The sequence below is a fragment of the Vipera ursinii genome (assembly GCF_947247035.1).
Source record: "Vipera ursinii genome assembly, chromosome: 4".
Taxonomy (NCBI): Eukaryota; Metazoa; Chordata; class Lepidosauria; order Squamata; family Viperidae; genus Vipera; species Vipera ursinii.
In genome coordinates, this window is record NC_139514.1 from 50,355,490 (window position 1) to 50,459,111 (window position 103,622).

At 37.6% G+C, this 103,622-nt stretch overlaps 2 protein-coding genes across 6 annotated transcripts; one reads left to right on the forward strand and one right to left on the reverse strand.

Annotated features, from left to right (window-relative positions):
• The first annotated feature begins 8,220 nt into the window (after nt 1-8,220).
• On the forward strand, nt 8,221-16,408 carry SOD1 (superoxide dismutase 1). The gene is made up of 5 exons (XM_083361837.1): nt 8,221-8,514; nt 12,663-12,756; nt 13,111-13,180; nt 15,073-15,190; nt 16,070-16,408. Exons 1-5 carry the CDS (start codon nt 8,416-8,418, stop codon nt 16,178-16,180), a joined length of 492 nt encoding a protein of 163 aa, XP_083217963.1. The 5' UTR covers nt 8,221-8,415; the 3' UTR covers nt 16,181-16,408.
• Nucleotides 16,409-16,908: 500 nt separating this feature from the next.
• On the reverse strand, nt 16,909-79,073 carry SCAF4 (SR-related CTD associated factor 4). 5 transcript variants are annotated; one of them, XM_083361812.1, is made up of 20 exons: nt 78,841-79,073; nt 53,466-53,549; nt 53,008-53,052; nt 51,820-51,981; nt 50,079-50,214; nt 48,589-48,725; nt 47,482-47,658; nt 46,628-46,725; nt 46,108-46,216; nt 45,805-45,972; nt 44,072-44,151; nt 41,020-41,210; nt 38,527-38,627; nt 37,899-38,012; nt 36,900-37,056; nt 33,917-34,080; nt 31,325-31,487; nt 30,947-31,042; nt 30,678-30,866; nt 16,909-19,388 (listed from the first exon to the last, which is right to left on the reverse strand). In XM_083361812.1, exons 1-20 carry the CDS (start codon nt 78,868-78,870, stop codon nt 18,568-18,570), a joined length of 3,222 nt encoding a protein of 1,073 aa, XP_083217938.1. In that variant the 5' UTR covers nt 78,871-79,073; the 3' UTR covers nt 16,909-18,567. The 5 variants fall into 5 exon arrangements, with proteins under 5 accessions (XP_083217938.1, XP_083217937.1, XP_083217940.1 ...); XM_083361811.1 differs by having other exon boundaries at nt 46,628-46,728; XM_083361814.1 differs by lacking the exon at nt 47,482-47,658.
• Between the last annotated feature and the right edge of the window lie 24,549 nt (nt 79,074-103,622).

The window sequence follows — 103,622 nt, forward strand, 5'->3', positions numbered from 1 at the left end:
AGAAGTACAGTATATATAGTAGTTGCTTTAGTCTAAAGCCATGGAAAGAAATCCACTGATCTGGAGTATAATAGTCAATTCCAATCCTAATCGATCATATGCAAGTTCAACAAGTCCTTTCCACAAGGGAAAAATAACACTAAATATAATCAATCCATACCAACATTTTAATCAGACATCAAGTTTTCATATTCTTTACTTCCTTTGACTAAACGTTACATGAACTTAGTATGGCTAATCAGATTAATTTTTTAAAAACAGTTTTCTTTAAAAAAAAAAGATATCTTGATGATTACAAACTGGAGTTTCACCAATTTACCCAAGATGGGGTAAACATCTTGTGACTCAGGGCCCTATATAGCTCCCTGACCAAGCCCTGGGTGTTACTAAATTATAATTTCAATATGACAGTGTACATATGACTTTAATAAGATGACATCTTCACCATTTTTAATTAAATCAAAATTAGTTTTTTCCTGGAAGCACGGCCTTGCATAGTTTTTACCAACACTTCTTTTATATGACAAAACATATGGAGCATAACATTAATATCAGCAGTAAAGGAGAGGTAGTTTGAAAAGGCAGCTAGATCTAAAGAAGGGAAATAATTAAGGCAACTGAGCCATATTCTCAAGACGTGTTGAGTCAGGTTATTAAAAAACCATTGTGTCCTTTAAACCCCCAAAAGAAGTCATGTCAATTCTCTTAAAGATAGATATCAGAGTTAAAGCAGCTTTCTTTATTTTTTCTTCCTGCCTTCCATCCTTTCTTATTCTATGTCTTCTGTGGATGAAGGGAAGTAATAAGAATGAAGAAAGGAAAATGTTAGCGAAGTAAAGAATAGTGCCAGCAGATTTTAAATTTAAGCACCTCTTGCAAGTGCCTGCATAAGTGTATGGGATTCTAGCTGTGACAACTGTTCTCAGATTAAACAAAGCAATTGTTGGAGAGCAAGGCTAGTCCTTTACCCCTCAGTAGCAAAGACTTAACTGAGCAAACACATTCTTGGTAAAGAAAGAACTCAAATGCTTTGCAAGAAGCTACTAGGCATGGATTTCTAATAGTAGCACTTTTCAATCACTGTTTGTAACATCTCTCCTCAGGTGAAACTATGGTTATCGGCAGTGCTTTTTTTGTAAAAGAAAAAGGTGCCGGAACTCACACATGTCATACAACCCGCCTTGCCTGAGCATTCTATGAGAAAAAAAGCCCTGGTTATCGGTATAGCCTTAAAATGAAATATTGTTCACTATTTTTGCATGTTTTTATATATATATATATATATATATATATATATATATATATATATATATATATATATATATATATATATATATATATATAAAAGGTAAAGGTAAAGGTTCCCCCGCACATGCGTGCTAGTCGTTTCCGACTCTAGGGGCCGGTGCTCATCTCCGTTTCATAGCCGAAGAGCCAGCGTTTGTCCGAGGACGTCTCCGTGGTCATGTGGCCGGCATGACTAGACGCCAAAGGCGCACGGAACGCTGTTACCTTCCCACCGTAGTGGTCCCTATTTTTCTACTTGCATTTTTACGTGCTTTCGAACTGCTAGGTGGGCAGAAGCTGGGACGAGTAACAGGCGCTCACTCTGTTACGCGGCACTCGGGATTCGACCCGCCAAACTGCCGACCTTCTGATCGACAAGCTCAGCATCCTAACCCACTGAGCCACCGCGTCCCTTTTATATATATATATATATATATATATATATATATAAATATAAATATAAATATAAATATATATATATATATAAATATAAATATATATATATACATACACACACACATACCTATAGGTATATAGGTCTTGGCGTATCCTACACAGGAAAAGACCCGAATACGCCAAGACACACACACACACACACACACACACACACACACACACACACACACACACATATATATATATATATATATATATATATATATATATATATATATATATATATATATATATATATATATATATCAGCTTCAATCCAGCCTCTTCGGATCTATGATTAGTATAGTCCTTAGCTCATGACTCATCATTCTAATTCTAATTAATTCTAATTCTTGCCTAATTTCTTTTTTTTTAATTGCAGTTTTTCACTGTAATCTTTCTCACGGATACAAGAAAGTTAGTGGGTCCTCTTTTTACCCTATTTGTCCTTCTTTCCTGTAGTCAATTCAGAGTCCTTCTGTTCTTGCTTTTTTGAAGGCCATGTTTAATCCTTTATCTTTCTTCCTGTAATTGATTTGAAGATATGTCTTGAAACATTGGCTTGTTGAAATAATCAGCCTCTTTTTATTTCCTTTTTTTTCACTTTAACTTTCTTTTTGACTTTCATGGTCTTATTCATTCTTTGCCAAAGGAACCGAAGCATAATTCCAATATTAGTTGAGCCACTTTTAAAAAGTCATCCTTTTACAATAAGTCTGTTGTTTTAGTTTAGCGTGCCAAAAAAACTGGGCTACAAACTGACTCTTTTATCCAACTATGATCGCTTATAATATGTATTTGTAAATTCTAAGCATATCAAATGACTTTCTCGGGAGCACACAGGGAGCAAGGAGATAGTTTTAGAAAAAAATGTCAACAGCTGTTACAAAACAAAAAGTTAGAAGCATGCCTTGACTCATGGGAAACGAAAAAGTATTAGGAAGAGACTCAGGCTGGCTCCCCCAACTTCCTGGGGTATAAGGGGATAAGAAAAGATAATGAGATTTGCAAGGTTCAGTTCATATAGTCCAGACATGTCAAACACAAGGCCCGGGGGCCAGATCAGGCCCGCAAAATGATTCATGTGGCCTGCGAAGCCATCCTGGAAACAGTGAGGGAACGGCCCCCACTGCCTTGGCCCTGGCACAGAGACCCTCCTTCTGCCAGAGACCCTCAGATCTGTCCCACTCCTGCCCAGGCCCCCATAGGCACCCTTGATGCAAATGATGTAGAGCTGGCCACACCCACCCAGTAGGCCATACGCACTCTAGCCACAACCACCCAGTAGGCCACGCCCACCCTGGCCATACCCACCCGGCCCCCTGAGGGCAGCCGCAATGCTGATGCGGCCCTCAATGAAATTGAGTTTGACACCCCTGATATAGTCTATCATAATGAAATATAGCTCTTTTTTATGGAGTCTGTTTCCTCATATGTCCATCTTAAAAGGCTGACAGAAGGATCAATGAAAAATACTGAATAAGAAATGTACATTTGATGTATTAAACATTTTTATTTATTTTTGCATTTTTGAGTGAATCTTGAAAGATTTTAGAGGACTTACATGCTTAAAATATTAATATCATATTATAAAAAAGCATCTGTAAACAACAACATATCATCCAGTTCAACCAACCCCACCCAAATGTCAATCACCTCCCATCATGTAGCATCCTGCGTTCCAAAATGTCTGTAGAAGATCACTGCCTTTTTTTGGCCTTCTTAAAGAATAATACACTGCCAAGATAAAAATAAAAAAAATCTAGAGGTTATCATGGCAGTTCTTTTGCAATCTTTCTTTAGCTTCGGTTTTGCTTCATATAGTTATGTTGGCCTTTTATTATTTTCTAAATAGATGGAGGTGAAAGCATGTCATGATAAAGAAGGAAGAGATTTTCTGTTTCTTTTCTTGTTTATTGTTTTTATGAACATCCAACTCCAAAATATACAAATACTTATTTTTCTGGCATTTTGACATCTTAATGAAGATACTAATCAACTGACTTCTCCCTTTTTCTGATGGAACATCATGGCTATTTTGGAGAGAATGAGACAGAAATAGGAGAAATTTCTAATGTATGATGGATTTTAGAGACCAAGATAGCAAGCTAGTATTCACATGGGTATAAGTAGGAAATATTAAGGTATTTAATATGGCTTACTCCTAGCATGGATTATTTCAAATGAGAATGAAGTTTTAAAGGTAAAATTAAGCCAAGACAATTAAAAAACATGAGATCTGAAGAAAGACGTGAAGAAAAAGAAAGTTCACACCAATGAACAAGTAATTCTTGACTTCCAAATGCTGTAGGATAAGTAAATAGCTTTGAAGAATGCTGAAGAGCTCTTCATAATGTACATCAAAACAACAAACAAAAACCTTGGCCCAGGAGAAAGGGTGTACAATTACTAACATGTGTGCCAAGGTATGAAGGTTGTATCTTGTTTTATTGATTTTGTTAGGAGCTATCTAGAATTAGTATAATGTACTGTGGTATAATACATTACAGTAAAAGATTAATCATATTCCATAGCATTATATAAGGCAGCCATATCAGTCTTATAAACAAACAAAGATATAATAAATGACAGAAAATATTTTTACAGGTAGTTTATGAGCATAACTGACCCCAGAATTACAGTTGTAAGTCATTGTGGTCATTAAGTGAGTTATCATGTGACCCTACCCAATTTTATGAATTTTTTGTGGCAGTCATTAAGGAAATGCAGCAGTTGTTAAACACACTAGACATTAACATAGCAGTTGTCAAGCAAATATCCATTTTACCAAATAGGCATTTTTTTGCCAAAAACCAGCAAACGATGTCCAAAATTACAGTCATGTTATCACAGGATGCTGCAAATAGCCATAAAGGTGAGCCATTTGCCAAACACCCAAAATGAGATCACATGACTGGAGAGGGTGGCAATCATAACTTCAAACAATCATTATCCAACCAGTCATAAGCCAAGGACTACCTGTAATGTATTTATGACACAATACTTTGAAAAATTAGTCCAACTGTCTCTAGCAGTAATAACAGTGCTAGAGGTAAAATCTTGGGTGGGGGGGAAATGTAGTGTGCAGGTAAATGACCAGTTACCTCTCACCCAAAACATTATCTTCCATCATGAAGGAACACTGCTACAGGGTAGGACTGTTTCAGTATAAGCCCAAGTACTTAAGTGTTTTAATGCAGAAGTTTTCAAATACTTAAAAATATTTCTTAAGAATGATTTCTGTTGGCTAATTCTTAGTGCTACCAAGTAGAGGTTTCAGTTTTTTTCTTCTATGACTATCTTTCCAAATAAGGAAGAAAGTTACTAATGGTAGAAAACATAGAGAGACATAAATGGAAAACAATCTTACTCAATAAGACAGAATGTTTACATTAAAAGACTCATCTGAAAATTTCTTGGCTTTACTTCCTTATTTATTTTTTGTAAGAAGGAAAACGGGAATTGAAGTGTGAACTTTTGAAATGTGGACTTTTCATTCCATTTTATGTATAAAGTAAGACAATTGCGCAATAAAATCCTCATTTGGAAATGCTGACTTTCCTCATTTTATGCTAAAAAAAAGAGTAAAGGTTTCCGCTGTCCAATCATGTCCCACTCTAGCGGTCGGTGCTCATCTCCGTTTCCTAGCTGAGGGAGCCAGCATTGTCCGAAGACGCTTCCATTGTCATGTGGCCGATATGACTATATACCGAGGCATCTGCAACACTGTTACCATCTCATCAAAATGGCACCTATTTATCTACTCCCATTTGCATGCTTTCAAACTGCTAGGATAGCAGGAGCTGGAGCAAGAAGGGGAGCTCACACAGTACTTGAGCCTTGGATTACATTCTCAAATGCTCTGGCAAATATGCTTGTAAATTTTTAAAGCCTTATTTTACTCAAACATGTTTTCTTCCTTATGACATGTTTATCTAAAGTATTTTCTCCATCTTTTTTACAGCTGGATTTCTAATTGATATCATTATCATGATTGACAAAGTGGTAGACTACATCACAGCACTACAAATTGTATTAGCATTCTTCATTTTGTTCTGCACTGTAGATTTGTCCAGGGTAAAAGCTCATCATAAGACTGAAGATCCTTCATTAACTTCAGCCAACATAGTACGTCCAGTTTTGTTTCTAGTCTTAAAGAGGTCCTTTTCATTTCTGGTAAGAGGTTGGATAAAATGTTGATGGTTGTTTGACTCTACTACTGCAATAATAGGGCTGTTTCCAGAGGAGGCAGAGGAGGAGAGGACCTGGAGCTTATGGAACAAAGGAACTGGATAAGGCTGTCGGCAGGCCCAGAGGAAGAGAGAGAGGCTTTTGGAGGAGTTGGTGGCGGCGGCAGCGTGCTCCAGGGGCGAAAAGAAGCAAGGCCTCTTTAAGGAAAAGGTGGAAGAGTCAGGATCAGAAAAAGGAAAGAAGGCGAGGTTGTCAGAATACAAGCGAATTTGAGGGCTAATTCACATGGAGCCCCATTTCCATCTGTCCTGTGTGCCATCGTTCACTCCCTAGAGACTAAAATGGACAATGTGAAATTTGAGCGGGCCACGAACAAGAAGTATATATCGGAGGTGGTGACCCTTTGAGAGCTATATGCAACGAAATTTCATTTTGATGTATGCCGATTGGTGTACATTCAAAGTGACAATAAAGTTATCATTATCATTATTGCAGGTATAGAAGTAAAGTGGAAGACAGGACATACAGCTAGAACAACACCAAAAAAACAGCAGTAATTGTATAAAGGCAGAAGGGGTTTTGGTAGGAAAACTTTCAAGTGGCAGAAGGATGTATTGGCACATTTCCAGACCTTTGGGCACAAATTGTATAGCATATACTAGATGACCTCCAAGGTCCATCATCATCATCATCATTATTATTATTATTATTATTATTATTATTATTATTATTATTATTATTATTATTAAATTTGTTCATATAAAGCAATATAAAGACAAAAATGATCTAGGACAACTAATATAAATAAATAAACTAGGGCAAAAAAATTCTAGGACAAAAATAATGAATTTGCATAAAGTGAGGGAACTACTGAGTTCAACACTTAATTTTAGATTGTTTTTCTTGACTCTTCAAAAGTTGTGACATAAATATTGTGTTTTAAGAAATTCATAAGTCAAATTATTAAAGTTTAGGATGAAAAATAAGAAGTTTCCTTGTCTATTCAGTGATACAGAGGATGAACCATCACAGCAATTTTTGATGTTAGAAACTGTAAAATGAAATGACATTTTAAAATGTAGTACCATAAAACTATTTGGCATGTAGTATTCAGATTTCTCTTGCTCTTGTGTCACATGTTCTAGGGTTTATGGAAATATCTATAGTCGTTGTACATGGTATTTTTTAGATGGAAAGTTTGAGACAAGCACTGTCTTTTTAAAAGGAATTGGAGGAGAAAATAAGCAATACCTAAGATTAAACTGCTATTTCAAGGTGAAATAATAAGGTATCATTTAAAGAAAGGGTTAGGGTACCATCCTCTTAAGGACAAAAAATATCAACAGAGCAAATCATCCCACTATTTAGCAAATGATTTGATTTTCTACTTTACTACAGGTAGTCCTCAACTTACAACCACAACTGAGCCCAAAATTTATGTTGCTAATTGAGTTTTGCCCCATTTTATGACTTTTCTCACCCCATTTGTTAAGTGAATCACTCCAGTCCTTAAATTAGTAACACGGTTGTTAAGTGAATCTGGTTTCCCCATAAACTTTGCTTGCCAGAAGGTTCTCAGAAGGGGATCCCATGACTCCGGAACACTGCAACCATCATAAATGTGAGTCAATTGTCAAGCATCCGAATGTAAATCACACGACTCCAGGGATGCTGCAACGGTCATAGGTGTGAAAAATGGTCATAAGTAACTTCGAATGGTCACTAAATGAACTGTTCTAAGTCAAGGACTACCTGTACTAAGGTCACCTGCACAATGAATGAATGACAATATAACAGAGAGAAGTCTCACAATTTTTGTGTTCCCTTCAATAGTGTCCAAATTCTTGGAGACTGCCTGGACAAGTTTCTGCAATTTTCTGGACCAGGAGTTTTAGAAGAGGTTTGCCATTGCTTTCTTCCTAGGCTTGAGAGAAAGTGACTGGCCCCAGGTCACCCGGCCAGCTTTGTCCCTAAGAACTTATGGTCTCTGATACCTTCCACTGGCTCTCTGTATTATTTTTACTCTCTATAAAACTTTTAAGCTATTTGAAAATGGTAATAAAACGCTTCCTCTGAGGCAGCGTTTCTCAATCTTGGCAGCTTGAAGAGGTGCGGACTTCAACTCCCAGAATTCCAAAGTCAGCTGAGCGGGCATTTATGTTCGATGCCGCACCACACGAAGCCTGCGAACAAAACGCAACCCTGGCGTTTTCCAAATCAGCAGAGGAGCCTCGGTTCCTTTAATCTTTCTCGCTGGTTGCGTAAGGGGAAAAAAAAACAACACACACACACACACACGCACACGCACTTGCAAGTTTTCGGCTCACAGATTGGCCTCGTCGTCCCGCCGCGGAGGCAGGCCCTAAAAGCTCAACAAAGCTTCGTGATTGGGAGGAAGAGAAAGCCCGGAGGCGATAAAACGCGGATGAAAAGGGGGCGTCGCGCAAGCGCTCGGGCGAGAGGGTATTTGCAGTGCGGGAGAGGCCGCTTGCAAACGAAGACATGGCGAAGGACATGGCGTCGCGGAAAGCGGTTTGCGTTCTCGTTCGCGATCCCACCAGCAAGGCCGACGTCAGCGGCGTCATTTACTTTGACCAGAAAGTAAGGCTTGACTCTCTGTTTATTGTTAAGAAAAGGGGGCTTTTCTTTTTTTCTCCTTTCGCTGTAGGGAGCGTAAATTGGAAGGGCTGCGTAGTAGGTCCTGCCCGTTGGAAGAAACTGCGGCTTGGAAGTCCCTGACCGGCTTTTTTTTTTTTGTAGGCTGTTATTCCCGGGCTCAAATGCTGAGGATGTCTCAGATAAGCGGGTTAATATTGCAAGTTGAGACCTGGTGCAGCCTGGGCTCCTGTTCTTTCGGGAGAAGCTCTGCTGTGAGCCCCATGGATTTCTTCTATAATTGCGGAAGGTTGCAGAAATCAGGTTAACTAATCTGGATTCATTGCACAACTCTGTGGTTGCAGGCTAAACTACTATTCCTACTTTATCCTGATTTGCCCTTCGGTTAAGGTTGTAGAGCAGTAGTAGTAGTTATGAAATACCAGATAAGGTGTCAGAAACTGGTTGAGATGTTGTTATTCTGCACAAAGGCAAAGAAAAGTTTTGGGTTTTTTTTTAAAAAGAAACAAAATACGTATTGCTGGGGAAAATAAAATATTTTTTTAATTCTTGCTCAGTTCTATCATGCATTTTTACCTCTCATTTTCTTTGCCTTTTGTGCAGAATAACACCCGGAGCAGTGAAACTAATTGAGGTTCTGATTTTTCTATCTTTTGGTTTCCAGTGAAAATAACTTCCTCAAAAAACTTGTCTCCGTATCCTCAGAGCATCTCTCTCTGTTCTTCATTCTGTAATAAAGGAGAGGCATATGTTCCAGATTTATTTAATCATCTCCATAAAAAATAATTGCTGAGTCACGGTTTTAGAAGAGGACCTTTGACTGCTTTTGAAGGGGGGAAAGGCAGTATGGGTTTTGAGTTCTCACTGGACAAACAGGTTTCGCAACCTCTGCCTATTCATAAATAAAAACTGAACACAATATAAAGATTATGTGTGGGTGCTTAGTATACATCTATACTGAAACTGAAATGGAGATGAGGTGGATTATTGTAGATCTTTTTTGTATTCTATTTAGAAAATACTAGATCAGATTGGTCTTTTATGATACATTTTTATTTTATTTTATTTTATTTATTTATTTTAATCCCATTTATATCCCGCCCTTCTCCGAAGACTCAGGGCGGCTTACAATCTAAGCACAAATGAAATGTGCTTAGCAATAGCCTTCATAGCCTACATAGCCTTCATTCTATGTATATGCCTGCTTATTAGGGCTTTCCCCCCCCCCCCCAAGCGGCATTATTACAAAGTCAGCTTATTGCCCCCAACAATCTGGGTCCTCATTTTACCTACCTCAGAAGGATGGAAGGCTGAGTCAACCTTGAGCCTGGTGGGATGCGAACCTGCACTAATTGCAGGCAGCTGGTGTTACTTAAGGAGACATTAGCCCACTGCTCCACCAAGGCTCTTACATACTGTACATAGCTTGTTTACTTATTTAATAGATTGCATCAGCTTTGTATGTACTTTAATTACGTATGTGGTAATGCTGGCATAATTTTTAGCAATAGCTGTTTTAAAGTGTGGCAAAGGAGGAATGCTTTGAAACATTTGAATCAATAAAATTTACTGTTTGCAGAATGGTTTCAAACACTTGTAGTGGTGGCAGTTGAAGATTTACACAATAGAGCATTTTTTCAATCGTTTTGTTTGATTTTTGGAAATGTATTTGTTCAGACCTAAGCATTCAATGGACACTTTGCTTTTAACATTGTGACATAGTCATATACATTTATCCTTCATTCCCAATAATATTTTTGTGAATTTATGTGTTGAAATCAAAAGGTACTTGTTTATAGAAAACTAAAGCTGTTTTAGAAAAGAAACATTAACCATACTTTGTCAAATTAAAATATTCTCCTTAGTTTTACGTAACACACAAGCTTTTACCTTAATTGTAAATAGTTTTTGGAAATCACTTTGGTACATATGTATTAGATAAAACATGATTTCTGTGTGATATCAGTTACCTTAATTGGGTCTGATTCTCAGACTGGATAAATCCCTGTAAGGGATTTAGTAAGGTTTGTCTTAGTAAGGTTTGTCAAAAATGGTTTGTCATTGCCTCCTTCCTAGAACTGACAGAAAGTGACTGGCCCGAAGTCACCCAGCTGACTTTGCACCCAAGTTGAGACTAGAATTCTGGTTTCTAGCAAAGTGGCTCTCAACTGATATGATTAATTTCTTATAGTTGGGTGTTAGTGATGCTATACTTTCTTTTGCATCAGGTCAACATCTCATGCTTTTAATTTGATGCTGCAGTGTGTTAACTCTTGGGGGGGGGAAGTCTCCGAAGTGAATAAGTAACAACTGCCACTGATGAAATACTTGCATTAATGATTATCTAAATCAGACATGTCAAACACAAGGGGGGGGGGAATCCAGCCCACGAAGTGGTTTCATGTGGCCTGTGAAGCCATCCTGGAAACAGTGAGGGAACAGCCCCCTCTGCCTTGGCCCTGGCCCAGAGACCCTCCTGCCAGAGACCCTCAGATCTGTCCCACTCCTGCCCAGGCCTCCATAGGCACCCTTGATGCGAACAACGTAGAGCTGGCCATGCCCACCCAGTAGGCCATACGCACTCTAGCCACGTCCACCCAGTAGGCCACACCCACCCTGGCCATACCCACCCGGCCCCCTGAGGGCAACCGCAATGCTGATGTGGCCCTCAATGAAATTGAGTTTGACACCCCTGATCTAAATAACCAAAGAACAATTACAAACTTTCAGATAATTTCTAAAAGAATCTGTGAAATAAACTTACCCCATGATTGTGGATCTTGCACATCTATTAAACAGTTAATTAAAATGCCTTTCTTTGGATTAGTGTAACAGGCTACATTACTGTTGGACTACATAGGTAATCTAGTCTTTGGAAGTGGAGGCATTTAGAGTATATGACATATACTTGCCATCTTTGGCCAATTTCTAAAATCTAAGGGTCAAACCTGTTTTAAAAAAATACCAGAAGAGATTGGTAAAACAGAACTCTTCTTAATGAAGTTCTTAGAACTTTACATTTTTGGTTGTCATCAAATTAGGTGGAGTTTTAATAAACTTCATAGGATAATTAAATTTAAAGTAGTTTGTAGCAGAACGTTCATAACTGCCAACAATTCAAGCCTTTCCAAGTGTTTAATCTCTCCTTTAACATATGCAGAGGAGTACTCTATCTCTTGGCTTCAGACTTTGACATGCCTCAGGAGCTTAGGCTTTTGCCAAATTCCTTGTCCATCTGATATTTTAAAATACTCCTTTTTATTAATTACAGTGTGGTAAGCTGCAATATTACAAAGCTTTTGATAAGAATGTGGTATTCCTAAAAAGTTACCCTTGAAAAATAATAGGCAATTACAGCCTGGTGTTTTGTTTGAAAATGCCAAACACCCCCCCACACACAAAAAAGTAATCAAGAAAAACTGGGATGGTAGAGACAGAGGGTTCACTGTGGTTTAACCTGACTATCCAAACCCACCATTATGAAAACTATCTCCCTATTTGAAGAGACCAAAAATCAAGATTGTTAAAAGGATGTGATATCTGGTAATCTTTAATAGACTTTTGCTGATTATGACTGAACAAGGATGTTTTAAGGATTTGTTTATTGATAAGAGATGGGCTTTGGAGATCATTTGTATTTTAAGAGAAGGTAATAAGTTAACCAAAATTATTTATAATGAAGAGGAAGTCATTTCTTTATATATTTTTTAAATAATATTACCACAAAGGTTGCCTGCCAAGATTGAGAAAAATTGAAACAGGTGTTTCATACTATAGATATTAACAAATATATGCATATGCTTGTTAATATCATATACCTCTGTTGGTTGTGGCACTGAGAATGTGCGCATTAAAATCAAGTATACAGTACACATTTTGAAATAACTAATCCTGCTATGTGGCAGAACAGCATCCTGTTTGGGGTTATAGATATGTGTGCATTCATCATGCAATTTTCAATGTATTGTTTGATTTGGTCTGTTAATTTGGATTCCAATTCTATATAAGGACATTTTTTCTAAATTCCTATTAAATTACTGTCTAAATGAGGAACAATTTTAATTCTGCATATTTAAGATCGTTTTGTGAAATTGCTGTTTGAATATTATTGTGCAATTTTTTTAATATTTCAGGGTGATGGGGATGTAATTGTTAAAGGAAGAATTCAAGGATTGTCTCCAGGGAAACATGGTTTCCACGTCCATGAATTTGGAGATAACACAACTGGTAACATTTTTGTGCTAAAACTTTTCTGATAACTATGAATACAGATTGTAATCCTAAAGCTATGAATAATAGATAAATGCCCAAGATTGTTTTTCATTTAACTTTGAAATGAAAGAAATGAAATTCATCTAGTGATAGGTGTTAAATGCTTTTCATATCGTGGATAGAGAGACAAACAATTATTTTAGAATTCAAATGGTAGATTTCTTATATATCCTAATAAGAATGCTTATAGTTTGTATATGTTATATAGAATATATACATGGAACCATCTTAAATATCTATAAGAGTTTTTCTGTGAGGTTTATTTTTAAAGCTGTCCTTGTTAACTTATTATTATTGTGTATGTTACAGGATGTACCAGTGCAGGTCCTCACTTCAATCCTGAGGGGAAAACTCACGGCGGGCCACAGGATGAAATAAGGTGTGTATAGAAAAATTTCCTCCTAGGTGTGATTTAAAGGAAACTTCTGGTGGAGTGGGTTTGTGCACTTTGCAAGTCCACCTTTCTAATTCTTTAACTTGAGGTTAGATATATGTGTTCTCTTTGAAGCTTTCCAAAGAATTTCCCAGAGTGTTAATAGTCACAGGTACTAAGAGTATAGCTATTCAAAATGTTTGAAAGAGATGCTTTGCATAGCTCATTCGTGTAAAAGAAGCAGTGCTCTTGGAAGGATTAAAGCTGCTTCACACAGACTGTTTTCAAAACTGTTTCTGCAGGTGTGCATGTTCCCGGTGACTTGGCTCACAATCTCAGAAATGTTATCTGCGTGTGCACACGCAAGATAGAAGTAAAAGTCTATGAATCCCTAAAGCTTTGTGCAGTGGTCCTATCACTAATTTGTTGTTTTATCTCTCTTCATTATCTCTTCAGTTATTAATTTTGTAGATTCTGCTTAAGACCTTTTTTTAGCTGCTTTTTGTACTTTATGGGCACACCTGCTTCCTTCAGTAACTTAGCTTCTTCCTATCTTATTGTGTTCTCCAGCTTTTGACTTCGCCACCTTTCTCTCTAAAAAACACTTGCTTTAAATCTCAGCCATAAATATTGTGTCCTAAAGACGGTAACTGATGTAATTCTCCAACTAAGAGGTTTTTACGGATTAAAAGTACAGGTAGTCCTCAATTTAAGACCACAGTTGAGCCCAAAATGTCTGTTGCTAAGCAAGACAGTTGCCCCATTTTATGAGAGCTGCTAAGTGAATCACTGTGGTTGTAAAGTTAAGTGAATCTGGCCTCCCCCTTGACTTGACTTGTAAGAAGGTCCCAAAAGATGATCAAATGACTCGGGGACACTGAAACCATCATAAATATGTGTCAGTTGCCAAGCATCTGAATTTTTATCATGTAACCATGGGGTTGCTGCAATGGTGGTAAGGGTGAAATGTAGCCATAAGTCACTTTCCAGTGCTGCTGTAACTTTGAACAATCACTAAACAAACTGTTGTTAGTCGAGGACTACCTGTAGTCATTCTGGGGATGGGGTATAATTTTGATAAGTAAATGAATAAATACATTGATTTTTCACCAGATCGCATTAAATGAACAGGGGTTCTTTCCTTAGTAATCTTGTTCAGAGGCACCAAGCTAGAATGTTTAGGAGAATATTTCTGTATGAACTCTAGTTTGAAGACGTAGCAAGAGATTTGTGCTTCATACAGTTTATTCAGCATTGCCAAAAATAAAAATACAGTTACTACTTGAACAAGCAAAATACAGCCGTACAATTAAAGGCATCAGTACTTGTATACACATGAATTATAATGAAAATATCAATTTGTAATTGTAGCTATATATTACAAATAGATCCCAGCAGAACTTTTCAGGACATTCTGGAAGCTTGTATAGTTATAAATTCTGTCATTAACAGCTGCTACTTTTTAAGAATTGCGCAAAAGGAGATCCAGTATTTTGATCATGATAACAGTGTAAAAAAGGCAATGGCTGCCATAGGAAAACTTTAAACAGCTAGCATTGTATTTGGCATTGAAGTATACTTAGATTATTTTTACAAATAAAGCCTTAAGACTAATGTTACGGGCTTTTAGGTGTAACTGGATATTGCATTTGTGAAAGATTCTGTTTACAGCAAATTTTAAATGATTAATATCTAAATATTGACTAATATTGTTAAGAGTATTATTAGCTGGCTATAGTATTTCTAACAGTTGACTACAATTGAATGATCGCAAAAACTGATCAACATGACTTTTCATGCTTGAAAACAGCTGTATGGCGGTATTATTGTAGAAAATTATGTATAAAAGACATTATTGGTCAGGTTTTATTGTTAACTGTGAAATAACTGTATTCCAGGCATGTTGGTGATCTTGGAAATGTGACTGCAGATGGGTCAGGTGTTGCAGAGGTGTCAATGGAGGACAAATTTATTTCCCTCTCAGGACCACATTCAATTATTGGACGTTCTATGGTGGTAAGTATGGGAATTTATTTTTTTATTCTGGCTTTCACTCAACCTTTGTAAATTGAGTGACCTTTATAAGCATTTTTTAAAAAAATCTGTAAACCCAGAATTTTTAGGTGATAATTAGCAGGGACTTATGTGTAAAACAGTTGATATGGAACCCATTGACTAAACCTAGGCGATAGCATCCTTAAGTCCAGATTTCTTGATGTCTTGGTATAAATTCTAGATGAAGAAATATCCAGTAGAGATCCCTAATATAAGATACAATTCTGCATATGCATAAGTTTTCAGATTAATCGGCACAGAAAGCTGTTCCTGTACACTAGGGATATTGAACATGTGGCTATTCATAAGGTTATAGTTGCCAGTGGCCCAAATCAAGGCTGCCCAGTAACAAAGAATGCTATGAGATGTAATTCACCAGCACATGGAGAAAACTATCCAGATTTGGTAGTTGTATTATGAGCATATAGGAATAACCACACAACGCTGAAGGCAGTAATCCTTTTGATCCCATAATTGCATTTATCTAGAACCTCAGTATACATTTTGATACATACTATGATGGCTCATCATATTTCTCATGAGGCCTGCTTTCCCTGCAACAAGATTGCTCAGTACCTTGTAAGCATTTTATGTTCATGTTGGAGCAAAGGATATGTCAGCATCTTAACTAATTTTAACTTACTGTTAAACTAATAGACGCTTTCTTCTTCATACTAAGATAGGGTAGAATGTGTAATTTCTTGTAGGCATTTATAACTCAACAAAGGTACGGGGTTGTTGTTTTTTTTTTTTAAAAAAAACACCCTGAAAATTGAGAATAAAATTCCAGTTTTATTAACTAATAGCATTGACCTGAACTTGTTGATTTGTGCCTTTTAGGTTCATGAAAAAGAGGATGATCTGGGTAGAGGAGGAAATGAAGAGAGCTTGAAAACTGGAAATGCTGGTGCTCGCCTAGCTTGTGGGGTGATTGGACTAGCTAAAGCATAAAGTACTTCTATGAGTGATAATGAATAGAAGCATTACAGTATGTGGAATATAAATGTGTCTGTAGAATTACCAATTACTGGGCTTTGTTATGGTTTGAAAAAGAATCTTATGGTTGTATTAAGCTAGAATTTAAGCTGACAAGTCTTGTTCTGTTTACCTTTTTATCTGTTATTAAAGTGCTGTAAAACACAAATGCAGAGTATTGGTATTGTACGGATGTTGAGTGCATTTTTTTAAAAAAAAAAGATAAGGGAAATGCTTTGGACATCTCAAATCGCTCTAATGCTGTGTTCTCAGCTAGTTTGACAATCCTATTCTTTAAAAATCTGGCAAATTCTTATTTTAGGTTTTATCTAATTAGTAAATCAAGCCTAGTCACTGGAGACCACATACTCCAAATATACATCCAAATTAATTTTTTATATAGAACTGTTGCTGTTTGCTATGGGATGTGGTTTAAAATGTTAAATTTTACAAGAAACCAAATAAAATATGTTCATTTAAGTAATTATGAAGTCTACATAACTATATTACATTACCTTTATAAAGGCAGTTGCTTCACTATGGAAAGTAAGCGTGTAGATGTGCCACTTGAAAAATGGCTCAGATGGGCTTCATTTTTAGACCTTTTAAGGGTTTGATAACAAAAACTCTGGTAACAAAATCTACAAAATCCTGTATGGCATTTAAAACAAAGCAAACCCCCCTAAATTTAGTAATGGTTTTATATTATTAATCCTATTATATAAAGATGGAATTTCAAAGAAGACCATGCTGAAAATAAAAACCGATTAGTGAATCTGGTCCGTTTTTTTTTAATGCTAAAGGTAGAGAAATCAGAATTGTTAGCAGTGTTTACCTGTGTTGGAGCAAATTAGTGGCCTTGTCTTAAAAGCTGGCTACATGGTACTTGGCAATGTATATGCTTTGTCCACACAAGCCTGTTTCACCACCTGGTAACTAGCAATGACAACAGCCCAGTTAAGTGTTGTTTTTAAGATCTAAAACAAAATGCAGGCCAACAAGTTGGAAGCTCTGTGAGAGTGCTGCATAGAAATTTTATATCTAACACATTTTTTCAAGTTGAGTATTGATCATTTCTATGTGTACATACAAGATGACCTTTGATGAATTAGGGACTGCTACTAAATGAATTTTGGAATCAGTTTTGGTATTCTGATAAATGGTATGGAAACAGTTCAAAACAAATTAATTTCACAAGAATATATAAAATTATTTTTATTCTATTGCAAAGAAGAATTTTGCCTCTAAATTAATCCTTCAAAAATTAAGTGGAGGGAGGGGGAGAATCTATACTTTCACTTAAGTGAGCATAACAAGCTATCTGAAAGACACACCAAATCAAAACAGAAGAGTTTCATGGCATCAGTACTTGCTATTTACTGCAATTTCGGATAAGAGTTTCACTGTGTATAGAATAAATCATGGAATAAAATGTATATCACTCTTAAGGCTTGCTGGCATTTGCTAATGGAGTTAATACTTGTTTCTTTCACTTACAAGTTATGATGACACAGCCAGCTTAAATAGCTTGGTTACTGGCAAAAGAATGCAAAAGTCTTTTTAAAAATCTTAGTAGTTTGCTTTCATATACTCTATTTCAAGACACATTAAAATACAGTGGTAATTTGGAGGAGGTGAACAAGCCCAAACATACTAATGGGTTAAATCACAGAAAACGTTTTTCCACAGGAGCTGGTATAAGTCCAGGAACTTATTTATAGGGCAACATTTACCACAGCATTTATTGGATGGCCAGGAAAAAAAGTGACTACACTGCAAACACCAGATTTCTTAAAACATTTAAAAGCTATTAATTTTTATCTAATAATGTAATTAAAATGCATAAATTTAAAATCAATGTAACTATCACATATTTAGCTTCTGTGAACTATTATACAAACAGTTTTAACAGATTTAAACAGTCTAATTTAGACTCCAGTACAGCATTAGTTCAAACTTTTAAGATGTTGAACAATTCTTTACCACTTCAGTGCAGCATAGGAAGAATAGCACACGTTAAGGATTGTTATGAAAATAGAGTTTATTAAAAACACATCCCTATTTTTAGGAGCTTTTACCATTTTACCTTCACTTAAATTAAAAAAAATAGAAAGCACTTCTAAGTCTGATTTGTAATCTTTTTAAAGTCAAAAACTTTAAAAAAGTTACAGCAGAAAATGGGTAATGGATTATTTCTTGTCATGTTATTATGTAGCTATTTTAAATAGAAGGGAAGCAATCAAATTGCTTACATGTCCCCATGAATTATGGGGGAATTGTGATATAGCAAAAGCAAATATACAGCATACTGTACAATTCTAAAGCTCTACACTCCCAATGTAATTTTTGACAAATTCCAGTCTCTAGCGAGGAGCCTCCACAACTGAGCCAGTAGGTTTTTCAGGTTTTTCAAGAGATGAGGTAGACTCAGATGCTACTTCTTCAGTTGGTTTCACACCAATGGGTTCAGACTCTTTATTAAGTTCTGAAACAGAGTCTGTATTTTCTACTTTACTGCTCTGAGATTCATAGTTTTTGACCCCATCTACTCTGTCTGTTAGGTCGGGTTTCTCCTTTCCTCGATTTTCATCTTTTTCTCTCTGAGGTTCCCTATCTCTAGAATCTCTCTCTCTGTGTCCACTGAAACGCCGATTCCTTTCCTCCAAGTCTCTGTGTCTATCACGTTCAGGGCTTCTTCTTCCCCATTCTCTCCTTTCACGATTACCAAGGCGTTCGTGCTCTCTGTCGTCATTACGGTTGCCATAGCGTTCACGTTCATTTTCTATCCGATTCCCAAAAGATCTCCTTCCAAACCTTTCCTGGTCTCTATGTGGAGTAAATGGTGGCCTGTCATTCCTGAACTGCCTTCCATCTCTATTATCCTCAGGTCCTCCCGGACCACCTCCAGGCATCCCACTAGGCCTTGCAAAGTGACCTGGGGGTGGGAAAGGGCCCTTCATCCCATGAGGTGGAGGCATTCCAAAACCACCTGGGCCTGGGGGCGGACCTCTGTGCATCATGTGAGGAGGCATATGCCGAGGTGGCATCATTGGGAAACGTTGCAGGTGAGGTGGTGGCATTCCTGGAGGTCTCTGAAGTGGTATCAAACCAGGCCGGGCACCTAAAAGGCCAGTTGAAGGTGTCTGAAGCCCAATCACTGGACTAGATGTAACTCCTTGAGTACCTAGTAAGTCAAAAAACATGAAATTAATTACAAGATACTTCTTGTTTACATATAATCTCTCAAAAGGTTAGATGTCCTCTTTTTTCAGGCTTCAATTTTGTAACATAATTTTTATGAACATTAAAGCATGCCACAAACAATCGATACACTTAAAATTTAGTGAACAGAGACCTGCCTTCAATTTATTTTCAAAAAGTATGCTCTACCAAAACTGAAACACTATGAAAGAGTACACAATTTGAACCCCATGAATACCCTTTTTCTGAAAATTCAACTCAAAATCAAGTATGTAAAATAAGCTACTAGAGAAGGTTGCACATGAAAATCTTTCAGTTTTTTAAACTGTAAATTAGATGGATTATTTATGGATCACTACCATTTAATCAGCAAGGCCAATTTAAATCTTTATTTTAATAGGTCTATTCTAACAGTTCTGTGATCATTTCAAAACTACCACAAAAAACTTGCCCTGATACGACAGGTTATCTGTCTTCCAGTTAACCACCCTGCACCAATCCAAAATCCATCCAGAAATTTAAAGTGATGGAATTCATTTTAAGAATATATGTATGTAACGGGGATGTTTAAAGATTTTGTATGAAATGCTTTGCTGATAAAATTGGGCTTATAATACCCTGAATAATTTTCTGAAGTTTTTTTTTCTTTAAAAGGTTTAACATCTATAATATGTTACACCATATGGGTATTTCAGAACCATCTTCATTCGTAAGAAACATCTAAATAGGAACTCAGTAATTAAAGATTCTATTTTCAACTCTATACCAAATCTTATAACCAGAGCAGAACATAAAAGTCCAAAGATGAACTGAAATTGCATTTCAAACATCTTATGTCTTATGCTTCACAACTAATTCCCATTCCTTTGTAAAGCGGATACAACAGCCAAAACACAAAGAATTAAAGTTTTTGCATTTTTAAATTGATGGGCCATTATTTTCAGCAACCCAATATATTATTAAGGCTGCTCAATTCTATGTATACTTGGCTGATAATAATTACAACTTTTTTTTAAATACTGTGTATATCTGTTTCAGTATTGTCTTTCCATACACATACATCAGTAAGCATAGCAATTCTAACTCCTTAGAAATACCTAATGCCCTGAACACAAGACTCCACAGTCTGTTTTTTAGAAACATTTTTCCTGCTTAATGGAAACAAGAGATACAACTTACACATTCTCTGAAGACATTTCACTTCACAAAATTAAGCACCAGGAAACAATGGATATGTTTAGAATTAAAGTAACAGCCACAATTTAAGATCTCTAAATAACTACTGAAATTATTGAACTCAAGGATCAAGAAATTCAGCTGGGATTAAGTTGCAACATAAGCTATCTTTTTAAAGACTGTATTATTTAGGATTATATTTAGATTTTGTTTCTTGACATATTTTCCATATTTTTTTAAAAAATAAAGATAAAGCATAACAATAATTAGGAGGAAGAATAATAGTCAAGAAATAAAAAGATTACTAGACAACCCATGCCCCACTGAGTCATTGTTTCAGACATTTCCTTATCCAGAGAAACAGAATGATGGGCAGGCAAAAAAGCAGGGGTCAAGAAATTATTTCTAACTCCCAGCCAGCTTCCCATTGAATTTCCGAGGTGGACTCTGGCAGGGAGAATCAGAAATCTCCCTCCATCCCCTTTCCAACAGGCAGGTAAATGGCTGCTACTGGGTGTGGGAAGGAATGAAGGATTGAGAGACTGACAGGGAAATGATCACTGAACACTGGAAATAGATCATGTGACCACAGCAGCAGCCATAACTTCCCAAAATTTCATTCCCTCAGGAGTCATGGGTCCCAGATTTTGTACATTACTCCATTTGAAGTAGCTTGGTTCAAAAACTGTTGTCCTGTGATGTGCCATTTTTCCTAGTTAAAGGTCACAACAATGAAAATTTAATAGTTATATAGATGATCTACAGAAAAACAAACACTTAAGCACTTTTGTTAGCAGATAAGGAAAACCAACATAAATTTGTTAGTAAGGTTTCATAAACTCATAAAATTAGATTTGAGTCATGAAATCTAATCATCTACTGAGCTCCAGAATCCAAATTAACAAATTCTATGCAGATGGTGATTTAGCCATCTATTTAGCCTCCGTGATAATTTCTTCCTTTACTAATTTTCAATTATAATCTCCCTTCCAATGACTTACATTTATTATTCTGTATTTTATATTCTGGAATAAAAAAAAAGTCTTCATCTTCTTCCAAATGACATCTTTTCACGTATTTGAAGAGTGTTACATTCCCCAGTTGTGTTTATTTCAGGTTAAACATACAAATTCCTTAAATATCTGCTCAAGAACTTGATTTCAAGTCACCTAGCATTCTTGATTCCTTTCTTGGAACCTATTTTAATTTCTCCAAGTACTTTTTGGAATAACAGAATAGAATAATGGAAGGAACCTTGGAGGTCTTCTGGTACAACCCCCTGCTCAAGTAGGAAACGCTACACCATTTCAGACAATTGGCTGTCCAATCTGTTTTTAAAACCTCCAGTAAATGGAGATGAAATGTGGGACTGCAATGGACACCATATTCAAAATGGGGTTTGACCAAGAGAGAATGTGAATTGTTGGGCAGGGAGGGAAGCTTCTTCCTCTGTTGGAAGAGTGTATCCTTGGCTTACCTGAGAAAGAAACAATAAATAAAAGCCTTCTATACAACTTTAATAAACAAATGTAAAGATAAAGAAGGAATCTGTAGTCACGACCTGCAGTGTTTATAGTGAGTTTGTGATAGAACTCAAACATGAATTGGCACGTATTAGGAGCAAGTGCAAATTTTACAGGGGTCTATGAAGAAAAGGTCAATTGATGTAAAAGGATGAACCTTTAACAGCTCAAAGAAAATAGGTGCTATAACAAGAAACAAGAGGGTGCTACATGATGAAACTGGCAGAACTGAGAAATATAGAAGACTCAAAGTTTTGAATCCTGTTCAACCCTGATAAAACAGAAAACACATACCAGAAGATAATAGTCAGACATTTTTTAAAGGTAAATTTCCTTAGCAATTAAAAACAGTCTTTTTTTTTTAATGGAGCAGCAGTCTGCTATTTTCCCAGGAACTTCCTGGCAGGTCATGCATCATATGCAGCAGGAATTGCCTTGGGTGGCTTTTTGTTATGGGAACAAAAGACACCAAGAATGGGTTGTTGTGGGAAAAAATAGGAGGCAAAAGTATTGAGTTATCTTCACCATCTTGCATTCTTCATTATCACCATCATCATTGTACTCAGGTGCTATTTAATGGGCGTCTAGAAAAATAAATATATCTTCCTGGACCTGAGTTGCATATGAATTCAATCGAGTATCAGCAATATGGGCATTGCCAGCATTGTCACTGTTTTGATACTTTAGAAATTTCTTTAGATATTTCCCACGTAGTCTTATCAGTTCAAAAGCTGATGGAAGTCAAGGGACCGGGGCTGAATGGAGGAGAGTAAAGCAAGTGTTCTGACAAGCAGAAAAATGACGTGGTTTAGTAACAGATTGCAAACTGAGTCAGTGGTGAGATGGTTAAAAAGAAAAAAGGCAACTGCAGGCAACAAATACATTTTATAATATAAAATAACTCTTCCATTTTATTCTGCAATGGCCAGGTTGTAGTCCATGTAGCATCTGGTTTCAGGCAGAAAACTTTGTTTTAGAGAAACTACACAAATGTAGAAAATAATAATGAAAACTATCAGGGATTTAGAAGCTAAGTCCCATGCTGAGAAACTGAAGAAACCGAGAACATTTAGTCTTAAGAATCAAGAATATAATTGCATATTTGAAAGTACACAGGCCTGCTTTCCTATAATTCCCACAATTCCATCACAGAAATACACAATTACAGAAAAAATGTATTTTTAGTATTTAAAAAACACCTTTCACACACTTTGAAAATGGAATCAATTACCCTTATATAGGGAATGATTTGGATTCCTGAACTAAGCAGAGTTGGATTTGATAGCCTAAATCAGGGGTGTCAGATACGCAACATGACGTGTCGCGACATATCACAACTTTTTTCCCACTACCGGCATTGGGGTGGGCGTGGTTTTGGTATGATGCATCTAGCCTGCGGGCCGGCAGTTTGACACCTCTGGCCTAAATGGTTCCTTATCCTATATATAATCATACAGCATCAAGCTCCCTTCGTCCAGTGCGCTCGCAGAGAGAGGGTCTTCTCAGGGTGCCGCCAGTAAAAGATTGCCGGCGGATAACACCCAGGGGGAGGGCCTTTTCTGTAGGTGCGCCTGCCCTCTGGAACCAGCTGCCCGTGGAGCTCAGGACTACCCCTGACCTATGTTTATTCCGCCGAGACCTGAAGACTTGGCTCTTTGAGCTCTCTGACCCAGGCTGAGAATTTTAACTGGGTTTTATTTTCAGGGATAATTTAATCTTTTATTTGTCTTTTAACTTTGTATTTTGTATTGGTATGATTTTAAAATGCCCTGTAAACCGCCCTGAGTCCTTCGGGAAATGGCGGTATATAAATCTAATAAAATCTAAATACAGTTAAGTATGATTATATATGCAAACCTTTCTGCATCAAACAGAAAATCAAGACTAAGCATATACAAAATAGTCCAGGCCAGGGACAGAATATTCTGTTGTACAAGACTATAACCTTGAAGAAAGACTATAAAGGCAGTTATGTAAACGTAGCTTAACCCTAAAAGAAAAGAAAAATGAGAAACAAACTGAAGCTTGCTGTCAGGATTCCCTTCAGCAGAAGATGGAGAGACTCTGTCCTGCCTTCAAGATCCTATTATACTCTGCAACAATAGAGTTCCAGTAGTTCATGTGAAGTCTGCTTCCTGACCGTCAAAGGATTGAGGTCTATTGTTACAAGTTCTTCTCTGAACTTAGCAACTGCTTCAGACAGCAACCATTTGCAGTTATGAGGGTGCTGAAAAATGGTGACCAAGGGCTGCATTTACGACCATCATGGCATTTTTCTGTCACCAATACATTACGTTAATATGCATTGTCCGGTGTAAAAATCACAAGCATAGCTGTGACCTGTTTGCTTAATAACCTTACCAGTCCAAATTGTGACCACTAAAGGAAAACTAACCTGTACTGATACAGCCGTTGTACCTAGCAGTTTCCCAGAAGCAAAGCTTTTGGAATAGGAAACGGTTGATAACTGTGCCATGGAATATTCTTGAGGACTGTACATAGCTAATTAAGGTATGTTTAATTAATTCCAGAATGAATTTCAATTACATGAAAACGGAATCCAAATGAAATGGAGACATTTTCTAACAGTAAGAACTATTTGACAGTAAAGCAAAATTACACAGAAAAATGGGCAATTTCCCTTCTTTGGAGTATAAATAGCAGAATGTTATTTTTTTCACTTATTTTTCCAAGGACACAAAGTTCTTCTCTGAACTCTTAAATCTGTACAGTTAAGGATATTGATCTGAAAAATTATAAACAAAACTACAGTAACCCATTGCTGGCTAATGTTTCATGTACCAAATGCTTTGGAATTATTCACTAGAAAGAATTAAATATGGCAACTTTAAATCCAGTACTAGATTTATCAAAGCAAAAAAAAAATGCTTATTTTTCTGTTTCTATTTATCATCAGTCACATTTCAGTCAAGATGTTTATTCAATGGCAATACATTGATTAAAGTTACTTTTCTTACAACACATGGTTAATAATTATATATTACTGTGTTAATTAATGAATGTTAAAATTACTTAAGTAAAATAGTTTGCTTTAATCAAAGCAAAACATAATTTGCTTTGATTAGGTTTACATCCATTTTCTATCCCAGCCTTGTTAATTATCTCCAAAACATGTAGACAATATATGTATGCCCATTGTGACTTTGTTTCATGTACCAAAGTAGTATCAGGTACTGCATATGTTATATGTTTTTTTACAGAAAGATAAAAGCCCGATGTAATTTTTTTTCAAAAAGTAATGTGTACTGAATGCTGAGTACAATTTTACTAACATTATAAGTATCATGGGGAATCCCTTGTATCCGTGGCCTTTAGACTCATAATTATGGGACAGAGACAGACATGTGCTATGTATGAGTCTAAGTAAGTGAGATAGCGATGAAAGAATCTTTTTTGAAATATACTTGTTCCACAAATTACCAAAATAATAGCAACGCAAAGTAACATTTGTAGAAATCAGAACGTAGTCACCAGGTGTGAAGATATTCAGCTACAAAAACTGTATATCTCATCACTTGATATTGAATCTTGAAGCAGTATATGAAGAGCTTCATTATTATGGGATTATTCACCATCCATGTATTCATCATTCTACCAAATATTACAAACTAATTCAACTAGGTTAATTCCTCTAGAAAACTTTCTCACATTTCTTAAGAGGAGTTTTATAAACCAGAATGGTTTTGTTAGCTTTGCAGATTTAAATGTTAAACATATGTGTATTCATGTAGATGACATTAGTATTCACTTGGAATAGAGAAATGTAGTTTTCATTTCAACAAAAAAAATTCCTAATACTTATATTGGCTTTTTTCTTCACTAACAAGATCAAAATAGAGCATAAATGATTCCATTAATATGCATAAATTATGCAGGCAGCAAAATCCATGGATTTATGAAAAATGTAGTATGTCAGACATAAAATTACAACTATGCTGGTGGCAATTCTACATAGCCATCAATATTTCTAGAAAAGATGCATCCATACAACTTTATTTCATTTTAAAAAATGTATCAGGACATTGGACTACAGCTTAGATCCACTTACATTGGAATAAGTTCATTTCTTTTAAACAAAGATATACAGTACTGCATTATTACTTTCATAACATTAGAGGCTACAAGTGATGCAATGTTCTGTCTGTCATATGAGCATCTCCATTGGAAACAGTATATGGGAATCCACACAACTTTTTTGAAATTATACTGTTAAAGCTACAATAGTTCTTTCAAGTTTCTTTTTCTAACACATCCAATAAGTAGTATACCTTCTAGGTAACATATTTATATTACATATTTATTGATTTGCATGTTACAGTTATATCTCACCTTCCTTCAGGAGAGCAAGGTAGCATACACAGTGCTCCCTACTTTAATTTTTCCCAAACCACATGAGGTATTTTGGGCTGAGAAGTGTGACTGGACCAAAGTCTTCCAGTGAGTTTATATGGTTGAGGGTGAACTTGAATTTGGCTCTCCCCAGCCTACTCCAACACTTGAACCTACTGGCTTGTGTTTGCACTGATGTTTCAAAACAAAATCAAATATTACCTTCAAGTGTGCCCTCTTCCTTTCAAATTATTTGTGACAAGTTCTTTCATGAGGTTTGCTACACAGATTTTTTTTCCTCCCATACTATTCAATACCAATTTCAGACTAAACAATACACATAAAATGCCGTTTAAATACGGTTTCATAGACTTTCCCATAGCATCTGATTATGAGTTATTTTGGGGGAGAACCATCACAACTTACCCTTAGTTGTTGTTGTTTTTTTACAAAAAGAACTCTGTTCAGCAAGTTCACCTTGTTTTGACTGACAATGGGACTCCATATCATTTCTACATTTTTTTCTTTTGTTAGACCCTGAATTATTCAAGAAACCTGGAAGTAATCTCTACTAGAGTACACAGTGCTGTTTTTAGAGATTAAAACAATATGAATGTTATGCAGCTATCATTAGGAAAAAGAAATGTATAAGTATGTGTGGGTGGATTTTGAAATACACCTTAATTCAATAGGCATTATAGTTTAGGTAAAGTGTACATTATGTCCATCTGCAACAATACTTTGCTGATCCAGGAAATTATTATCTGCTTCTTAGAAGCAGAACATCAAAGTAAATTATTAAATTTAGAAACATGGCTGCAGTATATAGACCAGTTTTAGTAGGAAATTAGTTTCACTATATCAAATTTAACTTGATCCAAAGATTAGGTAATCTGAATTAAACGATTCAGTGCTTATAGCAATTTCATTTATTTAGGTTAAGTGGAATAATAAAAATTTGAAGACTCTAATTTACAAAATAACAAATTGCTTTCTGAAAAAATAAACTTCATATATCTTCAAACTGAAGGAAGTCAAGACTTGCACTTCTGAAAATATGCTATGAAAACTGGGTGAGGAAAATACTATCCAATCAACATTAATAAATTGCTCTTTATGGAGGCAATTTTAAACTACAGTCAAATTTATACTGAGTCAAGGAAGATTTATAGGTTTCCTTTCTCTGCCCCCATCTCCCCTCCCCCGCCCAAAAGGTTGTAAGTGTTGGTGCAGCCACTGAAGGGCTGCAAATACCTTTGCTAAATTAAGGTAGCAAAAACACATGTGCTGATTTGAAAAGAAATCTTTGGGGATGCTGAAACCAGCTTCCATTCTCCCTCCTCTTTAAATCCATTGCACAACTTACACGGTTCCTTAGTGATAATTGGCAGCAAGCCCTTATATTAGCACCTCATCACCTAGTTCCTTGGATTCATATATTTCAGACAGCCTGAATCCACTATTTCACTAAATTGGTATTTAATAACTTAGGGCCTAGGTGGGTCAAGAAAACCCTGGCACCATTCCTAATCCTAAACTGACAGTTTTAACAATTTTAAATGCAGTTGATTAGTTTATCCTCAAGCTGCAGCTGCCAAGAAAAAAAATAAGTTTAAGCCTTACATCTGCAAAAGTATTTATACTTTCTAACACAAGCCTCTTGATATGAAATTAAACTTTATCTTCAACTGTGCATTAAATATCCCCATTCCCCTACAACTATGCAAGTAACAAAATAGGGCAGTACCAAAGATTAATCTGACAACAGGTTTTCTTTTGAAGTTTTTATAAGCCCAAACAATATATGTGGATTATAGGTAGTCCTCGACTTGCAACCATTTCTTTAGCTACCATTCAAAGTTGCAACGGCACTGGAAAAAAGTCCTTAACGCTTACAACCGTAGCAGCATCCCCACAGTCATGTGATCAAAATTTGGGTGCTTGGCAACTGGGATGTATTTACAATAGCTGCGGCATCCCGGGGTCATGTGATAGCCACCTACAACATTACCAACTGGCTTCTGATCTGCAAAGTCAATGGGGGAAGCCAGATTAACTCAATGACCTTTTGGTTCACTTAACTGCAATGATTTAGTTAACAACCAGAGTAAAAAAAATCAAATGCAACTCACTTATCAACCACCTTACTTAAAAATAGAAATTTTGGCCCCAGCTATACTTGTAAGTTGAGGACTACCTATATTAGTCTTGTGCTCATAAATGTTAACAAATGTAATCAAATGCACAAATACTTAAAACTGTCTCCACACTGGTGTAATTCGTAATTTATAAATGTCAAATTCTTTTACCATGGATTCCTCCCTTAGCTACATCTTCTCATTTGGGGTACTCTAAGCTAACACTGATGAACAAATAAGAATAACAAGCCCAGATCAAAAGGGATAAGCCAGGATCAGAAAGCATTCTCCATAATTCATGATTTTGTAACATTAATTTATGTATACTAATTTTGCATACACACATATAGGTAGAGTGAATCTTTTTATTATACTACAAATTATTGCCATTTTAGTTCCTTACTTTAATTTACTTGACTTTAAAGATAATTTTTTTTGTTGCACAATCTTTTCTTGCACAATCTTGGTGTCAAAACTGATACATCACAGGTAGCAGGAAAAAAAAGGACTAGCAACTATATTGGACCATGGCTTTGTAAAGTACAGGTATGACATGGTGAACGAATAAATGAACATGAACAATTGATTGGATGTAAAAGTTCTGGTATTAGCCATTTGAATGTTCTATAACAATGGAATGAAAACACTGGATGCAATCCACTGGAAGCAAAGATTATATGTCAAAGGAATATCAGATGTGCTGATCAACTGTTCTGTGCCCAATGAAGTGGTAGCAGCACGGGAGCTGGAAGCAACCCTGAAGTTTTTGTTGTGTAGACCTGCTAGAAACGTATTCAGAACTTATTCAGAACATATTTTGTTTTGCATTAATGGACAATCTGAATTTTAATAACTATGTATTGTGGATGCCAATTGTTAAAAATAATGAATCCGAAATAATTCCAGTATAGGTTTCCTAAAACAACTGTGGAAGTAATAATTCGGTGGTCTGAAAACAAATCTTGACACAACTGATAGGTATTGTGTGATAAATAAGGCCTCACAGCACACAAAAGTAAAAGAGTAAAAATATAAGATATCTGTTGTCTGAGAGTCGTCACCGCTAAATAATAAATGCAGCCAGTGAATCACAAAGCTAAATTCCACATCTCCTCACAATGAGATTTAAATTGAGGGGGGAAAAACACGAGCTATATTTTCTAAAATGTCAACTAAGCTCCCAAAAGAGAGGCAAAGAGACAGGAGGTCTGTCTGTCTATAATTATATTTAATGTATCACAAATACCGGTAGATTAAAAATTTTCATGTTAAGAGACTAAAAAGACAGCATTCGAGGTCTGGAAGTGTGTGTATTTGAGAAATTCAAAGAGGAAGAGTTTTCCTCTACTGTCATCTTTTTCTATTTGAAAATGTACTGATGAAGTTCAATTATCAGAGGGGAAAACTCTGATAAATTAACAAATTCCAAATCTGCTTTTTTAGTTGAAATCAAAATATTTGAAGTGTTTATTTTACTAAAATGTATACAAGTAGTCCTCGACTTACAATAGCTCATTTAATGACCATTCAAAGTTACAATGGTACTGGAAAAAGTGACTTATGACAGTTTTTTTCATAGTTATGATCTTTGTAGCATCCCCATGTTCATGTGATCAGAATTCAGATGCTTGGCAACGGGTTCGTATTTATGACCACTGCTGTGTCCTAGGTCATATCCCCTTTTGCTACCTTCTGACAAGCAAAATCAATGGGGAAGCCAGATTCACTTAACAATCAGGTTATCAACTGCAATGATTTACTTAACTGAGGGGAAAAAAGGTCACGAGGCAAAACTCACTTAACAAATGTCTCATTTAACAACAGAAAATTTGAGTTCAATTGTGGTTGTAAGCCGAGGACTACCTGTACTTTACCATTTTCTATCAAAATGAATTTATCAATTCAAGCTTTTCAGGGTGAATGTTGTTCTTCATTCTTCATAATCAGAATTCAAAAATTAAATGCTTAACATTCCAGCGACAAACTATGCAGCCCAGATTATATTTTGCTTAGCAGGAGTTATCCGTCTGGAATGAATACTAAAAAAGAAACGTGGCACTGCCAACACCTGAAAGCTGAACTTACCAAGAAGTGGGACTGGTTGGGATACAGGAGCTGATATACTAGCAGAAGTTACAGGTGGTGGAGCAGTTGGATATCCTTTGGAGCCTTCTGCATTTTCACCATTTCCTCTAGCTCCAGAAACTACTGTAGGAATAGGGTTTCCTACAGAAGAGTCTTTTGTAGTGTCTTCATTTATACTGGCCACAGTAGCTAAAAATGACATTAATATCATTTTAAAGAGCATAAACTTCTATTTGAATTATCTTCAACACCAAATAAGTCTCACTTACAATTTGGGATATTTACTCCTCCAGAAGGAGGGACAGAAACTGGAGGAACTGAAACCGAAGGATTAATGGGAGGTGGTGGTCCAGGAGGAAGAAAACCTGTGAAGAAAGAAATAATGAAGAATCGCTTTTAGAACAACCATCCATTAAATTGATCTATAAAGAAAAAGCCATACTTTCAAGAATACCTAGCACAGGGGTAGGCTACCTCGGCTCTTTTATGACTCATGGACTTCAACTCCCAGAATTCCTGAGTCAGCTATGCTGACTCAGGAATTCTGGGAGTTGAAGTCCATGAGTCATAAAAGAGCCGAGGTTGCCTACCCCTGACCTAGCACATAATTCACATGCCTATGAACTTTCTGGGAACAATTAATATACCTGGTGGTAAATGCATTGGATTGAAGCCTGGTCGCATAAATGGTGGTGGTGGTGGAGGGGGAACTCCAGGACCAAATCCAGGAGGTGGAATTCCTAATGGAGGAGTAAATGTAGGAGGCTGAAGAGTACCAACCATTGGAGGCCCTGGTTGATGTGGTGGCACCTGCAATTGGATAAAATTATTTCCATTTTACTGCACAGTTTCTTATTCTTACAGGTGAATTTAAAATGATGCTAGAAACAGAAAATTGCTAAAGTTCATTTTTATTAGAAGTTAATAGTTCTGCTATTAACTAAGAAATGCTTAATAGTTAGAAATTTAAACCACCGAGAAATGTTATTTTTAAAACTAAGACACAGCTATAGAAACAGTAGTGACAGAAGCAAATATTCAGAGGTTCCTTATTTATCAATGCTTCTTCCTTTGGCATAACATCTATTATTTCTTTAATTAACAGTGTACATTTCAGTTTATAAAATGAAATGAAATAAAATTGTAGCTCATAGATTGTCACATTTGTAAGTGCTGTTTGAAATGTTGTTTTTCAAAAATGTGTTTTTCAGATGGAGCAGTGCAATTAGTGTACCTACAAAGTCCAGCACAAAAAGCTACTAAGAATGTTTAGGTTATAATCCTATATCTCAGTGAAATTCTACAAGACTCCTTTGAACGGCTGTCAGAAATTCATTTTGCACTTTTCTTCTGTATCAAACTTTTCCCTATTAAACTCAAGGCTTGCGGGCCAGATCTGGCCTGTGATGTGTTCAGATCAGGCCCGCAAGGCCACCCTAGAGACAGCAAGAGGCCAGCCCACACCGCCCCAGCCCACCCCAGGCACATAGGAAGCAGCGAGCGTGCAGGGCCTGGTGGTGCCCAGCAGCAGCTGCAGTTCACTGGCCCCTCAGCTGCTCATTGGCCGGTGACAGCCAACTGGATGTGAGCCCAGGGCATCCAATAAGCCACGCTCGGCCCCGCACTACCTGCACCGCACTTTGGGGGCCTGCAGCCAGGCCACCCCCACCCCGCTACCTGTCTCACCTCACCCCCGCAGTGACAGCACTGGCACCAGCAGCCCTGTCCAGCAAGAGCCCTGCTACTCCTCCGCTCTCCTCCGGCCTGGGAAGCTCGCGAGCCCAGAGGAGAAACTGCTACTGCAGTCTGCCAGGGCAAAGCAGCCACCTTGGAGCGGCACCTGGCTGAGCTTACCTCCTCCTCAAGGCTGCTGCTGCTGTGCTCACTCTCCTTGGCCAGTTTGCTCATAGTGGGTGCGGGAGGGCAGCAGGGGGTTGAGGCTCGTGGGTGCCACTCTGAGGGGGCTGTTTCGCCCTGCGGTCTGCAACAGCAGCTTCCCCTCCTGGAGGAGAGCGGAGGGGCAGCAGGGTTCCTGCTGGTCAGGGCTCCCGCTGCTGCCAGTGCCACCACCGCCGAGACGAGGGAAGCAGGTGGCAGGGCAGGGGGGACCTGACTGCGGGGCCTGAGGTACTCGAGTGCGGTGCAGGTGGGGCGGGGTAGAGCGTGGCTTATTGGACACCCTGGGCTCACACCCAACTTCGGTGTGCTGTGCGCATGCACACACACCATTCCAAACTTGGAGACTTTTATCCACATCTGAGCTGGCAAGCTGCCAATTATGACTGGGCTTGGGGAGAAGGACCTCTCTGCTCTGTGGATAAAAGTCCCCAAATTTGGAATGCGTGGTGTTTGTGTGTGTGCACACATGCACACTTGGCTGCCGGCAGTTTGGGGAGGCGAGGAGCTTGTGGGGCACCGAGTAAACACGTCAAATTAGCCCATAAGACTTGTTTTGTGACAACCCAGCTGGCTGGCGTCAGCGGAGCTAGGCCAGCTGCACCTATCCAGCCACGGCCAGCTGGTCCTTTGAGGGCAACCATAATGCTGATGTGGCTCTCAATGAAATTGAGTTTGACATCCCTGCTCTGCAGGTAATCATTTTGCAAAATCTAGCTCACTTCTAAGCCTTTAATCCTGATGAAATCTACTCTTAGTTTGACCACAATTTCTTCATGAAATATCCTCAGAAATTATACTTTGTAAATTAATACTGTATATTCTTTCCATTCAACAGGAAGATTACTTATTATCTTCTCCACAATTTAACGGCAAAAAATCCTCAGTTTATGTATGCCTTTTTAAAAATGCTGTGTAATAAAAGTAATTTCAATTGAAGGACACATTTAATATCACTTTTCAGGTTCTCATTCACAAATAAGTCCAATTTAACAAATCTGTGAGTGGGCCTCAAACATCTCTTTTGTTTTCTATTAATTTAACTCTCACGCTGGTTTTGTACAGAATGAAGTTATCGTGATCTGATTATTACAGGTTTTTTGCCTGTCCTTTAAGCTGAAAATCTTAGCACTTAGGAGAATTTCAAACATAATTTTATTTATTTTTATATATATATATATATATATATATATATATATATATATATATATATATATATATATATATATATATATATATATATATATATATATATATATATATATATATATATAAATGAAGTTACACAGGTATCCAACTGAAGCACGAAGAGAAATAAAAACAAAGGGAAGTGATGAACTTGCCTGTGGGGGTGGTACTGTTATTGGTGAAGGTATAGGTACAGGCATTTGGACTGGCAAAGCTTTAGCTACAGGTGATGTTTGTTCACTATGTGCAGTATCACCACTTCCAGCCCCTCCATTCTGGGCTAACTGGTTTTCTGATTTTTTTGGAATTCCTTTCCATTCTATAAAAGAATATTAAAAAGAATGTAAAAATATCTGATCTCAATTTATTCATTCATTTAAACTTATCTTTAGATTGCTTTAAGTATGTTTAATTCCTTGTGCACACAAGGTTGCCTAAATACATTGTATACAGAATTCATACATAATTTTTCCTTATACAAATGGATTAAGGCACGTTTCTAAATACTGCATCTTCAATTCAGTCCCCTTATACTGCTTTCTAATCACTATGTACTCAGAATTATGGTCTAGGCAAGAAATATTTTTATACTAATCCAGCATAGAAAACTTCCCACACATTTTTTCATGAAAAGGATTCTTTATAAAATTAGATAAATAATATCCATAAGTATAAACAGAAGAAACGAATACAGATTTCACTTTCATTAGTGGAAAAAGAAGTATCTATATCCCCAAATCTATTTAAGACGATTTCACAATATCCAAGTTTTTTTTCTGTGCAACAGATGAAGGATGAAATAAGCAGAAACTCAAAACACTTTCTTAAATATGTGAGTATACGCTGTCAAGGTAGCTTCATTTTTTTTAAATATATGAACTAGAGCTCTGAATTTTTGCAGATATTATTTAAAGTGAACACAGCACTAGTCAGAACTCATTTAAGCAACTGTAATTATAAAGCTATACATTCCTGGAAGGAGATATAGCTACTTCAATGAGTTACAAGCATGTATTCAAATTCCTGGATCATCCAAATGTCTTCCAAATTGAATCCAAGCTCTAGACAGCCATAAGGATTTCATCAGAGCACTTCAATAAGGTGTATTGTACTCTTTTATTCAGGCACTTTGATTTTCTTTCCTATTTGTTTCCCGCTAACGCAACAGTATGTATATATGTCAGCAGTTTATCAAAATCAAATTAGCATGTCAATTTGGCACAAAAATTACATTTCTACATCATCACTATGAAATAAAATTATATGTAAGTATTGAAGAATTCAGCACACAAAGACCCACATATAAAATATCCTTGGTATTTTCAATTTAGTTTATAATCATATGGCTCTCTTAAATGAATGTTATTTATTTTTCTAGATATATTGTAAAGTTTAGCTTTATTTATTCTATTTAGATCCTGCTTATTATTGTCTGAATTTGTACTTCGTCCAGAAGTCACTATTCAGCATTCAGAATAGACACAGTCCTAAAACATGTATAAAATTTAATGAGAATTATTTTATCATGTCTAGGGTATGCCAAACTTGCATAATTCATAATATAGCACTTGAAAAGTAAGATAAATACCCTGAAATGTACCTATTTAATTTGGGATTGCTGTGTAATTTGGGATTCTTCTTGATCATCAAGTATATCTTAAAATATTCAATTATAGTGAATTTGTTTACAAAACTATGTCTGCTGTATCCCTGGTACAACTATTTCTAAAGGGGCCAAATCCATGCCTTGGATACATCAAAGATTGTACATGATTTCAGTTGAAGCAAAATATAGCCAATTGGGTATAATATTGGAACTACCTTTCACTTGCAACTTTGTTGGCTGCTAGCTATATTAGCAGGCACAATTTAAGAACATAGTTTTACACTTTCTGTCCTGACTTCCTGAGAACCTGTTCCAGCTATTTGAGATCTTAAAAGAAATTCTTTTAAAATATTCCTGCTTTCAACCCCTTTAGTTGGCCTAATGGACAACTAATGTTGCTTTTAAGGTAAGTAACAAGCGCTCTTGGGAGCAAAACAACTCTTTGGTTTTTTTAAAAAAAGCATCAAGGGGCCACATCTTAAACTAAGCCTTTTGCATTTTTTACAGAACGTTGTAATCATTTGACTGTATAACTTTCATATTAATTAATGTTTAAACTTTATAATTGTGTCCAGAATCATTCTGTGAGTGAGATGGGAAGTTTGGAAATTTGATATTTCAATATAAATAAATATATTAAGATTTTACAAATGATATTTCAGCTTCATAGCATTTTAATTGAAAATGAGTTTTCAAAACTCATTATGACCGAGCCCCTATCCTATTATAATACTGGGATGTTTTGACAGGGTCTGTATTTATTTTCATCAGCTTAGACAACTACCGGTATAATCAAGAGAAGCAGTATTGTTATGTATCCCAATCCCAATAGAATCGAACAGTTGAAAGGCTCATTTAAACTGTCAAGTCTAATTCTCTGCTTAATATAAGACTCCAGCATCCCTGGCACAGGGTTAACTTTCTATCTGAATATACTTAATGAAAAGAAACTCTCTCCCCTTAGTAATTCATTCTACTTCCACACTGCTGTAATAGAAATATTTTTTTCTTAACATTCAGTCAGACGTTTCCTTCTTGTAATTTGAAACTATCACTCAATTACTGGCATCATAACATGAATAAGTTCTCACTTCTTCTCTGAAGTACTTGAAAAGGACTACCTTATCCTCCATCAGTTTTCTCAAGATTGCACATTTCCAGTGTATCCATGTCTTTTCAAAAGACTTAACTTCTAATCCCCAATTATCCTTATTGTGCCTTTTCTGAACCTATTCTAATATATCCAAAGCCTTATAGTGTAAGCTTAAGACCTGGGTACAATAGCTAACTGTATTTTCTTCTCTTGAAGGATTTCAGATATTTAGAATCACGTAACTACTTTCCAGCCTCATATGCATGCTAAGCGGTTTTATTTCAAAATTTCATTTTTTCTTTAAAAGCTACTTTTGGGATGTAATATGTAATTCAATCCCTGAAAAGCTGAAACTGTGTTTTTAATTGATTAAAAATATTTTATGTATACAAAGATTTTAATTTAAAACTTCTATTTAAACATAAATTTATTTTCTTACCAGGACTAAGCGTATCATTGTCCAGCATTCCTCCTTCACAAAAACTTTCCAAATCTTCAGGTTTAACTTTACCCCATGGTACGTATGTAACACCCAATTCTACATCCCAATACTGCTTATAGTCTGGCTTAATTCCTTTATTTAAAGCCCAAGCAATCTGAAAGAAAAAGAACATAACTTGTCAGACAACAAGTTTAAGATAATAAATTATATTCATTCATTTCAATATAATCATAATATCAGGTAGATAAAGATCTGGCTCAATCACAATTAAAGCTATGTAGAAGCCACATATATTTATTTCATATCCCCTACTGATTTATAGTGGTTCAGCTGACTCAACCATGGGTTATTTTCCTTTAAAAAAAATTTTTTTAGTGATTTATAGTAATATGTAAAAAACATACAAAGTTGGGCTCTTATTCTCAAACTAAAGAGGGAAGTGAAATAGGAATAACGGCCACATATTGATTTAAAATTATCAAGTGCTCATTAAATTGTTTGAAGTGTGTTATACACCAGGGGTCCCCAACCCCGTCTGTGGACCAATATTGGGCCGTGGCATGCCAGCAACCGGGCCGCACAAGCAAATCCCCATCCGCGAGATGCAGGCAGCACACAAAACCATGCCCCCTCAAATCCGCGGAAAAACCTCTCTCCACGGAACCGGTCCCTGGTACCCAAAAAGTTGAGGACCTCTGTTACACACAATAAATCTGAAAAGCTAAAACTATAAACAGTTGAATCAGCCCTACAACTGACATTAAACTACAGATAACTAGAGTATGTTTTTCCTACTTTTCAATCCTACAGCAATATAAATATGAAGAAACACAAGTGAGCCCCATTAAGTGAATTTATTTTAGTACTTATTGGTGCTATCCGGTTTCTATGTTATAAACTTATAAGAACTGAATTATTGCTGTTCTTATAGCAAAATAAATAAACAAATAAAACAAAATATTCTTTTTTGCGATAGGAAAAATATCAACATAATACCTTTATAGATTTCTGATTCACTTTAAAGTTACCACGACTCAGTTTCTGCAGAGCACGGTTTGCATCTTGTCTCTGTACCATTACAATATAAGCACATCCTCTTGGGGGTATCATCTATTTTCAGCAAAGAAACATTAAATTAATTTACAAAAATAATAATAATATATATTATTTAAAATATATTGTGATTTTTAAGTGTACCTAGTATTATTATTAATAATGGAGCCAGTTTGGTTTGCTGTAGTGATTAAGGCATCAGGCTAAAAATCAAATAACCCTGAGTTCTAGTCCTTGCTTAGGCATGAAGCCAACTTGGTGAGCTTGGGCCAGTCACTTTCTATAAGTCCTAGGAAAAAGGCAATGGCAAGCCAAGAAAATTGTAGAAATTTATCCAGGTAGTTGCCAGGAATCTAGATTGATTCAAAGGCACCAAATAATAAATGACTAAATTAAACTAAAGGCAAAAGTCAAGGAAATTAAATTCTAGAAGCTATAAAACTGAAAGTTATTTTTCCTATTTTTGCTTTTATTAATGTACTAGTAATAATCATGTCGCAGAAAAATCTAAAGTTTCAAATGAAATGTTAACTTGCTTTTTATTGGTTATTTTTTTTAGACTGTCACTCACATTTATAGATTCAATTAGACCAAACTCTTCTAAGAGACCTCCAACATCCTGCTGTGTTGTTCGTTTGTCCAGTTGTCCTACCCAAAGAGTTGTACTGCAAACTAAGAGAAATATATTTGAATTGACTTAAATATTAAAATGACCACTTCAAATACATACAAATCTTTACTAAATCTCAATCACAAAACTTTTACAGCAATTTTATTAAAAGTTATGATTAAATAGATGAAAATATAAAGTAAAATAGTAAAAGTAGAAACAGAATCAGAAAGAAAAAATAATACCAAAGGGAAAAAAATGAAATGACTTCGCTGTTCATTACAATAAGTATAAACAATTTTAGTAGATCCTGCTTAACTTTTTCTCTTAAAATACAACAAATGATCTATTCTTCCCATGTCCACCTTATCTATAAAGAAATTCTTAAAGCCTCATTGCCTGATCAGCAAAAGTCCATTAAGGTTACCAGAGATAACAACCTATCTAATTTAACCTTGATCAAACAAAGCAATTTTATATTCCTTCCTTTTACTTTTAACAATCTTCATCTTTAGTTCCTTCATATGTCTTTTGATTTCATTTTTTATTGACTCTTTTTACAAAATTCTTCAAAGCTTTAACATATATAGCTTTTGTAAATCCAATACAGGAAAATTATTCAGGTCACTCTTTAGTATATCCATTTTATTTATTAAGACATCAGCTGGTTTCTTTGTATGCCTAGTGTAGCACTTTTTTTCCATATCCTTGTAGGCCCTTATTTTTAAATTCACTTTCAGATCAGTCTCCGTCTTGTTCAGTAAAACCTGTGCCTCTTCCATAATATCTGAAGCGTTCCAAAAATAGCACAGTTTTAGCTGTGTGTAGGAAACGTTTGCAGAAGGACCTAGGTCTGAAATGGGCCCAAAAAAGGAGGCAGCAAATACAGCAAGGCACTTCTCCTTTGAGCATGGTGGCTGGGTGCAAAAGGTAAAATGTTAGCACACAGAATTGGGACAGAAGACAGCTGGGCAAACTGCATAATTCTGGGGTTGGTTGAAGGGCAGCCAAAAAGTCAGAGATGGGGGGGGGGAGAGAAGAGATGGGCTTGTAAATTGAAGACTATCTCTATCCACATGAGCTCTGGACAGCTGTTCCTCATGAGAACAGTCTCCCATGGGTTTGAGCATCAGGGGCTAAAGGAACATCCATTATGCTTGCAGCTCTGGCAGAACCTGTTAAAGGACATTAGGTTCACTAACCTCACTTTCAATTTCAGAAATTACTTATTTGCTACCTTAAGGCTATCGAATGTCTTCAGAACAACAAGTCTGAAAAGCAACCTGTTGAATTTACCTTCATTCTAAACAAAAGAAAAATTAACAATGCATTCAAAAATGTAATGAGTTAGACATAAGGGGCAAAAAGCTAAATAAGGTTTTGATTCAAGCAAGTTATAAGCAAATTAATGGTTCAGATAAATATGAAATATTGAGACTTGTACTGTAAGGGTCTGGGAATAATTATATAGCCATTCATGGGGACAAAATTATTCTGTCTATCCTAAGTGATAACGTAAGAGTGGAGACTATGATTTCAGAAATTGGATTCCAGGTAAAAAAGGAAAAAGTGGAAAAGGTGAAAACTTGCTTTTTGTTTTTAGTTAGTACTGGGATTTATAAAATCCCACCAAACATTCTTACACTTGAAATACTTCAGGAAATTTTTGAAGGACAGGGTCAGAAATTAGCAGGTGCAATGTTAGTAAAGGTGTCTGCTTCTAAAGATATGCCATATCCAAAACATATTAACTACTGAATGAGAGATGGGAAAAAAAATTGCCTGATGTAGAAAACAGTAGAATCAGAAATACTGGATATTTTTTTTAAAAAGGTGTAAATCACAAGACAGAGAAGGCAGTAAAGTGAAAACACAAGTGACAAGCCAAAAGAATGGCCAGGATTAGCGCTTTCTACTGAATATACAAAAATTACACAAAGCTTTGAAAATTGACATAAAAATCATAAACCATGAGAATGACCTCGATAGTTAACTATTTATGTGATTTACAAAAGAGGATGCTAAAGCCTTGAAGAAGCCTTTGGTATGGGAGGCAGAAAAGTTGGGGGAGAGATTAAATCCTCCAACATTTGAAGAAATTAAAAGATGGTTAGAAAAAAAAGGAGGAATATAAAATTGATTTGTTTGACCAAAGGAAAGATACATGTCTATAAAGCTCTAATAATCCTTTATAGACAAGTTATGGGAAGAAGATATATTTGTTTGTAACCTTATAGAGGGTGAAAAGTTACTAAATTTGTTTATAATGTGTTGAAGATTGAAAGTCACTTCTTCAAGTATCTTTTTTTCTGTTCTTAGATCTTTCTTTGTACTTATTTATTCTCTCTTTCTCTCTCCCTCCCTCCCTCTCTCTCTCTTTCCTTCTCTCCCTTTCAGAGTTTAGTTTGTTTTGTAATCAAAATGCTTAATAAAATTATTTTTAAAAATACTCACCACTAACAGTTTCTGGTTTGATTGGAGGAAGGCCTTTCACTCTGCGTTCTCTCTCTCTCTCCCTCTCACGTCTTTCCTGGGACCGTGACCTAGGAGAATGACGTCGCTTGTCCCGGGATCGAGAACGAGAACGACGATGGCGTGATCTTCGAGTTCGAGAACCAGATCGTGATCTTCTTCTCTTAGGTGATCTAGTATAAAAAGAAATGCATAATCTAGAGGGTTCACTGGCTCCTAATTTTTTCTGTTTGTACAACTAATATACCTCAGTCATTCACTGTGAGTTTGCTTTAAATATGCCAAAGAGAAATGACATTTCAAAAATGGCCCATTCTATGTGTATAGATGAATAGGGAAATTTTAAAAAACCTTATTTTTCCCTGGTTCTGTTAAGGAAATTCATCAATGCAGAAAAATATTGGACAAATAACTCAAAATTATTGTTCAAGAATGCTGGTAATTTTCCATCAGAGTTCAAGAGAGCTGAAATTATCAAATAATGAAGCATATAAATTGGAAACTCTTTTAACAGCTATCTTTGTTTTTTTGATCCCTTCCTCACTTAAGTTTTTTACTCTCTTCTTTAATAGGCATTTATTAAAGAATAAACCTTTTATTATATTTTTCCCTTTTTCTTCTGTATTGCTCATATAACGGAAAGAATATTAATAATCATGATTAGTTTATTAATTTGTGTACAGAGTAGCAGAGAAAATCTATAATGCTTGACCACAGCTGATAGGGGATTTAGCAATTTTATTTTTTTCATATTACTATTGGTAGTCCTCGTTTAACGATTGTTAAAGCAAAGGATGGAATATAACCACAGTCATATGATCGCAATCTGAGTACTTGTCAACCTGTTCACAATTACAACTGGCTGTCAAGCACCCCACATTCATGTGGTCACCATCTGCAATCTTCTCTGACCGCTTACCGCTTTGCAAGGAAATTGCAAACTGCTGCCGCCTGCCAAGACAACTCCCTGACATCTCTGGGGGCTGGCTAAAAGAGCTTTTTGACGAAGTGTTTCAGAAGCTGAAATCCAAGCAAGCACAAAGCTAAACTCTTCCCCGTCTCTCTCTGTGCCTACAGAACTGCATGATGCCCACAGGCATGGGAGCATTTTACCTCCCTGCATTTGCTTAACAACTTATGAGATCAATTAATGCCTGCAACCAGAAATACTAGGATCAGTGAACGAAGCTGTCACATGCCACTGTATCATTCAACAACTGAGATTTGTCACAGTTGTGGTAATTAAACAAAGATACCTCTATCATTTTTTCCCTCACTTTTGGTTGCATTCTGTGTATACTATGGATGAATATAGCATGCCTTTTTGTTGCTCAGGGTTTTCTACATTAATAACATCAATGGCAATGTCCTTTGTAATTAAGAATTAGGATCTCCTGCTAAATGTAGATAAATCTTAAGTTTAAAAACATAGGGACCAAAAACATCTATAGGCAAAATATCAATTCTTTCTACGAGATCATTAACACATCAAAAATTAATGGTGAGATTGTCATGGACTCAAATGGCTTTTGGATCAACAGCCATTCTCCATCTTTCTTGAATTCAGTCTCAGCTTATTTTATTTCACTCAGATCCTTCAAATTTCACACTGCCCAACCTGCCTTGGGCAGAGATGAACTAATGATATTGTACCCAAACCATTGATGATCTCTTCCAGCAGCTTTATGTAGATGTTAAGATATACATCTTAAACTCTTATTATTTATTATATCTGATCCAGTGATCATTGCTGCTTTTTGAGGCTCTAAGTCAGACATGTCAAACACAAGGCCCGAGGGCCGGATCCGGCCTGCGAAGTGGTTTCATGTGGCCCGCGAAGCCATCCTGGAAACAGTGAGGGAATGGCCCCCACTGCCTTGGCCCTGGCCCAGAGACCCTTCTTCTGCCAGAGACCCTCAGATCTGTCCCACTCCTGCCCAGGCCCCCATAGGCACCCTTGATGCGAACGATGTAGAGCTGGCCATGCCCACCCAGTAGGCCATTTGCACTCTAGTCACACCCATGCAGTAGGCCACACCCACCCTGGCCACACCCACCCGGCCCCCTGAGGGCAACCGCAATGCTGATGCGGCCCTCAATGAAATTGAGTTTGACACCCCTGCTCTAAGTGGCTAGAGTTTTGGATAAATTAGCTGTGGATCCTAAGCCAGTAACTCTTTTTAGTTGAAGAAACTTTATGAAATTGATTCTACTTATATATGTAACTTTTAAAGTGAGTAATTGGAATGTCCTGTCCTAATACACTTATGGAAGCTTAAAGTAATTTTCTATTACTTTAAAATGAAATTTATGCTACAAAGTTTTATTTCCTGTGAGTTGACAGCTCAGAAAATGCTCATTACAATCTTGCTGTTGGAGATATATCTCAAAAGATGGAATACTAACTCTTATGGTATGGCTTTGCCTTAATCATGGTCAGTAGTACGACTCTAGATCAGGGGTGTCAAACTCCCGGCCCATGGGCCAGATGTGTCATCTGAAAGCCATTCCCATCCCATTGCAGACAATGGCAAAACTGTCCCGATACGTTGTGCAATGTCACGAGTTTGACATGTCTGCTCTAGATCAATTATTGTATGTTAAGGATACCTAGGTTCTTCTTAGCTATACCTTTTTAATTAACTGTCAAAATAACAGAAATTGTTTGGGGAAAGGATAAAATTCAGAAAGAGAAATCTATATCTAATTGACAATAACAGATTTTTGGTTTATGAATTAGTCTTTTTTTTAAGATGACTTTCAAGCAATAAAATGAAATTTTTAGAGGTTATTTCTTGTAACAACCTCTATTCCTTTTTATTGTTAGGCTCATACATTTTGTGGATTTATATGCTTAATGCTGTCCTATGCATTCTACATACTTTCCACATACTTTTCACAAATTGTTTAAAAATTACTCTCCCTCCCTTCCATTTAAACCTGGGTTATAAATACTAAAAGCCTAGCCCTTTGCAGTATATCAACTATGTCCATTCACATATTTAAAATATTGTTAATTATAAAGCACTCCTACCTTGATGCTGATCTAGATCTTGACTTTCTGTTCTCGTGTCTTTTTCCTTCCTGAGTTGGATGCTGATCCACTTCCAGTTCCTTAAACAATCAGCAAGCATTCATGATCAGTGGTGCTCTTTTCTGATCAGTATCAACTTTAAAACTAGAGCTACTGTTTCAATTACAGAAGTCTTCATGTCTGTTCCTCTAATTATGTTAAATATACAAACACACACACAGACACACCAAACCTAAAATGTAATTATGTTAAGAGTCAAAAAAACTATGTATGATTTATATTAAAAAATATTTTAGTAATAGAATACATGGGGAGTAAATTCCATTCAGCTCCTTGGATAGGATTATGAACTTAAATAATTACTAGAAAGTTATCATCAAATATTTTCTCATACTCTAATACAGGAGTAATCAACCTTTCTGGGTTGGCGGCCTGGTGGGAAAGGGAGGGGCTGATACCTTTACGCGCACAGGCACACACACCCAAATGTAGATGCGTGCATGTACGCATGAACAGGGCCATGAGCATGCACACTCCATAAATGGAGTTGCTAGCACCGGCGCGACGGTCGCGCCGAGGCTAGCACCGGCACAAGAGTGACGCCAAGGATAGCGCCAAGGCTAACGCCAGTGCAAGGGAAGTTGAGCACATGCACACACACTGGCCAGCCACTTACACGGCCCAGTGGTCAAGAGACCACAACCTGGTAGTGGGTTACAGCCCATATGTTGGGGACCTCTGCTCTTAATAGCTGAATAAAATAAAAGCTTGACATTGATGGCCCTTATACAGTATAATTTGAATACATTTGTATAATTACACCTGAAATAATTATAATTTCTAATTTACCTGATCTTTGTAACACGTTTTTCAATTTATTTTATTTTACTTTACAAGTTTTACAAAAAATATACAAAAAATAAACAGAAGGAAAAAAAGAAGAAAAAATACACAAAAGACATCAATAAACAATAACAAGCTAAAGAAAGAAAAAGAAAAAATATACAGTCTGCTTCATTTCTGAAACTAGTTCTTATAAACATGTTGCCTGGCCAATTGTGCAAGATGGAATTTTATATTCAATGCACTGAAAATAACATTGGCATAAATAGATTTCTGCTCTCACTTCTATCAACCAATGTTGTACAAATGTGTAAGATACGCTTATTTATTCTGATTTTTTATCTTAGTACTTTATAACCAGAACAAAATTGCTTACTATTTCTCTTCCATCTTAAGCTTACTAGTAAACCAGATTTCATTGAAGATTTATCGATTTACGATCGAAACACACACCAATTTAAAGGATTGGTCTTCCCATTCTAGATCTTCAGAATGTGCAAGCAGTTTGATTGTCAGAGGGAAGGTCATCCTCTTTTTTACATTCTTCTGTAATTCCAAATCACTACACTGAATGCTGTTTAATTCCTCAGCTTTAAAATCTAAAATATGTAACTTGTACCAAAAATCTCATATGAAAAATCAACGCATGTATTTAAAATTACTGACTGAAATTTGCTATAAGGCAGGCATGTCAAACTGCCGGCATGCGGGCCGGATGCATCACGTCGAAACGGCACCCACCCCATTGCCGGCAATGGGGGAAAAGTTCCGATACGTCGCAAGGGTTTGACATGCCTGCTACAAGGGAATTTGGCAAGCAGTACAGTAGCATTTTCTTGAAACAAGATAGAGCATTAAGCCTAAAATATTGGGTATGAATAGCTCTTTACCTGTTGATGTGCTTTCTGTAAATGTGATTCACTTTGTGCTGGAAAAGAAGACTGGAAAGACTGCTGCACCTGAGGTGAAGACTGTATCACTTGTTGAGCTATAGGAGTAAACTGAGGTGTAGGCAGAAGTCCATAGCTAGGCATCTGTCCATTTGGAGGGAGGGGGACCTTGCACAAGGAGAACGCACAGGTAAGCAATAGAAGAATGCACAGGTAAGCATTATCTGAACAGCTTTTCACAGAAAGCAAACGCTCTCCATTTTGAAAAAATAAGGATTAGTCTAGTGGACATTTTTCCATTACCTGGTGAAGCATTGCATCCGGTTGCATTCCCAGCATTCTCTGCTGAAACTGATCTATATTTGGAAGCTGAGGATAAACTGGTGGCTGTAAGCCTTCGCCTGGAAATCCACTAAGGTATTAAAAAAAAAATTCAACAGGATTTCAATAATGCAATATTTTGTATAGCTGGCTCAAAACAACATCAATGTTCCCTTCCCTTGTGAACAGTTTTCAATTGACTCCATACTCCCAGCTCCATTTTAACTATAATTTCCATTTTTCTTTTTTGCATCTGCCATTTTCTTTTGGTCAAAATTAAGATTTCAGTTAAAAGAATATATAGAGTGTAAATATTCAACTGGGACTGAACAATTTTTCAACAAACTGATAATTACATACCAAAACAATATAGTATAAAGCACTAATAATAAATTCCAAATAGTGATGCAATCACCTATAAACTTTAGATTTCTATATTATCCCCTTGATGTTAAAATCTTATTATGGTTGTCAAAACAAAACAAAACAAAAGAAAACATACAATGTTGGTTGAGAGAGTGAAGGAGAAGTTGTGGCCTCTTCTTTTTTTGTATCTTCTACTGCTTCTGGTTCATCATCATAGTCAAAGCGATCCAACAGCTTCTGAAACATATTACATTGAGCCAATTTCCATTTTCTTTTATAATAATAGAAAAATAAACAAAACATGTTACCAATGATGTAAGTTTTTGTAAGTATTTTCCAAATTAAGGAAGCAGTCTTTTCCCCTTGCCTCCTCAATCTTAGAAAATGGTCCATTAATATTAGAAGAGCAAAGCTGAAATAGTTTAGTTGAAACTGGAAATCCAATTAAGTATTACTAATTGTTTAAAATCTAACCTAGCCATTAAACCTGCCAGAACTAGCTTTCTCTCCTCTACTTTTTCCAGACATTTCAACAATTTTAAGAACAGCAATGTTATCTAGGCCAAAGGTCAGATAAAGTACCAATCAGAGCTAAATCATGGCTTGTATCATCTCAAATATTAAAGAGTCAGTATCAATTGCTTATCTGCATCATGACTGCTATATGCACACCTGAAATTAATGCAATTAATGCAATAAGACTCACTTTAAAAAAAAGAACCACAGGACTGTATTATTGTTTCAAAAAGAGCAACAATTTTACATATAGCCAGACACTCTCAAAAGCTGTAAGACTCCCTAGATATCCCAACATTATGGTTTACCAAAAGGCAGAAATGGAAGATGGAATTTTTGCATGCATATGAAAGGAGGGAATGCAAGGAGATGCCTTCAGGCTTGTTCTCACAGCACTAAACTACAGTTTGACATGGATTTCTCCTGAAACAAAATATTTGGGTAATTCCTTTTCAAGTAGAAGAAAAATACTACCTTATCAAAAGATGTTTTTTGTTCTGGTATTTGGAAATCATGCTTTTGTTCTGATGGCTGTGTTGTCGTGGTCTGCAGCTGAGCTGTGATAGCTTGAACCTGAGCCATTACATTATTATCTATTACTGGAGACTGAGGTTTAGGAGGCTGCTGAAAAGTCTGGAGAATCTGTTGGAGCTATCAGATTAAAATTGAAACTGTTAATATAATTTAAGGATAGGGACACTAGAGACATTGTTTAGGCACTAAAATTTGGAGCACTCCCAAGGTGAACAAAACTAGTACAATATTCTCTCCTGCCTGAGAATTACAATCTCCTAAAACAGTTCTCCTTTGCTTCTCATTACTGGGAACTGTCTCTTATGTAGAAACCAGACAGGGGCTCTTTGGCTACCCCAAATTATGGAATATAGTCCTCAGGAGATCCAACAGGTACTACCCTTGGTTTTATTTCAATTTCATTTAAACCTGGCTTTTTATCTACACTTTTATTTGAAAATGAATTAAGGCTTTTTCAATGTGAACTATATATTGTCACTTATTTTATTTCTTAGATTGTTTATTGGTTGAATTTCTCTCTGAGATCTATGAATATTCAGTTAAGTCAAAAATAACTGAATAAAATGAACCACATTTCAACTACTTTTTACCACTAGCCATGGATTTTACATACTGTAGTAAAAAGATAGTTGCTCTTGCGACTATGCATCTACCTTGCAGACTACAACATGGCGTAAAAATTAGAATAGGCAGCTACAATACCATTCTGGCATGTAAATACTGCAACGTACCATGATTGCTTTTAGAGGAATGCAATGGCAGTGGGAATGGACTGCTGTTGGGAAAATGAAAAATACAGTTTCCTACATGTGTTAGGACATTTGATATTCTCCTCAGAGAGCAAGCATAGGTAAACTGCATGACTGAACATTTTTTACTCATATGCTGATATAGTATGTATTACAGCGGAAAATCAAATTTTTCTTTTTATCAATGTATTTCACAAGTTCCTGTGATAGTTTTAAACGTGTATTACTGAAAACATAGTTTGCCTTAGATAATATTTTCTTAATGAAGTACTTTTTTAAAAAAAAATCCCTTACTTACCTGCTGTCCTTGTGTTGATTGAAATAACTGAGCAACAGCAGCAAATGCATCAGAACTAGGCAGTTGTGGCACAGCAGGTACTGAATTAGCACCAACCTGTGGTGGCTCAGATGGAATTGTAGCAGGCTGTGGTGAACCTATGGAATATATTTAAATATATAAATCTTAAATACAATTTAAGGTTTTGAAATGCTCCTATATATAAACCACTTTGTACTTCAATGTTATTCTGAAGTGATTAAATTCTAGATCTTCTATGGCAGGGGTGTCAAACTGCCAGCCCGTGGGCCGGACACATCACGAGGAAACCACGCCCACCCCATTGCTGGCAATGGGGAAAAAGCCCCGATAGGTTGTGCGACGTCACATGATGTCATGAGTTTGACAAGTCTATGCTACGGCAAGGGTCTTCAAACTTGGCCCTTTTATGACTTGTGGACTTCAACTCCCAGAATTCCTCAGCCAGGCACAAGTCCACAAGTCACAAAAGGGCCAAATTTGAAGACCCCTGTTCTACGGTACGATAAGTAGCTTTGACTTCCTACAGCAAGATTCTTTAAATTGGATTGAATATGTCCTCTATATATGTCTCACAACCATGAAGAGGTTCTGCATTCTCCTAATACAATCTGTATTCTATTTGAAGATCATACAATGTACAAGGCTTACATCATAACACAAGAGTAATCATGGCAGATGGCAGTGGCAAGATTTTTTTTAAAAAAAATGTAGCAAAAGCTAGGTTAGGTGAAACAATTATTATGATTGGTACTACTGGATTTTATATCTTCCCTTCTATTTAGTACCCGTTTGTTATTTTAAAAAAATCACAAAATTGCTGCTTGAATCATTTATTGTGACATACAACTTCACCCACATTTTCATAAAATTCTCCTAGGCATATTTATTTAAACCAAAATAATTTTCATCAAGAAAATATCTTCCATATCCATTAGGGCAATTTAATTCTATTTATTTTCAGGCAAATTTATTTAGAACACAGGAGTTAATAATATTTGTTAGGTATATGACCAATGATAAGGATGTGCAGAGTACCTCTTTCACTCAAGAGTTGCTCTGCTCATCCTTGTCAATACTGAAGAAAAATCAAAGAAAAAGAATATTAAAAAACCTATCTGGACAGGTCTTGAAAAACACCAAGCATACTAGAATGCTCTTCAGCATTCCCGATCTTTCATATATTCACTCACATCATCGGAATAAAATATGCATTCCTTTATAAAAAGGAGTACTTAATCAGCAACCTTATTTCAGTTCATCATACACAGATTATAACAAAATAAGACTTCAAATAATGCTATCAATATTCAAACTTAGGAAACTGCCTTCTATTGAGTCAGACCACTGTTTTCCCAAGTTATATATAAGAGTTCTCCAGGATTCCAGGCAGTTTTTTTCAATCTTGCTTTAATATATTAAGGACTGAAGCTGAGATCGTTTGGATCTAATCAAGGTGATCCTATTCCTACCTTCATTATTGGTAGCATCTTCTGTCACTGAAGTTGCACTGCTAGCTCCTGCTGCCATGTCCAGAAGTGGCTGAATTATTTCTATTTTAAACACACCATTTTTCTGCCATAAGTTGAGGACACGAACTATCTTACTCTGTTCAACAAGAAATTATGTCAGTACACTTTTAAAAAACAGTTTGATATTTTTAAACACTACTCAGTAGTGGCGACTCAAGGCAACTTACAAGGATATAAAAACACCATATAAAAGAAAATAATTAATAATAATAATAATAATAATAATAATAATAATTAAAAAAAACACCCACATCCACCCACGGGACTTCCTTTCCATTATTCAATAAATGTAGGCTATTCCAATCTGAGTATTTTTTATTCTGAGAAAGAAGTTAATGTACTGAATCGCAATACAATATCAGTCTCCCATTAGAAAAGAAAGGGAAAAGTATCATTTAGTCTTTACATGTGAAAAAAAGATTAGGAGAGGGCAAAGTATCTAAAAGCATTAGTAATTAGGTAGAGAGACAACATCACATGAAATCCAACTCAAACTCCAACATGTCCCAGAGCTTTATTTGGAATGTGGTATTCTAAATTTGGGAATATCTATTTTGCAGAACATTTAGAAATCAGATTTTTTTTAATTGTGCACAACAGAACCATGAGCTCCATGATAGATGAAGGAATCCACACACACAAACCCAAATGATCACTCGGGCATGCTATCACTAGAATTTTGCCTCTTGATCAAGGGTTCCAGATTTTTTTTTTTAAAAAAAAACTTAAATTATACAGGCTGAGAACTACTGAAAATCCTTGTTCTAAATCATCGATCATATCAAGCCTTATGGTAGTATTATTTCAAATAGATTAACATTCAAATTCCAGGACTATCTACATTAGAAAGCAGGATTATACAGCAATCCGGATCTAAAGAGTAAAGGTTATACAGAACGTAAATAGCTGCTCATATAGCAATTGTGAACAAATGCTCAAAGCTTATCTTATAGTAACCAATAATTGTGTTCCATGTGTCCTTACAATTCCCAAGTCACTTTGCAATCCCACTGAAAAGTTCTTCCAGTCTTAATGAGGAAAAAGTGCCTCACAAAACTGAAAGCAAAGAGCAATTAATTAATTAATTAATTGATTGATTGATTGATTTAGATTTAGATTTATATACCGCCCTTTTCCCGAGGGACTCAGGGCGGTTTACAGGGCAAATTAAAACAGTGCAATGTACAAATTAAAATAAAATTAAATTAATAGCCCCAAAAGAGTTTAAAATTTAAAATTTAAAACCTTAAAATTCCTCAGTCCAGGCCGGCTAACTCAAATAGCCAGGTTTTTAGGTCCCGGCGAAACCAGCGAAGGCCGGGGGCGATCCGGAGTTCCACAGGTAGTTGATTCCATAGGGCAGGCGCGCCCACCAAGAACGCTCTCCCCCTGGGGATCGCCTGCCGGCACTCCCTGACCAGCAGGACCCTGAGGAGGCCCTCCCTGTGGAAGCGCACAAGACGATGGGAAGTTGATGCTGGCAGCAGGTGCTCCCTAAGCTTTAGGGCTTTATAGGTCATCACCAGCAATATTCAACTTAGAGGCCTTATTCAAAACCAGAGTCTTATTTAACAATCACTGGATCTCTATCCTAGACAAATGCTCATGTACAGGTTATAAATTAATTTCAAGCAAAATTAAACACCTTCACTTGTAACAAAGCTAAAACCAACAACTATACCTTATCTTCTGATGGACAGAGATATAAATACTGGAATGTGGCAGTTATATTCTTACAGAATCTTGGCCCAAAAACATCCTTGTCTGTTCCAAATTGATGACGAGATTGGCGAACAATGGAGTCAATAACATACAGTCCAGGAACTTTATATTCAGGCTTACACTAAAGAAAGAAAACATATCACCATTTCTAAATGCACAACTGAAGTTGAACGTACTAACATTAATTACTAAATGCTCATAAGTCTGTTGGATAACTTGGATAACAATTTCAGGTTTAGCCAACAACTATTCCTTTCTTATGCTTGAGCTTCTAGCATATTTAAGGGTTTCAGACTGATGCCCAAGATCATGTTTCTTATCTTTCCAGTACTTTCTCCTTTCTAGTGCCTGGCTCACATTCTCAAAACTATAGTTTCCTCTTTTGTTTTTCACTACCTACTGTCTCTTTTCTCCATGAATAATGTGGTGCTTTGATGCACCTACTTTCTGGAGAACCAACATCACTGGTTCTTCACAATGGGCTATTATTCTGTATCTGAGTTTCTAACTTGGGAGACTACAGGATCATCAGTGATGGAATTTTAAACAAAATAGAGAAGTCACACATGACCAGTTATCCATCTCTTACAACTTCTCAGCTTAATTTCAAATATTTTCCCACTCTACCTCTTATTCAAATACTTTGCCCTCTTCTCTATTATTTTCCTCGATATGGATACGGTCTATTTATTTTATATTAAATTTCTATGCCGCCAATTTCCTCTACAAGGTGACTTTGGGTAGCTTACAAATGATAAAAACAAGTGAGAAATGGTTAAAAGATTAAAAGGAACTGACCTTAAAATATTATTAAAACCCACTAAAACCACACCTAAAGATGGAGGTGAGCAGAATGTTCCCATTGTTGGAATCAGGATACATGCATTTACTTTAGCAGTTTTTCCATCCACCCAAACAGAATGCTGTCAGGATGAAGATCAAACTATTCTACTTCAAACCTGATCAGAATTGTTAAGGGAACAAGTTTAACCTCGCTCTACACTGCCAGCCTCCAGGAAACCTAGGAAGCAAGATAATTCCATGATTTGTTCAATATCCTTTCTCAGATGTTATATGTGACAAAATGTTAATAGGAAGAAAACTGCCGACTCTTTACAATTTATTTCAGTTATGTAATTCCACTTACCTTTTTAATAAACTTCTCTACAATTTGGACTACATGTTTGTAAAGCTGAAAGGAAGAATTAAATGTGTTTTATTTGGTGTGAAATCTTTCATTCCATAAAACATATAGGAAAAATACCTTTTTATTTCTACAGGTATAAACTGCAGAGCACAACAATTATAATTAAAAGCAAGATGGAATCTTTTAGTAAATGTTATGGAAATTTTTAAAAATCAGTTCAATTCTTTTGAACAATTCTTTTAAATTATTATTTTTAAAAGACCTCTACACATACCATGAAGAGTACATATTAAGAAGGTGAATCCAAATATTCTTCAAGGTTTACAAAATAATGAAAATGGACATAAACTCTTAATTAATTTGTAAAAAAAAAACATAATAAAACTCTACAAATCTTGCATTTTGCTATGATAGGGCAACTTTGCCTAAGACAAAAGAAATATTATTTATTAAGTTACCTTAATAGCTTTAATGGCAGCTTTAGTAATGAGAATCATCTTTGCACGAGAAATTGGAGGCTTCATCTCCATCAATGAGAAGAGCTAAAAAAAAAGAAAAGAAATGTAGCAAAATTAAAAATGCAATATTTCTAGATAAATATGTTATTTACTACACTATGTAATCATTATAAAATTATAAAATTACACATGAAACTTATTTATTCTGATTTGGAACCTTAATACCTTAAAAATGATAAGATTGTTCTCTACTTTTTATGAAAATGAAACTTTATTACTTTATAATACTATATATTAGTATTCCATTATAAATAATTATTTAACTCATTAGGATAAAATCATGTTCTATTTTAGAAATCTACGAAAATCAATTATATGGTCAAGAAAGTAAAGCAAAACTGCAAAGGAGTGATTTTCAAGTTCCTCCTCAATATTAGAAGAGAGAAAAGGACACCTAAAACTGCCTATACTCCCTTGCACCTACTAAAAATAAAAAAAATTGAGAACCAGACAAAATGTAAAGTATGTAGATAGGATTTAAGAAACTCATTTAACGTTTTAAATGGACAAGACATTTAGAATTCCTAGTTTCTCTTAAAAGTAACTACCATCTTCAAAGATATACTGGTGCCATATACTGTTTCTTATTAAAAATTTAGCAGGTGTTGACACTGATATGCATCAAGGGTCTTCCCAAAAAGCTAAGATGTCATAATGTATCAGATTAGTATATGTGTGAACCAAGCAGATGGAAATTTTGTCAATGTACAAACTGTCTTTGTGCCATCCAAGATTTTTTGGTATGACACCCAGTAAGCGGATAACCACTGGGACCACAATGGCTGGTTTAAGCCATAATCTTTCAGCTTCAATTTTCAGATCTTGGTATTTGGTGATCTTCTCCAATGCTTTGTCTTATATTCCACTATTCCCTGGTATTGCCGCATCAATTATTCATAATTATCCAATTATTTTCCTTTCCAATAAGAGTTAAATCTGGCGTGTTATTAGCCAAAACTTTTTGTATTCAGAAATATTTTAACCTGGTCATTTTCAACTACTTTTTCAACTATATTTTTCCACCAATTTTTCATTACTGGCACATGGCAATTTTTATAAATACTCCAGTGCATCATTTTAGCAACTGTGTTATATTTATAATCAGTTTCTGTGATATTCTTGCACTACCGTGTTTGCCTGAAAATGAGACCTGGTCGTATCTTTTTTTTGCCTCCAAAGAAGGCACCAGGTCTTATTTTCGGCCTATGTCTTATCCTCTTATCTCAGGACTGCTGCAGCCAGGCCTCCCATACCCCGACATCTGTCGCGCCGCTGCCTGAGTTCGTCGTACCAATCGCTCTGCTGTTGCCACTCGCAGGCCGCGAGGCTCATCATGCTGATCGCACCGCTGCCACCGATAGCAACAAGAGGCTGCTTAGCGCATCTTGCCGATCACCACCGGTTGTGGGAGGAGGCCGGAAGGCTCATCACACCGATCGCGAGTGGCACGATGAGCCTCATGGTCTCCTGCTGCAATTAGCAGCAGCAGCGCAATGCGCCACGTGGAGTGTGGCCACAGACGAACTTGCGCAGAGGCACAACAGGTGTCAGCATGCGGGAGGCCTGGCTGCAGCAGTCCTAAGGTAAGCGGCTGAAGGGCGTGTGGGGCAGCTCCACCCCCCCACACACCATTGACCTAGCTTAATTTTTACATGTGAGCCTCGCCCCAAAACTAGGGCTTATTTTTGGGATAGGATTTATATTGGGCGTACATGTAAAAAATCAAGCTAGGTCTTATTTGGGGGAAAGCATGGTAGCTTAAAATATGATCTGTTTCTTCTGCTTTGTTGCACAATATGCACCCCAAATTATTTGGTCACTTTTCAATTCCAGCCTTGATTGCATTATTTCAAATAACTTGAACAACCAAAATCAAGTCTCCAATTTATTTATTTTTTAATTTTCCAATTGTAAGTGATTGCCAGGTTTCATCTTTATCCCCTTTCCCCTCAACTATTTGCAGAAATAGACCATGTAATGTCTATGGAGATTCTCAATCATCCAGGTCAGGGTTGTTCCAAAGATGCTTTCCAAAAGGCAACTGGATCTTGGTTTTTGTCTTTTTTTTCCCTGACAACATTTCACTTCTCATCCAAGAAGATTCTTCCGTTCAGTTCGGAAGTGAAATATTTTCAAGGAGAAAAAAAAAAAGAAAGTCCAAGTGCTTTTTGGAAATCACCTTTGAAATGGTGCTTTTCTTTGCCAGTATTCTTATTACATTGTTTTGATATCACGTTTTGTTTCTTGCACATGCAGTAAGTTCTAATTTTTGAGTCTTTTACATAATCGGCCAATGTTATGCTTTTCTTTGTTGATAGCTTATTTGACTTAAAGTAAACCTCTGCCTCTATTTCTGCGGGGCAAGTATAATCTATCAACATAACTATGGGGATGTAATGCATAGTGAATAATCATCAATTTCCTTTTTTTCAGTCCAAATTATCCAGTTCAGCTTGTGTCCAGTTAATAATTCCACCAGTGTGTCCTATAAGATGTATGGCCCAAGTATTGATGGTTCTGAGGATGTTTCCCATTTAATTTTGTCTTTAGCAATTTTCTGACTCTTTTCATGTATTCTTTACTAATCAAGCTTTTAACTTTTCCATAGTTGATGTTATCCAACTGTAAGATGCCCAGATATTTATAGGCTTCATCTTGATGGCACATGATGCTTGGACCATTTAGCATTTCAGTTCTATTACTGTTCTGGAATTAACCCCAATTCATTGTTACTGTAGCACATTTCTCTAGGCCAAAATCCATTGCTGTATCTGTGCTATAGATTCTTACACTTTGTCAATGACTGGATTTCAATTTTTGATTTTCCATAAAGCTTCAGTTGATCTATATAAGCAAATGTGAGATTTCATTAGCATTTTTTCCTGTTTGATACAAAATACATCTTCATATTCTTTTATCCAGCATTTTTATTAAAGTCTTTTTTAGATTCCCATAGATCTTTTCAAAATTCAATTCTTTTCAGAGTTTTTGTTGCCATTTATACTTCGGTAGTATCATCTCTAGTCTGATTGAAATAACTGATTTTACTAAAATTGGATGATTAGTGCCTCGTAGCATTCAATTTTCCTAGTTATTGCTGTTATTTGTTGCTTTCTGATTTCTAAAGTTGCTTCATTTTCTCATGGGTTTTAATTAGACTTGTCTTCTTATATTCTCCAATTTTTTCTCTTTCTTGATCTTTACTTATCTTGGTATCCAATCTGATCTCCCACTTTGGGATTGAATAAGATCTAGCTTGTTATTTTAATTTTTATACCCAGTTCTTCTGTAACCACCACTGTACAGCAAACAATCCAGTCTGTTCAATAGGTATTTTAATCCTTCAAAGGCATTATTTACATAATTCATTATAGGTGCCAGGTCTTTTTGGAGTACCACTTTCAATGCTGGCAGTCTTTATCTTTCTACTGGTAATTCTGCTTTTACCATAATTTTCTCTCTTAATTCTTCTGAGGGGATTAGTCTATAAATTGTTTTAGTGCCAATTTATAGTACCGTACTCTGTTGCTATTACTTCTCTGTTGTTGTTACTTCTTCTAAGTGATCATTTCCGTAGTTCACATCAGCTTTTTCCATTATATTTCCAAATTTCCAATTGTTGTTATTCGAGTTCCTTTTCCTATTCTATTGTTTTTATAGTATCTTCCATTTTCACAATTTTTCTGAATCTCTTCCAGTTTGGCATCTCTGAATATTTTATTTCTGGTAATGAATCTCCCTCTATCTGCTACTCATTCTTCTGAGTATTTGAGTCTGAATAAATTCTTTTCCACAGTTCAAGCATTCATCCCTGCTTTGTTGACCCTGTTTATACCTTGTAATAGCAGGTCATTATGGTGCAGTTTTCAAGCACAGTATACAGTATACTTTTAGCTTGATTGAGGTTATTCTTCCAGCAATGCTACAAAGTTAAGTCCTGGTTGCCAAGCCACAGCTCCTGAGTCCTGTTGCCCACTTGTTGCCAGAAAACCAAGAATTCTAAAATTCTAAAAAAGTATGTAGTCCTTGTTGACCTAGGCAATAACCAGTATAATTTTTTTCTGTTTTTTACCATATTAAATAGGTTGGTAGACACACTTAAGTCTGGCTCCTTCCAAACTCATCAGGTTAATATTCATTATTATTTATTATGATTATTCATGATGGTTGGTTGCATAGTCAGCCATATGTTTAGAGTGGATTTGCCATTTTTATCCACCTACCAGGCCTACTATTGGTATTAAATTTGTTTCTTTTGCCAAAGTCATTCTATTTCTATTTGCAGGTCTTCATATTTTATGATTTTACAGTTTTCTCCAATTCTTTCTCTTCTCTTCATTTTCAGAATAGTACAGTAAAACCCGTTTTAGGAATATTAAAGCTAACCGTGATGAAGATTTATAGCAACTAGTTTCTGTATTCTCCCCTGCACTGGTTAACCTAATTTCCACCCATGAACCTAAAATGGACTGTGAACAAAGACTGCTACTATCCAAGTGGACACAGGTTAATAGTGAATAATAGTTTTCTGAAGATATAAGATGTAAATTTCATTTAAGAAAAAATTCAGTACTGCTTCTTTAAAAAAACATTCTCCTTTGCAATTTAAAACTCTTTTGCCTTAAAAACCCCCCACTCCAATAGACTTGAGTTTTGGCTGACTTCATAGGTAAAATAAAAAGCCTAAAGAACATATAGTATGTTTCTTTAAGAAGTCTGTCTACATCCTGTTTTCCCAGCAAATTAAAATGGTCTTTCACTTAACAACTACCTTTTAAACAACTAAGATAAATTATACAGAATAGATGCAGCGGTGATGTAAAATATGATTTATTCATTGCCATGACCACTAAAGTAAGATTACATATTTTCACTATTTACTGTGTTATAATAAGATTCCACTGAGGGGTCGCTGGTGCTCTCTACGCTTGGTTGTTTTCTTGTAGACATTTCATAATCCCAACTAGTTTAGTCATTTGACTAGCACTGATAATGTTACCTAGTTTGGGACTAGCTCTGATGATTTTACTTAGTTTGGGTAACAAAAGCTCTGCAAGAAAACAAGCTCAGAGAGCACCAAGAATCCCCCATTTCAACCTTGAGCTACAAATATTCTCCTTTATTGGTAGACTTCCATTATTGGTATCTTTATTTATTCATCATTCATAAATCATTCATTTATCATCTACCTCAAGTTTTTCCTCCAATTAGGTCTTCAAAATACCAAGGAACTTCCACAACTTTATGACTAAACTAAGTAGCAATGTCAGCAAATAGATCTACTTTTAAAAGCACAAGTTCAAATCTGGTCCCAGACCATTATTTGGTTATACAGTAAAAATGTACCCTCTAAAACACGGGTGTCAAACTGCCAGCCCGCAGGCCGGATGCGTCATGGCAAAAACACGCCCACTCCATTGCTGCCAATGGAAAAAAAGTCACGGTACGTCACGTGACGTTGCGGGTTTGACACCCCTGCTCTAAAAGAATATAAAAATGTAACATTTACATAGCATATTAATCATAAGGCTAATAACAAAAAGCAAAAAAATAAAAACAGATATGCAAAATATCCGAAGATAATAATGATAAAGCTTTTCATATATGCTGTTGTTTACGTTCTATAAAAGGGGAAAAAAATCAGAAGAATCAAAATAGAACACTAAGAAACAAGAGGAAGAAGCAAGTGTAGTCAAGTGAACCTAATTTATCCACTCCCATTCTAGTTCTGTGTAGTACAGTAAATTTACCAATTAAGACTTTTCTGCTAAAATCAAGTTAGCCTGTCTAACTTTTGAAGCATTCCCCTATAATTCAAATATGAAGAACTTCAAGTACTAATTGTGATTTGAGCAAAACTCACCAATTTGACAGCTATTTTATATATTCCACATTTCAACTTATTCTGCCTTGAAAGATTAACTTACTTAAAAATTTGTAAATGTTTTAAAAGTAGCAAAATAAAATTATATTTGACATACTGTATATCAGTATAATTTTATTTTGCTACTTTTTAAACATTTTAAAAATTGTTCCAAAATTTTATGGACTGTAATTCTCAAGATACTTAAAGCTATTGAACTAACGCTACAAACTTCAATTCTCCTCTGCCAGTTATAGAGGCAAATTCTGATTTACAGTAATAATTTCTAATCATGCCTCATAATAAAAAAGATGACATTTTCCTTAGTACTGGAATGCAATTATTAAATCCCTAATGTTTGTATTTTAGCATTAACTCAGATATAACCAACTAACGGTTCAATCCCTAAAATAAAAAATACAAAATTATTTCCACTTCTCAAGGAAAATATGGAAATTAAATTGATGCAAACCTCTGTACTTTATATGGAATATACCTGTAATATAAAACAAAGTATTTTTTCCAAGGTCTAATTCCACTCTATAAAACATGTTAATGCAGCTATTAGGCATAAATAAAACAAGTAAACAATGGAATCTGTCACTTGTTTTCCCAGGAAAACCTAGTCCAACTGTTGAATGTAAATTTGAGCAATACTATTAGCTTTATTTGCCTGAATGATTCTTGATCATTCTTTTTTCTAAGTACTGTTAAAACACTGAACTTCAGATTCAATAGTTTCCCCCAATAATTTACATAAGGTTAAGTCAAATCCATCTTTCCTTATGGCTTTTCTATCTTTACTGTTGACGCTATAGCTTGGTGTTTCCTCTGCCAGCCGTGGTTAGTTCTTATGACTCCTAAAAGCTGAATGGAACATTTTCATTCTAGTGTTCTATATTTACGTGAATATACCGTTTTATACTTTCATTAAAACTTTAAATGCCTTTTTAGTAAATCTCTTCAGCAATTAAGCAAATCATAAAGCTCCTAATTGGATTTCTATGTCATACCCTACATTTTTATTACCGAATTTATATGGTACCAATTCAGATGCACAATGAACAATTCTACTTTTAAAACCATCTAATTTATTCCTACTGCTTAAAAGCCCTATATATATTTTCAACTTTCATGGTTTTTATAGTTCCTCTCTATTCCTGGCCTTTTCCTGAACATACGCGCCATTTACCCTTATAGAGGCCATTTTGAGAACTGAAGCAATGGTAAACTGAAGTTCTAACTTTTACTCCAAACTATTTAAATTTTTCATGGATTACAATTGACAAAACACTAATGATTTCAGAGTATTCTTGAAAACCCTAAACAATTAATAATGGTTTGAAAGTTGACAGTTAACTCATCTAAGTGAAGAGATTGCTATTCATGCTCACAAAACAATATTACACTTCTCTTGGATTCTATAGAACAAGCATGTCAATCTCCCGGCCCGTGGGCTGGATGTGTCATGCTGAAACCCTGCCCACCCCATTGCCAGCAATGGGGAAAAAGTCATGATACGTCGCACAATGTCACGTGACGTCACGAGTTTGACATGCCTGCTATAGAAGGAATGGCAAAACCTGGAGTTAAAAGAGTGATCAGCCTAGAATCCCTATGTAGCACAAGCAAAGTTCAATCCCCCTTTAACTCCATTGACCCTTATCTAACTCTCACCAGGTGCTGACCATTAGTTGAAAAGACTCCTGTGCATAGGTGTTAGCAATAAATCAGTTTCACTGAATCTTTACATTGTTGTTGTTAGTTGCGAAGTCGTGTCCGACCCATCGCGACCCTATGGACAATGTTCCTCCAGGCTTTCCTGTCCTCTACCATCTTCTGGAGTCCATTTAAGCTCACGCCTACTGCTTCAGTGACTCCATCCAGCCACCTCATTCTCTGTCGTCCCCTTCTTCTCTTGCCCTCAACCTTTCCCAGCATTAGGCTCTTCTCCAGTGAGTCCTTCCTTCTCATTAGGTGGCCAAAGTATTTGAGTTTTAGCTTCAGGATCTGGCCTTCTAAAGAGCAGTCAGGGTTGATCTCCTCTAGGACTGACCGGTTTGATCGCCTTGCAGTCCAAGGGACTCGTAGGAGTCTTCTCCAGCACCATAGTTCAAAGGCCTCAATTCTTTGGCGCTCAGCCTTTAAATGTAGACCTAAATTTCACACCTGACAGAATTTGACTCAGTGAATGGAACATACAATCACTGGTATTGAATGCACATAATTATCCAGATAGCAATCAAACTGTACAAGTTCGATAGTCACCCCAATTATCCAAGAACCTCTAAAACTATTTTAAATTTCAAATTTCAAATTCAGTTTTAATATCATTACTTTTTATATTTCATTCACTCTTTCACAGGCTCCTTCTTTAGCTCCTTTAACATACCTGAAAGCTATTTTTATTTCCATCAGAATTAGTCTCTATTTTCTCTGCCTCTTAACCATTCCTTTCTCTCTTGGACTTTGAAAATAATTGAAAAATTATTTTTCAGTATAGGCACATTACTCAATATCCTTTGAAGTTTTTGCAAAAAAAAACCTCTTATATGGATTTTTCTTCCACTGCCTCCTTGATTTTATCATTATACTAAACTTTTTTCATATCTCCTATTATTTCAACTCCCACGCATTCTTTTTATTCTTTTTTATTTAGATTCAAGCAGCTTCCATGTTGTCTTTTCTTACATCCAATTTCAAATCAGTCTGTTGTAAGACTCTATGTTCTGATAACAAACCTTATGCTTTCTCTTCCTATAATTACTCCATTTTACTGAAGCAATATTGTATATGGAAAAGTACAATGGGAAGGATAACTTACGGTAAATGACATTTGTATTTTTTAACAATCAATTTCTGCAAAAATATTTTATAAATATTCCATCCTTAATAGGCATAAAGGTAAAGGTAAAGGTTCCCCCGCACATGCGTGCTAGTCGTTTCCGACTCTAGGGGCCGGTGCTCATCTCCGTTTCAAAGCCGAAGAGCCAGCGCTTGTCCGAGGACATCTCCGTGGTCATGTGGCCAGCATGACTAGACGCCAAAGGCGTACGGAACGCTGTTACCTTCCCACCGTGTGGTCCCTATTTTTCTACTTGCATTTTTACGTGCTTTCGAACTGCTAGGTTGGCAGAAGCTGGGACGAGTAACAGGCGCTCACTCTGCTACGCAGTACTCGGGATTCGACCTGCCAAACTGCCGATCTTCAGATCGACAAGCTCAGCATCCTAACCCACTGAGCCACCGCGTCCCTATACTGTATTAATAGGCATAGATTAACATTATTAACAGAACATTTCAGGAATGATTTATTTTACTATTCCAACCATCTCCCAAAATAGCTACCCGAACTGCCCAAATAAATACGGTATACTCAGATGTCACTGATGTATTCATTCTTTAGAAGAATTATGTCAATATGGTATTGGATTTTTTTTAATATTTTCTCCAGGAGGAAAATGGAAACATCTTAATGGAAGATTCTTTCTCTTCCACACAAGATTTTTTGCCAGTATTTTCATATTGTATTCATATCCTTTATTACATAAAACAAATCAAAGTAATACTAATGAAAACAGCTGGCTAATACAGATTATTTGACCAGACCACAACTTTTGGAAAAGAGAATAGGAAATCTGAGATCTTTCTTTTGGGGGAGTGAGTTTCAAAAAGCCCTTAACAAAACCAATATGGAAAACATTTCTTAAAATCAGGGAACAGAAATGTTAGTCAGCACAGTGGAACAAAGCATCACTTACAATGTCTATCACTGGGCACATAAAACAAGGGAAGAATGTTTCCTCCTGACGACAAAGGTTCCATGATGAAAACTATTCTTCCAATTAGGGCATTTTCTTAATATCTTACCATGACTCAACAGTAACTTTAAGACCTTTACTCCCTGTCCTATATTATGATGATAGTTCACAGAATGCAATCTGTCAGCTATGTATGCAAATTAATAGTGTACAAAAAAAATTCAAAACTTTCGCTTTCTCGTTTGAAGCTCTCTCTTGCAATGCTATCGTGCCTACTGCTAAAACACCCTGAACTCAAAATGGCTACATCCAAGTAGGTACTGGATATAAGTTTTGAACTAAAATAGATGTTTCAAGCTTGAAGCAATTCTAGGATAGTCAGAATAGTACCATGCTACTTGTGTTTCCCTGAAAATAAAGCCCCATCCAGCTGTCCCATTTCGCGGCTGAAGCAGCAACTTCATTCTGCAGCTGAGAATGGAGCTTTAGCCTGCATTTTGCAGCCAGAGGCCTTCTGGAAAGGCCTCTGACTGCGAAATGCAGGCTGGAGCTTCATTCTTAGTTACAGAATGAAGCTGCTCCTTCGGCCACAGAAGAAGTGGGACGGCGAGGCAATTGTCGATCCATGGGAGGCCTGGCTGCAATGGTAAGCTCCCCCTCACCGCCACCCAACCTTAATTTTTAGGCATGCACCTCGCCCCAAAACTAGGGCTTATTTTCGGGGTAGGTCTTACTTTCGGGTAAACAACCCAGTTAAATCCTGAGATAACTGTTTAAATTTGAAACATTTTGCAGGTTCCTCCTACCTTGCATTACAGATAGGGATGCAATACAATTTATTAATTATATTTCAAATTTCCATAAGCAACGCCGAGATACTTTATTCATTTATTTGGTGAGTTTAATAGACAGAGGCAAATAAAAAAGATGATTTTTTTTGTTATTCGTGTTATTCATAAACTGTTACATGATAACAGTTTATGACTGTCAAACATACTTCTGTGAAGTGGCGACAGAACCAAAGGACCAAACAATTTTCTTCAAAACAAGAATTATATCACTATACTCCAAAATAAAAAAATTTGAAAAGTATACACTTTCTTATTCCAAGAATAATTCTTAATGTTGTGACATTGCATACTCTATCAAAGCACCTCCAATTCTATAACACAGCCACTTACACTTTATAATTCTATATTATGAAGACAGAAATCACTAACATTCATCTGTGTAGCAAAATATCTTTGTTTACTAAAAAATATCATAACTATTTATATCTAAGCACTTGACCTCCTTCCCATTCCCTGCCATCCAGTCTGCTGCAGTCATAATGGGTGCTAGGTGAAGATTGATGTCATCTTCTTTCCTAAAAACAGGAAAAACTGCATCTACTAAGCTAGCTCACTAAACTTTTCAGATAGTTCAATTTAACCAGTAAACTTTTAATCATGTAGATCAGGGGTGTCAAACTGCTGGCCCGTGAGCCGGATGCATCATGCCAAAACCATGCCTACCCCATTGCCAGCAGTGGAAAAAAAGTCACGATACATCACAACACATCACATGATGTTGCGAGTTTGACACCTCTGATGTAAATACTATAATTGGATATAATAGATGGAATTATATATACTACCTCAATATTTTTCATATACATTACTTTCAGACTAAAGGTTGGTATGATTGATCAAAGTATTTGCTTATATGTATATCACAATGTTCTTCATAATGAAATTCAAGTTGCTACAAATTGATGCTTGAGTGTGAGTAAGAGTATAGAAGCATTACAAGACTGCTTTGAGTGCATGGATTGGGGCATGTTTAAGGAAGCAGCTACTGATAACCAACATACAAATGTTGGGGAGTATGCCACCATGGTGTCTGCATATATCCAAAAGTGCATAGAAGATGTCTGTGTCCTAAAAAGCATTGTTATGAGGGAGAATGAAAAAACGTGGCTCTTATGAGGTCTGCAAGATGCTGAAAGCACGGAACATGGATTTAGCAAATCTGAAAAGTGCCATAAAAGGTGCAAAGCAAGCCCATTGCCAAGACCCAACAAACACCAGGAGAATGTGGCAAGGAATCCAGGCCATTATGGCTTACAAGGTGACTCCCTCGAGATGCAAGGACGACAGACTTCCTAAACAAACTGAATGCATTTTTTGGTAGATTTGAGGCATCAAATAGCACTCCTGCTAGGAAAGCTGTGCCCCATCCTGATGAGCAAGTGCTAAGCTTTGATGTCACCTCTGTCCACCGCAGAAAGTTAACAAACAGACAGCAGCAGGCCCAGATAACATCCCTGGACATGTCCTTAGAGAATGCACAGATGAGGTGGCTTGTGTTCTCACAGATATTTTCAATCTCCCATTGCAGCAGGCAGTGGTCCCATCGTCTTTTAAAATGGCCATCATCTTGCCAGTATCAAAAAAGTTCACAATTGCAGGCCTCAATGATTACCGTCCGGTTGCACTGACATCCACCATTATGAAATGCTTTGAGAAGCTGATAACGGACATTATTTACCCACTTCAGTTTGCCTACTGACCAAATCGCTCAACGGAGGATGCTATTTCTTTCATTCTCCATCTGAGCTTGAAGCACTTAGAGCAAATAAATACTCATGTGCGTTTGTTATTTGTTGACTTCAGTTCGGCATCTAATACAATCATTCCCCAGCATCTAGTAGACAAACTGGGCCTTTTGGGCTTAAAGACTCCTTTGTGCAAATGGATTCTTGATTTTCTTACCAAAAGGCCCCAATATGTGTGAGTTGGAACAAATACCTCAAATACCATTTTCTTGAGCACAGGGAGGGCGCTTACCGCAAGGAGGTTGTGGGGTTGGAACTGGTGTAAGGAAAACAGCCTAGTTTTAAGTACCAGAAAAACCAATGAAATCATTGTCGATTTCAGAAAAGGTAGGCACAGCCACACTTCTCTGTGCATTAAGGATCTACCTGTGGAGATGGTTACCAGCATCAAATTCCTGGGTGTGCAGCTAACAAGTAGGCTGGCTTGGTCGCTCAACAGGGAGAAACTGGTGAAGCGGGCACAGCAGTGCCTGCATTTTCTGCGTTGCATGAAAAAAGCACATCTTCCTTCTCCTATCCTTACCACTTTCTACAAGGGGACGATCAAGAGCATCCTGTCATATAGCATCAGAGTCTAGTTTGGAAGCATCACTGCTTCAGACAGGAAGGCGATGCAAAGTGTTGTGAGGATGGCCAAAAAGATCATTGGCAGTTCCCTCCCTTCCATCCAGGACATAGCACAGAAGCGTTACTTAAGCAGGTTCCGCCATATTGTCTGGGACACTACACATCCTCTTCACGACCTGTTTTCCTTGTTACCTTCTGGATGGCTTCGTGGTATCCATAGCAGAACATCCAGATTCAGCCAGTTTCATTCCATACAGCATTAACCTTGTGAACTCTCAAGCTTCCTCCTTCCATTATATTCTCAAGATGGACAGTGTTTAATATTTGTTATGTATATGTAGGGGTATGGGTCTATACATATATTGTATATAGTATGTTATGTCATGTATGTGTTCACTTTGAGAGTGGGCAACTAAATTTCATTTTTGATGTGTACCATTGTGCCGACAGTAAAAAAAAATAACAATAGAGGTGAGGTTATCTTATCTTCCCAGCAATAGTGGGAGGGAAGAATGCAATTTATTGACTGCTCACTTTGGTTAATAATTATGCAGTCATAAATTAAGAATTATGCAAATGAAGTATGTTAGATGTATAAAGTTATATGTGTGAATTATTCCAAGACACACTACAATAACCTGCAGAACTAGAGAATGGTTCCCCACTCCTCTGATTAATTGTTAGTCTTTATTTCCAGTATAAAAGTCAGAATAATCATTCTACTCTAAATATCATTTCACAAAATTGTTTATCTACAAAGAAAACATTCCATATCCCAGTGGTAAAGATTCCACCTGAGTTCAACACCTGATATAGGAACATGCCCCTTCTAGTTTTGGGGAAACAATATGGCAGTGGTTTGCCCTTGCCTTTCTTCAGAACGTGGAATTGTACCACTTCAGTTGCTCAAGCAACTAAAATTCTTCAGAAGGTCCCAAATGGCAGTAGAGAACCCATAGCCAGTTTTTGTACTGACAAGAGATATTAATAGGAATTATATAGGCTAAAAAGAGATGTAGATAAGGGAGTAGATACCTTCTATGTATTGTAGAAAAAGAAATTTCATAGCAGACTTCCGGTTTGCCAACAGCCGACAATGGACGTCTGGAGGACGGCTCCTGTCTTCCACGTCCAGATTCGCATCGCTGGGGGGTCCTAAAAGGACCTAAGGGTCACCCTCGAGGGGTGTCCAGACAGAAGGGGCTTTTGCAGAAACGCGGGGGAGCAGCAACCCCCATTAGTGCCTGCATTCCCTTTGTACCAGCGGACAAAAGACTGGCCATAGGAATAAAGCCAGTTACTAGGTTACAGACAGCCGAAGTCAAACTTACCATCAGGCAACATTAAAGCAGTGTGGAAGAGACGGGGGTAAGATTCCTCTCTTATACCTTAATCATCTTCTTTACACTTAATTAAGCTGCTAAGTACTTTCCCCCCTGTGGAGGGGGAGGGGGAAATTTAACCCTCCCTTCAAAAAGCGGCAAACAAGCCCAGCGGTGCTTTTTAAAAAAAACGTTGAAGAAAGAAATAATAAAAAAAGAATTTCCAAAGTACTTGGGGGACACCCAGTGGCTAAACTTGAAATTGCAATTCTGACTTTCTCTTTAAAAAAACGAAGAAAATATTTAAGAAAAACAAGATAAGAGTAACCTTGAACACCAGATGTGAAATTTTACGACGGAAGAGTTTCAAAAACAAATCCATGCTATGTGGGAAATATCTTACCAAACTTATCAGTTCCTTTCTACAGCTGGCGATGAAATAAGAGCTTTTGGAAAAGAATTAGAAAGCATCTCAATGAAACAAACCCAAATTTAAACTGTGACTACAATTAATATTTTATTGGGACAGAACTTAACAGAAGAAATTGAACAATTAAATACATTGGCAGAATTAAATATTCAACAAATACAGGTTTTTGAAGATTGTAATGGAGAAAATATGGAAGGAAGTTTATTTGGACCAGGACAATTATATCAAGAGGTAAAAATAATGAGAAGATTTGGTGCTGTTGGCAGATTCTTCAATCCTTCAAAGGTGGAGACTGGAGGGCCACTTCAATATGATATAGTAATACAAGAATGCTTTGATGACCCTGAGGCAAATGACATGGCAAAGGAAGAAAGCAAGAATAAGATTGAAGAAATATGAACATTTTTAAGAGGCCTGAAATAGATAATATTAAAATAGACAGGATTGTATTGGGATTACGAGAGATTGTTTTGATGAGTAGATAAAAATACTGATTAACTAAAAAAAATAAAAATAAAATACAGATGTATGAATACTAACATTGAAATATAGAGTTCTTTAAATGATATGGGTCAAGATGTATATATGCTAAAAATGATAGAATGTAACTAATATAATTGGATGTAGAGACATGAAAGGATTATTAAATGTTGAAATGGAATAAAGTTTGGTTAATTTTTAACATGTGGAAACTAGAAATGAGAAACAAGAATATTATATTGTCCTCCCTTTTTTTCTCCTCCTTGCAATTGGTATTTTAATTACTACTATTCTAAATATTGTATGACTGATATGGATATGGATATGGAAATGAAATAAATAAGAACTGGATTACATTACTAGGTATTAAAGAAAATTGTGTAAAGGGAAAGGAGGTTATTTAGTAATATGAAAATGAGAAATCTTTCTAATTTCAATATCAATGTAAAATTAAAGCTAGAAAAATAGATAAGGTGTTTGATGTTTTAAAGATGGAATGTTAAAATATGAAATATACTAAAAGATTGATAAATATTTATATTAAAAAACTATTAAATGACTGATGGGTAGCAATAAGAAATATGTTAATTTAGATAAGAGATAGTATATATTAAAGGAAAAAAGAGAGAGGAAGTATTGGTTATAATAACTTGGAGATTTGTAATAATTTGTAATAATATGTATTTGTCTGAAATGGAACTATTGTAACCCGGACACCACATTGCTCTTTAAAGATATTATTGTAATATTGGAAAACTAATAAAATTCAAAGCTCTATTTTGCTACAGTAGCTTGAGAGTATTTTTTAGGTAAGGGGAAGTACTAGCCACTGATTACAATTATAATTCCACTGCCAAAAAGGCATTGGCCGAGACTTGGAAATGAAGTGTCTAATATAAGGAAGACCATGTTGCCATTCTGAATAAGTTGTTCAGTGAAGGACTGGTGAAAAGGACAAAGTACAGTAAGCTTCTATCAAGCTGGTTGTACTGGAGGTTACAAGATGGCAGAGAAGAGCTTACTGAAAGAAAACTAAGAGGTAGCCCTGATACTTTTAAGGTAGTTCTTCTGATGGCTAATTTGTACTGCTGTTTCTTTAGGATGGTGGCTGAATTTTGTGTTCTGAACAGTCATATGTTAAGTTTACCTTGGGATTCATATATAGGACCACAAGGACTGGATAGTTTACATAGTTCTTCTCAAACCAACAGTTACAATCACTGTCTGATCATAGTTATGGTTGCAAAGAAAGCAGTTTCTGAATAATTAGTGGATGAGTTCAAAACAATAGTACAGTGGCATTTTTAGAACCGGTTGAAGGTGACGTAAAGGAAACCTATGAAATAGATTATGACTTCAGAAAGTAATATTTTGATGTATGAACACATGAAGGTGGATGGTCCCTGGGAATCTGGAAGGCCTCAAACCAGCACTGACATCTTTATTGTATTCCAGACTGTCAAGTCCTGCTTGGAAAAGGCCAATCCCCAGTTTACATACCCATTCCATTCTAAGAACTGTTGCACAAATCAAGTTTTTTATAAATCAGATTACCATTTGTACTGTGCATGTTTGTTATTTCATTTATTTATTTTAATCCCATTTATATCCCGCCCTTCTCCGAAGACTCAGGGCGGCTTACAATCTAAGCACAAATCAATGTGCTTAGCAATAGCCCTCATTCTTGTGCATGCACAAGAAGCTAGGTATGTTTTACATTCTTTCCATGCCTTGCAGGAAAAAAATCTATAAAATTGACATATTAAACCAAAGAACTATAAATGAACAACTGAAGCTGTGATGGACCAGATCTTCTTCTTCCTTTGCTAGCAGCAAAGGTACAACTGGTGATTTCATATGTTTGGACTACTGATATTTAACCTGCAAATTGCAACTGTAACCACTTCAATTCTAGATGAAGCTGGACTTTCTAACTGAGGAGGTACAACAGAGATTTGTGGGCAATTGAACCAATACTGAATCTCAAAGTCTATGGCTCCCTCCAAAGAAAACCAGAAAATGAACTGGTGACGTGCTTGGCAACACAATCTATACTTGTACAGTGGAAAACACTAATGTAACTTTAAAATAATGTAGGATTAGGTCATCTGGCTGTGCTTCTTGCCTGGACCACCTTGCACCCATTTTGCATTTCTTCCCTCCTCACTTTAGAGTCTCCAGAAAACTAGAGAGGGTCCCTTCTGAAACAATTCCCATGCTTTCCCCCCACCTCAGGACTGAGTCCCCTCTAATAAGATTGTTTCCTAGACTGCAGGTCTTCTTTCTGCCTCCCAAAATCATTCCCACATACCATTACATTAGCTCAATCTATCATTCAACTTCAGATATGCTCTGTTGAGAGGATAGGAGATGAAGCTCTATCTTAAGAGCAGAGATCCCCAACCTTTTGGGCACCAGGAACCGGTTTCGTGGCGAGAGGTTTTGTTGTGATTCAGGGTCAGCCTGTGGGTTCGGCAGTTGGGTCGGACGACTCAGAGGAGGAGGAGGAGGAGGGGGGTGTTGAAGAGCTTGCTGAGGGGATTGGACAGCTTCATGAGAGCCCTCAGCCAGGCCCCTCTCATCTGGTCACGACGCAGACCCAGCTGTGTGAGCCTGACAGCGTGGATGAAGATGACCCACAGCTGGACCTGTTCAAGGACGCCCGACGCAGGAGGCAGTCAATCAGGAGTAAACACAGGAAGGCAATGGGGCTCCTCGAAAGGAGGCAGAGAGAAGCCATGCCCTGAACTGTATTTAAGGGGGAATGCATGGGAGGGCTGGTTTGCTGAAGGCAACCACTTGAAAAGCTCCTGTTTCTTGGTTCGTGTCTTGTTCTATTTGTTTTTGTAGCAATAAATTTGGCAGGCGTAATTCCAGCCTCTTGCCTTCTTGTAAAAGGGGTTGTCCCTGCCTTTTCTGCAGGGCCGATAGCAGGCTGGTACAGAACAGGTTTTTACGCGGCCTGGAGAGTGCGTGGTTTTGTGTGCTGCCTGCATCCTGCAGATGGGGCTTTGCTTATTTGTGCGGACAGGTTGCTGGCATGCCACAGCCCAGTACTGGTCCACAGACCGGGGCTTGGGGACCCTGATCTACAGGACTTCCTCACTATAAACCGAAACTCTTTGGCAACTGATAAAAATTCAGGTTGTGTTGTTGTCCACCAGGACAGCATTGTGCTAATGACATAATGAATGTTCAAACAGACCCGAATGTCCAGCATTTATGGATCACATAGCCATGCAGTAGGCACCCCAATCTAGAAGGGTAGTATCACATGTGACTAGGGTGAATGGGAATGTTTCCCTTATAACTTTTACTATCTAGGTTTTTGAGTTTACAGAATACTAAGGGAGAAAGAAATTCGAACAGCAGAAGTCCAAAGAATAGCACCAAACAAAGTATTGGTAAAAAAAACTGGAAATGATACATAATGCCTTAATTAGATTTGAAATGAAGTAAGTGAAAGCAGCAGCCCTTAATCAGAAAAAACTGAAAGCCAGTATCAGAGATATCCATAGTCCAGTAGCATCCACAGCAAAATACTGGCTCCGAGGTCAGCCTTGTCCAGACATTCACTAGTACAAAGAATTCATTAATGGAAAATTAAGGTAGTTGGACATCCAAACTCAAAGGACTCTAAGTGTAAGTTCAGTGGAACTTTGGCTCAGCTCCCTGTTGCTATCACCTTCTAAAAAGGCAATATCATCCACTGCACAACCTATGGACATGGACGATCCTTAGCCACGGCCATGAACCGCACCATGCGTAACTTCATAAGGATCTGCATATATAAATTAAAAGAATGATCTGCCAAATAAATTCAACACTCTTTGGCAGGTCATCACTTTTTATCTTCTTGGGTTTCCTAGCATTTGGAAGGAGCTAAACCTGGAATGGTATTCAAAACAATTCCCAGATCCTGGAGATGTTATGAAAGGAAGAGCTAACCGTTTTCCTGATTTGTGGAGAAGCACAGATGCAATAGGTACCAGATTGTCAGACCTAGTAGACAATCACTTAAATATGAGCCATCAGTGTGCTGCAACTGCCCAAAAAACCAAGGCCACACTTGGAATACTGCATCCAATTTTGGTCACTACGATTTTAAAAAGATGTTGAGATTCTAGAAAGAGTACAGAGAAGAGCAACAAAGATGATCAGGGGACTGGAGGCTAAAACATATAAAGAATGTTGCTGGAAATGGGTATGCTAGTTTAATGAAGAGGAGGACTAGAGGTGACATGATAGCAGTGTTCCAATATCTCAGGGGTTGCCACAAAGAACAGGGAATCAAGCTATTCTCCAAAGCACCTGAAGGTAGAACAAGAAGCAATGGATGGAAACTATGGTAATCAAGGAGAGAAGCAACCTAGAGCTAAGGAGAAATTTCCTGACAGTTAGAACAATTAATCAGTGGAACAACCTTCCTCCAAAAGTCGTGAATGCTCCAACACTGTAAGTTTTTTTAAGTAGACTAGACAACCATTTGACCTCCAAGGTCCCTTCCAACTCTTCTTCTTCTTCTTCTTCTTCTTCTTCTACTACTACTACTATTAGTAGTAGTAGTAGTATTACCATTTTCTATCCTCTGCAAGATGTGGGCCTCTTTAGCATGTTTCCAACCACTATGGTCCCAAACTTCTTTTTGCCTTTTGGGCCCATAATACTTGCTGATGTCGATCCATCTTGTTTTAGGTCTTTTTCATGGATGCTTTTTAGCAAGTGGAATCCATTCTATGACTGAGTTGCCCACCTACCATCAATTCTTCTTGCTATGTGTCCAGCCCATTTCCATTTCAATTCTTTTGCTCTCTTGATATCATATACTTTTGTTTGTTCTCCAATCCAGACATGTCAAACTCACGACGTCACGTATCAAGACGGTTTTGCCATTGCCGGCAATGGGGTGGCAGTGGCTTCCGGATGACGCGTCCAGCCCGCGGGCCAACAGTTTGACACCCCTGCTGTAATCCATGTGCAGGTCTTTCTAGTCTTGTAATACCTAGCATGTATCTATCTATCTGTAGCTATTTTAAAAGTTATGGCCTTATAGTCCATAGTTTTGGTTAGTTTGTTAACAATTTGGTATCCTGGTAATGAGTCTCTGGAAATCATGTCTAAGAATTGTTTGGCTAATATTCTGTATGCTAAGACATACAGAGTGATGGCCCCAGATGCCTTATATCAAGGATCCCCAACCCCGGGTCCATGAACCAATACCGGGGCACAGCATACCAGCAACCAGTCCGCACAAACAAGCAAAGTCCCATACGGAGGATGCAGGCAACACACAAAACCATGCACCCTCCAGTCCATGGAAATACCTCTCTCCACATAACTGGTCCCTGGTGCCCAAAAGGTTGGGGACCTTTGCCTTATATAGTACCGATTTAATGAACTTTCTTCACAATAATGTCGTATCATCAGGATTGACTGTGACATTCCCATATTGTGAGATCAGAAACCCAGAGTCCCAAAAGTCCACAGTTACTCATAAGAGGACTGCTCTATAGTGAAAAAAAGTATTTTGGTTTCATATGCTAGTTGACAATAGTTGCCAGCAACTGTTGATAAAACATTGTGCATAATTTGGAGTAGGAGGAGAGAGTATGAACTTTATGTTTTAATATTTGCTTCATTCCCTAATTTTACTTTAAATTAGATTTTAACACTATTAAAATATTATCTTTTCCACATAAGGATGTACTGAGCAAGGAGACTGGTAACACATATTTGCCTGAAGGTATGCAGTAACTGTCCCAAATGGTTACCTCTATAACTAACGCATCATACTGTATACATACCACTCTATAAAATGGAAAAAACCCTAACAGTATTGCAAACAAAAGCTTCTTATATTGACAATCTCGAAAATCTAGAAAATGATAGTAGAAACAGTCTTTCCTTGTACAGCAAGTCTCCAGGTTAAGAGCTCCTTGGTTTAAGAACAATCCATGGTTGATAACAGAGCCTATTATAGCAAAATTGAGTTAAATACACAATGTTTTAAGTTAAATATGCAATGGTTTATTACACAATATTATACACTAAACCAGGGGTCCCCAACCCCTGGTCCGTTGACCAGTACAGGGCCACAGCATGCCAGCAACCGGTCCGCACAAACAAGCAAAGCCCCATCCATGGGATGCAGGCAGCATACAAAACCACACACCCTCCAGTCCGTGGAAGAACCTCTCTCCACGGAACCAGTCCCTGGTGCCCAAAATTTTGGGGACTTCTGCACTAAACTGTTCCAGGTTACATAGAAATTGGGCCTAAGGACAGACTTCAAGAACAGAACTCATTCTTAAACTGGGAACTATTTGTACTACATTCTGATCTCCTAAAATCATTGCATATTCACACAACAGTTACCTTTCCAGGTCTACAGGCAATGTTCTTGAATGAATTGTATGTATCATGTATACATCTCGAAAATAGACAACCATTAAGAATAGTGCTTGCCACCTAATGATAGAAAGTATTTAGGATTTCCTTCCTTTATACTTTCATTCTTGCAATCAAGCTTTGCAACTTTTTCACTGCACTATACTGTACTATACTTATGCTGTTTTACCTATAAAGAAAAAGCTAATACATTTTGTGAGGACCATAAGAATTTACAAATTAGACAAAATTGTGGATTTTTTTCCTTTTCCATGTTTCTCCTTTATTCTTAGTTCAGGTGTCAGAACAGAAAGTAAAAATAAAATACTCATGACTAGAGGCAGAAGGAAATATAACCATTTTATACTGAAACTAAAGTTTGTACTGTAAGTTGGCAGGTACACTGTAAATCCTTGTGAATTACTTGAAGTAGTTTCTTAATTTATATCAATTTATCCATGTTTTAATATCTGAATCAGAGGGCTATCTCTGTGACCTTTCTGAGGGCTCTGTCAAAACAAGACAGAAGGCTCCTTGAGTAAAGCTCTCACACTTACATCTTATCTAATGTTCACTACGCCACACCATTCATTTGTAAGGAAGTTTCAAGACTTCTATTTTGAGTGAATGTATTTTCAGTTCAAAATACTTCCACAACAACTAGGCCAACATATTCTGAAGTTGGAAAAGCTGTTTTAAACCACAGAGTAATATTCTTGAAATAGAATGTTTCAAGTTTGGGATGTTTCAATTTCAAATTACTGTGATATTTTTAAATGATTTTATTATGGTGACTGCTTTGACTCTGTTGATTGATTAGTTCTACAATTTTAATATATTTATGAAGACATCATTGGAGGTCTATTTCCATTAAAATGTTTTAAATAATAAACCTAAAATTGCTTGAGAAGAAAGTATTCAATTACATATTTTATTCATCTATTAAATTTTTATGCCATTCATCTTACTGATAAGCAACTCTGCATATAAGACACCTTTAACTCTATCTAAGCGCAACATTCATTCATTTTGAAAATTAACCACAAGGCTAACATTCTTAAAAATAATTTTAACACAATGACTTTAAGATAAATGCTATCTTTTTCAAATAAATGTAATTAAAACTATTTAATAACTGTTTGTACTGTTATTGAAACAGTAGGAATGAACAGAACTACCCTTCTGTAGACAATAAAATTTCTCTTTGCTATATATCAATAAACATTTAAGAGTTAAGTTACCCAAATTAAAAACAAGGGGCAAATGTAACTCTCAACTGCGTTATAACACTAGGGACATGAAGAATAAATATTTCTCATTCTGTATCCCTAGGAATGTGCAGGAAAGAAATAGAATCACAGGAATGGCAAGATCTTGGAAGTCTTCTAGTCCAAACCCTTGCCTAGCATAGGAATCCTCCTACCATTGAAAATGTATAATACTGAAGCACCCACAACTCAAGGATCAGCTGTTCCACCATTGAGAGAAAAGAGAAATCACAAAGCACACAGAGATATATATTTTAATCTCCAGCTATTGAACTTGTATGAGAGTGGGAGTAGTACAGCTCCTTCTGCTATAAGGATACATATATGCAATTGCTATATAGAAATAAAGCTGAATTCTATGACTATTTCATTATGTCTCAGACCTTATCCTATCTAGGGCACACTGCAAAATTGTATTTATTTAGTATGAATCATTAGGCAACTTTCCATTTTCTTATGGAAATCTTATTGAAATTAAATATTATTTCAAAAGTAAACAACTACTGACAATAGTATGCGACAGTCAAATGGTGTCTATTTTGAAGTGACAATACCCCTTCCAATTACTAATATAGTGTCCAGCAATCTTCTTTAATCTGGTGTCACTTCACTAACATTATATATTGGACTACAGTTCCTAAAGAGTTGAATCCTTCTCCAGATCTTATAACACCATTCTCTTTTGATATGGTAGCCGTTGCATATGTGCTTCAGACACAAAATAGAAAGAAATCCTACACTAATCATGCACAGAATCCCAGCTGCTAGGAGCCATAGATTAATACATTTGCAAGGCAACACATCAGGGAAGGCAATCCTAGGAAAAATTTTTAATATAGATGAATTACATTTATTGACTCAAAGTAAGTCAGCACTTTACCTTCTCAACCTTGGCAGTTTTTAAACTCCAGAATTTCCCAGCCAGCATCCTAAAGCTGCCAAGTTGAGAAAGACTGCTTTATAGCATCTTTATCCAACCCAGAGAAAAGAGTCACATTCTAAATCTGCTATCCAAGTATAGCAGCTCTGAAAAGCATATGAGAAGCATTTAAACTTTAGACAATTGTACATATATTACCTGTTATTCACCTAATTTAAAGATTAATTCTTTATGGATCCAAAAATCAGAGTCCACCACTTTTGTAACAAATTGTGCTTTGCAAGCAGTTTTGTCATATGTAGCTACAAATTACCTACATGTAGCCTTGTATCTATATTTAACCAGGAGGGATATACAGGTAGTCCTTGATTTACAGCCACTCATTTAGTGACCATTCAAAGTTACAAGAGTGACAACTGGTCCTTGCAGTTACAACCGTTGCAGCATGCCCACAGTCACGTGATCAGAATTTGGCAACCAGAATGCATTTAATATGATTGCAACTTTTCCAGTTTTTTCCCCCAACAAGCACATTCAATGAGAGTTGGATTCGCGTAAGGCCAAAAGATTCATTTAACAGCTACAATGATTCACTTAACAATTGTGGCAGAAAAGACCATGGAATTGGGTGTGACTCACTTAACAATCATCTTACTTAATGACAGAAATTCTGATCTCAATTGTGGTAGTAAGTCGAGGACTACCTATAGTAATACAATAGTTCAATTTACAATAATTGCTGGAAATTTTAGAGAGCTTTCTGTTCAGTAAGTTAAACCATGAGAAAACCTATAATGTAGCTAAACAAAAAAAAACATACATATCCCCATCAGTTCAGTTTTTAGGAGTACTTTTATGAGTGTTAATTTGTGACTTACTGGAAAACCTCCTGCAACGTTTCAAAGAAATGTATGACACCGCTTGAAATTCTACAGCACTGTCTGCAAATTAAGTTATTTGCTCAATACTGTTTTAAGCACTAGCGCCTCTTCAGAACCACAACCTTGCTGACAAAATGTTCCAGAGTGTCTATTCATCTTCCCTCAATCTCTTCGCCCATTTAGAGACTACTGTTTTATTCGTTTCCCATTTCCACGATACAAAAGTGGACGAGGCTCGAGACTGGGCTCAAGCGTCTACCGTTTCGAAAGAGAAAATACTAGACCATAAACGAATTTGTCCGTTTGTCTGACGCTGAGCTCTTCTTCATTACATCTGTAGAGGAAAAAAGGCCAAATACTTCCTCTTCGCTCCACCCCATCTCTCACCAAACTGGCGCATACACACACAATGGGAATGCCCACACCACCCACAGGAGGAGTGTGACCTAGCACGCAGATAGGCGCGCACCGACGAACTTCTGCTCCCTTTCTTTCGGTCACCTCCCCTCCCCCACCCCCCACCCCTTAAGCAGCTCTGCCAAGTTTCCTGCACAATTTGGACCACGGCAAACTGGGTCGGTTCTCTGAGGGCTAATAGGCTTCATAGGGAAAGGGGAGAGCCCTCAGAGGTAGGCCTCTTTAAGTCTCGTGTCACTCTGCTGCAGCTTGGCCTTTACACATGCCGGGCCCAGGAGAGGCCGCACAGCCTAAGGGGGGAAAAAAACCCGATAATTCTTCCACTCAAGTCCGTCCCAACCACTAAACACCTCCTCGTAGTTCCAGTTAGGGGCCGTGCCAACAACCACCTCCACCCATCAAAGAGGCCGAGCCCTGGCAGGGCCTGGCTGTCCCGCGCTCGCTTGCCGGACTCCATTCCCACCTCCTGGTTGAAGGCGTTCACTGCCTCCATGTTTGTCGGTCGGCGGCCTACGCTACCGCGCGAGAGGAGCTGAAAGGTGATCGCCGAACGTCGCTTTCAGCAGCCGTCCCGCCTTCAGGGCCTCGGCGCTAACATGTCCGTTTTGGCGGCAGCCCGCAGCGACTCGTTGGCGAAGTTTTCGCACAGACTGTCTCTCTCTCTCTCTCCCTCTCTCTGTCTCTCTCCCTCCAGCGGAATGGCAAAGTGCACGCCGCGAACGGCACCATGGGATAGCAAGGGCCTCCCAAGCCTCGCGCCACCCATCGGAGGAAGGAGACCGCGGGACAAAAACCATAGACACAGAAGCGAGCGAGTGCGCACGCGCGCAAGGAAACGCACGAGATTGAGCTTTCTTTTTTTTTTTCCAGTTGTCGGTTTTGTTGGACTGTTCCGAAGACTCTCTTAAGGCTACCCTGTCCTTGATTAATGAACATTTTCCTGACTTGTCTTCACGTTAACGATAAATACCAATATCAAACAAGCAGTTAAACAATACACGCTGGTTAAAATCAAAAGGGCAATTTAAAAACTTCTCTACTTTGTCCATTCTTACAGTTTAAAGACGTCAGAACGAATGTTGTAACCCTGTGGACGGTTGGAAATGAACCCATTGCTGATGGGGATTAAAGGTGCTTCAGGACTGAGGGTTTCTGGGTCTACCAAACCGAAAAATTATATTTGATTTATATACAGCCCTTAAGTTCAAATTGGAAACTTAGGTCACTGTACAGTTTAATAATGCAAAATGCAAAAGATATAAACAAAATAGTAAAATTTGTCTTTAAAAGATTTATAGATAAAAATAAACCTTTTTCATCAAAAACAGTAGGGACCAAATCATAACTCACAAGGGAAGGTATCCCATATGTTTGGAATTTATGTAAGAGAAAACATTGTTTCATAATGAGTCCCTTGAAAGCAGGAACATTTTCAGGCCCTGTCTTGCATTTTCTAATATTCAGACAGGTTGGTAACAGGTGAAGGTCCTTTAAATCTGGGGTCCCCAAGCCCCGGTCCATGGACTGGTACTGGGCCACAGCATGCCAGCAACCAGGCCACACAAACAAGCAAAGCCCCATCCGTGGGATGCAGGCAGCACACAAAACCATGCCCCCTCCGGTCCATGGAAATACCTCTCTCCACAGAACCGGTCCCTGGTGCCCAAAAGTTTGGGGACCTCAGCTTTACATAAATCAATTTAGACATTTAAACATAAATATCAAACTGTGAATGAAAAATGAGTTACGATCATTGCAGATCTTTCAGTACAGATACCATGTAGAAAGGATAACATGCAGAAGATAAAAGAAAAATATCACTTGCTGGAGTAAAAAGTCTGTGTGGTCCAATGTATTTTAGGCTACATTAGTTTAGTTTAGTTTATTGAATTTATATACCTCCCTTTTCCCATAGGACTCAGGGCGGTTTACAAAGTATTTAAAAACATCAATACAATACAAAAGTTAAAGACAGTTAAAATAATTAAATTTAATCCCTGAACAAATATAAAACCCCATTTAAAAAGCCTGTCATTTGGGTACAATATGTGATGTAATCTAATACAGTAGAAATGCATTGGATTAATCAGAGTCATTATTTCCAAAGTAAATTTCTGTTTTGTTCTGTTGTGTGGTATTTTCTCTTCTTAGGGTCCAATTTTCAAGAGTAGCCACAAATAGAGGACACTGCAGTGCTCAAGTCAAGTTTGTATTTAAGGCATAGAAAATTTTTACCAAAACAAAATGGTTAATTCAACAGTTGCAGCTATGTACTAATTGTAACTGCATTCCTTACTATAGCCAGTGATTGTTAAGGCTCAGTAAGCACTAAATTAGGAGCAATTTAGTCTTGATTTTTTTATTTTGCTGTTTTACCCAGACCATTATGAAGCACAAATATAATTCAAGAACAGAGATTGTTTTTTAGAGTTAAGTTTGCAAATGGAATACCATTAAGGCTAGAATTAACTGCTCCAAGGTTTCATGGAAATCTTGACCAGCATCAGACTCAAGATAATTTACACCAGCAAACCCTAAGGGGAGGATTGGAATGATCAGAAAATAGTGGTTCCAAGGCCAAATTCTCCCAGGCTATCCAAAAGGATGCCTGGGTCAATTACACTAAAAGCAATAAAAATTACAAGGGAGGTGTTTTGGTTCTTCCTGCTCAAAAGCACCATACAGAACTTAATTTTGTGCCAATCCTGAAACACAAATGATGTGTACAAACAAGTGGGATTGCACATGGGAAAAAAAATTCAATGAGCAATTCCTTTTCAAGCCAGTGATTACAAATCTATAAGTGAAGAGACTGTATACCTAATTAAACAAGTCAATACATGCTTGCCTCATATCAAATTCCAGCACATTTGCACCGCAGAAAGATTAGTTGAAAAGAACAAATAAAAGCAACTAGGCTTCCTGTTTAAATATTGCCAGTTATTTTTCTTTTTCCTTTTGAGCAAAATCCTCAAAATTTTATATAATACCAAGGATAAGAGAAAGCTGCTCTCTTAAAGGGACTGTTGCCTTATCCAATGAAACAAAATGTTTGTCACGTGTGTAGCTAAGAAAATCAGATAATTATCTAGCAGCTGAAACACATTTCTAACTTTCATTATGCTCCTGTCCTTCCTTATTTTTAAAATTTTACAAGGAGTTTACAAAATGGTCTCCATCTACCATCATTTCTTCCTCATTTTTCTTTCTAAAGAAAATTGAGGTGTTTCCAGGTTAGAATTATAGTGTGAAAACATCTTGTTTTAAAAGGATTTAACCATTATACAGTATTCCTTGTTGTCTTTCATTTTGTCTCAGATAGCAGGCTCTGTACTTCTGTTTATAAAAACAAGACAAACATAAGACCTACAAATATACATTCTTCAGTACTATTATTCTAACATAAGATGTTGTTAGCTGCGAAGTCGTGTCCGACCCATCGCGACTATATGGACAACGTTCCTCCAGGCCTTCCTGTCCTCTACCATCTTCTGGAGTCCATTTAAGCTCACGCCTACTGCTTCAGTGACTCCATCCAGCCACCTCATTCTCTGTCGTCCCTTTCTTCTATTGCCCTCAATCTTTCCCAGCATTAGGCTCTTCTCCAGTGAGACCTTCCTTCTCATTAAGTAGCCAAAGTATTTGAGTTTTAGCTTCAGGATCTGGCCTTCTAAAGAGCAGTCAGGGTTGATCTCCTCTAGGACTGACTGGCTTGATCGCCTTGCAGTCCAAGGGACTTGCAGGAGTCTTCTCCAGCACCATAGTTCAAAGGCCTCAATTCTTTGGCGCTCAGCCTTTCTTATGGTCCAACTTTCACAGCCATACACTGCAACTGGGAAGACCATAGCCTTGACCATACGCGCTTTTGTTGACAGGGTGATGTCTCTGCTTTTTAGTGTGCTGTCTAGATTTGCCATGGCTTTCCTCCCCAGGAGCAAGCGTCTTTTAATTTCTTGGCTACAGTCCCCATCTGCAGTGATCTTGGAGCCCAGAAAAATAAAATCTGTCACTACCTCCATTTCTTCCCCATCTATTTGCCAGGAATTGAGAGGGCCGGATGCCATAATCTTAGTTTTTTTAATGTTAAGTTTCAACCCAAGTTTTGCACTCTCCTTCTTCACCCGCCACAAGAGGCTCTTTAGTTCCTCTTCACTTTCTGCCATTAGAGTGGTATCATCTGCATATCTTAGGTTGTTCATATTTCTTCCGGCAATCTTAATTCCAACTTTTGATTCATCTAGCCCTGCCTTTCTCATGATGTGCTCTGCATATAAGTTAAATAGGCAGGGCGACAGTATACAGCCTTGCCGGACTCCTTTCCCAGTTTTGAACCAATCAGTGTCCAGTTCTCACTGTTGCTTCTTGGACCACATATAGGTTTCTCAAGAGACAAATAAGATGGTCTGGTACGCCCATCTCTTTAAGAACTTGCCACAGTTTGTTATGATCCACACAATCAAAGGCTTTAGCATAGTCAATGAAGCAGAAGTAGATGTTTTTCTGGAACTCTCTAGCTTTCTCCATGATCCAGCGTATATTGGCAATTTGATCTCTAGTTCCTCTGCCTCTTTGAAATCCTGCCTGTACTTCTGGTAGTTCTCAATCCACATACCGCTGGAGGATTTTAAGCATAACTTTACTAGCATGAGAAATGAGTGCAATGGTGCGATAGTTTGAACATTATTTCGCACTGCCTTTCTTTGGAATTGGAATGTAAACTGATCTTTTCCAATCCTGTGGCCACTGTTGAGTTTTCCAAATTTGCTGGCAAATTGAGTGTAGCACTTTTACTGCATCATCTTTTAAGATTTTGAATAGCTCAGCTGGAATACTGTCACCTCCACTAGCTTTGTTGTTGCTCAGCTTTTCTAAGACCCACTTCACTTCACATTTTAGGATGTCTGGCTCAAGGTCAGTGACCACCTCATTGTGATTATCAGGGATGTTAAGCTCATTCTTGTATAGTTCTTCTGTGTAATTTTGCCACCTCTTCTTAATCTCTTCTGCCTCTGTTAGGTCTCTGCCATTTTGGTCCTTTATCATGCCCATTTTTGCATTAAACGTTCCCTTTATCTCTCCAATTTTCTTGAAAAGATCTCTGGTCCTCCCTATTCTATTGTTTTCTTCTATTTCTCTGCACTGTTCATTTAAGAAGGCATTCTTATCTCTTCTAGCTATTCTCTGGAATTCTGCAGTCAATTGGGCGTATCTTTCTTTTTCTCCCTTGCCTTTCGCTTCCCTCCTTTCCTCAGCTATTTGCAAAGCTTCCTCAGACAACCATTTTGCTTTCTTGCATTTCTTTTTCTTTCAGATGGTTTTGGTTGCTACCTGTTGTACAATGTTGCTAACCTCTGTCCATAGTTCTTCAGGCACTCTGTCTATCAGATCTAATTCCTTAAATCTATTTGTCACCTCTACTGTATATTCAACTGGGATATGATTTAATTCATACCTGCGTGGCCTAGTGCTTTTCCCTACTTTCTTCAGTTTAAGCCTAAACTTTGCAATGAGAAGCTCATGGTCTGAGCCACAGTCAGCTCCTGGTCTTGTTTTTACTGACTGTATAGAGCTTCTCCATCTTTGGCTGCAGAGCATATAGTCAATCTGATTTCTGTGTTGACCGTCTGGTGATGTCCATGTGTAGAGCCGTCTCTTGTGTTGTTGGAAAAGAGTGTTTGCTATGACCATCGTATTCTCTTGACAAAATTCTGTCAACATGTGCCCTGCTTCATTTTGTACTCCAAGACCAAACTTGCCAGTTATTTCGGTTATCTTTTGGCTTCCTACTTTAGCATTCCAATCCCCCATGATGATAAGGACATCATTTTTTGGTGTTAGTTCTATAAGGTGCTGTAGGGCTTCATAGAACCGGTCAATTTCATCACTGGTGGTTGGGGCATAGACTTGGACTACTGTGATATTGAATGGTTTGCTTTGGATTCAAACTGAGATCATTCTGTCATTTTGAAGATTGTATCCGAGTATTGCTTTTCCTATTCTTTTATTGACTATGAAGGCTACTCCATTTCTTCTTAGGGATTCTTGCCCACAGTAGTACACCTGATGGTCATCTGAATTAAATTCACCCATTCCTGTCCATTTTAGTTCGCTGATACCTAAGATGTCGATGTTCAGTCTTGTCATCTCTTGTTTGACCACGTCCAGCTTTCCTTGATTCATGGATCTTACATTCCAGGTTCCTATGGAGAAAAAATCTTTACAGCATCGGACTTTCCTTTCACCACCAGACACATCCACAGCTGAGCGTCCTTTCGGCTTTGGCCCAGGCGCTTCATTCTTTCTGGCGCTACTAGTACTAGCCCTCTGCTCATCCCCAATAGCATATTGGACACCTTCACACCTGAGGGGCTCATCTTCCAGCGTCATATCGTATTGCCTTTTGGTACTGTCCATAGGGTTTTCATGGCAAAGATACTGGAGAGGGTTGCCATTTCCTTCTCCAGTGGATCACGTTTTGTCAAAACTCTCTGCTATTACCTTTCCATCTTGGGTGGCCCTGCACAGCATAGCTCATAGCTTTATTGAATTACGCAAGCCCCTTCGCCACGACAAGGCGGTAATCCATGAAGGGGAACATAAGATACATTATTTTAAATATTCCCATTTCTTAAAAAGGAGAGTGCTGTGTGGGTGTAGCACTGAATTCCATGGTTTAAAGACATTCTAATTTGTCCACACAAACCATTCTTTGCCCTAGCTCAAAGAAACTCCATTTTCCTAAGGAATGTCCTCCATCTTGTATCCAATATGCAACTGAAGCAAGATAAAGCTAGTTCCAGCTGTTCTGGCTTGAAAGTAGTTTTTATCTGGAAGAATGAAAGAAAATCTTGTGGCTGAGGAATTCTGGGAGTTGAAGTCAACAAGTCATAAAAGGGCAAAGTTTGAAGACCCCTGTACTAAGAAGTTTAAACGTTGGTGACCTTCCAGTCTCCAAATAATCTGCCTCAAGACAGGCCACTTCCATCCTACTGCTGAGGTCTTTACCTGAAATGGCCATGGTACTTAGCTGCCAGAGAGAGCAAAATCTTGCCCCCACCAAACTGTCAGTTTATTTTTAATCAGAGGAATATGAACCATTAGAGAGAACCAAGTAAGGTTCTTTTTCAGATCTCTATTCCCTTTATAAGAACTAGGGGCAATTTGCTTGAAATTGACCATCCTGTCTCTGATTAACAAACAAACAACTGAAGCAGGCTTAGTTGCATTTGAGTTATTCTTTGAAACAAAGATCTTCCATGTTCTTTGATCAATCTCATCAATTCCTCCTTCCAAGGAAAGAAATCAAATAAGAACAGTGAAACAGACCTGGCTCAAATATGAAAGAAATCTAAAAGAAGCCTTGATTAACAGCAGCAGTGATTAACTCATTGCTGATGCACAATATCAATAGGCCATAGAGGCAGCACCTTTTGCCCTGACACACATTCCTCCCATCTCAAGGAGAGGAGAAAAGCAGGTGAGGACGAGTCCTGAATCGATCAACCAGTTGGTTCAATCTGTCATTAAAGTATATACCGTATTTACTTGTTATCAAATAGTTTAAAGTCAATTTTAAGCATAACTTTTCTTGCTTATGTCAAACCTACAAAACTACTTTTGGTTGCAGCCATCTTTCTTCTGTTTTTTCGGCTTCCCACAGTTATGGGGGGAGGGAAAATGCATTCTTCCAGTTCAGTCAAAACAATAACTTTCTTGTGGGAACCAAGTTCAAATTGCTCAAGCATTTGGCAGGCTAGAATTACCTTTAGAGAGCCCGCCAAAGGTGTTAATTGGAGAATATGATTTATTACATATTTAGTGGGTAGGGAGTTTTACTTTGTAACCTTTTGGTGGGGGGGACTTCCCATCATGGTTTCACCTATGTTCGTGCTGATATGTAGCCATTAAAATTGTTCTTTGAGGAAAACAAATGCCTCAGAGGTCTTATTTCTTCTGGTCTCATCTATCATAACCATGACATTTTGCTTATTTTATGCAAGTACACTTACTTTGCTATATCAAATAGATCGAAGGATGACCTTTTGAGAAGGAGACATAATTTCACCTTCTTCAAGGCAGGTGGCACTACCTCCTCCCACAATGAGGTATTAATCACCACATTGACACAACCATATGCCACCTCCTAGGAGGCCTTCACTAACCAGAATGGACATGGGCTCACAATGCAAGTGGCAGAGCTCACTACAGCAAGGACAGAGTCCACTTCCTCAGAATTGATCAGTTTAAATACGATTTGAGTCCCATAAGTTGAAGAAATCATTCATGCTACTTCTGAAAATGTTCTTAGTCTCTTCATAAGACCAGACTCTTGCAGTATAAGTGTGTTGCAGCAAGTGTCCAATCTGTTCCAGTTGGAGTTCAATGACTTCCCAAATGCTGCCTCGAACTTTTCTTCACTGTTGGATTTTATGCCACAGCTGTTTTATCTACAGGCTGAGCTTGATGTGTTGGGAGTGGGAGGTAGTTTCATGCCTTCAATAATTTTAAAGAAACTATCTAATTTCTGTCATCTCAATTGTCATGTAACTTTATAAATCCAGATGTCGCAAGTTATTTTTAGTTGTTTCCTAACTAGATCAATTGTGTTTGTTGCTCCTCTTCCTTGAGTTGAGATCTTTGCTGTGATCTGTGAGGTGCTGGATTTGGCTCTATATATTATTAGGTAGCTTAGACTTCAGGATGCATTGTTACCATCTCATTCCCTGAATGTGTGGGATGTGCTATAACTCCAATGGGGCATTCTCATCCATTGCCCCAACGTCATCTGCAGGGCTATAGTCATAGTCTATTTAGGTGTATGCTGCTAGCCTCCGGGCATAGTCCACTTTGCTCAGCTCCTTGAATTGAAAATCTTATTCTGGTTTTATGGTACTCTCAAGTTTCTCAGTTCTCACTGTAGCACGGGCAGCCTTTTCGCCTTTCACCTCATCTGGGGAAGTTTGGAGCTAGTTTTTCATATAGTTGTTTATAAAGCTACCCTCACATGATCAGCAGCTGCTTCATGAAGAGCCAAGCCAAGCATGCCTCATCAGCAGCAGGAGCAAGAAGACAAGGAAGGCAGCTCCGGGTGGCACGGGCATCAGAGGGCAGCAGAGCTCAGGGTGGCAGGAGCCTGGGAGTGCAGACTAGTGAGTGCGATTGCAGCTGGAATTGGTGCTGGGTCAGCTGCAGCTTTGTGCTGCGCTGATGAGCCAAGTTGGAGCTGGACTTTGTGCTGCGCTGCAGTTCTGGGACTGTTTTTTTTTTTTTGCCAAAGAGTTGTGGTTTTCAATTGTGCTCACTATTTTAAAATGGAGTATTTCTGGGATCATTGGGATATCCTCCGATCAGGTTGCTTCCAGGCTTGACTAAGATTTTAAGATTTAAAGTACTGCTATTAAAATAAATGGAAGAATTAATGCTTAGCATAGCACAGTGGATTAAAAAGCCTAGAGCAGACATGTCAAACACAAGGCCTGGGGCCAGATCTGGCCCGCGAAGTGGTTTCATGTGGCCCGCGAAGCCATCCTGGAAACAGTGAGGGAACGGTCCCCGCTGCCTTGGCCCTGGCCCAGGGACCCTCCTTCTGCCAGATACCCCCAGATCTGTCCCAGTCCTGCCCAGGCCCCCATAGGCACACTTGATGCCAATGATGTAGAGCTGGCCATGCCCACCCAGTAAGCCATACACACTCCAGCTGCACCTACCCAGTAGGCCGCGCCCACCCTGGCCATACCCACCTGGCTCCCCGAGGGCATCCACAATACTGATGTGGCCCTCAATGGCTTAGAGCAGGGGTCGGCAACCTGAAAAAGGAAAAGAGCCACTGGGAACCGGTTCCATCACACATAAAAAAAAGTGGGTGCCGCGTGCGTGCATCCATGCACGCGCATGCACAAAAAAATGCTTTTGGCAGCTTTGCAGACGGGCTGCGGAAGCTTTCCCAAGAAGCGGCGCCGCTGCCCATTCCGAGAGGTGCGCGCGCCCTCCCCAAACCTTTGGAGAGGTGCGCGCATACCTCCGCGCAAACGGGCAGCGGCGCCGCTTCTTGGGAAAGCTGCTGCGGCCCGTCTGCAGAGCTGCCGCTTTCGGCAGCCTGCAAACGTGCCGCGGCAGCTTTCTCAAAGAGTGGCGCCGCTGCCCGTTCGCGCGGAGGTGCGCGCGCACCTCTCCAAACGGGCGGTGCCACTCTCCATTTGGAGAGGTGCGCGCGCACCACTGCCCGTTCGAAGAGGTGCGCGCACACTGGGCGGCTGGGAGGCGCAGGAGACGGCTCAAAGAGCCGCATGCGGCTCCGGAGCCGCGGGTTGCCGACCCGTGGCCTAGAGGAACATAGGTAAAATAACGTAAAGAACTTGGGGCAGAACAATTACAGTTTATAATTACTATGTACTCCATCTTATCTGTGATGCCAATAACATGAAGTGTAGACAATACTTAGATTTCATTGTTTTCAAAATGGAATTAATTCTAAGATGAGCAATGGCTGACAACATATTTAAATTTTGTTGCCTTTTATTCTACAAACTCTTTCATAGAAAGAATTGTCCTGATTAAAAAAAAGTACAAAAACATTTTATTTTAGTTGAAATGCAATCATTTTTCCTGAACTGGATCATATTTAAATTGTATCTTTAAAGAGGGTGATTAGAATAAGTCTGCACGTAATAAGACAGCTGATTCTGATGTTTTGTCACTGATCCTTGCTTAAGTGATTTTATAAAAAAAAATTACTTGATAATTACTTGTGATGATTATCAGGTTGTCTCAGGATTAATAGCCTGGGACCTTATTGGAATATGGTCCACTCATTAAAACATTAACAGTTTGATACATATATTTTCATAAGCTTACATAGATATTCCATACTGTTGCCAAAAAAATCCTGCATGGAGGTGCCATGATATCATTGAGAGTTGATATTTTAATTTTTAATACTACTTTGATTTTTTTCTTTGTTGCTTTAACAAAACAATGCTTTTGGCTAGCTTGCCAAATGAGTTTAATAGCGGACAGTGTATTTTGAAGTATTGGTGTACCAGTAGATGGCACTTAACTACAGACTGACTCATTGAAATCTCTTCGTATAGTAATGATCAGTGGGATGTGGGTGAAAGAATGGAGCACGTGTGACAACATGTATCCTTGTAGAGCGATCCAGGACTGACAAATTCTGCAACTGACTATTTGTCTCAAGGCAGGATTGGAATAATCAGGTTCATGATCTGTTTTTAAACGCAAGGCTCATTTTCTATGTTGTTTCCGGAGAATTGTTCTGATAATATTATTTTTTTATTTTTCAACTATGTATAAATACATAAAGCAAACGAACTGAAAATAAATATTTTTAATCAGAACAAATTTAAAAAAGCAGTGGAATATGGATTCTGTCTAAGGAGGGACTCATCCTTGAGAAATTTTGATCATTTTTAATAATAATAATAATAATAATAATAATAATAATAATAATAATAAGAAGAAGAAGAAGAAGAAGAAGAAGAAGAAGAAGAAGAAGAAGAAAAAGAAGTAGTAGTAGTAGTAGTTGGAAGGGACCTTGGAGGTCATCTAGTCCAACCCCCTGCTCAGGCAGGAAACCTTATACCATTTCAGGCAAATGGCTGTCCAGTCTCTTCTTAAAAACCTCCAGTGTTGGAGCATTCACCACTTCTGGAGGCAGGTTGTTCCACTGGTTAATTGTTCTAACTGTCAGGAAGTTTCTCCTTAGTTCTAGGTTGCTTCTCCCCTTGACTAGTTTCCATCCATTGCTTCTTGTCCTGCTTTCAGGTGCTTTGGAGAATAGCTTGGCTCCCTCTTCTTTGTGGTAGCCCCTGAGATATTGGAACATTGCTATCATGTCACCCCTCACTCTTCTCTTCGTTAAACTACACATACCCAATTCCAGCAACCGTTCCCTATATGTTTTAGCCTCCAGCCCACTAATCATCTTTGTTGCTCTTCTCTGATTGGATGCTCTTATTTTTTTCTCAGAGTTTCTGAATTTTTGCATATTCAGACTAAGAATAAGTTATAACTATGAAAAATAAGCATGATTGCTTTTGCCACGTGACCTTTTCTCTCCAGAAGTTAAGGGTTAATTAAATAGTTTGAGCCAGGCACCATAATTAGAGTAAAAGGAGCTGAAAATACATGTTGGTCTTGGTTTTATACATTTATATACTTTTTTCATACAAACAGCTGAGGCAAAGTTCTTAAATACTGAGTTATTTCTAAATCTTTTGTAGGTGGTATGGGCAGCCACAAAATGGAACATAGATCAGGAGGTTATCTTTTTCCTGCCAACACTAATTGGCTTCAGCTCCCAGTTAAAAGAATCAGTACAGAAATTCTTGTCTGTAAGGGAAATAATAGCTCTAGTTAAACATCTGAAGAGTATAGTAAAAATTAGTGATGTATCTAAAGTTAATCATAAAATTCTGACAATTTTTCAGAAAATGTAGCTATTGGGAAAGGGATAGATATCAAACCCTGGGGACCAAGAATATTGCCCTCAAATTCTAGATGCCAAGCATCATCTATGCCTCTTTATTCTATGGTCAGAATTCATAAATGTACTTTTACTCCAGATAGCCCATGGCTCTGATTTTAGGAGAACTCAGAATGGGCAGTTCCTTCTCCAGAATACACAAATCTACTTTCCTTGCAATTTATATGCTATTTGTCTCCAGGAAGTATGTTTGGCAACTTCTCTAAGGAAGAGGGTATAGTATTGTTGGAAGAAAGGCCTTCATCATGGTTCATCCAAGCTGGGAATAAACATGGCAACTGCTTTGGGAAGAAGGTTGTAGTTTATTGGAGAGGAGAATCAGACAGGAAGATGTCTGGCTGGCAGAAAAAAAGGACTGAGCACATGTAGGGAGTGGGTTTTTATACCCTCTTGAGCCTTTTGTTTGGAGTGATTTCCTGTTCCTGTTTGAGGCTATTTCCTGTGTCATGTATTCTGAGCTGAGTCTGGGTTTGCCCTTCTGGTATTCTGATGGTGATGGGTTATTCCTATTTTGTCCAAAGTTCATATTCAGCTTCCCTGGGGCCGGGGTATGTAAATTTTAGGTGTCTTTGTCTTCTTAATCTCCCAGCTGGGGGCCCTGTAACCTTCCTGGATTTACATCTGCATTTGTACAGAACTGGTTTCTGCTTGCTGGAGGGAGACCTGGGGGCTATCAAGAAAAACTGGGCATGCTTTCCTGCCTCTTTAAGATCCTTTTGAGGAAATATATTTTTCTGCCCTTTTAATATTTCCTTCTCTGGGGGGCTGACTTCCCACAATATAGTAGCACAAACAATTGTAACTCATAAGGGAGCCTTCAGAATTAACTGCCTGCAGTTTGGAGTAAGTGTAGCGCCAGGAATTTTTCAGGAGGTAATGGAGCGAACACTTAAGGGCATCCAAGGTGTATGCCCTTATTTTGACAATGTCCTAATTGCTGGAGAAACAGAGGAAGTGTTAGCAGACAGACTAAGGGCAGTTTTAAAGAGGCTTCGCTCTGCAGGTCTCAAACTAAAAAGAGACAAATGCAGCATAGGGGTTCAGGATCGATGCCAGTGGGATTCATCCCGCAGAATCCAAAGTGAAGGCAATTAAGATGGCCCCCACTCCCAAGAACAAGGTGGAACTGCAAGCCTTTCTGGGATTACTAAACTTTTACCACTCCTTCCTACCCCACAAAGCAGCCATAGCTGAACCCCTGCATAGACTCCTAGATAAAAAAGCTGCATGGAAATGGACCAATGTCCATGACAAAAGCTTCCAGGACCTAAAGGCTCTACTGTCCAACAAGTCCACAGTCACCCATTTCATTGAAACCAAGCCTATCTGCATTGCTTGCTATGCTTCACCATATGGAGTGGGAGCAGTGCTAAGCCATCTGGAGGGAAATGGTACACAGGTCCCCATAGCTTACTACTCTAGAACCTTGTCAGGGGCAGAAAGGAACTATGCACAGATAGACAAGGAAGCCCTGGCAATAGTGGCTGGGGTCAAAAAATTCCATGACTATCTGTATGGTAGGGAGTTCACAGTGTTTACGGACCATAAGCCTCTATTAGGCTTATTCACCACTGACAAACAAACCCCACAAATACTCTCCCCTAGGATGCTCAGATGGCCCATATTCCTATTGGCTTACAATTTTAAACTGATTCATAAGCCAGGGAAAGAAATGGGCCATGTAGATGGGTTAAGTAGGCTACCCCTAGCAAACATAGAACCAGATCCGATGCCAGCTGCACAGATACTGGCAATCCAAGAGCTACCAGAATGTCCTCTCCATGCAAAGGACGTTGCAGTGGAGACAGCCTCAGACAAAATCCTGAGCAGAGTTCAGTCTTGGGTATTCACAGGGTGGCAGGATAAAAGTCCAGGCCCGGAATTCCAAGCGTATTTTTTAAGGAGGCGTGAATTGTCCGCACATAAAGGATGCCTGTTGTGGGGTAATAGGGTTATTATACCATCAACACTAAGAGATAGAGTTCTGCAGTCTCTACATGAAGGGCATCCTGGCATAGTTCTCATCAAGGCTCTAGCAAGGAGCTATCTTTGGTGGCCAGGGTTAGATAAGGCAGTGGAAGAGCAAGTATAGGGATACTACACTTGCCAAAGGTCCAGACCTGAGATGCCCCAAGCACCTGCCCACAAATGGGAGGCAACACATACACCCTGGTCCAGGGTCCATATAGACTACGCTGGTCCATTTCTAGGACAGCTTTTCCTAGTAGTGGTAGACAGCCACTCAAAATGGCTGGAGGTAGTGCCAGTCCCAAATATGACCACAGCCAGAACAATCCAAGTGCTCAGGAGACTTTTTGCCACACATGGTCTGCCTGACATTGTGGTATCAGATAATGGGGTTCAATTTACCGCTGCTGAATTTCAGGCCTTCATGAGAGCAAACTTGATTAGACACGCCACATCCACGCCCTTCCACCCGTCGACTAATGGATAAGCAGAAAGGATGGTGAGAACAATCAAAGATGCACTCAGGCGCATTATCGTTGGTGATTGGCACCACAGGTTGGCAGAATTCCTATTATCACAACACATTACACCATGTACAGCCACAGGGAAGAGTCCTGTGGAGCTCCGTTGGGGCAGACGCCTCATCACCAAACTGGACAGGCTTCACCCCGAAAGAGTGGCTTCTGAGGCCGTGCAACCCAAAACCCCAAGAGAACTACACCCAGGTGACTTGGTTTGGGCCAGGAACTACGGTCCGGGACACTTGTGGATTTCGGGGGGGGGTTGACAAAACGGGGCCCTTATCTTATGTAGTAGGGGTGGAGGGGGTCGTCAGGTTAGACGGCACATAGACCAAGTAAGGAAAAGAGTTCCAGAATGGTCACCAAGCGACCATGGGGAGAATTACCCCTCATTGAGTTTTCAAGCTGGCACACAAGCTAGCTCACATCCCCCCTACCAGCACCACCAACAAACAACTGCGTCCGAGCACGAGGAGGACCAGGTTGACACAGAGCTGCATTGGGAGAACCCCAAGCAACCAGGACAGCAACCCTCCCAGGACCACGGGGCTAACCCTGCCACAGGGTCTGACTATGGGGTGGGTCTACCAGAAACTGTCAGCCAGAGCTTACCTGCTGACTCTCCAGTTCAGGAGAACTTGGACGTCCAGGATACGCCGAGTAAGGCACCAGCCCACAAGGGGGAAGAACCCCTAAGACGTTCATCTCGGCCCCATAGGCCACCAACGTACCTCACTGACTATGTGTGCAAATAAGGGAAGCCAGGTGGCTAGGTCCATTGGGAAGTTTGGTTGTCATGAATGTAATAGTTGTATATGTGTATTGTTTCATCCTTAAGGGGGAAGAGGTGTTATGTATTAGGCTTTTAGGAACAACTAAAGCACTTGTATAAGAGTCACCACCAGGAGGCGTTGAACTGTAACTGTAACTGCAGTTTCGGCGGGAAACAGAGGTTCAATCCGATTGGTTGGTTGTGTACCTGGCCAGGTACTGGCCAGGTATATAAGGAGTGCAGGTAGCCCCTATTCCCAGTGCAGTCACTTCCACGTAATAAAGAGCTGTTATGTTGTACTCATCGTCTCGGCATCCTTCCTGCTCTCCAGAACCCACTACACAACAGGAGAGAAATAATTTCTCAAATGCAACGTGTAGCTTAGAGATTTGTAGTTGGATTATTTAGCCTTTTGGAAATAGACAAAGTCCACTAAAATAAACAAATGTCATTAGAACAAGAAAATATAAAATACAAAAATATCTGTTTAATTTCAAATATAAACATGCAGTGCTCCAGAAGATGGAGATGGTCTGCCACAAAATTTCCTGTAAATTGTTTAGAGTAGAATGCAGGTTATCACACAGAAATAAGAAGTTTCCAAACATAAATAATATCCTTGTACATGTTTAAGTTGATTGAAAGTGGACACAAAACCATACACATAATTTTTATAGAGAAATAGAGACAATATATGAAATAGAGAAATATAGACAAAATGAAAGAAAAACTCTCATACAAATACAAATCTCTGACTAGATTTGATAACCTATTCAAATGTAATGCTATCTGGAGCATCTGTTTCTCTGCTTCCCATTCATAACAGATAACCAACATAAACTGAACTTTGCATCATGCAGGACAAAATATTGCACAAGTGGAAAAGTATCTGTAATTTCCTTAAAATTAGCAAAGAATCTTTGCCCTTTATTTTCACAGGCCAAAGTCAACTTCTTTACTAGGCAGTAAGATCCATTTTCAAACAGCAGTTAGACTTCAACTTTGGGGAAGATGTATAAAGATGTACTTCTTGTTATATACTTCAGTACCTTTTGTCACCATATTCTTGTTGTCAAAGTAATATTTAGGTGACAATGAGCAATGTAAACATCATGCTCCTTAACTTCTTAAAGTCAAAGAACATAAAAGTTTTCCAAATGAAATGGAACATGTTACTTTGTCATTTATACTGATGAAGTTAACCAGAATTAGTTTTTCTGAAGATCATGGAATAAGAAAACTCAATGATTTTGCAAATTTGTGATTAGTAATAAAAATACACTGGAGGGAGGCTGAGAATTTATTGGAAAGAGGGGCTTCTGATAGACAATTTTTGATTTCCATAAATTTATGATCTGCTTTTTAATTTGCTCATATTAAATCTTTAAGTATCCACAGAATAGTTCTTTATATGTCTGAATGTCTATGGAGATTCTCAGTCATCCAGGTCATGGTTGGCCCAGAGGTGACTTTTCAAGAGGCAACTGGACTTTCTTGTTTTTCTTTGAAGACATTTTGCTTTTCATCCAAGAAGCTTCTTCAGCTCTGACTGGATGGTGGGGAATGGAAAGATTTATATTCCTTGCAGACAGCTGGTCCTTTGCATTCTTTTAGAGAGTCGTTGAGGCCACTTGGAGGTAGTGTTGGTGGAGGTTCTTTGGTTGGGCTGTTTAATGTTAGCTTGTTTGGCAGTTCCTTGACTGAGGTATTGCTTCTTGATTATTGTCTGATGTTAATCTTGGTGTTAAACTATGCTCATCTGTGTTTTGATTGCTGGTGGTGAGGTGTTTTGGTCTTTTGTTCCCTTTTTGTCTTGTTGATTATCTCTTTTGTACAGTATGTAGATGTTGTTTATGTCTATGTGTCTATTGATGGCCAATTTGTCAGAGTGCCAGGCTTCAAGAAATTTTCTAGCATTTTTGGACTTGATTTGGTCTAGGATGGTCTAGGATGGTTTCCCAGTTGAAGCTATGGTTAAGTCTGTCCATGTGTTGTGAAATTAAAGAATTTTCATCATGTCTTCCAACTGCTAGTTGATGTTCATGAATGCATTATACTAGTGTTCTGCCTATTGGTCCTACATAGTGGCTGTTGCAGTCATTACATTTTTTTTACTTCTGGGCCTGGGTCTTTTGGCTTATTTAGGATGTTCTGGAGAGCTTTAGTTGGTTTGTGTGCTGGTGGTTGTCTGTTGGTGGTTCTGAGAAGTTTTGCTATATTGCAGACATGTCAAATACAAGGCCCGGGGGCCGGATCCGGCCCGCGAAGTGGTTTCATGTGGCCCGCGAAGCCATCCTGGAAACAGTGAGGGAACGGCCCCACTGCCTTGGCCCTGGCCCAGAGACCCTCCTCCTGCCAGAGACCCTCAGATCTGTCCCAGTCCTGCCCAGGCCCCCATAGGCAACTTTGGTGCGAATGATGTAGAGCTGGCCACGCCCACCCAGTAGGCCATACACACTCTAGCCACACCCACCCAATAGGCCATGCCCACCCTGGCCATACCCACCCGGCCCCCTGAGGGCAACCATAATGCTGATGCGGCCCTCAATGAAATTGAGTTTGACACCCCTGTTGGGTTGCGTGGATATCAATTTTATTGGAAGATATTGTATACGTACTGTTTCCTTTCTCTGCTGTTCAGGGTTACTGAAATGTTTGTGCTCGTCTAAATAGAGTTCTTACACAGCTTTCTTTTATGGTAGGTTAGGATACTGCTTTCTTAGTGGAGCACTTGATTTGTGTGGGTGGTTTTTCAGTACACTTGTGTTTCTAGTTTGCCATCATAGTCTCTGCTGATCAGGATGTCCAGAAAAGGTAGTGAGTTGTTGTTTTTTTCTCCCTGGTAAATTGGATTACTTTGAAGATATTGTTGATGTTTTTGTGAGTGTTCTCTAATTAGTCCTTTTTATTATGGTGAATGTATCCTCTACATATCTGATCCATATATTGGATTGGATTTGTAAAAGTGCTATCGTTTCAAGACTTTGCATAATGACCTCCGCTATGAATCCTGAAAGCAGTGACCCCATATTTTCCTTCCCTTTTATTTGTTGATAGGTTTGCCTGTCTAATTGAAAGTATGTGGTTAAGCAGAGGTTTATAAAATCCACAATCCTGGGTTTTTCAATCTTTGTGTATTTGGCTAAGTTGGGTGCACTATGGATCAATGTTGTCATAGATTGCTTGGCTAATTCTGGGTCTATGGACATGAAAAGGGCTATGACAAAGGACATATGTATCTTTGGAATACCTCAAGGATCAGGTTGTGAAAAGATCATTGTGGGGAAAATCTATGTGATTTTAAGTGTCAGCACTGGCTTGGTAGCACACATTCAATAAAAACAGTAAGTAAATTAGTGCAGTTAACTTGCAACATGGAGACAGGAGCAACATGTGTGGGAGTCATATGAATAAGTCTTTCTGATAAGTTTTTTTATAGCAGGATTTTTAGGTACAGACCCATCAGGATGGGGAAATATCAAAAGACTCATGGTATTTTCTTGCTTCTTTCTTTCTGATCAACACTTTAAAATCATTTATATGTAATATATTTCACCAAAAACACTATCAGTTTTATTTCAGGTTCAACATGTTAAATGTTGTATGGCAATATTTTGTTTTCAGTACTCACTGTATGGTTGCTAAGTAACTGTGCAGAAGCAGCAATCTGCACTGCTCTTTGTTTGGCTTAACATACAGGCTTTTGAGGTATGTGATGCAACCAGCCTAACCACCAACAAACACATTTCTCTTGCATACTGTGTGAATGTGTCAATCAGCTTGTGAGAAAATGTTACATTAGAACACTTACACATTTCTTTAAAAAGGTATTATATCCACAAACAATTCCTAATAAATTGTTTAAGAATGACATGTGATATTAAGACATGTATAAAATGGAATATATACAAACTTTGAAATATTGAAATAAATTTCAAAAATGGCAATTTAAAGAGGAGGAGGAGGAGGAGGAGGAGGAGGAGAAGAAGAAGAAGAAGAAGAAGAAGAAGAAGAAGAAGAAGAAGAAGAAGAAGAAGAAGAAGAAGAAGAAGAAGAATCTTGAACGTCACATAAATTAAATTCCCAGTATCATGTATTTTTCAAAAAACAAATAAAAAAGAAATTCTGAAATTTCCACTTAAGAGAAATAACCCTGCTTAAAAATTAGCCAGAAGTACCAAGATCATACTCTGCTCTGGTTTAAACATTTTTGCAGTCTTACTGATTTGTAAACTATAGCATGTAAATTTAATAAGAAATGGAAATGAGCACCATCCCTTGGAGTCGGACAAAACTGGACAGGGAAAACCTTTATCTTTTTACCTTTATTAAACAGTTAAGATGAAGGTAAACCAAGAGCTCTGACAGAACTAGAAAAAAAAGAAAGTATATATGTGATTTAAAATGCTTATGAAGAATATAAAAGATGAGTAGTTAAATATGTGAAATGCCTGTTGAAATTTCAGAAGATCATAAATCAATAAATACTATATATATATAAACAAAAAAATTGTCATAAAAATTACCAGATATAATAACACCATGGTAAAATTCCAGAGGATAACAATGATCATATGTTACTCTTAAAAGAACAAAGGAAGCTAAAGTAACTTAAAAGCAAACAGATTTAATATAGCACAGCTTTCCACAGTCTAGAACTCTCTTCATTATATGCTTGAGTTATTATCCCCAGTGACAGATATACATGTGGTTAGGATGGCCATGTGTTTTCTTTTACAGAAAATAATCCTTTACTGAAAAATGCTCTTTCTTTAAAGTTTATGTCACCTATACCCAGTTCAAATATCAGGGACTGAGAGAATGGGGAGCCTCAAAGCTGACTTTTAAGACAATCTGGACATCAGGTACAGTAGAAGAAACAGATGGATACCTAGATAAAATCTTCCGTGTTACAGCATGATTTACTGCACTACCATATAAAAACATTGTTCATTATTTATAAAGTTTTCATCAGTACTTAAGAGTAAAGTAAGAGTAAAGTTCAGCAAGGGTTTTGGTGACCATATGGAGATATATAGGCAGCTTGCTTAGCAAATAGCATTGAAGCAGTTGGCAGTTGTCTTCTTTTGGATGTGTGGATAGGTGGGTGTATAATTTACCGTAGTTCTGTTTACAATCTTAGAATTCTCTGGTGGTCTCCTAACCAAATACTAACTAGGACTAATCTTGCTTACCTACAAGTCCCGATAACAGTGGCTGGGCAGTTGTTACTTTAATGCCAATTTGCCTCCTTTTTTGTCCTTGTGTTTTTGTAATGCATTCCACAGTTTTGGTAGTGTAAGTGGTCACACTGAAAGTAAAATGTGATCTATGGGGCTAAAACATTCTGAAAACAGCAGGGCTGGCAGTGGAGATGACTTTCAGTGCAAAAATTAAGTATATTTAGTGGAGCCCAAGATATGTCCCACCTCAGGTGTGAAAGCAGCTGCTACCTCTAGCAGCTTTATTCTTTGTGGCTTGTTCAAAGGGGCTCCTTCTCAGAGCAAGACACTGTGGGCGAAGTGTCCATGGAGACTGCTGGTGCTGCCACAGCACAGATGGTCTCCATGGACACCATGCTCACAATGCTTCCCTCTGAGGAAGGACTCCTCAGAGCAAGCCATTGGGGCTTGATGAGCACTGTGAAAAAGAGTAGTTGCTATTTTCCTACTCTCCAGGTGAGCAAACTTTGCTGATCATGGCTGTTATTAATTCTTTTATGAGTGTTGTCAGTGAGAGTTTGGCATAGTTAATAACTGAGGTTGCTATAGCCATTGACTTTTTTTTATTAAAAGGGATATAAGATCTGGGCTGCAAAACTCCAAATCACCATAGGAGTTTATCTTAATCTGAAAGTCCATCAATGTTGTGACAAGCTGAATTTCCAGGGAAAGACATTTTCCAGAGCATGGAGGTCATGCTAGACACCATAAGGCAACAGAATAAAACATGCAAGGATGAAATCAGTGAAATAACTAAGAAGTAGACTAGGATTAGAGAGATCTGGATTCAAGTCACCTTAGTTATGAGTTGGCTGACTTTATCTAAATCAATTTTATCCAACATAGTTCACAGGCCTGTTATTGTGAAGAGAAACTTTATACTGTTTACAGCAGGGGTCTTCAACCTTGGCCCTTTTATGACTTGTGGACTTCAACTCCCAGAATTCCTCAGCCAGGTACGGAGTTGAAGACCCCTGGTTTACAGCTACTGGAGCAAAATAGAGTTCTTTTCCTCATTTTTCACTTAAAAGTATTATTTAGCTATACAACTTATATAGCTGTTTATTTCACTTGCAATAAACCTAGTCAGCAAACATGAAGGTTAAAAACAACAAAATATAAAATAAATATCTAGAACAACCAGTCTCTAACATCTAATCCAAAAAACTGGAACTGAAAAAATATCAGTCAATAAAGTTCACTTAACCTCCTAGCTTAAAGGCCAACAGAGCCAGGACCTCTTGGGGGATGCTATTCCATAGGACAGACATTGCAACAAAGAAGATTTCTATGTCCCACAATACAACACTGTCAAGTACATTGGTACCTCGAGCATGCCCACACTGCTCACACTGCCAAAGCGATATGCAGAGATAGGTGGAGATAGGCAGTTCTACAAATAACTACGCCTTGTGCTTATTAAAGAGCTAATGTCACCAACATTAGCTTTCTGCGTGGATTTTTTCCTGGTTACCACATTTTGAAAAATTATAGCAGTAGATGTAATTTTAAGGTAGAATGAATCTATGAAAAGTTTGTCACACATCTTTATAAATATATGAACTTTATGTGACACATTTTATTTTAGGATTCATTAACTTTTTCTCATATGTGTTTTAAATGCAAACTTTTTGACTCAAAGCTTGTCCAATTTAATCAATATCTGTTATGAAGGAAGCATAAGAAGGAATAGGAGAGCAAGTGAGCAGAGAAAATATAAGCCAGAGTGCCCTGTAGCTAAACCCTAATTTACTCACAAGGTCAGAATGAGGTCTTTCCTGGATTTTACAGATTCTTAGTATGAAAATTAATGCTCTCCATGGTTCTCTCCATTTACTATTCATAATTTTACCCTAGTAACAAATCCTCTATTAGTCTATTTTTAAGGCCCCTTTCTACTAAGTACCGGTAAGTGGTTCTTGTAGGTTCCTGCTTAGCTTGCTAACTGTAACATCATTACATAAATGAAATATACTAAATAACACATTTATAGTAGTTAAATGAAACTGTGCTCGTTTGCATTGGGTTCCATATCTTAAAACTTTCTTTAAAATTTTATTTAATTACCTAGCTTCAGTAAAATACTCAAAAGTATGCTAATTTCCACGTACATGTAGCAATATTTTAAAATGCCTTCTCCATAAGTCAATTCTTCAACAGCAGATTTCTCTCATGTCTTCATTAGTGACAAAAACAGCACAAAGACCCAAGTGAAGCAAGTTAATTGTGTGAATTGTCACACAATTATTGCTAAATCTCATTTGCAAGTGTTGTCCTATACTAAAGTCAGAAAAAAAATGTTTCCTATTTTAGGACATCAATTTCTTAGAAAAAGATGGCTTTCAGTTAAATGTTTTAATTTACTCAACGTTTATTGTAGCATTTACTTCTTAATTATTGCAGCATAAATCTGTGAAAAACACAGCTAGGTAATTGCACTTTATATATTTATCTATTTTTCCCTTTTTTCAGAAATTTTAAATGGGGGGGATATTGTACAATTTTGGATTATTTACTAATTAGAAAAAAGATGTTAGATAAATTGAAGAAATGTGGGAAGTTACAAATGAAATAAGAGAACAACTCTGCCTATCTGTAATATGTTGTAAAAGCTTAATAGTATTAAAAAGCCTCATTGAGAAATATCTAATTATTAGGACATTGACCACTGGGAAGGCATCACGGGGCTGGTTTCATCTTTGTTGGGATGTTATTTTCAGATGTTATAGATGTTGGTCTATGAGGTTTGGAGTAGGAATTGAACTCATTGAACTTTCTACTTTAAATGACCATATACAGTGCTTTAGCTTTAGGAGCGATATAAGCTCTAGTGGTCAATGATTGCAGATAATATATTGTGTGTGTGTGTGTGTGTGTGTGTGTATCTGGTTTTATTTTAATCAGTAGCCTTTCTTTCTTAGAAAGATTTGGCAGGTTCTGAATTACAAAGGTCAAAACCATTCCACCTTTTTCTGAGTGAACTAAAAATGCTTTATTTCTTGATTTTCTCATTCTACCTAGAAAAGTTATTTATTCATATAACAACCATCTTTAATCATGGTTTCTTAATTCCTTGACACTCTGTTCTTTGGGAACTTCCAAAAAATCTACCTGAGATGGTGTGATTTTTCAAACTAATGTCTCAGCTGCTACTTCAAGAATATATATAGAAGAAATAATCCATTAATGTCAAAGAACAGTAACTATCATTTGGCCTAATATGTAGCCTCCCTTCCTTCTCCATTTCCACCAACCATTAACTTGGATCAAATATAATTTCAGTGTATTTCACACAAGTGGAATGACATCTCACTTGTACCAAATAACAAAGAGAATGGAAAAAGGAAGTTTTCAACTTTTTCTGTAGAAAACTAGTATAACTCTAGTCCAGATCAGTTACACCTTCTGTACTAAGCCAATTATATCTTCTGCATTAGTGTTTCCTGGCAATGAAAGTAGCTAGATAAAGGACATCTTCAGCTTTCCTCAAAGCCTGAAATTCTATATCCTAAATCAGAGCTCCCCAACCTTTGGGGCACCAGAGACCGGTTCTGTGGAGAGAGGATTTTCCACGGACCAGAGGGGATGTAATTTCCTGTACTGCCTGCAGCTCGGTTGCTGGCATGCCACGGCCCAGTGTCAGTCCATGGACCAGGGTTTCGGGATCCCTGTCCTAGATTAATGAGCCTGAGGTCAAAATCCATTCATTCACATTTTCCTAGTCAAATTGTAAATCATGTTTTAGCAGTAAATTGCTTATACAAAACCTTGATGATATTATCAAATGTTTTCAAAGTTTGAATCTTCCTTGGCATATTCAAAAGAATACAATGATAGTTTTTTCCCAATTTGTTGTTAGTTGCGAAGTCGTGTCCGGCCCATCGCAACCCCATGGACAACGTTCCTCCAGGCCTTCCTGTCCTCTACTATTTTTCCCAATATTCAAGAGTAAAATGAAATCAAACATATGAAGGCATCAGACTCCAACCAAGGTATTCTCTTTGGTAGAATGAATTTAAAGAAATTGTTTCCATGCCATAAATTAGCATATCATAGAATTTTTTTAACTGGATACTAATCAGACTGAGAATTATTATCTATAATAATTATATTATCTATAATTATTATCTATAATAATTGCCAGTTGTCAGGGATTGAGTCCAACTCAATGCCATCTTACATCAATAAATTTTGAAAAAATGGGAATATTTCAGTGTTGATAAGTTTAGGTCTAGTCATAGATTTACATTTTCTTAA

Bases quoted from the DNA above. Each gene is read 5' to 3' on its own strand.
- SCAF4 (XM_083361811.1), bottom strand. From the start codon at position 78,870: ATGGAGGCAGTGAACGCCTTCAACCAGGAG. The intron at 38,628-41,019 runs GTGAGTATTTTT...TATTTCTCTTAG, and splicing joins CAAACCAGAAACTGTTAGTG to TTTGCAGTACAACTCTTTGG. The intron at 31,043-31,324 runs GTATATTAATTG...CTTTCTTCACAG, and splicing joins TCCAATGCATTTACCACCAG to GTTTTCTTCCTCCTGGACCA.
- SOD1 (XM_083361837.1), top strand. From the start codon at position 8,416: ATGGCGAAGGACATGGCGTCGCGGAAAGCGGTTTGCGTTCTCGTTCGC. The intron at 13,181-15,072 runs GTGTGTATAGAA...ACTGTATTCCAG, and splicing joins GGGCCACAGGATGAAATAAG to GCATGTTGGTGATCTTGGAA. The intron at 15,191-16,069 runs GTAAGTATGGGA...TGTGCCTTTTAG, and splicing joins TTATTGGACGTTCTATGGTG to GTTCATGAAAAAGAGGATGA.